This window comes from Dama dama, chromosome 4, assembly GCF_033118175.1.
Source record: "Dama dama isolate Ldn47 chromosome 4, ASM3311817v1, whole genome shotgun sequence".
Lineage (NCBI taxonomy): Eukaryota > Metazoa > Chordata > Mammalia > Artiodactyla > Cervidae > Dama > Dama dama.
Window position 1 is genome coordinate 47,776,055 of NC_083684.1, and position 144,179 is coordinate 47,920,233.

General features: G+C 40.3%; 1 protein-coding gene and 1 non-coding gene across 6 annotated transcripts; one reads left to right on the forward strand and one right to left on the reverse strand.

Annotated features, from left to right (window-relative positions):
• Nucleotides 1-9,986: 9,986 nt before the first annotated feature.
• Nucleotides 9,987-86,107, forward strand: DPY19L3 (dpy-19 like C-mannosyltransferase 3). Of its 5 annotated transcripts, none has more exons than XM_061138926.1 (20): nucleotides 9,988-10,185; nucleotides 11,970-12,111; nucleotides 15,272-15,405; nucleotides 34,466-34,556; nucleotides 41,835-41,956; nucleotides 42,540-42,685; nucleotides 44,593-44,716; nucleotides 45,256-45,390; nucleotides 58,135-58,266; nucleotides 59,642-59,743; nucleotides 61,887-61,960; nucleotides 62,128-62,286; nucleotides 65,107-65,229; nucleotides 65,596-65,707; nucleotides 66,511-66,567; nucleotides 70,697-70,779; nucleotides 77,667-77,799; nucleotides 80,398-80,556; nucleotides 82,078-82,235; nucleotides 84,582-86,107. In XM_061138926.1, the coding sequence occupies exons 2-20, from the start codon at nucleotides 12,009-12,011 to the stop codon at nucleotides 84,613-84,615; spliced, it is 2,181 nt and encodes a 726-aa protein (XP_060994909.1). In that variant the 5' UTR covers nucleotides 9,988-10,185; nucleotides 11,970-12,008; the 3' UTR covers nucleotides 84,616-86,107. The 5 variants fall into 5 exon arrangements, with proteins under 5 accessions (XP_060994913.1, XP_060994909.1, XP_060994911.1 ...); XM_061138927.1 differs by lacking the exon at nucleotides 9,988-10,185 and adding an exon at nucleotides 10,264-10,578; XM_061138928.1 differs by having other exon boundaries at nucleotides 82,078-86,107.
• Nucleotides 86,108-126,869: 40,762 nt separating this feature from the next.
• On the reverse strand, nucleotides 126,870-126,976 carry LOC133055378 (U6 spliceosomal RNA). Its single transcript, XR_009692654.1, has one exon. It is a non-coding gene; the product is annotated as a U6 spliceosomal RNA (small nuclear RNA).
• Nucleotides 126,977-144,179: the final 17,203 nt, after the last annotated feature.

The window sequence follows — 144,179 nt, forward strand, 5'->3', positions numbered from 1 at the left end:
GCAGGAGACCTGGGTTCAATCCCTGGATCGGGAAGATCCCCTGGAGAAGGAAATGCCTACCTACTCCAGTATTCTTGCCTGGAGAATTCCCTGGACAGGGGAGCCTGGCGGGCTATACAGTCTATGGGATCACAGAGTCAGAAATGACTCAGTGACTAATACTTTCTTTTTTTTTTTCCAAAGGAAAAAGGCAGAAGGGGCAAAGATAAAACCCAAAGCAGCACTTGTATTTAACCATTATTTGTTGATGTAACCTATTATTTCCCATCTTCCTCCCTGCCCCCCGCCACACACTCATGCCTAGTGAAAATTCACTAGAGAGAAGAGTTTACTGCTAGGATTTAGTCAGGATTCCAACCCCCAAAATTTAATCTATATCAGCATTTCAACCTTCTTCTCATTATCACCTCCTTAAGGAAACTTTTCTAGACTTTTTTTTCCTGATCACCCCTCCTGCATGAAATTTGAATACCTTAGATATACTGTATATCTGCATTTTATACTGGGTTGGCAAAAATACTCGTTTGGATTTTTCCGTAACATGCGAAAATTCAAATGACCTTTCTGACCAACCCAGTGCATAAAACAAATTCTTTTTTCAACTCCTAAGAACCAATTTTCTCCCTACTGGGAGTGGAGAGAATAGTGTCACCATGGAGAAGTCATGCTCATACAAATGAGCTGGTTGGTGACAATGGTAAGAAGAAACAAGCTTTGTTTCCTGGTATCTTGACTGAAAAAATTTTAAGCCATTAAGAGATGGTGATTAAAAACCTCTCAGAGTTAGCTGTGTTCTTTCCTCCATCACGTGGGGAGCACAGCAGACAAAGCCCACCCACTCCAGTCCCCACACAGCTATTGAGGTCATTTGAGTCCTAGCAGCTCACAGGCCTGATGAGATGCAATCAGTCCTCTGAACTCTTAAGCATAAGCCCTTCAAGCAAGTTTATCACCATCCACGGGTGGACTCAGGAAGGTTTGGGGGCCAGGATTGGATAAGTGTTAGTGGAAATTCAACCCAGTGCTAGATAAGCCATAATTTAAGAAATGATAGAAGAAAAAGCAACCCACTCCAGTATTCTTGCTTGGGAAATCCCATGGACAGAGGAGTCTGGCAGACCGCGGACCACACTCCAGGGGGTCATAAGAGAATCACACAGGACTTAGCAACTAAACAGCCACAGCAACCACACCACCACCTTTGTTCCCTCTGGAATCGAACTCCATCATTACCGTCCCTGTGTTGTAACTAACCCTGCTGTCCTGCTTTCTGCTGGCAGGTTGACACCCTGCTACTGCTGTCATCACTGGTATTTCTAATGCTGGTTCTCTCAAGTGGCATGTTTAAACCAGTGTGTGGTCAAAGCTCCCTGGTATAATGCCTTTGGGCAAATATTTGGCCAGATCTTTGTTCTGGGCCCCAGGTGACTAAGGCATGTATCCCTAAAGCAAGATCCCTTCCAACAACCAATCAGCAATTCCATTGTGTGAGTTGGTTAAAAAATATTTTAGGGGGACTTGGTGGTCCAGTGGCTGACACTCCATATTCCCAGTGCAGGGGGCCTGGGTCTGATCCCTAGTCAGGGAATTAACTCCCACATGCTGCAACTAAGAGTTTGCATGGGGCAAGTAAGCCACAGCACAGTCAACAAATAAATAAATATATACTTGGACATATTCTGAACCCATCAGAAACCTGGAACAAATAAAATATATACAAAAAAGAAATGATAAAATATCTGAATTTGAGGGTTTTAGAAACACATACATTTATGGCTAAAAGTCCTACTTCTTCCTATTAAAAAAAGAATACCAAAGCCAGAAGTATCTGCTTCTAGGGTCCACAGACACTGTTGTGTATACCCTGTCTTGCAGGGAATGGTACTAGCGCAGTCTAGAACAAATTGGAAAGACTAGCCAAGGCCACTGATTTGTGAATTTGGAAAGCCAACATCTAGGAATCATCACATTTGACCTAGAGCTTGAGTGATAAAGCACAAGCATTTTGTTTCCTCATTCAAAAATACACAAGTACAATAGTTAATCTAACCATAGAAACAGAAAAGACAGGTGTAGGTGGAAACTAACAGAGTGGAGGTAAGAAGAGTAGCAGGTATTAAAATAAAACAACACAATGTGTAAATAATAGAATCCTTGGATAACTGTGCACTATGCTAACCTGCCTGTAAATTTCACTGTTTAAACCATTACAAATCCAGTTAACACAAAGTTGATCAAAGGCAGAGAGAAAAAGTTATGAATGATATTACATAATGCCTACTCTTAACAAGGAACCAAATATTTTAAATGGAGGTGGAGGGTGAGAAGGAGAGGGAGTACTAAGGGAGAAGGACTCTGGTGTAACATTGATTCCTGCACAACTCTGGAATGATCTCTGAGCACTGAGAAAGCTGATCCTCCTTAGGACTCAGCATGGGGTGCTTAAGACCAAGTGTGCCAAATCAGTCTTGAAAGAATGCTGTAGATATACGTGATCTCTGAGGTCTATGACGTGGGTCATACACAAGCAGTATATAAAACACATGGAATGCGGGAAGAACATACTAGCATTTCCATATACATACGTAGTGTATGTGTGTGTGTGTATATATATACATGTACACATACATACATACATACAGAGGCTTCCCTGGTGGCTCAGTGATAAAGAATACACCTGCCAATGAAGGAGACACAGGTTTGATCCCTGGGTTGGGATGATCCTCTGGAGAAGGAAGTGGCAACCCACTCCAGTATTCTTGCCTGGGAAATCCCATGGACAGAGGAGCCTAGTGGGCTACAGTCCATGGGGTCACAAGAGTCAGACATGACTTAGTGATTAAACAATATATACCTACGCACATATATTTATCTGTGTTATATCTATACATTATATACAAACAATGTGTGTGTATACACACACAGACAGGACAAAATTTGTTATTTAAGTTGTGAGATCCAAGTTTGGAGACCACTACTCTGACTTTATTATTTTGTGTGTGTGTGGGTGTTTTATGTTTTTATTGAAGGATAATTGCTGTACAGAATTTTGTTGTTTTCTGTCAAACCTCCACATGAGTCAACCATAGGTATACATATATCCCCTCCCTTTTGAACCTCCCTCCCATCTCCCGCCCCATCCCACCCCTCTAGGCTGATACAGAGCCCCTTTGAGTTTCCTGAGCCATGCAGGAAATTCCCCTCGGCAATGGGAAATGTAAGTTTCCATGTTACTCTTTCCGTACATCTCACCCTCTCCTCCCCTCTCCCCATGTCCGTAAGTCTGTTCTCTGTGTCTGTTTCTCCACTGCTGCCCTGTAAGTAAATTCTTCATTACCATTATTATAGATTCTGTATATATGCATTAGAATATGATATTTGTCTTTCTCTGACTCACTTCACTCTGTGTAATAGGTTCTAGATTCATCCACCTCATCAGAACTGACCCAAATGCATTCCTTTTTACGGCTGAGTGATATTCCATTGTGTATATGTACTACAACTTCTTTATCCATTCATCTGTCAATGGACATCTAGGTTGCTCCCATGTTCTAGCTATTGTAAATAGTGCTGCAGTGAACAATGGGATACACGTGTCTTTTTCAAACTTGGTTTCCACAGAGTATGCCTAGGAGAGTATGTCTTTTTCAAGCTTGGTTTCCACAGAGTATGCCTAGGAGAGTATGTCTTTTTCAAATTTGGTTTCCACAGAGTATGCCTAGGAGTATGCTGAGTCATTTGGTGATTTTATTCCTAGCTTTTCAAGGAATCTCCATACTGTCTTCCATAGTGGCTGTTATCAATTTACATTCCCATCAACAGTGCAAGAGCGTTCCCTTTTCTCCACACCCTCTCCAGCATTTATTATTTGCAGACTTTTTGACGATGGCCATTCTGACCAGTGTAAGGTGATATCTCATTGTAGTTTTGACTTGCATTTCTCTAATAATGAGTGATGTTGAGCATCTTTTCATGTGTTTGTTAGCCATCTGTATGTCTTCTTTGGAGAAATGTCTGTTGAAGTCTTTTTCCCACTTTTTGATTGGGTTGTTTGTTTTTCTGGAATTCAGTTGTATGAGCTGCTTGTATATTTTGGAAATTAATCCTATGTCAGCATAGACAGCATATTAAAAAGCAGAGACATTGCTTTACCAACGAAGTTCCGTCTAGTCAAAGCTATGGTTTTCCCAGTAGTCACGTATGGATGTGAGTTGGCCTATAAAGAAAGCTGAGCACTGCAGAATCGATGCTTTTGAACTGTGGTGTTGGAGAAGACTCTTGAGAGTCCCTTGGACTGCAAGCAGATCCAGCCAGTCCATTCTAAAGGAAATCAGTCCTGAATATTCATTGGAAAGACTGATGCTGAAGCTGAAACTCCAATACTTTGGCCACCTGATGCAAAGAACTGACTCACTGGAAAAGACCCTGATGCTGGGAAAGATTGAAGGCAGGAGGAGCAGGGGATGACACAGGATGAGATGGTTGGATGGCATCACCGATGTGATGGACTTGAGTTTTGAGTAGGCTCTGGGAGTTGGTGATGGACAGGGAAGCCTGGTATGCTGCAGTCCATGGGGTCGCAAAGAGTCAGAAACAACTGAGTGACTGAACTGTTTGACTGAACCTGCCAATAGAGCTACCATATGATCCAGCAATCCCACTCCTGGGCATGTATCTGGAGGAAAACATGATTCAAAAGGATACATGCACTCCAATGTTCACTGCAGCACTATCCTCAATAGCCAAGACATGGAGGCAACCTAAATGTCCGTTGACAGATGAGTGAATAAAGATGTGGTATCTGCATGTAATGGCATATTACTCGGCTAGTAAAAAGAATGAAACAATGCCATTTTTCACAACATGGATGGACCTGGAGATTATCATATTAAGTGAATAAATCAGACAGAGACAGACAAATATCATATGATATCACTTATATACAGTTATTTTTTTTAATGTTACAAATGATCTTATTTACAAAACAGACTCACAGACTTAGAAAATGAATTTATGGTTATGAGGGGTGAAATGTGGAGGGGAGGATAGATAAGGAGTTTGGGGTTGACATGTACACACTACTATATTTAAAACAGATAATCAGCAAGTTCAGTTCAGTCACTCAATCATGTCTGACTCTTTGCAACCCTATGGACTGCAGCACTCCAGGCTTCCCTGTCCATCACCAACTCCCCGAGCTTGCTCAAACTCAGGTCCATTGAGTCAATGATGCCATCCAACCACCTCATCCTCTGTCATCCCCTTCTCCTCCTGCCTTCAATCTTTCCCAGCATCAGGGTCTTTTCCACTGAGTCAGTTCTTTGCATCAGGTGGTCAAAGGATTGGAGTTTGAGCTTCAGCCATCAGTCCTTCCAATGAATATTCAGGACTAACTTCCTTTAGGATTGACTGGTTTGATCTCCTTGCAAGGACCTATTGTAAAATGATAATAATATTACTATATAGAACTGTTGCACACTAGTTCTTTTTTAGACTCATTTAAACACGAGTTTACACATAGGCCATATACATAGAAGAATTAGTATGTAATACAGATAATTCAAATCAGTAAGAATGAGGTGAAACAAGTGATTCTCCAATTTAAAAAACTATCAGATGTCTATCACTCCTCATATTAAAAGGATGCAATAATTTTAAAACTAGTAAAAAGTATTTTAAAAATTTTACAATCTTGGGATGGTAAGTTTTCCTAAGCATGGTCAAAAAACCCAGGAGCTGTAAAAGGAATTGGATAGACTTGACAACATAATGGAAAATCAGTGCATAATAAACACACAGTATGAAGTACACAACACTTGAGAGAATATCTGCATGTTAATGACAAAGAATTAATATCCACAATCTACAAATAACCCTGGGATATAAAGATTATATCAATGATTCGTTGAAGAACATGAAAGATAAATCACAGAAAAAAGCAATACAAATAATCTCCTGATATAACTATCTCCACCTCACCAATACATCTAAAATGATGTATCATTTGTCACCTAAGATTGGCAAAGATGAAAAACAGCCATTGTTGGCAAGGACATGGAGAAATAAGCACCATAACATACACTGGTGCAAGTGTAAAGTAACAGAAGTTTTAACCTTTTTGGAATGTAGTTTACCAATGTTCTTCCTATTTTAAAATATGAGTTCTAGCAATTATAATTCTAGAAATATATCCTAAAAAAATCATAAAAGGATATTCTCTATAGCATTACTTGTAATAGGATAGAGCTAGAAACCATGTAAATGTCAAATTACAGGGAAATATTAAATAATGATAAATACATCCATATGATATAAAGGATAATATATCCATATGGAGGATGACTACTGTATTGATTAGCCATCATGGTGTAACAAAACTACCCCCAAATCGCTTCAGCTATATCAAAAATAAACATTTACTGTTCTCATCATCAGATATTTGGGGGTGGCACGGAGGACCTGGACCCAGCCGCTCCTGCTCTGAGGGGGCTCGCTCACATGGCAGGCTGGTTGTTGGCCAGAGGCCAGGTGCTGCCCATGAGGCTTTCACTTCAGGCTGTTTGAATGTCTGCTTAACACAGGGGCTGGTGGCCCTATATTGAACAGTCCCAGAGATGCTAAGCTAAAACTGGGATGTCTTTTATGACCTGGCCTCAGAAGTCCCACAGTGTCACTTCCACCACTTCCTATGCATCACACACAACAGCTGTATTCAGTGAGAGGGGAGTATATAAATACCAAGCAGCAAGGATCATTTAAGCTGAAATTTAAAGGCTGAATAGTAGTTAAGTCAGGCAAGGAGACCACTTATAAAAACTTGGAAATTTATGAACAGGAAGTAGAGATGAGGCTGGAGAGGTAAATGGAGCCTGATTCATGACAGTACTTAGAAACTTGTTAAGGAGCTTGATTTTTATAGAAAGCCAGTAAGCCACCAAAAGATTTGTATCTTAGTAAGATCAGTTTGGTTATTATATGGAGAGTGGATTGAGTGGACAAAGCCAGGGACCAGGAACCAGAGGCAAAGCACTCTGTCAGCAGGCTATTGAAATGATCCAGACAGAAAGATGGTACCTTGGGTTACAGTACTGGCTATAAAGAGGGAGAAAAGTTGGGCAAGTTCTGAGATGTTTAGGAATAAATCCAATGGGACTCAGTATTTGACTAGGTATTTGGGTTACACAACAGGGAGGAATAAAGTTTGGTTCCCAGGTTACCGGCAGTTAGGTACATGGGGGCACATGGGAGGAAAAGTAGTTTTGGGGATTAGGAAAAGTTTAATCTTTAACAAGGTGAGCTTGAAGTGCTTTGTACACGTGGAAATTTCCAACAGACACTGAACATATGGGACCTGGAGGTAAGGAGCTATGCCTTGACATAAAAACTCATGAGTCACAATATCACTGGAAACTGGAGACAAGAGCCAGAGGAAAAGGAGCTTACAAAAGACTGAAAAGGAATGCCAGAAATATGTAGAGACGGGATGCCAGAAATCAACCCTGAGTATTCATTGGAAGGACTGATGCTGAAGTTGAAGCTCTAATACTTTGGCCACCTGATATGAATATCCAACTCATTGGAAAAGTCCCTGATGGTGGAAAAGATTGAGGGCAGAAGAAGGGGGCGACAGAGGATGAGACGGTTGGACGGTATCACCGACTCTATGGACATGAGTTTGAGCGAACTCTGGGAGACCCTGAAGGACAGGGAACCCTGGCTTGCTGCAGTCCATGGGGTTGCAAAAAGTCGGACATGACCTAACAGACTGAACAAGACAAAGAAGGAATACCAGGAGAGTCTATTGCCACAGAAAACAGGAGTGGTCCAGAGTGTTCACACTACTAAGCCAAACAACTTAAAAACTGAACAAACATGAACAAACATTGTGCATGAGAAAAAAGCCAGTGGAGTAGAGCTCTCTCCCCATTGGTCCAAGGCAAGATGCTTTTATGGGAAAGATGTGAACAGTATGAATGACTTCTGGTGCAGTGCTTCTCAGTGTGACGTACATACAAGTAACTTGAGGATTATATTAAAATGCAGGTTTTTGACTCAATAGGTCTTGGGGAGAGCTGGAGATCCAGCATTTCTAAGGTCCTAGGTAATGCCAACACTGCTGGTCCACAGATCACATTTTGAATAGCAAGGTCCTGCTATGGGTCTCAAACTTTGCTGAACACAGACTCACATGGAGAACTTCCTTCAGATTCTCAGTCCCTGACCCCTACAGATTATGATTCAATAGGCGTGGAGAGAATCTCATAATTTCCAACAAGCTCCCCATGATGACGCAGGTTTCCAGACCATACTTTTTGACTTGACCTGTTTCAGCACAACTTAACTGTTGCTGACCCCAACAAAGGAAAAGCCAAAGTCCACTGTGCTTCAAAACATAATACAAACAAGAAGTGCTCACCTCTGCGGTCACAGTCCATGCCCAGAGCTCAGTGGGGGATAAGGTCTACCACTCATTACCCATCACCCCCACAGCCACAAATGCTGTATCGGAATTAAGAATTCCTTCTTAATTAACTTATTTAATACCAAGACTTACTCTGTGCAGTGGGTGACTATTTCTCTCAAAGCTTTATCTGGTTTAGTAAAACCATTTCATATTTAAAACAAGCAGCTGCTAACAAACAGTATTTCCTTTACTCAAAAGATACATGTTTCACAACAGACTCATGAAAATTTATTAATAAGAAAAAACCCTATATAAGAAAGAAGGGGGGAATCCTATTTAATGAGGAATCAACTCACATATGTATTTATTAAGCACACAAATGTATTTTACTACTGCATCTTAAGGTGAAAAAGGCGGATTATAAATACACAGTCCCTGTTCTCAGGTCCACACCATGAAGTAAAGACACCAACAATCATGTTGAAATAGGACAAATACCACCTGAAAAAACAGCTGACATTTAGGTTTATTAAAACAACCCAGCAGTTACCTCAATCCATACTCACAGAATGTGTTTGTTATTAATAGCAACAGACACACAAAGGAGGAGAAAAACATCAAACAGGGGTAACTAGGAAAGGCACCTGGCTGAAGTAATTCCTGGAATTAAGCAGATGGGCAGCCTTTTCACAGGTGGAGGACCCAGAGGACCATTCCTTAACAAAAATGAATTAACATGTGCTCTGAGAATCTGCTGACAAAAGGCTTTACTGTTCATCGCAGTGTGATTAAGAAAGATATTTACGTAGACAGAACAGTAAAAGCCCTCCAAACGGCTGGCACCCGTTTGGAGACGAGTAACACAAGAGAGTAAGAAGACAGAGGAACATACTGTTTTCTAGAAGACAAAGTTGGGAAGAAGATACTGCCCGCCGCACCCCCCAAAAGGGCATCTATGGAGATAGAAAATTATCTCTGTAGGTACTCTCACTGGCAGTCGGTAAAAGACTTCCAAACACAGATCAGCGACAGCTGGGGCCTGGGGAGTTTGCCAAGACCGGGGAAGGGGCGCGCCAGGCCCTGCCACCCAGGAAGCTGGGAGAAGTCCGAGTGGTCGGAGTGCTTCCGTTCGTCGGACCCTTACCGGCCCCTCCGGATCGACCAGCAAAGGTGACAAGAGGGCGCCGGCGAAAAGAACAGTTTCCTGCTGCCCGCCCACCTTCCCCCTGGGGGACGAAGAGGTGCCACGGTTCCGCGGTCCGACCTGAGACCACCCTTTTTGCCCAAACCCCACCCCTCGCTCTGGTCCGGGGGTGGCGGGCGTCTGCGTGGCCGAAGGTGGCCTCCGGCCCTGCGGTCTGCAGCACAAGTCCAGTCCCCTTCCCGAGGTCCCGGGTGCCCCGGAGGTAGCTGCACCCCCAGGCTGGGACGTTCTGGAGACCGGAAGTGCGCTGCTTCCTTCCGGCCGGAGCCGCACGAGACGGGGCGGGGCGTCCCCGGAGAGGGCGGTGGCCCGCGCTGACGGACGGCTCCCGGGACCTATGGGCGCGGCCGCAGTGGCCCGGCCTCCCCGGCGCGCCCCCTCCCCGGGGCGGCAGACGCCCCCCAGGCCCCCATTTCCAGGGTGCTGCACAAGGCTCCGCGGCTGCGGGGTCCAGGCCGTACCCCTGGCGCGTTGCAGGCCTGGTGAGGCCCCGCACCCGCGACCCTCGGCGCCCCCGGCCGGCCCGCAGCCTTCCTTCCTGGTCCCGAGCCGCGCGCGAGGACGGCTGAAGCTGCAGGTTTGTGGTTGCGTGTCGGGCCGTGGGCAACGCGAACCGACGCTTGGGCGCCAGGCTTCGGCGGTTCGGGACTGTCCGGCGGGCGGGTGGGTGGTGCTGCGCCTTTGCCTGGTGGTATTCGGCCGGGTCAGCAGCAAAGAGCGAAAGCCCACTGGCCGCCCCGCTCCGTCGCGCAGTCTGGGGGCGCGGCCCCGCCCCTCGTGGCGTCTTGGGGCACCCGATTTGGGACTGGTCGCCCCCTGTCCACCCGACGTGCGGGGCCGGGGGCAGCAACTCTGGAGAGAGCAAGTTTGCCGAGGGCGGGGCGCCTTCTCGGGCGACTTCTCGCTTTGGCCACGCGGGCGGAGGGAGGGCCCGGGTGGTCTCCGGCCTCGGCGGCCAAGCTACTTCTGGGTGAGTCCGGGCGAGTTACTGAACTTCTCCGGCCCCTCGGCGGCCGGCGGGGACCGCCGGTGCCGTAGGGTTGGGGTGCGGAGGTGAGCTGAACAACGTGCCTTGCAGCGCCCCGGATGCCCAGTACGCGCTGGTCCTCCTAAGCAATGGAGGAAAAAAGCAACGCTGTCATTTCCCTTTTCAAACATTAAGATAGCGTAGCTTGTAATTTGGTGGGGAAACTTTTGTACCATGGGTTCATGCAATTATCACATAGTTGACACTTAAATGTTTGTTGCCGCATGTCCTAACATGTTACAGTGTATCAGTTGTGGGATTTTTTTTACAACTCCGCTCAGAGCCTCTTTCTGAGCATGACTCTAGGATGAGGTAACTTGGGGATAAGCTCATCTCTGGAGGTACGACTTTGCCGACACTCCTTTTCTGTCTCGTTGCTCCAGATTCTCCATTTTCCGTGTTTGCCTCGAAGTCTGCTTTGCCTCTCAGGTTTTTTTGCTTGTTTCAATGAATGAATGAATGAATTGCATAATGTTGGATGATGTGTTCTTTTCAATAGAGCAACTTGTTTACTTTTAGGAATTAATAAACTGCCCCAACAATCATGTCCGGCGGCCGGTCATAGTTGATAAATAATTAGTTAAGGCTGTTCATTCGTCGGAGGAGTGACGCAAGATGTTCTGGGGGACGGTAGCCAGCTTACTCACTGCCAGCCCTCCCCCGCCTCCCACTTGCTGCTTCCAAACCAGGCTCCTGCTCCCTGCTGGCACTCCCACCGTTGCTCCCTGGCGGAGCAGCTGCCCTGATTGGCACACCCCCGCTGTCATCACCGCCCAGACATATTCCTAAAGCTTCCCAGAGTGGATTGTTTGAAGGAACACAGGTATCAAAATCCAGATACCTGAGACAAAACAGTATTTCAGTTCTTCAAAATCAGGCTATCAACAATCAACAGATTCTACTTAGTACCATTTCCATGGTATGGTACTATAGAAAATGATAGGAATCTACCTAATTATGTGACAAATTGCATAATGACTGCTGTAACTCTGGAAGGGGAAGGATCAGTAGGGGTTGGTGCATCCCAGGAAAAGAAGGCTTCCTGGAAGAAGGGCAGGGGTTTGTCTGTGATGCTCACCTATGTTCCTAACTCTTGGCAGTGCCTGCCATAGAACAGGCGCTTTATAAATGTGGTTGTGTTAAAGAAATATTTGTGTTGTGTCTTGAGAGTAGCTTTGAATGCTAGTTAAGGTTTGGATGGGAAAATGGGAGGGCATGGTAAGCATGGGAAAATGGCTCAGGTAAAGTCTCTAAAACACAGATGAGCACTAGGGTGTATTTGCTAGAGAGGGTACTCACACATGGCTGGTGCCTAACTTCTGTGTTGTTTGTAGGAGTGGTTGGAAGAACAATGCATGTGAGTCTTTGACACCATGATATCCATCAGGCAAAGAAAAGGAATACAAACCGCAGAAATTTCTGAGGATTACACGGCACAAGAAGAAAATGTGAAGTTGGAAGATAAATTGCCATCTAGTATGTGATTTAAATTAAAGCAGCATTTTGGATTGTTTTTTTTTTTTTTTTGTCTGCATATTGAAGTAATCACTCTCCGACAGGAACAAAATTTGGAGAGACCTAATAGTTGAAGAAACTTGTTCTACTACCCTGAGGCTTCTACAGATGATTTGATTGCAATCATTTTACAGTTAAGCTTAGAATTCTTTGCTTCTCAGGTGTCTGTTCAGTATGATTATGCCAACCTGATCTTTTGACTTTCAGGGTACTACTTTTCCCCACTGTTTAGATTTTAGTCTAGTTCCTATTTTTCTGGTTTGTTTATGCTGCTCACAGTAGACAGCCTTACCTTGGGTGAGTTTCTCAATTCTTTAATAAAGTATTGAAAGATGAATCAAAACATTTTTTTATTTTCAGTCAAATTCCTGAATATTTTTTCTTTGCCTTTTGGGGGGTGGGGAGGGAAGTGGTCAGAATTTGGTAAATTGTTTATACAATGTTGAAGACTTCTGCTAAGCCATGCATCAAATGGCATTAATTGCCAACCTTTTGCTTCCTGAGTTGCTTTCTTAGACTAAGCATGTCAGGATTTTTAAAAGTAGTCATGAAAAAGTCCATGTCTGTCAGCCATTTTGGATATGACTGAGTTTATGTCGACTGCAGCTAGAGCTAGTAAAGTAATTTGGGGGAGCAGTTTCATAAAGTAAACAATCTGTGTTGAGCAGTCATGCCACTCGGCTGTTAGCAAGTTGAGATAATGCAGAGTACTCTCTGAAGATCTTATACAAAATACAAGTTCACGTTTGTCCTTTTAAATTTTTGCCAAAAGTTTTACTTTCATTTTAGGTTGGAAGGATTCGTCAACAAAAGAAAACACTTGTCACACACAATAAACAATTTCAGCATTTAATAGAGGATTATTTGACTTAATTTCAATATACAATCATTAAAAGAAGATAAATGGAAACAATAGAGAAAAGTAACAGCACCTACATCACCAAATTGGGCTGACCAGCATCCAGACTTAAACAGTGCTGGGCAGTCCCTCCTTAATAGCAAATCTGGACTCTCAGTTGGGGAAGGATCCTGGGTGGTGTGTCCACCCAACAGGCAAGATTTGAGATTGCAGTTTGGAGGACTCCCACTTAAAATTCCGGGGCTTCCCTCATAGCTCAGTTGGCAGAGAATCCGCCTGCAATGCAGGAGACCCCGGTTCGATTCCTGAGTTGGGACGATCCCCTGGAGAAGGGATAGGCTATCCACTCCAGTATTCTTGGCCTTCCCTGGTGGCTCAGCTGGTAAAGAATCTACCTGCAATGCTGGAGTCCTGGGTTCGATCCCTGGGTTGGGAAGATCCCCTGGAGAAGGGAAAGGCTACCCATTCCAATGTTCTGGCCTGGAGAATTCCATGGATTATACAGTCCTTGGGGTCACAAAGAGTCGGACACAACTGAGCGACTTTCACTTTCACTTTGACTTTTCACTTTCATTTATAATCCCAGGCCACAAACTGATATCATCATCAGTTTGCACACACAAATGCAGCTCTGGTTTTTCTTTAACTTTTATAATGATGTTTGTTTCACCTTGTGAGTCACAAGACTTCTTAGACCCTGGGGGACTGGCCAGACCTCCAGGGCCCCAATTCAGGACGCACTCCCGTTCTTATCTAAAGTGCCACCTGACCTTCTGTACTTGCAGGCAGGCACAGAATCCAGGCAGTGGCCAGGAAGGTCAGAAGCAGGTCAGAGACCTGCTCTCCTGCTTCTGAAACCTGAACAAGATTTCCTCCATTTTAGTTTCCCTAACATTAAATTAAAACATAGCTTTGAGAATTGTTAATTCTACCAAAGCAGTATTTATGTCAGGAAAAAACAAGCAAAAAGGAAGGAACAGATATTCCCTGAAACCCACTCATCCTGAGATTGCCGCTTATGGCCCTTTGATTATCTCGCAATCTGCATGTTGTTTCCTCTACATATATACCTACAAGCATTCAGATGTGGTTTTGCAAAATTGAGATCCTACATGCTGTTGTGTAACTTGCTGTCTTTTTCTTATTATGATATATATGAACATACATCAGTCAGTGTATTTTTAAAATTTTGTCAGTGTGTAGTCACTGTGTAACTATAGCATAATTTCTTTAATTTCTTATTTAATATTTAGATGACTTTTAACCTTTTACCTATGCAAGCTGAACTGTGATAAATATCCTTGTGGCCAAATGTTTTGTTTAAAACTGTTTATTTAGGGTGTATGCCTAGATTTAGAATTATTGGTCAAATAGGGTACGCATGTCAGTGGCTTTTATTGCCTATTGCCATGTCGCATTGCAGAACGGTATCAATTTATTCTAACACCAGCATTGTTTTTAAAATGTCTTTCTTTTGTGTGTGTGTACATACCAAAACAGAATACTAAACATTTTTAAGCTATCAAATTATCCAGTATTGTAAAGTTATAGCTCTTTGTTTTGATTTCCATTTCTTTAATACTTTTTTTTTCTATTAATTTTATTGGCCATTTTTTCTTTTGTGCATTGCCTATTCACATCCTTAATCAATTTCCTACTGGAATATTCATTGTTCTATTACCTTGAAAGTATACGACATTGACTGAACTGAACTGAATACTATATTAAGAATACTTAACCTTTCTTATATGTACTATAAAAATATGTTTCCTCATTTATACGCCCTTTAACTTTAGAATGATGGATTTTTTTCTATGGATTTTAAAATTTTAATCAAATTTTGGGGTAGCTTTTAATGAATAAACCATACATTTTAAGTAGATCGTCTAAAAGACTGTTTATATTTTAACTATAACACATTTATTCTTCCATTTAAGAAACTTAGTAGCTAAACTAAGTCAAACATGGGTCCTAGGTTTTAAGGTGAATAAGATAGTGTGCTTGTCTTCACAAAGTTCACATTCTAGTTGGCAAAATGGACAAATGAACAGTTAGATACAGTGGTGGGAAAAGCTATAATAAAAGTATAGAAAGAAAGATCTGTGGAAACACAGAAAGGAGCCCCTAACTGTCTGCTGGGGACAGGGAAAACTCTAATGACAGGCAGCTGGAACTTAGCAGGCTTGACAGTCTGAAATAGAACTATTAACTGCTAAATCCTTTACTGATTTGGTTGTTCATCTGTTTTATTTTTTCTATAAGGTTGTACCAATAGAAGATTATGGAAGATTCTGTCATTTACAATTGGCGGAACTGTTGCCCTATGCATTGGGCTTCTTACGTCTGTCTACTTGGCCACTTTACATGAGAATGATTTGTGGTTTTCTAATATTAAGGTATGAACATAGTATGATTTACCCATCAATGTCTCCAGTAGTTAGTTAGCCATTTAAATGTATGACCAAGATAGTTTCATTTTGCCATAAAGAATTCAGGCTCTTGTGCTTGGATGCAGAGTAAAATGATTTTTGTTAATTTAAAATAACATCAGAAGTTGTATAGTCAAATGAGTTTTCCATTTTCGTTAGCTTATTCCAGTTATGTATCAGTTACTCTAAACCAGTATTTTTCAACTGTAGATTGTGAAATTGGTGTAGTAGGTCATGAGTAACACTTTTCTTAATGAAATCAGATACAAGAGAATATGGTCACATAGTAAGGTTGGTAATTATTTGTGAAACTTTTATTTTAACTATATATATGTATATACAAAACGGGTTACAGTATAATTTTTTTCTGTTGGGTATAGTAAAAAAAAAAGGGGGGGGGGTGGGGGGGGAGAAAGAAAGCCAAAGCAACTGTTCTAAACCAAAGAGTTTTAATCTGGCTCCATAGATGACCTTGATGTGGTATACCTTTCTAAAAGTACATGCAAAAGATTGCAGGAAGCTATAAATGTCATCAGATTTTTCAGGAGGGTCTGTGATTCTTTAAACACCAGTTTTCTTGTTGTCTTTCTCTCTCTCTAAACATTTCTGTACATCCTTCAATTTGGCTTTGGTTCAGAGCAAGTATATCACTTAAAAGGAAACTTACACGTTGCCAGTGTTTTTCATCCAAATATAACTTGCTTTTCATCCAAAAATGTCATGATCTTTGACCTTATTTCCCACCATGACTTCTAATGACTAGTTGGTTATGAAGGTAAAATTGACTTTCACAAGCAAAGTTTATTGTCTGTGAGAATATTCAAAAGCATCTATGCAGAATATAAAGACTGTCCAGTGTTTTCCAGAATATTTGGAGCTTCAGTTCTGTTATTGGAATGAGTCTCCAAAGGAGACTACTTTGAATGACAAGTTTTATTTTTATGAATAATGTCTCATATGTTTATTTTTTTAAACCTGTCACATTACTTTATAGGTATAGCAAGTATCTATGTATATATCTTTTTACAAATGATCATGGTACCAAAGAATAATAATTCTTATCCTTCAACGACACTTGGTAGTTTTTCTTGTCAAGAAAAATTTTACCCACCTTTCTGTTTTTAAAATGGAGTACCTGTAAATAGATTCCCTAGAGATAAGAAATTTAAAACTTATTTAACACAAGTATTTTGAATAAAGCAGGGAATTTCCCCTTTGTGGGCATAAAGCCAAAATTAAATGCTAGGAGCTGTATAGCAAGGTACCAGGTGAAAGAGATGATGTAATTTTAAAATGTAAGTTTAGTTCTTTAATTATAAGTGGCTGATTTTAATTATAAGGCTGATAAGTGGCCTTACTAATATACCCCCTCATCAAGAAGCCTGAGGAGAAGGCCAGGTCATGTAGGGCTTTGTAGGCTGGGCAGGAATTGGAGAGAAATGGACAGAGACAGAGTCAGAAGGATGTCATGATTGATCGTTTGTGTGGAGGACGATTGAGGAGGAAGAATCATCAGTGATGACCTTTCCCCTATTAGCAGAAGGATAGATGGGTGGATCTTCATTCACTGTGATCATGAGCCCCATGAGAGAGAAGGTCTGGAGGGGACAGTAACATCTGGCCAGCTACCTGGAGTTAAGCCACTCTTCAAGGCTGATGGCACAGTCCTCCCCAAAACAGCCCCTCACTTCAGACACCAGTCACAACTTTGGGGGTCCCCCAGCTACTCTCACTTCTGACCAACAGGCCATACATTCACTCAAATGACACAGAACTCAGGGAAGCTCTATACTTATCATTACAGTTTTATTATAGAACCAGGATACGCATCAGAACCAACCCAAGGGAGAGGCACATCCGGCTGGCCTGGGAGGACCCCACACTCAGAGTCTCCATTGTCCCATCTCCCAGAGTCAGGACATGACTGTCACGTTGCCGCTGCTGCTGCTAAGTCGCTTCAGCCGTGTCCGACTCTGTGCGACCCCATAGACGGCAGCCCACCAGGCTCCGCCGTCCCTGGGATTCCCCAGGCAAGATCACTGGAGTGGGTTGCCATTTCCTTCTCCAATGCATGAAAGTGAAGTCGCTCAGTCGTGTCCGACTCCTTGCGACCCCACGGACTGCAGCCTACCAGGCTCCTCTGTCCAGGGGATTTTCCAGGCACGAGGACTGGGGTGGGGCGCCACTGCCTTCTCCCGACGGTCATGTTAGCGGGCAGCAAGGTGGAGAGTATCGCCAGCCGGCAAAACTTACCTGAGCTCTGGTGTTGAGAGTTTTTACTGAGGTTTTATTATGTATGCATTATTAATTAAATAATTGACCACAAAGTCGAACTCAATCTCCAGCCCCTCTTCACTCCCCAGATGTTGGTCTGATATCTGCTGGCTCAGTGCCCCAACCCTCTGATGATATGGCTGGACTTTCTGGCTTGACCAACTCCCATCGTGAATCATCTCCTTAGCGAAAACTGTCTAGGGGTGCCCCCTGAGTCGCTTGTTAACACAAGCTATCAGATGTGGGCCAAGGAGCCCACCGTGAATAACAAAGATACTCTTGTCCCAGGGAAGTTCAAGGGTTCATTGGCTGCCCCCAGGAACAGGGACAAAGGGCAACCAAGTTCTTTATTATACAGGAGTCAGTAAGGCAAGGAATGACAAGTTCGAGTTTGGATACATTGTGAGTCACTTTCAAAACAATCCAAGTAAAGACCTAGAGTAAAGGAAGCTGGGTATGGACCTAAAGGCAAGAATTCCATCTGTGTTGGAAACAGACACTTTCCTGTTTCCAGCTTGTGGCTGTGTGGGCAAGATTGTTTGGGGAGTATGTAGAGTGAGAAAAGAAAGAGACCCTACGCTAGATTCTGGCTGTGCCTCAGATGGCATCTGGGAGAAGCCGTGAAAGAGGCCGATCCTCTCACAGGTTTCTCCCTCTCACCATCACCAACACCCCCAGCCCCTCAAGCTTAAAACTGAGCCAGAGTCTGGATGCTTTTTTTTTTTCCTCTCTCTCTATTCAACCTCTCTCTCTTTTCCCCCCTATGTCACAAGAGGAGTCCTCAGATAATGTAATCATCTCTCAAACCAGATTACAGGCTTTGGTTTATTTTTCATCTTTGAACCCTCTAAACCCAGTGATCTCTAGAACCCCGCACTGAAGGAAATGATCTAAACCTGCACTGCCCAGTACAGTAGCTGGCAGCCAGGTGTAGCGATTAGACACTGGAAATGTGGCTAGTGCAACAGAGGAACTAAATTTTAAATTTTACTTAAATTGAACTTTAATTTTCAAATATGTATACATTTTCTGTGAAGAAACCAATGACAATTCTAGCCATTACTGATCAGTGATTTACTTAGCCAAAGGAGAAGCTCATTTTCAGAGTTTATACCGAGATTTATTCCTTTTCATCACTTTCCTCTTGCAGGATTATGGAAATATTTGAGACATGTAAATCTGTTTTCCTCTTTTTTATTTGTGAGTTATAACTTATCAATTACTAGGCTACTTTTTTATGAAAATACTTTGATGTTTTGAACACTTTGAATTAGTTGTAATTATTTAGAGGGTACAGATATTGCCAATAAAATAGACTAATCACACATTCAGTTTATGCATTCAAAGTAATTTTTTTAAATGGTCATAGCAATGTTAGTATTTAGTATGTGGGAAACTCTGGAACAGAAACTGGAGAGCTGAAAAGGAGAAAATGTTGGTTTAAATGGCCCTAGAAAATGTGTATGTAGTATCCTTTCCTACCGTATTTTTTTAATTAAAAAGTCATTTTCAGAGTATAAGAGCTTTTTTCAAATAACCTTAACTGAATGTCTGCTATGTGCTTGACCCTGTTTTAGGTGCGTTTTATACATATTTTATTTAATCTGGCTGTTTCCAAAGCCCAAGCTATTTTAACTCTAACTTGTCCTTTAAATGCAACTGTTTTGGTTTTGGTTTTTTTTTTTCTGCTCTGTATTATAAACAAAACAAACTAAGAGAATTTAAAGCCCACACTCTTACTTGCTGTGCTCCCCTCTCAGTGACCCGCACATCATCAGTGCTGAGTAGACAGTGCTCTTTTGGAGCAGGGCCAGCCTCTAGGGGTGAGGCAGTGGTGTAGCCAGGGGACCACTGGCTGCTGCAAAGAGTCTGGTTGGGACTAGAGCCGAAGGGTGCAGCCTTCGGAGCTTGCCTTCAAGGTTAGGGCATGGTTAGCAATGGCAAGTGGGAAGCTGTTAATTGTGTTTTTAATAATTTGTATGTAGTAGGTACTAAAGTAAATGTGTGGTCTTGTTGGTTTTTGTTTTTTGAACATGTATTTTTTTTTAATTGCACAAACTATACTGTGATAACAACAAATACTTTTTCAGTGAAAAACATTGCTCCGTATTCATTGCCTTTAACAGAAGACAGTTTTCATTTTCCCTTCCATTCTTCTTCATCCTGTATGTGTATATGTATTTTACTTATCTATGACTTCAATATAGGTAGTTTTTATAATCATCATATGCTTTTCAATATACAATTATATATTTTCACAAACAATTACTATGTAAATAATGATAGCTATATAATTTAATCTTTTTGACATTTTTATACCCTTGGTTATTTCACTGTTTCCTTGCTCCCCAGTTTGGGGTAGATTGTTTCTGACTGTGTGGTTAGACCCCTAAAATTGCTTACTTCTCATTTTAAAGTGGCAGAATAAAGATATCAGTTCTCTTACCTTTTTTTAGAATTACTTCAGAGCAATTGAGAGAAATGAAAAATAGTCAAATTCCTTCTTTGATGAAACTAAAGAGTCCTGTAATCTGGAATTACAGTATACGAGGAAGGGCTGCCAAATCTAGTGAAACTCCTAAGAGTGTAGAAAGATGCTGAGAGAGGAATCTCAAAGCTGCAGATTTTGGAAAAATCTGCCAAAGTTTAGTCCTCCAAAGTCACTGGCATATCCTGGGTTGGGGGGTGTGGTGGCTAATGGGACTGGATGTAAGGAGCAATGGCAGAAGCTTTCTTAGAGATACTGTGATGTGAAAGAGAAACTAGACAGACAGGCTGAAAGGCATCACAGAAACATGCCATTTTTGTAAAAGTCAAGACCAGGGTAAAGAAAGAAAACTTGCATTTTCAACAGCCCCAAAGCTGCCAATCTCTGTTGACTAAAATGAGGAAAAGACTAAAACCTCACTGTGTAATCCACTCTGAAGCACCAGAAAAATTCTTGCAGGCCTAAGTTATGGCCCAGGCCTCTCCCCTGCATGAACTTCCAACATGTAGCTGATTGGGTAAGAACTTGCCATATTCAGAAATGAGTTAATACTCAAAAAGGAGCTAGAACAGTATCTGTACAATGATACTGCAAGAAAAAAGGGAAGAGAAAAACAAGAACAAATGATATATGAAGAATAGTCACCAGAAAACTTTTACAGCAGAGACAAGAAGATTCTAGCCAGTCATGTCACAAGGAAAAGCAAACATAATACAGTGTTTGCCACTGTAGAAGGTGAATTCAGAGTAGGAATATAGCAAGGAATATACATCTTTAAAGAGAAGTAGGAAGATGACAAAAGGAAATGAAACTTGAGCTGACAGATCTTAGTCAATAAATAGAATATTTAAAGATATAATAGATAGAAATCATGACTGTAGGAGGCCAGAACCTGCAGAAGGCACAGAAAGAGAAATGTTGGACAGGACTGATTAAACAAAATAAAATTAGTAAAGTTAAAATATTAAAGAGAAGTGACAGCTGAGAAAAACAGCAGCAAGACTGCATAATTTGTGTCCCAAAGGAACCAAAACCGTGAAATAGGAAAAGAAAAAAAGTTTAAATGTAATTCAAGAAAACTTTCCAAAAATAAAAGAAGACTTGAATCTACAAATTGAATAGGCACAGTGGGTCCCAGTAAGATTTGGCCTAGAAAAGTCATTAGCAAGTTGTAGTTAAGAAATTGCTGTACTTGAGTAGTGAACAACTTTTGATCATCCAGACAAAAAGATCAAGTTATGTATAATAGGCGACAAAGATCAACCTGGCTTCCAAGTTTTCCATAGTAACATCCAGTGCTCCAAGACCACGAATGATGTCTAAGAAAGTGATTTACATGTTTTAACCCAATTACTCCATCATATATAAAGCACCATACAGATTTTTTTGACTCTGAGAAACATGTATTTTTAACAACACTTGGAAAAATGGATAGAGGAAAAACTTTATCCTGTCAAGAGATAAAAGGCAAAACAGTGGTAGAAAACTTGTCAGTGAAGTTCAAATTTAGTTAACTCTAGGACTAAGAATAAATAGTTACAGAACAAAACATGTGTGAATGAATTGAAAATCGCTCAGTCGTGTCTGACTCTGTGACCCCGTGAACTATACAGTCCATGGATTTCTCCAGACTGGAAAACTGGAGTGCGTAGCTGTTTCCGTCTCCAGGGGATCTTCCCAGCCAAGGGATTGAACCCAGGTCTACCGCATTGCAGGTGGATTCTTTACCAGCTGAGCCACCAAGGAAGCCCATGAACAATGTAATAACATGTAATAATATTATTATATAATAGTAACACACCACAGTGTAGTAATAACATAATAGCACAAGTTAGAAGAGGAATTGGAAAGAGAAGGTAAAAGATGGTGGAGGTATCCTAATTTATCTTTTATAGCTAGAATTCAAAAACTCAACTAAAACTCATGTCCAGAAATAGACACACAGTATATATAAAAGAACATTCCAAGAAAAATATTATCAAATAAAGGCAGAGGAGAAATATGAATTTCATAATAAGATTGTCATTACTCCTTATAGGAAGTCAGTAGATACTGTCCATAGAGGTAAAGAAGTTATCCTCTGAGGTTATAAAGAAAGGTAACCCCTAGAACAAAAACATAAACCTTCCAAGTTAAAGACACATGTACACACATGCAACCACGCACACACACACACACACACACACACACACACACACACACACACAGAAACAAGCAGACAGATCATGTAGTGAAGGATTTGTTCTAAAAAGCAGCAAAAAGCATGACACAAAATGTATTAACATAAATATATCAAAATGTTTTTGTTTAAATAAGTGTCAATGGGTTTTAGGTTCACCTAATAAAAATTCTGGATCATAAAGCAAAATCCAAATCACATCATATTATGCATAAGATCCTCCCAGAACAAAGTTACTTGGATTAAACCAAAAGTATGGATAAAGACTTAATTAATGCAAAAGGGGGAAGGAAAATCTCAGACAGAAAATTGTATTAAGTGAAGCAAAGAAGGTCAATGTGGTATGACCTAAATCAAATCCCTTACGATTGATTATACAGTGGAAGTGACAAATAGATTCAAGGGGTTAGATCTGATAGACAAAGTGCTTGAAGAACAATGGATATTGTACAGGAGGCAGTGATCAAGATCATCCCAAAGAAAAAGAAATGCAAAAAGGCAAAATGGTTGTCTGAGGAGGGCTTACAAATAGCTGAGAAGAGAAGCTAAAGGCAAAGGAGAAGGAAAGATATGCCCATCTGAATGCAGATTTCCGAAGAATAGCAAGGTGTGATAAGAAAGCCGCCTTTAGTGATCAATGCAAAGAAATAGAGGAAAACAATAGAATGGGGAAGACTAGAGATCTCTTCAAGAAAATTGGAGATCCCAAGGAAAGATTTTATACAAAGATGGGCACAATAAAAGACAGAAATGATATGGACCTAACAGGAGCAGAAGATATTAAGAAAAGGTGGCAAGAATACACAAAAGAACCAGACAAAAAAGATCTTGATGACCCAGATAATCCCGATGATGTGGTCACTCACCTTGAGCCAGACATCCTGGAGTGTGAAGTCAAGTGGGCCTTAGGAAGCAAAACTGCGAACAAAGCTAGTGGATGTGATGGAATTCCAGCTGAGCTATTTCAAGTCCTAAAAGATGATTCTGTGAAAGTGCTGCACTCAATATGCCAGGAAATTTGGAAAATTCAGCAGTGGCCAGAGGACTGAAAAAGGTCAGTTATCATTCCAATCCCAAAGAAAGGCAATGCCAGAGAATGTTCAAACTACCACACAATTGCACTCATCTCACACACTAGCAAAGTAATGCTCAGAATTCTCCAACCAAGGCCTCAATAGTACGTGAACCAAGAACTTCCAGATGTACAAACTGGATTTAGAAAATGCAGAGGAACCAGAGATCAAATTGCCAACATCTGTTGAATCATTGAAAAAACAAGAGAGTTCCAGAAAAACACATGCTTTACTGACTACACCAAAGCCTTTGACTGAGTAGATCACAACAAACTGGAAAATTCTTCAACAGATGGGAATACCAGACCACCTTACCTGCCTCCTAAGAAATCTGTATCCAGGTCAAGAAGCAACAGTTACAACCGGACATGGAAAACAGGCTGGTTCCAAATTGGGAAAGGACTACATCAAGGCCATGTATTGTCACCCTGCTTATTTAACTATGTGCAGAGTACATCATGAGAAATGCCAGACTGGATGAAGCACAAGCTGGAATCAAGTTTGCCAGGAGAAATATCAGTAACCTCATATGCAGATGACACCACCCTTATGGCAGAAAGTGAAGAGGAACTGAAGAGCTTCTTGATGAAATTGAAAGTGAAAAGGCTGGCTTAAAACTCAACATTCAAAAAATGAAGATCAGGGCATCTGGTCCCATCATGGCAAATAGATGGGGAAACAATAGAAACAGTAAAACACTTAATTTTGGGGAGCTCCAAAATCACTGCAGATGTCGTGACTGCAGCCATGAAATTAAAAGACACTTGCTCCTTGGAAGAAAAGCTATGACCAACCTAGACAGCATATTAAAAAGCAGAGGTATTACTTTGCCGACAAAGGTCCGTCTAGTCAGTTCAGTCGCTCAGTCGTGTCCGACTCTGCGACCCCATGAATTGCAGCACACCAGGCCTCCCTGTCCATCACCAACTCCCGGAGTTCACCCAAACCCTTGTCCATTGTGTCGGTGATGCCATCCAACCATCTCATCCTCTGTCGTCCCCTTCTCCTCCTGTCCTCAATCTTTCCCAGCATCAGGGTCTTTTCAAATGAGTCAGCTCTTCGCATGAGGTGGCCAAAGTATTGGAGTTTCAGCTTCAGCATCAGTCCTTCCAATGAACACCCAGGACTGATCTCCTTTAGGATGGACTGGTTGGATCTCCTTGCAGTCCAAGGGACTCTCAAGAGTCTTCTCCAACACCACAGTTCAAAATCATCAGTTCTTTGGTGCTCAGCTTTCTTTATAGTCCAACTCTCACATCCATACATGACTACTAGAAAAACCATAGCCTTGACTAGACGGACCTTTGTTGGCAAAGTAATGTCTCTGCTTTTTAATATGCTGTCTAGGTTAGTCATAACTTTCCTTCCAAGGAGTAAGCGTCTTTTAATTTCATGGCTGCAATCACCATCCACAGTGATTTTGGAGCCCAGAAAAATAAAGTCTGCCACTGTTTCCACTGTTTCCCCATCTATTTGCCATGAAGTGATGGGACTGGATACCAGGATCTTAGTTTTCTGAATGTTGAGCTTTAAGTGGGATGTGCAGCCTGGCGTGCTGCAGTCCATGGAGTTACAAAGAGTCAGACACAACTGAGTGACTGAACTGAACTGAGGCAAAGGACAGTGTTTCAGTGATAAACACACAAACTACAAATAGGACTATCTGTGTATCAAATAATCAAAATATTTACAAAGCAAAAACCACTGGAGATGCAAGAAGAATATAGAAATACCTTAGTATTGAGTTTTAATTCTTTCCCAGTCATAGAAAAACATGTGGACAAAAATAAGTAAGGAGGGACCTCCCTGGTGGTCCAGTAGCTAGGAGTCCATGCTAGAGGGCCTGAGTTTGATCCCTGGTCAGGGAACTAGATCCCACATGCTGCCTTTAAGACTTGGCACAGCAAAATAAATATTTTAAAAAATAAGGATATAAAGATGTAATAATGAATATGATAGACCTAATCTATAATATCTAAAGATAACATAGACTCATCTCCAGTTTCCACAGAACATTCACTAAAACATTGATAAATTAAACCATAATGAAAATCTCGGTCCAAAAATACAAAAATTATATGATGATATTCTCTAATCACAGTGTGATAGCACATAGTCTTTGCTTGTTCCTGACTTTGGGCATAAAGGTCACAGTATCCCCTTTATTTAAATAAAGATAGGAGATAACTAACTAAAAAGAAAAATCAGTACCTTGAATTTTAAAAATAATCTTTGACCACAGGTAATTAAAACTGAATTTGTAGAAATCACAAATGAAATCTAGAAAATATTGAAAACTATGTTTCAGAATTAATGAAAGAGTATTCAGATGAAAGTTTGTAACTGTAAATACATTCATTATGAAATAAATGAATTATTCCACTTATGAAGTCTCACAACAGAAGGAAGGATAAAAGTATTAATAAGAGAAATTGTCACCTCAAAAATAGGAAAACAGTTCATAAATGAATGGTTATTTGAGGAGTGAAAACTAAAGAAACTGAAGAAAGATAAAGATGGGGTAGGAAGTGAAAATATCCAAAAATTACAAAGATCATGAAATATGGTCACAGAGAAATAACCATAAAGACCATGAAATAAGAAAGAGCTACATGATAATATTTTGTTTGATTTTATGCACATTAAATGGGTAACACGGATGATTTTCTAGAATATAAATTACCAAAATGGCCCCAGTAAACATAATTATTTCTGTACGTATGATAGAGAAAACTTGAAAAACACCTATCTAACCCCCGCCCCCAAAATACCAGATGCTGTGGATTTTATGAAGGAATTCTGCCAAACTTCTTAAAAAATTCCAGTGCTATTTGAGCTATTCTAGAACACTAAAGAGAAAGAAAATTTCCAAGATATTGTTATAAATCAAGAATTACACACCGAACCTGAGGATCAGAATATAGCTACAGTCAGTTCTTATTTCCACCAGTTGTGATCTATAAAGTCATTGAGAACTGTGAGTTAGAGAATACTGAGCCATTGCTTCTGGGGAAATACGTACATGTATATAGCACACTCATATCACACAGAAGTTACAGTCTTAAATCCTAAAATCTCCTCCTGGTAGATTCTATTTTCTTTTTTTCACAAAAGAAAAAATGAGGTTCAGAAGTGTTACATGAGTCGCCTGAGGCCGTCCACTAATATTTGAAAGAGCTGGGATTCAAACTTTGTCCAGTGGTCCTGGAGCTGAGGCATCTTGCGCTGTGCTGCTCTGCCCCTTACTGACAGGGGAGATAGAGTTATTGGCAGATGCTGCAACTATATACCTGTTCGCCCCAAGAGAATCTAAAAAGTGGTTACAAGCAATAAGAAAGTTCAGAATGTACCAGGGATTAAATACGCTGATGCCAAAACTAAATATGCAGAAGCCACGATAATTTTATTTTTACATTTGTCAAAAACTGAAATTAATAGGGAAGGAAGACTTCACATACGCCCTTTTAAAAAGTGTTGCCTGGCGGTCCTAGAACGCAGCTCTCCTGTGTGACTGTTTCAGCCTTTTCTTCCCTCCTCTTCTTCACCAGACCCCCTCCAGTCTTCACTGTCAGCTAGGGACATTGCTTCCTGTTTCACCATATAGGGAAGGAAGAAATTATTTTTTCTACTACCCGCCTAGGCTCTCTGGCTGGAGTCCCACAAATTGAGCTGGCAAAAGACAGATTAACAAGAGGAAAGCATACAAGTTTCTTTAATACAGGTTTTACGAGACACAAACACCTTCATAATTAAATGACCCAAAGAAATCCTCAAACCTTTGCATTTTTGTACTGGATTTGATGAAGAATCGAAGGTAATGGGAGAATGTGATAGTGTGTGAGCCCAGGGTAGTACAGTGGGGACAGTGAGCAACGCCTGTCCATTCAGATTCCTCTCAGCCCCATCCGTCTTCAGAGATAAGAGGTTCTTTTCCTCTGGGAAGCCACCTCTCCCAAGAGTCCTAATGACGGCTTCCGGGGAGAAACGAAAGGTCAGAGTCCATTCTGCACCTGCCGTCCGTCCATTTCCTTCAGCCTAAAGTGTTCAGTGTGCCAAGGAGCCGTATTTTGAGGTCACGTGTTCTGAACTCTGTCAACTGAGAAAGGAGAAGCCAACCGAAGAGACTGCCCACCTGCCTCCACTCCATACTGCCCAGACCTGTACACGTACTCGCCGACTTCCTGCCCGTGTGTGCCAGCCCTCGCCCCCGTCTCCTGCTGATCCACATCGCTTTAGCAGTTCCTTCTCTGTCTCTCTCACTTTTTCCCATCCTAGAAGGAACAGTCTACTCTACCTCCCCGCCTCTTGCACTTACTGTCCCATTTTTCTGCTCACCTTAACACCAAAATTCCCCCCAAAGTTTGGTGACTGGTCATCTGTGTTCCTCTCTTCCCCTTCTCTCTCTCAAACCCATTCCAATCAGGCTTCACCCATGATGTTGTGCTTAAAAAGGTCTGGCTAAAGTCATGGATATCCCTCAAGTTACTTAACTGTGTGCTTCCCTTGTAGTTCAGCTGGTAAATAATCTGACTGCAATGTGGGAGACCTGGATTCGATCCCAGAGTTGGGAAGATCCCCTGGAGAAGGGAAAGGCTACCCACTCCAGTATTCTGGCTTGGAGAATTCCATGGACTGTGTAGTCCATGGGGTCGCAAAGAGTCGGACGTGACTGAGCGACTTTCACTTACTTCACTAACTGTAGTGGTCATTTCTCAGTCCTCATCTTACCTGACCTATTAGCATCTTTTGCCTCCAGTACACAGTCTCCCGGGTTTTCTCCTGCCTCTCCAGCTGCTCCTTGGACTCCTTTACAGGCTACTCCTCAGCCTCCCGAGTGACCTCTTAATTGGCAGAGAACCCTAAGAATCAGCTCCTGTTATTTTTCTGTCCACCTTCAACTGCTAAGAACAGTCTGTCTGTAGCTTTAAATACCATCTCTATGGGCTTCCCAGGTGGCTCAGTGGTCAAGAATCTGCCAGTGCAGGAGACACAGGTTGGATCCCTGTGTTGGAAAGATCCCCTGGGGTAGAAAATGGTAACCCACTCCAGTATTCTTGTCTGGGAAATTCCAGGGATAGAGGAGCCTGACGGGTTGTAGCCCACGGTGTTGCCAAGAGTTGGGCATGACTGAAATGACTGAGCACGCACCATCTCTATGCTTCCAGCTCCCAAATGTCCATCCCTGCTCAGACATCCCCCTGAACTCAGACTTGTATATTCAGCCACCTACTTGATCACCTGCATTTGTCCGATAGACATTTCGGACTTAACTGACCTAAAACACCTGACCTTCCCTGGCTGCAGGTGTTTCTCCTTAAAACCAAATCTGTAAATAGCAACTTTGTCCTTCAGTGGCTCAGAATTTCTGTCCTTAGAGAATTCTAGTTCTTTCAAATGGCAAATCAAATCCTTTAGGAAATCCTATCAGTTTTCTTTCTGGCTGCTCTGTGCAGCATGCAGGATCTTAGTGTCGCTACCAGGAATTGAACCCACCCTGCCCTGCATTGGAAGCATGGAGTCTTTTTTTTAATTTATTTATTTTGATTGGAAGATAATTTCTTTACAGTATTGTGGTGGACTTTGCCGTACATCAGCTTGAATCAACCACAGGTGCACATGTGTCTCCTCGTGTTGAAACCCCACCACCAACCTCCCTCCCCACCCCATCCCTCTGGGTTGTCCCGGAGCAGTGGCGTTGAGTACCCTGCCTCATGCATCAATCTTGCACTGGTCATCTATTTTACATATGGTATACATGTTTCAATGCAATTCTCTCAAATCATCCTACCCTCGCCTTCTCCCACAGAGTCCAAAAGTCTGTTCTTTACATCTGTGTCTCTCTTGCTGCCTTGCATATAGGGTTGTTGTTACCGTCTTCCTAAATTCCATATGTACGTGTTAATATACTGTATTAATGTTTCTCTTTCTGACTTACTTCACTCTGTATAGTAGGCTCCAGTTTCATCCATCTTATTAGAACTGACTCAAATGCATTCTTTTTTATAGCTGAGTAATACTGCATCGTGTATATGTACCACACACAGCTTCCTTATCCATTCGTCTGCCTGTGGACATCTGGGTTGGGAAGCATGGTGTTTTAACCACTGGACCGCCAGGGAAGTCTCTCAGCTTTCTTTTGATAGTATCTAGAATCGGATCACCATTCACAACCTCCGCCTTTGTGTCTGCGAGGATTACTTCAACAGCTCCCTTCCTGGATTGCCTGTGGAGTCTATCCTGAGCCTAACAGCCAGTGAGATTCTTTCAGATGTTTGGCAGTGTATGTCTCTGCTCGAAACCCTTCACCCTCAAACTCAGCATGCCTGAAACCAAACTCCTACCTCACACCTCCCTACACACCCACCTTCTAGCTCAGGGCACAAGCCCAGAGTCTGTGTGCCTGCAGCCCCCAGCCCCTCCTTACACCTCAGATTCTGTTTCTGCCCCTTCAGCGTCTCTGACACGACTGCCCTCCTTTGTTCCTTCTGCTCAGACCATCCTGTCGTCTCAGTGATCTCTGCAGGGTGCCTGCGGGCTGTTCCGACTGTTGAGCTCTCCCCTCAGCCCTCCACGGGGCCCACTGCCTCACCTCTTCCAGCCTCTGGTCAGCGTCATTTCATCAGTGAGACCTTCACTGCCCACCTCCAGGATCACAGTCCCACCCCCTTCCCTTCCTATCCTTCTTCTCTGCTTTGCCTTTTATGTTTTACTGATTTAGTCTCTTCTCCTCCTGCTCTGGATTATAAATTCCATGAAGGCAGAGATTTGTGCCTCTTTTGTTCCCTGCTCAATCTCCCGGCAAAAGATTGCTTATAAACTGTTGGTGGTTAGTAGGTATTTGTTGAATGAATAAATGAATGGATGGATGGATGAATGAATGAGTGATTGGGGAGGATCAATTGGATTAAAAAGATACCAATCAGAAGCACCACACCCAGTGGGCAGACTAGGTTTTTGGGGTTTTTTTTTTAATACTTATTTTTATTTATTTATTTAACTGCACAGGGTCTCAGTTAAAGCACGCGGGATCTTCAGTCTTTGTTGTGGCATGCAGGATCTTTTTTTTCTTTTTTAGTTGCAGCATGCACACTCTTAGTCCTGTCATGTGTGATCTAGTTCCTGACACAGATCCAACCCAGGCCCCTGCAACCTGGGAGCTCAGAGTCTTAGCCACTGGACCACCTGTGACGCCTGGGAGGCTAGTTGAATAGGCAAAGAATAGTGATTCCTTTCTATTGATACCAGTCTTGCCTTGAATAGTTATTTCCCTTTTTAAAAAATGCATTGTTCTTTCTCCCTGAAACTCAAACTGCTTGGGGTCAAGGACTGAATTCTTAACACCTTTTATTTCCTCAGCAAATGAATGGTCAGTGATACGAATAGGGAATTCTCATTTGGCTAAAAGTACTAAAGTCACTCACTTTTTTAAAAGTCCTTTTACCTTATGCTAACATTTTTTCTTACTTATTTGATACCGTAGAATTTGCACATCTCCCTGTTGAATACTCCTGCAAAGCAAGGAGTCTTTAGACCTAGTAGGGTTAATTTGCACAGTGGTAACTGGTAGAACGAGGGATAATAATTGCTTCAACTGAGCCCAGTGGAAGTACTGTCACTTCAACTAGTCTAACCTACTCACAAACATTGCTTGGCAACTGTCACATGTCACTGCTTTAATCAACTCTGGGGCAAGCTTCATCCCGTTCTAACAGATGGACATGAATTTAACCAGACAATAAACCATGCATGTGCCATAAATATGTTTGCTGAGGGCATGATTCCCTGTACAGAACTTTAAGAACAGCTGTCTTATCGTGAGCTACTGTTGCTTGGTGAGATGATTTGTTAACTGAATTCTGAAAGGTTACATTTATCTTTAATGTAATCTTTAACGTTAATGTGATCTTTAATGTTAGTTTTTCAATGGCTTCTCCACTACCAGTTGCCTAGTTATTTGGGGGGCAATTTTTATAAACAAAAGTTATTTACATGAGATTTTTAAAAGCTAATGATATGGTTCCTTTGCAAATGTGGTGTCATTTGTCTGAAAGGGCTTGTTACCTTTTGTTTGTTGCCAGGGTATGGGTATCATTAATTTTGAGCTGTCATTTTTTTTCTTGATGCCTGTTTCTTTTTAATACTTCTGTTAAATTACCATATAAACTACTACTTACATGGTTTTAGCTGTACAGTTTCTTAAAAATGCAGTCTTTTGTCTTTCTCCTTTTTTCTGTCATTATCTTCAAAGACCATGTTTTCTTATTCTTTCAACAGTGTTTCTTCCCCTGTGGAACTTGTGCAAATTAAAATATGAAGTATTGTATTTGTTCATTTTAGAATCTTTAGAGGGTAACTGCTATTAGTGTACATTTTCATTGGCACTGTCCACCAGGCAAAGTAAAAATTGCTGTATAAAAACTGGAAAAGTGTTTGAATGCGTAAAGCAGATGTTCTCCTAGCATGAAGCAGATGTAAAACTTGCAAGTGTCTGTCTAATAAAGTACAGCATTTGGTTCTATACAGCTGGTGCCAAGATTTCCAATTAATCATGTCGAAATGCATTTTTACTAATCAGGATCCCCTCTGTTCTTTACCCATTCTGGGTATTTTAGAGAGAGAGAGGATGGGGCACAAAAGTGGCTTTCTACTTTTAGTACTTTGAGCAGTGTTTTTTTGTTTTGTTTTGTTTTTGTTTTCTTTTTCCTCATCTTTATGAAGTCAGTCTCCTTTTATTTCTTAAAGTGTATCAGATTCGGAGCCCCCTACATGTGAATGGCTGGTTTGGTTCTCCAGTTTGGTTTGGGCATGTGAGTTTGATGTTAGAATATTCCACTGAAGGCAGCCATACTTTGAACACTCTAAGACAGTAGGAGAGAAGGAAAGGAATGTAATATACTTAGTGGTTTGGTTTTTTTTAAATTGTATGGACAAAAGCTAATATTTGCTTAATGTCAATTCCTAGCTTCTATGGTTACTTGATCAAGGAGGAGGTTGAACATTCTAGGAACAAGTGATACAATTTAGTTATACATTGTCAAAAGCAATGGAGCAGGTTTTGCCTAAAGATTGAAGGTGAATGGATTAATGTGGCTGCTAAGATGAGACTTTGTAGGTATAAAGGAGACGGGCAGAAATCAGTAGCAAACTAAAAGCTAGAAGGGCTGTATCATTTTCTGTCCTTTTATAAAGCAAGTGTGCTCATGAAGTTACATTTCAGAACCTCGTGGGCCTGAAATGTTTGATTTCCCAAGGATAAATTTGTTTCCTATGGAAGGCAGCTCAGTATATAAGAAGGTTTGCTACCCTGTATCTCCTGGCTTTTTAAAAAAGAAGAGCTAATAATGATAAAACATAACAGTTTGTTTCAGTATCACTAAGTGAATGTTTACACACTCTTTGAAAATTGAGTATTTCTTCAGTGCTCTCTTCATGAATTGATTTACAGTACTTTTTTAAAAGGTAGGAGAAATATTTCTTTAAGTATCTTAAGGGCAAAAGGAAATACATTGCATAATTTCCAGATCTGAAGATAAATAGCATGAATGGTTCTTTTAATGAAACGTTTATTATTATTTGGAAAATAATGGGAGATGGAGAAAGCAAAGATGTGCTAAAAGAAGTTATCGACTGAAAGTAAGATTTTCTGTGCTTTTCTTTCCCAATAAAGCTGCATTTTTGGAATATGGATCTGCTGTATAGGAAAAAACATAGATGGTATTACATTTTAGACAGTGTGTTACAGAATCTGGTCCTTTTAAATACTGGTGTTAAGAATCTATAACAACATAGGTTATAAAAATTTTTGTTCGTTTATATTGTTATATATATATGTATGAAATATAAGGTCTAGGAATATTAATAGGATGATTCCAGAAAGTTCCCCATGCTTGTTACCAATTGCCTGCATATTTTGTATTACTGATTTAAATCTTAAACTTCATAAAAGCATCTTGCAACCTAATTGACTAATAGCTACTACTTTAGATTTTCAGTTCTTCTAAAATTGAATATTTATATAAAAGCAGTTTAATATTTCTTATATCCATTTTCCTACAAGAAAATCTTTCCACCAAGGCTACACTTATCAGAGTAAAATTCACATGTAAAAGATCTGCCCTATTTTACTAAGAATAACTTATATTCTTAGAATAAAAAGATTATCAGTCTTATATAATACTATTAGCTTTTAGGCAAGTGTCTAATGCAATTGTAGTTCTTTTTATTTGAGAGACTTTTTTCTACCGTCCCTATTTTGTTTCTAACAGTACATAAGAATGCTGTTTTTTTAAGGTTTTAATTTGTATGAAATAAAAAAACATTAACTCCAGAACATTAACTTAAATGGAACTAGTTTTCTCCTTTGTTAAAAATGATTTGTTAGGAAAAATTTTAAACATCCACAAAAATAGAATAGTAAAATCAACTCCTATAATATATACCCAGCTTCAATAATTATTAGCCTTCTGTTGCTTATTTGTTTATTGAAGCATATTAATAGTTGATGTACAGTATTACATAAGTTGCAGGTATACGATATAGTGATTCACAATTTTTAAAGGTTGTATTCCATTTATAATTATTACAAAATGTAGGCTATATTCCCTGTCTTATACAGTATGTCCTTGTAGTTTATATTTTTTTAACTGTTTGTTTTATTTTAGGATATAGCTGGTTAACAGTGTTGTGAGTTTCAGATGAACAGCAAAGGGACTCAGCCATACATGTACATATTATGTATCAAGCCTTCCATTGTTTTCTATTGGGGTATAGCTGAGTAACAGACAATGTTGTGATCGTTTCAGGAGAACTAGCAAAGGGACTCAGCTATACATACACATGTATGTATCAAGCCTTCCATTGTTTTTATTTGCCAAGATTTCTTAAGACTATTTTGTCCGAAGTTTTGGTTTGTTTTTTTTTTAAGTTTTAGTTCTGTGTCCTGTTTCTCCAGTGACAGTAGATGTTTAAACAAAACTAGGTCATGTAAACCCAATAAACCTCACTTTATTTCAGGAAGTGGAGCGAGAAATCTCATTCAGAACAGAATGTGGACTATATTACTCCTACTACAAGCAGATGCTGCAGGCGCCTACCCTCATGCAAGGTAATCACAACTAACAGTTTTATTTAGGGTCTGCTGCATTCTTTTCAATATTTCAGCCAAAATATACTCCTGCACTAATACATTTTAAATGTTTTATAGGGCTTGTGTAGTTTTTCTTTGTACTTGTATGTTTTTCCTTAACATAATCAATCTGTGAAGATGTTTTGCTCGGGAAGAAGTTATATATAATATTTTATGTAATTCTCCTCTCTCTGCATCTCAGCTCTACTCCATCCCAAATTATCTGTTTGCAGTTTCTTGGTTTTACTGTTGTTGTTTTCTTTTTCATGATCATTTTGGAAAAGGTCTCTGTATTTAAAAGGAGTGTTGTCTGAAAACAGGAGACACTTGGGCAATGCAAATGAGAATTACAGTTGTCTTTTTTGTCTCCAGTGCCCCCATTCATTCCTTTATTTTACAGTTACCTTTTTCCTCCATTTTCTGGGTTTATACGTGGTTTAGTGTGTACTCTTTACCTTTACTCCATTTAATGGAACCCCCACAAAAGGCTCTCTCCTACTTAATATATGCTTTATATCCTTAATATGGGTGCAATGGCAGAGAATTGCCTTTTTCTAGGCTTTTTTGGAATCAGGTATATTTTTGGCAAGTATCCGTCACAGGTAATGTTTTGTACTTCTAATTTTATCACAATAGGAGACTTGAAATTTTGGCCGCCTTTCATTTTAGTGCTATAAAAGTTCATCAGTTGACTCCCGTGTAGATAATCACATTCAAATGTAATAAGGTGAATTACCCACCAGCCTTGTACTTAATGGTTTTGGCAGCCATTGATGACGCTTGCTATGTACATTATTTCAGTAGTTACAGAAGTGACTGTCATTCCTCCTGCATTTATTAGCCAAAACTCTGTTATATAGAAAACCTTTTTCTCATCAGCTATTTGGTTACCCTGAGATAGTTTATCAAAAAAAAAGATGTCAGGGTAAGTGTTGATTTCTCATCCCATATAGTTGACCCTCATTATTCACAGATTCAATATTTGCAAATTCACGTACTCACTGAAACTTATCTGTAGCCCCAGAGTCAATAGTTTTGGTTCTTTCATGGTCATTCACAAGCATGCACACAGCAGTGAAAAATTTTAGTTGCCTGATGTGCGTGTTCCCAGCTGAAGCTGAACAAGGTGATGCACAGCTTTCATGTTCTAGCTCTCAGACTGCAGAGTCCTTTTCACAGTCTGTTTAGTGCCATGTTTTTTGCATTTTTGTGCTTTTTGTTGATGACTTTGATATTTAAAGTGATCCCCAAGCATAGCACTGAAGTGCTATATAGTCTTCTTAAATGTGAGAAGGCTGTGGTGAAGGCGTACAGAGAAAATACTTGTGTTAGATAAGCTTTGTTCAGGTGTGAATTACAATGCTGTTGAGTTAAATGTTAATGAATCAACAAATGGTGTCTTTCGACAAAAACTCAAATAAATCAAGGTCATGTGTTGATCGTTTGTTGAAAACACATGACCAGAAGCTTGGAAGAACCTAACCCTGTTTTTCCTACTTGTTCAGTATTGCTCAGTTTTCTTTGCAATTTTATAGAACATAACTACAGTGAGTATGAGAATCAACTGTCCTCAAACTTATGAGTTGCTTCTCTAGCATTCTCTAAAGCAGTGGTTCTTATTGAAGGGCAGTTGTGTCCCTGAGAGACAACTGGAATGTCCAGAGAGCTTTTGATTGTCGCAGCTTAGAGGGGAGGGAGTGAGTGTGCTCCTGGAATTTAGTGAGCAGAGGGCGGAGATTTTTCTAAACATCCTGCAATGCTCAGGACAGACCCCTGAACAAAGAATTATCGGACCAAAATACCAAATACAGGTAGTGCTGAAGTTGAGAAACTGCTCTAAAGGCAAATAATGAGTATTTTCTAAGTATCACTGTGAATGCAGTAGTTGATCTTTCAGTTCATTTAAGTCATTTGTTAAGACTATTCTTTTACAAACTTTCAAACATATAAAAATGTAGAACTCTCTAATGGGTTTGCACTCAAGTATCACTCAACTACAGTGGTTACCAATTTATGACCAATCTTGTTTCCTCGATACCCCCTACCCTCCACCTGGATTATTTTGGAGTAATTCCAAGACTTCATATTGCTCATCTGTAAATATATCAGTGTATTTCTCTAAAGAATAGCAACTCCTTTTTGTAAATATAACCAACTTGTCATTGTCACAAATAAGAAATGACTTAGTATCAAATATCCACTCAGTATTCTCATTTTCCTGATTGTCTTACAGATTTTTGATGTAGTTTTTTGAGATCCAAGTAAAGCTCATCCATTGCAATCTTTTGCAGTGTCTTTTCCTTTAAGCTATGGATTTCTTACCATCGTTTTTTTCCTTGTAAATTCCTTGTTGAAAACAAACACAGATGGCTTTGTCCTAGAGTTTTCCACTTTCTGGGTTTTGTGGGGGCCCCAGTGGTTGCATTCGGTGTTTCTCTGTTGTCTGAATTCCCTCTTGATTGGCAATTAGATCTAGAGGCTTGCTCAGATTTAGGTTCTGCTTTTTGGCAAGAATACTTTATAGATGGTGTTGTACAATTCCACATCAGGGAATGTACAATTCTTTCTTTTGGAGCTAGGCCTAGGCCATCCATTATTGAATTCTCAGCCTTTCACCTATTGGTTTGACACCACTGATGATCACTACCTAAATCTGTTCACTGTGTCATGACTATAACGTGGTGATAATCTAAGTCTGTAATTCCTGCCATCATTATCAGATGGAATTCCTCTCTTAAGAAAAACATTTTCTCTTCAACTGTTTGGCAACCCAGAATTTTAATTCCTAAAGGAAAGATGGGAGAAGTATTGATACTTTCCCTTTGTTATAGAATGAGTTACATCTCTCACATCCCTTAAAGGTTTGCTTGTTTAAATATCACCATAAATGCATGGATTTCTAATACTTGATGTGTTTCAATCTTTTGCCTTATTCTTCTTAAAACAAATTGTCCAATCTTTGGCCAGTGGGATGCTCTTCAAATCAGCTTCTGTCTTTCTGATATGACTCCTGTAGTTTTTGCAGACTCCCTCGTTTTTGACATGACAAGTTGTTTCAAACCCATTTTGTGTGTTTTCTACCCCTGGCTTAGAATCAGCTGTTTCTCCAGAGAAGCCCCAGTTCTCTTTCGTGGCTAGAGACGTGGTTAGAGACCACATTCTGGGTACCCAAGGCCCTTACTGCGTCTAGGTTGCTCTTTGTTTCCAGGCCTTTTTAGTGAGCAGAGCTAGGAAATGTGATTTTTTTTTCCCCTGAGAGAAAATATGAATATAGCTATTTTTAGCTCAAATTTAGAACAAGGTTTTACTTTCTCAACTTTACATTTGTATCTTTTTTATTTAAGTAAAAAATTTTGACTTCTTATGATATGAACATCACTTATCTATTTTTTGCTGCTGTGTGTGATACTTACAGTGTAGAAATGATAATATTGCTACCAACAGTGTGACTGCCTAAAAAACAAAGCTGTCTTTGTAATTCTGTTTTATTTTTTTATTTTTTGTTTGTTTGTTTTTTGCCTTTGGCCACACCCTGTGGCTTATGGGACCTTAGTTCCCTGGCCAGGGACTGAACCTGGACCCATGGCAGTGAGAGCATGGGTTCCCAACCACTGGACCGCCAGGGACTTTTGTCCTTAGGATGTGGCCTCCTGGAAATTTATAGTCACATTCCCCTATTCTCAAGAACACTAGAAAGAGGCGTTTTTTTTTTTTAATACCAACTCAGTAGGTATCTTTGTTTTATCTTGCTTTCGGTTTTCAGGGATTGCTTTGTAAAACATTTTAATATATATTTTTATACTTATTTTTAAAATGTTTACATGATTCCAAAGTCAAAACTATAAAACAGGGGGCATTCAGGAAAGTCCCCCTCTCATCTCCACCCTGTTTCTTTTCTTACTCTTTTTTTTTTTTTTTTTTCAAGTATCACAGTGTTTATTGATAGATACAAGTATATAAAATCAGGGCATGAACATGACTTGATAAATTAAGTAGACTTAATTTCAATACTATAATAAGAGGGACCAATTCAAATTCTCACCATTTGTTTCACACCCACAAAGACCACTTCAAGGGCATTTACGATCTCTCAAAACTGATCAGTTTTGTGCAAGTAAACCATGTTTCTTTTAAAAAGACTTGTGCACTTACTCTTAAGGTAACTATTTTTATTAGTTTTTGGTTTATTCTTCTGCAGTTAATATTTTCAGTGTAAGCAAATATTTTATATATTTTTATTTTACCTTTTACTGTAGAAAAATCCCTGCTTACTGTACACACTGTTCTCTATTTTGCTATTTTTTTTACTTGACTGAAATCTTCGTCACTCTGGACTAGAGTAGCATGATATTCCTTATTTATTTACTCACTTACATTCCTGCAGTGGCACAGCACCCCTTTGTGTGGGTAACCACACTTTATTCAGGTAGTCTTCTCTGCCTGCTCGGACTGCCATAGCAGACTAGCATAGACTGGGTGGCTTAAAAAGCAGAAGTTTATTTTCTCACCATTCCGAAAGCTGGCAGGCTGAGATCAGAGCACCAGCACAGTTGGGTTCTGGAGAGGACTCCCTGGGTTTGCTGACGGCCACCTCTGCACCCTCAGAAGAAGGAGAGGCAGAGAGCAGGCTCTCCAGTGTCTCTTCTGGTAAGGGCACCAATTCCATCATGAGGCTCCCCCACTTATAACCTTCATCTCTACCTAATTACGTCCAAAAGGCTCATCTTCAAATACCATCACATTGGGGGTCCCTAGGACTTTGACATGGACAGGAGGCACTTAAAGACTCCATACCACTCCTACATGAGTCTAGTAGGACTGCTGTGACAAAATAACACAGACTGGGTGGCTTAAACAGTACAATTTTTTTTTTTTCAGTTGTGGAGGCCCGAGGTCTACAATCAGGTACTGTCAGGGTTGGTTTCTGGTGAAGCCTCTTTGTGGCTTGCAGATGGCCCCATTCTTCCTGTGGTCTTAGATGGCCTTTCCGCCGTTTGTATTCTTAGAGAGAGGGAGAGAGTCCCCTTTTGTCGGTTCCTCTTCTTATAAGGACAGTAGTCCTGTCAGATTAAGGTCCCACCCCATGACCTCACATATTAACCTTTTTACCTCCTTATAGACCCTGTCCAAATACAGACACACTGGGAGTAGGGCTTCAGCATAGAAATCTGGGGAGACGCAGTTCAGTCCAAAACACCTCCCATTGATGGACTTTGGAGTTGGATGCATAACTTTGTACCTATGTCATTTTGTCTTTTTGCCAGTCTGTCTTTGGAAATAATTCCTAGACTTGGACTTCCTGGATCAAAGAGTAAATGCATACGTAATTTTGCTAGGTGTTGCCAAATTGTCTTACGTAAGGATTATATCATTTTGCCTTCCCAGCTACAGTGTATGAAAGCACCTTCAGTTCAGTTCAGTCGCTCAGTCATGTCTGACTCTGTGACCCCATGGACTGCAGTACACCAGGCGTCCCTGTCCATCACCAGCTCCTGGAGCTTGCTCAAACTTATGTCCATCAAGTCGGTGATGCCATCCAACCATCTCATCCTCTGTTGTCCCCTTCTCCTCCTGCCTTCAATCTTTCCCAGCATCAGGGTCTTTTCCAATGAGGCAGTCCTTTGCATAGGGTGACCAAAGTACTGGAGCTTCAGCTTCAGTCCTTCCAATGAATATTCAGGGTTGATTTCATTTAGGAATGACTGGTTTGATACCCTTGCAGTCCAAGGGACTCTCAAACATCTTCTCCAAAACCACAATTCAAAAGCATCCGTTCTTCGGCACTCAGCATTCTTTATGGGCCAACTGTCACATCCGTACTTGACTGCTGGAAAAACTATAGCTTTGAGTTGATGGACCTTTGTCGGCAAAGTAATGTCTCTGCTTTTTAATATGCTGTCTAGGTTTGTCATAGCTTTTCTTCCAAGGAGCGAGTATCTTTTAATTTCATGGCTGCAGTCACCATCTGCAGTGATTTTGGAGCCCAAGAAAATAAAGTCTGTCACTGTTTCCATGGTTTCCCCATCTGTTTGCCATGAAGTGATGGGACCGGATGCCATCATCTTCGTTCTTTGAATGTTGAGTTTTAAGCCAGCTTTTTCACTCTACTCTTTCACTTTCATCAAGAGGCTCTTTAGTTCCTCTTCGCTTTTTGCCATAAGGGTGGTGTCATCTGCATATCTGAGGTTATTGATATTTCTCCCAGCAATTTTATTCCAGCTTGTGCTTTATCTAGCCCGGCATTTCGCATGATGTACTCTGCGTGTAAGTTAAATAAGCAGGGTGACAATATACAGCCTTGACACACTCCTTTCCCTTATAGGCTCACTAATGGAATATATTGTCAAGCTTCTTGATTGTTTCCAAGCTGGTAGTTGAGAAGTGGTATCTCAGTGAAGTTTTAATTTGCATTTCTAGTAGGAGTGAGGTTGAGCATCTTTTCAAATGTGTAAGAACTGTGTGCATGTTCTTCTGTGAACTATCTATTCATACCTTCTATTGAATAGTCGACTTGGTTACAGTAGCAGGTGACCAAATTATAGCAGTGGAATTCTTTAACAACAGATTGATTTCTCACTCTTATTATCCAGCCTCTATGGGGAACATACTGTTATCACAGCAGAGGGAATATCTGCTGATATGACCTCTGTCACATCCACTCACATGCCATTGCTCAGAGCAAGTCATAGGGCCAAACCCATCCCAGGGGAGTAAGGGAGGCTTCATATATTCTCCCCGGGGAGGTCCTACGGGCCTCATGACAGGAAGGCAAGGCAGGAAAATATAAAATCCTCTTGTGCAAATTTCTGTAGAAGATTCTATCACATCACGAAAGTTATAATTTACCTATGTTTGTGTAAACATTTAAACAAGTGTCTATCTGATATATGGGGGGTAAGCGCTTTGTGGATGATGTTGTTGTTTAGTTGCTAAGTCGTGTCCAACTCTTTTGCAACCCCATTTACCGTAGCCTGCCAGGCTTCTCCATCCATGGGGTTCTCCAGGCAAGAATACTGGAATGGGTTGCTGTGCCCTCTTCCAGGGGATCTACCCAACCCAGGGATCAAACCCGCATCTCCTGCATTGCATTGCAGGTGGATTCTTTACCGCTGAGCCACCTGGGAAGCCCAAGCTCTTTGTGGATAGGATATATTATATCCCCAATACCTAACACATTCTCTGACATATACTAAAGAATCTATGAATAGTTTTGAATGAATAATTATCTTTTCCTGAATTTTCAAATATTAATCTTAGGTTTTCGTGGCTTAATATATGATAACAAAACGGAATCTATGAGGACAATTAACCTCCTTCAACGAATGAATATTTACCAAGAGGTTTTTCTCAGTATTTTGTATAGAGTTCTACCCATACAGGTATGTTGTGATCTGTGACATTGAATTTAATACCAGATGAAAGTCAAAGTGTTGAAATGTTGCACGTAGGTTTTTCTGATCTTCAGCTATCTTGATATAAAAACAACAATTTTATAAAAACAAGCTAATTTTCTCCTTACATATTGTGAATTTTGCTTTTTATTTATATTTTATAAGATATTTTTACATATAGATACTTTGAGACTTTTAAGTGTGTAGTTTGAAAGCTGGTAAATATTTTCAATTGGCAATGTATAATCACTCCTCATTTATCTTTGAATTAAAAAAAAAACCTGGAAGATTAGCAGATCACAGTGACCCTCTTCACCTGAATAAGGGAATACTAGACAAAATTAGGTGTAAAATTTGTCTGAAGCCAAAGTCTTCAGGAACTTCGCTCTTCTGCTCTTGATATTGAGAAAGAAGGCTGCTAGCACACTTTTACATGGGAAGGAGTGATGTATGCTTATTTCTTAAAATTAATACCAAACTTCTAAATACTAAATTTCCACTTGCATGTTTTTTAAGTGGCAATGAGTAGGAGTTCTGTAACAAACATTTTTTTTATCACTCCCTTTTACAGAAATATATAGAACCAGTTTATTTTTATATTTACACCTTATTTGGACTCCAAGCAATTTATGTCACAGCTCTTTACATAACCAGCTGGCTCCTGAGTGGTACGTGGCTTTCAGGACTGTTAGCAGCCTTCTGGTACGTCACAAACAGGTGAGTTGGAATCAGTATTCCTTTCTAAGTGTAAGTTTAGAAAATGAAGTTACTTCATTTCCAGGTTAAAGAAGTTTGTTCTTCCACATTTGTGTGAGAGTGTTTTCTCTTTGGGAAGCCCTGGTGGCTCAGCGGTAAAGAATCCACCTGTAATGCCAGAGACATGGGTCTGATCCCTGGGTTGGGAGGATCCCCTGGAGAAGGAAATGGCAACCCCCCTCCAGTATTCTTGCCTGCAGAATTCCATGAACAGAGAAGCCTGGCATGATACAGTCCATGGAGTTGAAAAAGAATCAGACACGACGAAACAACTACCATTTTCTCTTTGGGTTACCTCATAAAGATTTTATTTAGTAACATAGAAAGTCCTACTTCTGTATTAATATGTCTGCAACTGAGGAACAAAACATTGAATTGTAAGTCAAGAGAATCATCTATAATAGTCCCAATTCTGTTACTAACTTGCTGTATGATTAATATTTCTCTAGTCATAAATCTCATTTCTAAGGTTTAATAATATCTTTATTAGCAACCTCAATAAGATTGTGTGGAGCTCCTAATTAGCAGAGCATAAAGCACTGTACAAATGTAAGGAAGTCCTTATATTATTTAATATATATTAATTTCCAAATACCAGAGCATTATGAAATAGCATTTTTAAAAAACATAGTCAAGATATATCGAATTATTGCCTGACCTGTAAAAGCAATATCAATATTCAGTATCAGTCTTAAAATTTGAACATGAGTTCTAATACTGGTTAATCCTCAACAAATTACTTTTTATTATAACTTTATTGAGTGGTTACTATATGCTAAGCACTTTACATTAGTGCTTTATATGTATTATTTTAGCAACCTTATAGTGTAGGTACTATTATTACTACTATTTCAGAGATGAGATAATTGAAGCTTAAAAGGTTGAGTTTTATAGTATACATTATATATATAAATATATGTAAAAGGTTAAGCTATATGCATAGATATGTATATAAGACTATTTATTAGGCATATATATTTATATAGAAAGGTATACACACATGTGCACGCACATATGGAGCTAAGTTTTAATCAGAATTCAGATGCAAAGTGTGAGACCACTGTTACGCTGCTTCTTAACAGTTTAATCTAACATATAATTCCAGCTAAAAGTCAAATTTGCTTCTATTAAAAGTAAATAAAAGACATTTGTTGGATATCTAGTGTGTGTAGAAATGGTTCTTGGTACTGGGTGTACAAACTTGAAAACTACTCTTGCCCTCTTGGGGTTCACATTCTAGGGGAGTGGGTCAAACAGTTAATTTATTTTTTATTGAAGGATAAGTGCTTTACAGAATTTTGTTGTTTTCTGTCAAACCTCAACATGAATCAGCCATAGGTATACATATATCCCCTCCCTTTTGAAACCCCCTCCCATCTCCCTCCCCATCCCACCCTTCTAGGTTGATACAGAGCCCCTGTTTGAGTTCCCTGAGACATACAGCACATTCCCATTGGCTATCTATTTTACATATGGTAGTGTAAGTTTCCATGTTACTCTTTCCATATATTGCACCCTCTCCTCCCCTCTCCCCATGTCCATAGGTCTATTCTCTACGTCTGTTTCTCCATTGTTGCCCTGTAAATAAATTCTTCAGTACCATTTTTACCAATTATTAATCAGTGACAAAATTAAGACTCGAGTATAAAACACTACCAGTTCCACCCCTGTCTACCTGTGGACAGGTTATTTAAATTTTCTCAATGCCAGTTTTATGTTACAGGGATGATGATGATAAGGATGAATTATTGAGAACCAAGAACCAAAATCCAAATATACTTAATGTAATACGTCTTTCACTTCAGGAAATCTTTGAGGTAATGGTGGTAAAAATTACCCCTTGGGCCCTTTGTGTTTTCCGTGCACAGAATAGATACCACGAGGGTGGAGTTTACCATCCCCCTGAGAGAGAACTGGGCGCTGCCGTTCTTTGCAATCCAGATAGCAGCAATTACATACTTCCTGAGACCAAACTTACAGCCTCTTTCTCAAGTAAGTTTTTACAATCCTTTGTGTCTATTTTTAGTTTTCCAGTTTTATCTTAGAAGCTTCAGAAAATGTGATGTTCATAGTGTCCCAGTGTCTGTTGATAGTTCTTATTCCACAACCAGTTTTTTAACTTGAGTTACATTTTTTTTTCCAAGTCTTTCCCTACTTTACAAAGAAAATGTTTTCATTTATGATGTGAAAAATGTTCTTTGTATCATCTGCCCTTAAATAGTTGCAGCAAACCCACACCAAATTTCTGCAGAGCTGTCAGAATTTTTAAGCGATTGCTCTTGAGATGTGATTTGGTGCATTATCGCCTCCATAATAATATGGAGTACACATACTGTATGTGAATATTTATATGCAAAGTGTCACTTTAAGATATTTAGAGCATAAGTAACAAATGCAAGAGTTTTCAGAGCAACACTTTATAGTTTTTTTCTGTTTTGTTTGTAGAGATATTGGCTGCTCTTGAGAACACTTGTCTGAGAGGCTTTTTATTAGTAGAGACGTGTAAATTATATAAAATTTTCTTTTTACAGAGGCTGACACTTCTTGCCATTTTCATATCAACTTTTCTCTTTAGTCTAACATGGCAATTTAATCAATTTATGATGCTGATGCAGGCATTAGTGCTGTTCATACTGGACTCCCTAGACATGTTGCCAGCAGTGAAGGTAAGCTTTGCTTTCTTTTCTCAGTTCAGATGGTCATTGTTTAATGTTCTATATCATAGAGTGAGCTCAGAATATGCACATGCTTAATGATAAAGTTGAAGCTGCTTCTTAACTGTAATGTAAATGTCCTGTGGTCAGTTGAAGTTCAGTAATTTATACAGCCTAGTTTGATGATTTTAACTTTTATCCTGCTTATTTTACATTAAAAGACATATTTATTTGGAGCACAAGTGTCTGAGTCAATTGTCCTTTATAGAGTTTACTTAAATGTTAAAATGTAGGATAGCTGTTTTAAAATGTGTTACTGTGTATCGCCCCATTCTTTTTTTCCCCCAAGGAAATCAGTGGATGTATAACAACTTTTCTGTGGTACTTTATAAAATGTTCATAGTAACATTTACCAGTCTGGGATGTGAATCACTATTGACTGGCCAGAGGCCACCTATGAACTAAGGAAATTATGAAGGAAACCGTGTCTGTCTCCCAGTGTGTGCTGCCGTCATTTAACCGCATGGTTTTTGTCACATGCAGAAATGTTTTAATGTGTATATTTTTAAGTTGCTCATAGTTACTATTCTAAAGTAACAGTAACTTAAGTTCCCAAGTACAATGAAATATTATCTCCAGACCTAGGGCAGCAATATAATCTAATAGAGAAGAGTTGAGCTCACATATTCCCTGTCAGAAGAGATGTAGCAATCGTTGAAAACTGACTGAATCTGAATTAGGAAACGTTAAAGTCAGTCAGCACAGGAAACAGGTGGGAACCCGTGTAAGATGTTGTCCCACCCACTGGGAGTTTGCCATCTAACTTGGGAAATAAAGATGTCTATACAATTAGATGTCTAATATATACATCTATATAGCCACATCTATCTGTGATGTCAATTTGTAGTAATAATAAGCACTAGAAGTCTAGAGGAGGAAAGTTATTTTTAGGCTAGAAAGGTTTCACAGAAATGAGATGCTCAAGCTGGACCAAAAATGAAGAAAGAGTAGAATTTGGATGGAGTGTGAGAAAGCAAAATATGAAGGTAAAATACAGTAAAGAAAGCAGGTGGATAAATGGGAAAAGAATCAAAAAAGAATGGATACTCATGGGTATAAGTGAATCACTTTGCTGTACACCTATAATCAGCACATCATTGTTAATCAAGTAAACTCCAACATAAAATAAAAATTTTAAAATTTAGAAAAAATTAAAAAAGAAAGCAGATGGATAAGCAGAAGCTAAAATGTATATGTGTGTATATGTATATGCATGATACTGGATAATAATAATAGAACCTACATGCCTGTAAAAGCTATATGTACAAATGAAGCTGAGTCCATTCATGTTGGATTATATTTGCTTTCCTATTTTGTTAACTCTTTATACTTTGCTCATGGAGACTTGCAAGTTAAGGGGAAGGAGTGCCTAGATGCCTCTGCATTTCTCCTTGTCATACACTCCTAGGCCAGTTGGTTTCTTCATATCACTCTCCGCCCCCTCCAACAAGTACTCCAAAAGAACACTGTACATTTTAACATAAATAAATTGATTTATTAATTAATCAATGGAAGAAGAAATTAAGTAAATAATGAGCAATTTTGAAAATATAACTATGAAGTTTTTCTGTAGTATATAATTTTCTCTAGTGTATTTTTACAGTAAGCATCAAAAGCCCAAGAAAATGTGTTTGTCTTTTCACCAGACTTTCACTTCTTGAAATTTATCATAAGGAAATAATCAAAGGTGTTCATTTTAGTTGTATTGTAATAAGAAAAGTCTGGAAATGACCTAAGTCAATAGCAATAGAGTATTGTTAAATAAACATGTCTTAACTATGTAACAGAGTGTTATATATAACCATTAGTTTTCCTTCTCCCTTTTTTTCAAAAGTAAAACATGTATATAGAAAGGAAAGTTTCCACAAATAATATACATTAAAGTATTAGCAGTCATCTGATCCGTGGGTAGGGAACATCCCCTGAGGAAGGAAATGACAATCCACTCTAGCATTCTTACCTGGGAAATCCCATGGACAGAGGAGCCTCATGGGCTATAGTCCATGGGGTCGCAAAGAGTCAGATATAACTTAGCAACTAAACAACAACAAAATGTGCTTAGTACTCTTATTTTCCTTTTGTTCTATAGATCTCTTGAATTTTCCATAATGAACATCTATTTCTTTTTTTTTTTAACTAGAAAACAATAAAAGGTACTATTTTGGCGCACACACACAAAACTAAAGAATAATACAACTGATCTATTTTATATTCAGTTCTAAACTTCACTGAACTTTTCATATTTGAAACTCTGTTGGTGTTAGAAGTAGCATCAGAATTTAAGGAGGAACAGTATCATAATGAAAGGATCCTGGCTTATAATACTAAGTTGCTACTATCAGTTCTGAAAATAACTAGCTCTTTAAGCTTTGTCAGCTGATACAAGTTCTTGGAGCCTTAGTTTCTTCATAAACTGGAATCATGATCTCTAATCATGTCACATGGGAAAGAGTCAGAATAATTGATACAGAAAAAGATAATACAAATTCAGAGCCTGATGTGGTGATAAAAAACTATCTTTTTCAGTACATGTCATCTTCTTTTCATGGATGATGGAAAGTCTCTTACCATCAAAGGTAAAGTTTTCAGTGAGAAATGTGTACAGAACTTTAAAATATAAAATAGAACAGTAAATGTTATTATTAAGCATGTAATTCTGTTCCATTACTAAGGCTATAGAGATTACCCATTGTGAAAACAAGACACATTAGTGATTAATACCTGGGAGGCAATTTTAAAGGACTCAATAAGTTTCCAGACAAAATGAAGTAAACGCACTTCTCCTTATTCCTCCCACTAAGTACAATTAAAAGCAGCCCTAGACGTTATATAAAAAACAAACATAAGATTTTGAGAAGTGGAGAAAAGAAAGTAGACAATGCCTAGAGACCTCAAGACCAAAGGGAAAACATGACACTGAGTTCCCTCAATTTTCTCTTTGCTGTATTTATTCTCAGACTAAGTATTAGAGAAGTTAACAACCAGGAAATACAAATGGATTCAGAGGGGGAAAAAAGCCTCAAGAAAAGGTGAAGCATGAATGCCACATGGAGAACCTTCAACTTCTAACTGTTGGTAATAAGACATCCCTTACCCTCTTTGCCAGGATGGTATCAGCAGATGCCTTATAGGGAGCCTAAACTTTCATCTTCACCTTGCAGTAATGAGACACCCCCTTAAAAGTCAGCAGAGGTCAAATGGGCACCCTGGACAGCCAGATTCATCTGGAAATAATGAGGCAGCATCCTTCTTTCCTCAGTGGCATGAGGCTAGGATGGTATCAGAGGAGGTCTGCTGACAATGAAGGTTTACGGAAGGTTCCAAGATACATAATGTCATACAGTACAATTGAAGATCATTTATTAAACTAAGAACCAGGAAAATCTCTTGAATGAACAGGTATCAACAGGTGGCAACACCAAGACACACAAAAGTTGAATTATCTGACAAGGAATTTAAAGCAGCCATCGTAAAATTGTCATTGAGCAATTACAAATGCACTTGAAACAAATGAAAAAATAGAAACTCTCAACTGAGATTTAAAAGATAAAAAGAACAAGCAAATGAAAATTTTACAACTGAAAAATTCCAATAATGAAAGTAAAAATCTCAGAAGATCAATTCAACAGTGGACTAGAATGGTCAGAGGAAAGAATCAGTGAACTTGAAGATAGGACAATTTAGAAATTAACTAATTTGAACATTCAAATAGACTGGAAGAAGTGAACAGAACCTCAGAGACCTGTGGGACCATAGCAAGAACTTGAATTCATGTAATCAGAAACCCAATAGGAGAGAAGGAGTGTCAAACTGGAAAAAAGTATGTGAAAAAATACATTTTTGAAAGAATGATCAAAAACTTTACATATTTGGGAAAACCTACATAATCAAGAAGTTGAGCTAATGTCGAATAGTGTAAACCAAATAAATCAATGCCAAGATACATCATAATCCAACTTCTGGAGACTAAAGATTTTTCTGTGAAATCAGTCAGAGAAAAATGATACTGATAGGGGTAAACCAATTTGAATGACAGTGGATTTCTCATCAGAAACCATGGTGCTGAAAGAAAACAGTGGTCAACCCAGAGTCTTATACCAGCCAAAATATCTTTCAGGAAAGACAGAGGAAGCAAAACATTCTCAGATGAAGGAAAACTAACAGAATTTCTTGCCAACAGATCTACTGTTTTTAAAAAATGGTAAACGAAGTTCTTGAAACAGAAGGAAATGATAAAAGGAGAAATGTTGGGACATCAAGAACAAATAAAAGGCAATTAAAAATAAAAATATTAATTCAGTTCACTTCAGTCACTCAGTCATGTCTGACTCTGCAACCCCATGGACTGCAGCACACCAGGCTTCCCTGTCCATCACCAACTCCTGGAACTTGCTCAGACTCATGTCCATTAAGTTGGTGATGCCATCCAACCATCTAATCCTCTGACATCCCCTTCTCCTTCTGCCTTCAGTCTTTCCCAGCATCAGGGTCTTTTCTAAGGAGTCAGTTCTTCTCATCAGGTGGCCAAAGTATTGGAGCTTCAACTTCATCATCAGTCCTTCCAATGAATGTTCAGGACTGCTCTCCTTTAGGATGGACTGGTTGGATCTCCTTGCTGTCCAAGGGACTCTCAAGAGTCTTCTCCAACACCACAGTTCAAAAGCATCAATTCTTCAGTGCTCAGCTTTCTTTATGACCACTGGAAAAACCATAGCCTTGACTACGTCAACCTTTGTCAGCAAAGTAATATCTCTGCTTTTTAATATGCTGTCTAGGTTGGTCATAGCTTTTCTTCCAAGGAGCAAGTGTCTTTTAATTTCATGATGGCAGTCACCACCTGCAATGATTTTGGAGCCCAAGAAAATAAAGTCTGTCACTGTTTCCATGGTTTCCCCATCTATTTGCCATGAAGTGATGAGAACTGATGCCATGATCTTAGCTTTTTGAAAATTGAGGTTTAAACCAGCTTTTTCACTCTCCTCTTTCACCTTCATCAAGAGGCTCTTTAGTTCCTCTTTGCTTTCTGCCATAAGAGTGGTGTCATTTGCATATCTGAAGTTATTGATATTTGTCCCAGCAATCTTGATTCCAACTTGTGCTTCATCCAGCCCGAAATTTCGCATGATGTACTCTGCATACAAGTTAAATAAGGAGGGTGGCAAGATACAGCCTTGTGGTACTCCTTTCCCAATTTGCAACCAGATGAAGCAAGTTTATTTTGTGAAAGTCGCTTAGGCATGTCCAGCTCTTTGCAACCCCATGGACTGTAGCCTACCAGGCTCCTCTGTCCATGGAATTCTCCAAGCCAGAATACTGGAGTGGGTAGCTCCCTTAATTTTGAGTTTTACTTAATTCAAAAATATGAATTAAGTATAATAAACTTGTCTGATCTTGAGTGTTCTAAATTATGTTTGATAGCTGAAGCAAAAGTTACTAATATTGCCTATGGTTCTCTATGTAGTGGACATATTTAAGACAGTTGTAAATGAGAAAAGTAAAGGGACTTAAATTGAGGTAAAATTTCTACAGTTGATTCAAACTGGTAAAATGTCTACACCAGTAGACTGTAATAAGTTAGAATGCATAATGTAATAATCCAGAACAGCCACTAAAAATCTGTACAAAGAGATACATTCAGAAATACTATAAATAAGTAAAAATAGAATTCAAAGAATGTTCAAGTAACCCACAGGAAGGCAGAAAAGAGAAAACAAATAGAAAACAGAGTGAACAAATAGCAAATGATAAAATGACAGATTTTAAGATCTAGCATAGCAACAATTATTTAGGGCTTCCCTGGTGGCTCAGATGGTAAACAGTCTGCCTGCAATGCAGGAAACCTAGGTTCAGTCCCTGGCTTGAGAAGATCCCCTGGAGAAGGGAATGGCACACCACTCCAGTATTCTTGCCTGGAGAATTCCATGGAGAAAAGAGCCTGGTGAGCTACAGTCCATGGGGTCACAAAGAGTCGGAGATGACTGAGCTACTAACACACACATAGCTACTAACACACACATAGCAATGAAATAGAAAAATTTGAAGACAGAGATGGGTTAAAGCAGATTAAAAACACACAACCAAAATGTTTTCTATAAAAAATTCACTTCACACCAAATAGTATAGGAAGATTGAAACTAAAAGAGTTGGAAAAGATAACACCATTGCAAATATTAACCAAAAAAAAAGTAGGAGTGGCTATATTAATATCAGATAAAGTAGGCATGAGAACAAAGGAAATTGCCAGAATACTGTATATTGAAAAAAGTATTCATCTACCAAGAAGACATGAGAACTCTAAATGCATATGTACTAAATAACAGTGCCACAATATATATGAAACAAAAACTGACAGAACTAAAAGGAGAAATAGACAAACCTACAAATAGGGTTGAGAACATCAGCAACTCTCTCTCAATAATTGACAACCAGACAGAAATCATTAAGGATATAGCACTGAACAACACCATCAACCAACAGGATCTAACATTTATAGAACACTCCACCCAACAACAGCAGAATACCCAATGGATTGAATCTGTCAGGCGAGTGTATGCTCCTCAGTTCTTTGTCTCATCACAACAAAAATTTGGAGCGACGGACATTGAAGCCCCCTTGGCGGGTCACAGCTCTTGGGTCTTAGACAGACCAGTGTTATAGCTCTTAAATAAATCAGTGTTACAGCTCTATTTTATTTAGATGATAGCAGGAAAATCCATCTTCGAGGTGTGAGGGCACGTCGATCCAAAGACGGGAAGAGAAGAGCGCTCCATCGTGCAGGAGAGAGAGCGAGAGAGAAGAGGGCTTTGGCTCCTCTTTTTATATGTTTCTCTGTCCCTGGGCCTGTCTTACGTAAATTGGGCCAGCCAGGAGCGTTGTTTGTTTTACCTGAGGTTCTCACTCCGGTCCTCGGACCTTCCTTTGTTCTATTTTCACGGGCTTTTCCCTTCCAGGTCTTTTAGCCACCACTATTTTGGACTCCTTTTCCCTATTCTAACTACCTAACAAATCAATGGATTCAAACTAGAAATCATACAAAAAAGTAGGAAACTTTACAAACTTGGAAACTACATAGTGCACTTCTAAATAATCTATGGGTCAAAAAGGCAGCCTTGAGAAAACAATGAATTCAGTGACAACAAAAATGCAACACATCAAACCTTTTGGGGTGCAACTAAAGCAGCGCTAACAGAGAAATGTGTAGCACTACATACTCACATTATCAAAGAGGAAACATCTCAATTATAACCAAGCTGCCACCTTGTTGTTGTTCAGTCACTAAGTTGTGTCTGACTCTTTGCAACACTGTGGACTGCAGCATGTCAGGCTTCTGTGTCCTTCACTATCTCCCAGAGTTTGCTCAAACTCATGCCCATTGAGTTGGTGATGCCTTCCAACCATCTCCTCCTGTCTTCATCCCCTTTTCCTATGTAGGGAATATGCTATGCACAGGCTTGTACTATAATTAACAGGGCTTCTTTGAAAAAGAATGACTTTCTCATCACCCCCAGACGAAGGGCTGGGAGCAGTAAAAAGTATGTCGTGGAAAGACATCTTGAAAACAAGATGTTGAAGTACTGATGTGACTGATGGAAAACCATTAGTGACTGTTCCCGTAACCAGAGCCTTGAGGGAGTTGCTGAGAAAGGTTGTCACTAACGGAAGAGCTAAACAAAAGTCATGAAAGGCCTGAAGGCTTGACATTGAGGACTGTGCATTGTATATCTTTATCCCCGATCTGAGATTGTAAAGAACAGATATCTCTAGAGCATAAACAAGGAAGTAGAAGTTAACAATAAAAGACATGCAAGGATTAGGATCTGGGCTTTTGCCTGTAAATGGCATCAGACCCCTGAGTCTTCTTTTTCTTTATTTCTGAGTCTTCTTTTTCTTTATTCTTCTGTGGCACTCTTCCCTCAGGTCAGTTCATTGTTGGTCTGGTCCCAACGTTTGATGCCTGAACAGGGATCTGAACCCTGGCCCCCAATCTTTCCCAAAATCAGAGTCTTTTCCAGTGAGTTGACTCTTCACATCAGGTGGCCAAAGGATTGGAGCTTCAGCTTTAGTCCTTCCAAATAATACTCAGGCTTGATTTCCTTTAGGATTGACTGCTTTGATCTTTTGCTGTCCAAGGGACTCTCCAGAGTCTTCTCCAGCACTACAATTCAAACGCATTAATTCCTTGGCCCTCAGCTTTCTTTATGGTCCAACTCTCACAATCCATACATGGCTACTGGAAAAACCATAGTTTTGACTATACAGACCTTTGTTGGCAAAATGATGTCTCTGTCTTTAATCTGCTGTCTTGTTGTTGTTCAGCCACTCAGTCATGTACGACTCTTTCCAACCCCATGGACTGCAGTATGCCAGGCTTCCCTATCCTTCACCATCTCCCAGAGCTTGTGTCAGTGATGCCATCCAACCATCTCGTCCTCTGTCATCCCCTTCTCTTACTGCCTTCAATCTTTTCCAGCATCAAGGTCTTTTCCAATAAGTCAGCTCTTTGCCTCAGGTGGCCAAAGGATTAGAGCTTCAGCTTCAGCATCAGTCCTTCCAATGAATATCCAGAGTTGATTTCTTTAGGATTGACTGACTTGATCTCCTTGCAGTACTAGAGGCTCTCAAAAGTCTTCTCTAACACTACAGTTCAAAAGCATCAATTCTTTGGTGCTCAACCTTCTTTATGGTCCAACTTTATGATCCAGTAGTCCATACATGACTACTGGAAAAACCATAGCTTTGACTAGATGGACCTTTGTCAGCAAATTAATGTCTCTGCTTTTTAATATGCTGTCTAGTTTTGTCATCACTTTTCTCCCAAGGAGCAAGTGTCTTTTAATTTCATGGCTGCAGTCACCATCTGCAGTGATTTTGGAGCCCAAGAAAATAAAGTCTATCTCTGTTTCCATTGTTTCCCCATCTATATGCCATGAAGTGATGGGACCAGATACCGTGATCTTAGTTTTTTGAAAGCTGAGTTTTAAGCCAGCCTTTTCACTCTCCTCTTTCACCTTCATCAAGAGGCTCATTAGTTCCTCTTCGCTTTCTGCCATAAGGGTGGTGTCATGTGCATATCTGAGGTTATTGATATTTCTCCCAGCAATCTTGATTCCAGTTTGTGCTTCATCCAGCCCGGCATTTCACATGATGTACTCTGCATAATTTAAATAAACAGGGCAACAATATACAGCCTTGATGCACTCCTTTCCCAAGTTTGAACCAGTCTCTTATTCCATGTTCAGTTCTAACTGTTGCTTCTTGACCTGCATACATATTTGTCAGGAGGCAGGTAAGGTGGTCAGGTATTTCCACTTTTAAAAAATTTTACACACTTCGTTGCAATCCACACAAAGACTTTAGTGTAGTCAATGAACCAGAAGTAGATGTTTTTTGGAATTCCCTTGCTTTTTCTATGACCTGGTATATGCTGGCAATTTGATCTTTGTTTCCTCTGCCTTTTCTAAATCCAGTTGTACATCTGGAAGTTCTCAGTTCACGTACTGCTGAAACCGAGCTTGGAGGATTTTGAGCTTGACTTTGCTCACCTGTGAAATGAGTGCAATTTTGCAGTAATTTGACATTCTTTGGCATTGCCTTTCTTTGGGATTGGAATGATAACTGACCTTTTCCAGTCCTCTGGCTACTGCTGAGTTTTCCAAATTTGCTGGCATATTGAGTACAACACTTTAACAGCATCATCTTTTAGGATTTGAAATAGCTCAACTGGAATTCCATCACCTCCACTAGCTTTGTTTGTAGTGGTGGTTCCTCAGACCCACTTGACTTCACACTCCAGGATGTCTGGCTCTAAGAGAGTGATCATACCATCATGGTTATCCAGGTCATTAAAATCTTTTTTGTATAGTTCTGTATATTCTTGCCACCTCTTCTTAATATTTTCTGCTTCTGTTAGGTCCATACCATTTCTGTCCTTTATTGTGCCCATCTTTGCATGAAATGTTCTCTTGGGATCTCTGATTTTCGTGAAAAGATCTCTAGTCTTTCCCATTCTATTGTTTTCCTCTATATCTTTGCATTGTTCACTTAGGAAGGCTTTCTTATCTCTACTTGCTCTTCTCTGGAACTTTGCATTTAGATGGATATGTCTTTTCTCCTTCGCCTTTCACTTCTCTTCTTTTCTCAGCTATATGTAAGGCTCCCTTAAACAACCATTTTGCCTTTTTTGCATTTCTTTTTCTTAGGAATGGTTTTGATCACCGCCTCCTGTACAATGTTATGAACCTCCGTCCATAGTTCTTTAGGCATTCTTTCAGATCTAATCCCTTGAATCTATTATCTATTTGTCACTTCCACTGTATAATTGTAAGGGATTTGATTTAGGCCATACCTGAATGGTCTAGTGGTTTTCCCTACTTTCTTCAATTTAAGTCTGAATTTTGCAATAAGGAGTTCATGATCTGAGCCACAGTCAGCTCCCGGTCTTGTTTTTGCTGACTGTATAGAGCTTGTCCATTTTCAATTGCAAAGAATATAATCAATCTGATTTCGGTATTGACTATCTGGTGATGTTTATGTGTAGAGTCATCTCTTGTATTGTTGGAAGAGGGTGTTTGGTATGACCAGTGCATTCTCTTGGCAAAACTGTTAGCCTTTGCCGTGCTTCATTTTGTACTCTAAGGCCAAACTTGCTTGTTACTCTTGTTACTCCAGGTATCTCTTGACTTCCTGCTTTTGCATTCCAGTCCCCTGTGATGAAAAGAACATCTGTTTTGGGTATTAGATCCAGAATGTCTTGTTGGTCTTCATAGAACCGTTCAACTTCAGCTTCTTTAGCATTACTAGTTGGGGCATAGACTTGGATTACTGTGATATTGAATGGCTTGCCTTTGACTGTAGATCACAACAAACTGTGGAAATTTTTAAAGAGATAGGAATATCAGACCACCTTACCTTTCTCCTGAGAAACCTGTATGCAGGTGAAGAAGCAGCAGTTAAAACTGGACATGGAACAATGGACTGGTTCAGATTGGAAAAAGAATACGTCAAGCCTATATATTGTCACCCTGTTTATTTAACTTATATGTAGAGGACATCGTGTGAAATGCTGGGCTGGATGAATCCCAAGCTGGAATCAAGCTTTCCGGGAGAAATATCAGCAACTTCAGATATGCAGGTGATACCCTGTAATGGTAGAAAGTGTAGAGGAAATAAAGAGCATCCTGATGAGGATCATGAATTTCGGTAAACTCTGGGAGTTGGTGATGGACAGGGAGGCCTGGCATTCTGTGGTCCATGGGGTCTCAAAGAGTTGGACACGACTGAGCAACTGAACTGAACTGAACTGAACTGATGAGGATCAAAGAGGAAAATGAAAACACTGTCTTGAAATTCAGCATTCAAAACAACTAAGATCATGGCATCAGGGCCCATCACTTCATGGCAAATAGAAGCGGGGTGGGGGGAGGGGGGGAGTGGAAGCAGTGACAGATTTTATTTTCTTGGGTTCCAAAACCACTGTGGACAGTGACTGCCGCCATGAAATTGAGAGACACGTTTTCCTTGTAAGAAAAGCTGTGACAAACCTAGACAGCGTATTAAAAAGCAGAAACATCCTTTTGCCAACAAAGGTCTGTATAGTCAAAGCTATGCTTTTTCCAGTAGTCACATGGATGTGAGAGTTGGACTGTAAAGAAGGCTGAGTGCTGAAGAATTGATGCTTTCAAATTGTAATGCTAGAGAAGACTCTTGAGAGTCCCTTGGACTGCAAGGAGATCAAACCAGTCAATCCTAAAGGAAATCAACCCTAAATATTCATTGGAAGGACTGAAAGTGAAGCTCCAATACTTTGACAATCTAACGCAAAGAGCCGACTCACCAAAATAGACCCTGGTGCTGGGAAAGACTGAAGGCAAAAAGAGAAAAGGCTGGCAGAGGACGACACATTAGATAGCATCACTGACTTAACAGATATGAATTTTAGGAAACTCCATGAGATACTGGAGGACAGAGGGGTCGTGTGCTGCAGCCCCGGGGGTCACAGAGTCAGACTCAACTTAGCGACTAAACAACAGCAACAAAATCACGAGTATGTAAAAGAAGAAAAACTGGCCTTCATCAAAATTAAAAACTTTTGTACTTCAAAGTATATCACCAAGAAAGTAAAAAGACAGCTTACAAAATGGGCGACAAAATTTGCAAATCACGTGTTTGAAAAGGGATTTCCAGGATATATAAAGAATTCTTATAGTACTTTCAACAGTTAAATATAGGCAAAAGATTAGGTAGATATTTCTCCAGAGAAGATATTTAAAGGTTCAATAACACATGATAAGATGTTCAACACCATTAGGGAAGATTGAGAAATAAAAGATTGAGAAATAATGTATACATTAAATTATTCATTGTTAGAATATGATAAAATATAAACCATAACTATAAAGGAATTTAGAAGAAAATTGAAAGCTATTAACAGCATTTGCCTGTTTCTAGAATTTATTTGTACCATTGTTTGCTTCCTCTACTTCAATATATCTCCTTTCTTAATGTTATAAAGTTTAAAATGTTCTATAACTAAAAGGTATAATGTTTTATTTTCCTTTCTTAGATTGTATTACTTGAAGCTAGGTGTGTTTTCTGCATTATTTATAACTTGAGATGTATTCGGCTAGGGACCAACCCATCGCATGTGGGAGTCCCCTGATAAAATCTGCTTCATCACCTAACCTCTGGTTGCTGCAGGTGACGTGGCTGTATGGTATACAGCTCACAGGCTTACTCCTGGTCTGCATTCTTCAGTTTTTTAATTCCATGATTCTTGGATCATTGCTTATCAGTTTCAACCTTTCAGTATTAATTGCAAGAAAACTTCAGGTAGGACTTTTTGTTTTGTCCTTAAACTTTTTAAAAAATGTGTGGTTTATTGGACCATGTTTTCATATAGGATACAAAGGAAAATTTATGACCAAACTCCCACTAAATCACAGTAGGGGCATTATTATTATTATTATTATTATTTTAATTTCATGGTATAGCATTTGTTTTCAAGCTTTCTGATATGTCATCATCCCTTTGTTTTGACATTATTATTTCCTAAAAAATTGGAGTCTTACTTAAATTTAGGATTAGCCAGAGATACTTATTTGAATGCTATTGGTTTAAAGTTGAAATAAAAGAGAAAAAAATGTTAACTTTTCAAGTGTGACCCCAAGAATGAGAAGAACCTATTGCTTGTGGGAACGTTTGTCACAGTCTTTAAAGTTGGTGGACACCTTGTTATTTGAAGTAGTAATACCACTCTCCCCCATTCTTACATATTATATTATTATTATTATTGATTTTTAAGTCAGTTAAAATTAACAGTTTTGAGAATTTGAGGTTCAAAATAAATAAATACCTTGGGACACTTACTAGAATAACATATTTGACATTCACCTGATCTTTGACTTTATTATACAATTAAAATTTCTTAAATTTACATAAAATTTGAGTTAGTTGTCTTTTCCTTAATAATGTTGCAAAGCCTGTTCTCTGTCTCATAAGCATATGAGAAACATTTCTCATAATCACCTTTAAATCAAGAAGCTGTTTTGTTTTCCATTTGGGGAAGAATAAATCCTTTTTCTTACTAGTCTTTTGAGTGAGAATTGCTATGGACAAGTCCTCACAAAGATTTTAATGAATAGGCTTTTAGCTGACTGTTAGAAACTGTACATCTCATTTATCCTTTTAACTTTAATTAGAAATGAATTATAACTCATCTTTGAATTGTTTAGAAATTATTATATTTGATAATCTGTAAAGTTATTTGAGTGTTATAATAAAGTTATTATATATCAAAGAGTACAATTTATTTTTTATGCTGGTGTTTTTATTTAATGGGTTATAGTCTGTGACATACAATTCAGTGGATAAATCATCAAAAGATTTCTTCAGTCAGTATGAGCTGAGTACCTTCTAAGGAGCTCACTCCATACTCTGGTTGAAGAGATCTTTTTTTTTTTTCAAAGAGGTTTTTAAAATAGAAAGGACTCGGATACATTCCTCATCATATGGTGCTTATTATTAAGTGATTCACTTACTATTAGAAAATAACAAATTTTAAGCAATGTTACCGCATGAAAATTAGGTTATATTTTCTCTGTATGTTGCATGACTCAATGTTTTAAATCTTTTAAGTAATCTCATTTTAAATGTTTGTGAAGTTAAATGAATATTAAAAAATTAAAACTTAACTCTTAATTTCTAGAAAAATATGAAAACTGGAAACTTCCTTAATAGACTTGGGAAACTGTTGTTACATTTATTTTTCGTGTTATGTTTGACACTTTTTCTCAACAACATTATTAAGGTATGTTAATAAAATGATATATTTAACATTACTGAAGAGTTACTAGTTTTACTTTAAACAGACTCAGTTTTACCTGTGTTTCAGTAACAGGATTGTTTTCTTTATTTTAGTCCTTGATTTCTATTCACTCTTTAACATGTTCTACTTTGAACCCACCTTTGAGTTTCTTAAACTTTTTTAAAAACTCAGCTTTAAAAGCATTTAACAAGCATTTCTCTAAATTTAAAAAATCTACTTTTTAGGGATAGTTTTCTGTACTATGGTACTAAAAAAAAAAATGACATGATTTTTTTTTTTTTTAATGACATGATTTTTATTGGGTTAAGTTCGTAAATAAACTAGCTTTATTTTCAGAGCCACTTTGATTGATGGAGCTGATTTCACCCCTCTGGGAAGGCTGGACCCAGGACAGACCCTTCCTCTAGGAAAATGACAGTCCCTCCCCCTGTCTGTTGACTGTCAAAGAAAGAAAAAAGACCCTTCACTCAGCCAGCTACATTAAACACCTTTACTCCAGGTCCTTGTCACTATGTCCTTAAACTCCATATCAGTCAGTACTCACCAAAAACATATTTGAGCAGAACAATCAGCATTTCTGAAAGTTTGGCTGTAAGTTATGCAGTCTGTTCATTTCACCACCCGAGATGTTCAGTTATCTGTGTCTGGATGAAACCAGGAGAGAGCCGCATATCTGGACCACTGTTTTTTGACTCCCCAAAAAAATAACGTCTATTGAATTGCACTTGACATTCTGCCAGCCACCTAATGAGAAGAATTAGGAAGAGATACTCTTTGAGACTGCTCACTGTTTTTAATATACCCATGGGCAAAATTTCTCTTGAGTCTCAATTTTAAGACCATAAGGATCTCTTCTAAGCAACTGGTTTGTTTTAATCTTATGACCCTGTGAGGAGCATAAATGCTTTTATTTCCTCCTTTGCATTTTCTGCTAGAATGCTTGAGTCCAGATTTGTGGCTCATATCTAGTGAATATGTTTTGTGTACCAACCTCAGTTCTGGATTAATCATATCTTTTTTTCTATCTTCATTTTTCTTCAGATATAATTTCTTTACCCATTTATGTTGTATGAATTTTTGTAAGCCATAAATTACAAATAAAATAATGTGAGTTAAAATTATACTCATTAATGATAAACACTGGCATTTGTCTCTTCACCCATTGAGGGTTACTGCTGTGTCTTGAATTATCTTTGAGTGAATGAGTCTTACATCAGCAAAGTAGGATTTGTGGACTATGTTCCTGTTTGAGGTTTCAGATCATGATATTATCGGTTTTCTGATTTAAAAAATTGTACTCACTGGGGCTTCAGCCATCTCGCTTTCCCTGAAACCAAAGAACCTCATCTTTTATCTATTTTGCATATTGAACTTAAGCCTAGCTTTTGTTTGCAAAAGTGATTCTGCTAAAAAAAAAAAAAAAACAGGAAGAAAGAGAGTTTGAAAAGCTCAGCTTTTGAATAAAATAATGCCATTTGCAGCAACGTGGATGGATCTAGAGATTATCATACTAAGTGAAGTAAATCGGACCCAGACAGACACGTATTACATATCACTTACATATGGGATCTAAAATATGATACAAATGAATTTATCTACAAAACAGAAACAGACTCACAGACATAGAAAACAAGCTTATGGTTACCAAAGGGGAAAGGAGTTCAGGGAAGGATAAATTAGGAGCTTAGGATTAGCAGATACACACTGCTGCTGCTGCTAAGTCGCTTCAGTCGTGTCCGACTCTGAGATACACACTACTACATATAAAACAGATAAACAACAAGGTCCTACTGTATAGTGCAGGGAACTATATTCAATATCCTGTAGCAAATCATAATAGAAAAAAATGTATGTATGTATAACAGAGTCACTTCACTGTATACCGGAAACTGACACAACATTGTAAATCAACTACTTCACTAAAACACTTTTTTTAAAAAAAAGAAAATCCAGCTTTCGAATTTCTTGATTCTAAGAATTGTTTTGAACATTTTCTAATTTTACACATACACACATACACGCCTATGAAATGGGACACTGAATAAGTGTGTTCAATGGGAAATTATCAGAAAACAATGTATAAGGAACTAATTAGCAACTTTCGTTTTCTTTCCCTCCCTGACAGAAAATTCTTAACCTCAAGTCAGACGAACACATATTTAAATTTCTGAAGGCAAAATTTGGATTTGGAGCAACAAGGTATGATTAAATTTAAAGTCTGTGTTTGTTTTTTATATTAAATCAGCAGAGTCTTTAAAATGTAAGTTATCAGTTATTATTTTCATTTCAGGCTTGTTTTGAGGAAAAATGTGAGGTTTACTTATCTTGTATTGAATTAAATACTTTGCTTTCCTTTTATTTCCTAGAGATTTTGATGCAAACCTATACCTGTGTGAAGAAGCATTTGGCCTTCTACCTTTTAATACATTTGAAAGACTTTCAGATACTCTGCTTTTTTATGCTTATATATTTGTTCTGTCCATCACAGTGACTGCAGCATTAGCTGTGGCCTTCCGTAATCTCAGGTATGGCATATTTCAGAAATCTAATTTTGTGCTTTAATGAGCTTGTTCTGTGTTGCAGAAAAATTGCTAAATTGAAAAATCAAAGCATAAGATACAGAACAGAGTACAGTCATCTTAAAGGGAGAACATGCCCAGGTTAGCATGGACTCGACTCTCAGTTGTTAAGGGTGGAACAGTGAAGAGACAGTAAATGGCAGTGGATGTCTTGCACCCAGCTCTGGGTTGAAGTCGTGGCCCACACACTTGGGAATGATGTGATCTTTGAGCCAGTTACATAACCTTTCCATATTTCCATTCCCCTTTCTATAGAAGGAGAGCACTAAGAGTATTTACCCATCAAGGCTCTGTGAGAGAGAAGTTAAAGTTACATAAAGTACTTAGTGTCTTGTGTGTATTTTGTTGGCTTTAGCTATCATTAGCAGGTATTATTATTGGTTTACAAACCACTGTTTTGTTGCATCTTGTTTAAGGGCTTATGAAGTTGGAACGGACCGTAATTATTAACGTCTACTAAAAGTCTTAAAGTATTAATTGACAGTTTTTTAAAACTTAGCAATCTGCTAACCTACTTAAAAGAAAAAGTCAGGGAGTATGAAGACCTTTTAAAAACTTATGGAATACCCACCTATCAAGCTGATGGAGGTTTTTGCATTTACTATCCCTGTTAAATTGAAAGAAAATTAAGTGTAAGAAGTTGAAGCTGCTGTCATTTGTGAAAATGTAATGAAGCCCAGAAGGAAGCCCTTTTTCTGTGTAGTTACCTTGCCAATTAAGGTGCTGGTGAGCTGATTCACAGCCGCCAAGAGCTGGCTGGGAGAAAGTCATTACAGTGAGCCCAGCTCAGCTGAGGTGTTTTATGATTATTAAGAATGAAGCAACATTGAACCATGAAGATATTTCATTGACTATAAACTATTTTAGTATCTTTCAGAAGTGTTCTTTTTATACCGAGCCCAAGATAAAAATTTAGCCCTGTGAAAATAGATGGAAATTATTCTAGACAGTGTAATTTAATATTATTCCAGACACATCAAGTGTCGACAGGACTCTAGACTGCATGCAAAGCAGGAAGTTCAGTGGGCCTGCAGTGTGGTGTGAAAATGTCTGCCATGCTCAATGTGAATCTGTGAGCCGTCCCTGGAAGCTGATTTGGTATATGTTTATAGATAAAGATTTTAGAGCATCTTCATCTACCAGGTAGGGATATTAGGACTTGATTAGAGGAAAGCACTACATTAATTAAAGTCTCTTAAGAATTACAGTGTCTTAATGTGAATTAATGTCCAAGTAATTTGAAGGATATATTATCACCACCAAGTATTTAAAGTTTTCCTGCCTTCTGGTACTAGGAAGGATGGTACTATTACGTTTATGCAGCACATCTACCTTAGTGTGCACTATATAACTGAAAGGGGCACCCCGTTCTATGTTCACAGAATTAATTGAGCTTTCTGGCTCAGTTGCAGGGACTGGGAGAGGTGTTGCCGAATTCTCCCAAGTATCAAGGGAGGATGAAAGTGTATGCTCTTGTCTGGAGTAATCTTTTAGTGTCAATGGAAGTGTCAATGGAAGCCAGAGTTTGGGTTGTGATACATAATGTTTAGGTAAAGAATATCACCAGTGGTGAAAATTATCACAGAGTATCATTTTCATTTTCTTATGTATCTAGGGTTGTGAAAAGAGAATTCCAGGAAATAACAGGTCGGTAGTTATACAGAAGCATTGTACGTATCCAAGCCTACTGGATTTGTATGAAGGATAAGTGGAGCCTTTATGGAAGTATTATCTTTATCCTAAACTGGCAGCCATTACTTGTCGTTTCCCTTTCCCCTTGACAACAAATTGTGCAAATCTGAACGCACTCATCCATCTCAGCATCACTCGAGTAGGAATAACCAGACAGTACATACTTTCCAACGTGATGCAGTATGGAATACGTTGTACCCTCATGAAATGTACTTGCCAAAATATATGAACTTGACTCTGATAATTAACCTCTAGATCTAGTTAAAAGTTTATCAAAAATGTGAGAATAGAGAAATATATTAAATGGCACCACAAGGAGACAATCAACCAAATCCAGAAGGTGGAAATAGCTATAGGACAAATGATATATTTTCTTCAACAGGTAAATTGCCCTTAAAAAGTCAGGAGGAGGGAGTCATTCTGTTGATTGGAAGATAATTTAAAAGAGACATTGCTGAAATGCAATATGAAAGCTTTGGATCGTGACTCAAAGAAACTGCCTGAAAAAAAGCTTTTGTAACAAACTAGAACATGAACTGGGTGTTAGGTGATGTTAAAGGATTATTGTTAATTTTATGGGTGCAGTCATTTTAATGTAGCCATATTTGATTTTAAAAATGTTAGACATATGTAATGAGATATTGTGATAGGTTAAGAATGTGATCATTGGTTCATAAAACTACTGAATTCCAAGATATATTTTTACTTCCTATTTGTAAAAACTAGAAAAATATGAGTGAGTACAACATATCTGAAGATCTCTTCTAGTTTCAGTGATTCCAAAGTTTCTTTGCTGTCTCTTATAATCGAAGGGATTGAAGGACTTTAAGGTTTTGCTTAAATTAAAGTGAAATTTATTCAATTTTAGATACTCTAATATTAGTACATTTATATTATGACACTTTTAGCCTCATAAACAAATTCAAAATTGATAAGAGCTGATTCACTTTATTTTAGGGAAATAAAACATTTCTAAATATATGAAGGCATAGCTTTCTTATATCTTCTTCTTTAACAAAGATTTAGCTGAATTAAAATTAAGTACTAATTTTGTATATGTGCTGTTTTATCCAGTGATTCTACCAGTCAGCAATCCATGTGTAAAATGGGAAAGTACACAATTGGCCTGAAACCAGAAACTGCCTACAATTTAATACATACGATTCTGTTTGGATTCTTGGCATTGAGTACAATGAGGTATTTTTGTCTTATCTATTTATTTTTTTATGACCACTCTTTACCTGACATAGTTTAGCAATGTAATTTGGAAACTGATAATCATCTTCTTTAATAATTATGGTTCCCATAAAAATGTCCTTATTTATTGTCTTCTCCCAGTACAAAATACCATTTGAAACCAGTTCTAATTACCAAATATTCCTCTATTTTTACTTATATGATGGTTCTCAAAAGGCAATGGAATTAATAACTAACCCCTTGGCAGACGGTTTCTGCATAGTTTTAGTAAGTTCTATGATCACAAATAATATAGCTGCCTTTACAGCTGTCTCAGGTTTCTATACAGTTAGCACTGTTGACCTTTGCCTGCCTGTATTCTTCCAGAATGAAGTACCTCTGGACATCCCATATGTGTGTATTTGCGTCATTTGGCTTATGCAGCCCTGAAATATGGGAGTTACTTCTGAAGTTGATCCATCTTTATAACCCAAAGAGGGTCAGTGCTATCTCTTTTTCCATTTCATTTTTACGACTTTCAGTATGTCTTTCATTATCAATTCTGTTGTTTTACCAAGAGTTGTCTAGGTATCAGTTTGATAAAATGGATACTAAAATTTAAAACTAAAATAATTGATATATTATGATTTTTTATTTATTTATTTTAATTGGAGGATAATCACTTTACCATATTGTGATGGCCACTGCTATACATCAGCATGAATTGGCCACAGGTAGACATGTGTCCCCTCCCTCCCTCCTGAAGCCCCCGCCACCACCTCCTTCTCCATCCCATCTCTCCAGGTTGTCACAGAGGACCAGCTTTGGGTTCCCTGCATTATAAGGAATCATTTTAAAATAATTTTTTGCTTAATTTTAGTTTTATTTTCTAAATCATTTTTTTTCATAGTTAGATATGTTCATTATACAGAATTTGGAAATACTGAAAAGCACAAAAAGGAATATTAAAAATTACCAGTAATCCCATTATCTAGAGTTATCACTATTATTATTGTTAATTACTATAATATATAATCTGTACATAATTACTAATAAGAGTATGGTAATGATTGATAGCCCGTAAGTGCAGTTCTGGGTTGTTCTGCCCTATAAATTCACTAGGTGGCAATATGGTGGAAGCTACAAATACCTTACAAATGATTGACTCAGTTTTTTTCGCCTATCGGAGATTCATGCCCTGTTAGATTATATATATATATATATTTTTTTTTTTTAATAATATATTTACAAAGCAAAAGTATTCCAAATACTTGTAATCTAAATAATGTCTTTCTTATATAGATATGTATAATGCGATATTCAATACCGATATTAATACTGCTGTATCTGTGCTATAAGGTAAGACTGTCCTCATTCTTGTCTTTATTTAGCAGAATAATTGCTTTGACTCAGTGTACTTTGGTGTCATTGGCAAGTAGAGTGGTTTGCAGAGCTTACACATATCTGCTTAGTTTCTTATGGCAATTGACATTGATAAGAAAAGTGATGTACTTCCCAAAAAGGGGTTTGACAGATAAAAACATTATAGCAAGAAACACTACAGTTTAATTATTCTAATTACTTTTGGTTATGACTTACTATTCAGCTGATGCAAACTCTGAAAATAAAGATGTTTTCAGACCTATTTTGAGATAAGTTAGTTTTCCCCATTACCTACTTTTGATAGAGTAAGATCTTAAAATGCATCTTACTTTAACCTACACACTTTATTAGATTCTTAAAATCATCTGCGTAAGAGGACTGAGCACATATAAATACAGTCTAAGATTAGCTTTGTGATCTGTCCTTCAGTTTCGGCAGGAAGTAAAGAAATTCTTCATATTCTCAGTTGACTGATTTCTGAAACAGCATTAACTGTGTTTCAGTTCTGAGACTCCTCCATAAAAGACCACGAGTCTGTGTTTTCACATCTTTGAAATTTAGAGGCTTGAATTGTTACCTGGGTGGGGAACTTGGATGGTTTTATCCAATTGAGCTCTTACCCTGTCTTTTTAAAAGAAAAAAAACTTAGATATTTTTTAAGTTTAGATTTTTTTTTTTTCTTCAGACTTTAAGTTAGAACAGTAGATCTCAAAGTCTCCTGTGTATAGCTTCTGATTTCGGAGGATAGCTAAAGGAGGTGGCGGGAGGCGGGGGGACTCTCCCACAGAAAAGATCAGCTTTGGCAGCTCAGCTTCTGGGTTTATTTGCTTGTATTTTCATGTTAGATTTTATTTGAAGCAAAGGTTTTAGGCTAAGAAAAAAGTGTCTGATAATCACTGTATTGGACAGTTCTGTTGTAAATATTTCAAAAAATTATGTTATATCATGTTCCTGTCTACCAAAACATTTGCTATTATAGGCAGACCACTGTGCCAATTCCCAGATACTGGCAAACATAGAAATAGATCATTTCTGCCACCTTGCCTCTGGGAATTTTATTGCTCTACTGTAAGTAAATGAAACTTCTTAAAAACATCTGGAAAGCAACAACTAAGGATTAAGTAGAGTATAAGTGTGATGACGAAGGAGGTAACTTTATCTTTACACATTGATTCTCAGGCATAGAGCACAGAAAAGATTCAGCTCACCTTCATTCTTGACTCACCACTAAAGACACACACCACAGCAGTCTTTTCTCCCACTGCTCTGTGTGGGGCTGAGTTCCTTGATGTCTCAGATATTTATTTGAAAATTTGTTGATTTTTTTTTAAAGCTACTTGAGGACTAAAGTCTTTTGTTCTGGACAAAATTGAGGAAGGACATAATAGAAGAAATAAACAGGCAGCATCAGCATCACCTGGGAACTTGTTAGAATTGCGGATGTTTGGGTCCCGCTCCAGACCTCCCGCGTCAGGAGCTCTGGGAGGGGGGCCCAGGGAGCCGGGTGCAACCAGCCCTCCAGGGGACATTGTCGCACCCTCACACTTGAGAACCCCCTCGGTAGGACAGGGCTTCTCCGCGGCAGCACTGGGGGCACTTTGTCCAGATAAGATAATTCTGTGACTTAAGGGCTGTCCTGTGCGTTCTAGGACACTTGGCAGCATCCCCACCTTCTACCCACTACATGCTAATAGCACCAGCCTCCAGGTGTGACTGTCAGAAATGAAAACACTTGTGGACACTGCAAAACGTCCCTTTACAGTATGGCAGAATCCCCCAACACCACCCCTCTTGAGAACCATTGCCAGAGAAGAACCAATGATGGCACTGAAAAGACCATCCTTTCCTTAGGAAGTCTTTGTAGATATATTCTGAGTAAGACAGTTCGTGGGCTTCCCAGGTGGCGCAGTGGTAAAGAATCCGCCTGCTAATGCAGGAGACGCAAGAGGCGTGGGTACAATCCCTGGGTCAGGAAGACCCCCTGGAGAAGGAAATGGCAACCCACTCCAGTATTCTTGCCCAGGGGTTGCAAAGAGTCGGACATGACTGAGTGTGTTTGTGTGTGTATGTGTGAGCATGCACACACACACACACACACACACACACGACAGATAGTAGTAATTCTGAAGAATCCTTCCAAAGACAGGTGGCCAGGCCTCGCTCAGTATTGGACTTCAGGAGAAATCCTGATGCATCCAGCTTTCACTGTATAAAATAGTTTAATTTACATATTTCAGCTTCTCAGAACTTGTAAAATACAAAATCACAAAGACAATAAAGATTTTAAGTATATTAGCAGTTACCCTGAAACTGAATGTTTTCCAACTATTGAACAGATTTATCTGTAAGAAATAGGAACTAATATTTCAAAGTCTGATTTAAGTTTATTTACATAGCACTTGTAATGAGGATTTCAAATTTTCTTGTTAATAGTACCTATTTTGCTCTATGTCTGCTTAGGATAATCCTCTTTTAAAGGGAAAAGTATGTGCTAGTCTTCACTCAAAAATCAAGAGTTTAATAAAATCATTGCCCTCATGTTAATTCACTTACTTGGATATCTGAAGTCTCATATAAACTACTGCTGATCATTTAGCCAACAGCATTTAGTTAATTTGGCATTTTTTCACACATTGTTTAAGAAGTTTACCATAAGACTGTGTTATTAGATTGTAACATTTTCGGAATTAACAACAGCAACTTTCAAACTAGAAAAATATCTGATAATTGTTGAATTCAGAGGTTTCAAAATGTTTTATACCAAAATAATTAAAATATCATTTAAAAGTTGGTATTCTATTATCAAAATTAATAGGGTCAATGGGTAATTGAAGTCTTACAAATGTTATCATTTAATCAGTAATTTTTATTACATCTCTTCTGAAACATAGGATTAGTAGTGCAGACACCTGATTTTCCATCACCAACAATTTTCCTGATTTACCCACCCAGGAGACCAGATATGAATGAACAGTAAAAATGGCCACAGATGAGATGATAAGAAGATAAGAAAGTGATGGGGATTAAAAAAACAGCCACAGACCAGTCAGGTGCTACTTTGGTTCTAGTTAATGGTTCTTAAATAGAAAATTTCCATTTACAACATGAACGAAGTATAGATACATTATTATTGGACTTCTGTTTCAATATAGGTCATGAGTTCTGTAGTTCACCCTAGCATGTATTTAGATGATTAAGTCTTTTTAGGTAACTGCCATTTCATAAAACAATGAACATTTAATTAATCGTTGAATTAAACATAACTTATAATACGAAAGCAGTGGATTCAGTGTGTATTTTTGCATTATATTTTCATAGCTTAAGTAACTCATGTTGAGTAGGAGGCACCAGAGGCATAAAGATAATACTCAGATGTACCAGGTTTTCCTGGACCACCCTTCTTTCAAATATTCTTCTCTCCCTTTGTCCCTGTAATTATATTAATATTCATCAAACCATTTGTCCAGATTTCTAGTACAAACAATATACTCACCATAGCACACAATGAAAAGTTTCTAGTTGTGACTCTGCCAGTCTGATCTGAGCAAGTCAGGTTATCTATCTCTCTGAGCCGAGGCGTCTAAACTAGAAAAATGAAGGACAGATATTCATGGTTATAATGCCTTCTGCGTCATCTTTCTCCCTGAGGAATTGTGAGGATAAAATGAGATTCTGTATTCCTAAGGGTACATTCTGCATTTAAAGATAAATACATGAAGTTAGTTAGTCACATTTTTCTCATATCTTGTGAACTTTCTCATGGTTGCCACTCCTATCATATCCAAATTAATGTTTTACTAGATATTAACACACATACAACAGCATTTTTGTTAGTGTAAAATAAAAGCTCAGTTTTTAAAGTTGGCAACACCAGTACTTCTAATTAGCTGCAGCTCAAAATGATTTGGGGAACTTTTCTCAGACTTTATCTCACTTTACACTTAGAAGGGTTGACCTCAGAGGTGAAGGAGTTCTACTATTCCAGTTACTGAGTTTACGTAGTTCACAAGTTATGTGCAGTTTCTCCTTTTTCACTTTAATTTTAGTGATAGTTGTGGGTCTGGGGGTGGATTTTGTTTTTGTTTAGTTTTGTTTTTAATTTCAGTTCTGGCCAGGAATGATGGATGAACTCTCCGAGTTGAGAGAATTCTATGATCCAGATACAGTGGAGCTGATGAACTGGATTAAGTAAGAGGATTTTTTTTTTTTAACCTTTAAAAATTAAAGTGCCTTTTTTAAGAGTCACTGTAGGCCTCATTTGGTTTTTGGTTTTTTGGGGTTTTTTCTTTCTGAATCTAATTCTGAAGACACATTCATTCTCAAAATTTTCTTTAAAATTCTATACTTGAAAATAATTTCTTTCCATTCAAGAAATGTCCTCTCTAACCACAGTCCTGTGAAAAAGGGGAAGTACCGGTATAGAGAGGGAAACAGAATCGGAGGATGTGTTTCAGATCAGCGGCAGCAGTGGAAATAAAGTTTTATGTTCTCTGCCGGTTTTATCTTTAGCATTTCCTTCACTTTAATAGCATTTCAAATTTTCTGTTAATACTGACACATAAAGTATTCTTTCCTTGTTAATCATCTAAAAATTATACAGTAAACTACAGTTAATTAGAGTCATGTTAGCTCAGTGCAGACTTCATTTTAACTGATCATATTGCCCAAGATTAGGCCTAGAGAAAATTTAAAATACAAAAGCTAGAGCTTTTCCTTCCGCGAACATCATAATGCTTTCGTGTTATATTGGTTTTTATTTTTGCCTGCACGGTTGCTTCACCTCAGCATTCCGCAGCAGAATGAGATTCATGTTTTTCAAAGTTTCGTTAATGAAACCCACCTCCCACCAGCAAAAATTAACTCTTTTACTCCAAGCAGCATTCCTGTGCCCTGTAATGCTGTATTTCCCTATTTTATAGCCAAAAAGCAGCAGTGTCATTATTTACACATAAATAGATGTTGCAAATCTTATGTGGCATATTCTGAAAGCATTGGCTGTATTGTCTCCATCACTTAGAATTTTAGTAGCCATATTGGCACTTGCTCGTGACTGATGTTTACTAACCAGTACAGTTTAGCACTGCTTGTGTATTAAGCGATGGTAAATGTTTGATAGCTTGGGCCTCTTGAGTACAATATATGGGTTTTATAGAGATTTGTATCTAAAATATATATGTGGCTTTGGTCCCAATGTTGGACTGGATTTGACTAGATGCAATGAGTATAATTTTTCATATATTTCCAGTGCTGAGAGTATGAAGCAGTGCTTTATCTTTATTTACTTATTTAACTTTAAATCATGGCAGACAATTATAGAGTAAATAATTCCTTCAGTATTTATTGTATAAGAGAAAAAAGGCTTATTCCTATAAAGAAAAGCTAATTACTTTTGCATTAGCTACAGTCAACTGGAAATTTATGACACGCGCATCTGAAGGTGAGGCTGATGTTTTCTGTTTTTCAAATTGCACCATAGGTAGGAGTGGTGTAGGGTGCCCACTCTGATAGAGTCCCAAAGGTGGCATACCTTCTGGATCTACTTGGATTGGCATTATAAACATCCCAGCTCCACTTCCCAATCTTTCAGGAATTAATTGTAGTGTCAGTAAGATTTTATTCTAGTGGAGTTACCTTTGACTGTGTCAGACAGCCAAGTTATGTGCATTTAATGTACTTTATTGTACATTTTATTTTCATACTTTCGCTCACAAAGGTTATTTAAAATAACATTTGTGGTTCTGAAAAATTATGGATGAGAGTTTATTCCATGTGTAAAGAAGATAATCTTTTAGTCTGCTTTTGGGAAAGTGGGCTTTGTTCTTACATTCTCCTTCTATTAACAGTTCTTCTCCCTGTATGTAGACTTATTCTTTTCACTTTTTAAAAATCTCAGCAACTGAAGGATTTGTATTGTTCCCCCAAAAATGGTTCCATTGTGATCTAATCTTGCCTGTTTTCCCTTCAAAGTCTTCAAATCTAAATTATTGTTTTTGCAAAAATAGCTGCTAGGCATGTTTGTGAAATAAGCTTAAGTGATGATGAATGTATGTCAAAATAGGGTCTGTTTAGACACAAAATGCATTTGTTTAAATCAACATTTAAATCAGCTCTGGTCGAGGCTTCATTTCCAAACACAAGCAGATGCACTTCACTATTCGTCTAACCTGTCCTGACTTCTTCTGTTTTTAAACATAAACTATGCCCTTCTCCTTTGACTCTGCTACCTTGACTAATCACACAGTGTTGGTGACATTAGTAGGTCTGAGCTGAGCTGGAGGAGAGGTTGTGGGCTAAGGATTCATGGAGTGTATCTGAAAGCCTGTTGGGAATTGTCTGAAGGCAGCAGCTGGGCCTCTGGTCCCACCCAGCACTGCTGCCGAGAGACGCCTCCTCTCCGTCCTGTCTGCTGCTCCTCTGAGGTAGCCAGAGTGATATGCTCACATCTGTCCTTTGTCAGGGCGGGCATGACAGCATCTTTTGGGGTCAGGGCACAGCTTCCCTTGCCAGATGGCTGCCCGGCCCCTAGAATGAGTCAGAACAAGAAACAGTGACCTGAAGAAACTCAGGAAGACAAATGCCTCTCTATTTCAGCATGGGGCAACTCTTGTGCAAAGTGTTCAGAAGAAGCTACCACCATCTCCCAGTCTGCCTCATGTACTTGATGCTAGGGCTTGATGCCTGAAGATTAAATTCTTCTTTAATCAGTGAGGACCCTTTGTTGCAGTCAGGCCCCCAGCGTCTTCCCTGTGAGAACTAGGACGTCATCCCCCCATGCCTTCCACAGCCCCAGCTGTGTGTTCACGGGCCTGGATGCCTGCCTTTCATGTTATAGTGAGGTGCAGCATGCCCTATTTTCCAGTAAATTTAAGTGTACGTGTTCACATTAACCCCTTTTTGCTAATGATGTTTTTCCTGAATATGAAGATTAAAAACCTGCCTTTTTTGTTTTACTTTCTGGTTTCTCCTTCAGCAGAACCCTGTGGAACTTTCATAGGTTTTATGTGTGACTAGGAAGCACATTTACTTCAAGGCCAAATGTCACAGCAATTGTTAGTTCATACCTTGTTCCTCTGCATCCTTAGAGTGTTTCATTTTTAGCCCCTGAAACATTTCTTGGACATTGTGCAATTCAGATAGACTGACTCTTTTGAAGTGTGACATTTTACCTACTTGGCTATAGGAGATTTTCACTAGAAATAGTTTCTTTCCAGTGATGAAGCCTGCATGTGCAATATTTTCTCAATGGGCCTGAAAAAATGGACCAGACTTCCTTCACATTTAATCAAAGCAGAAAAAATTACAGTATATTTTAAATATGATGTAGGTTAAGTTCAGACCTTAAATGCCAGTGAGCCTCTTTTATATTTAATGAATCATTTTGTGGCATTTGCATAATTCTATAAATTTTTGAAGTGTAGATAAAGCAAATGTTCACACGTTATATTATAATGCTCAGTTTACTCATTAGTTCAACAGTAATTAACTTGTTGAAGCTTAGAGCTTCAAAAATAAATGAGATTATTTGTTCAAAAATGCCATCAGGTCTTCCTGGAATGACATTTAAATTATATAATGTAAATCCATTTGACCTGTGAGTCCTTGTCATTATTTAGTGACATTTCTTACAGAATAAATTGTTTGCAGGTTGGGCAGCCTGCTATGGAGCTTGGCAGAGAGCTATAAAAACAAATTATTCTTTCATTTTATACATCATTTGTTCAAACATTGGTAAAAATTGCTTTGTTTTTCTATAATAGAGAAGTGTCATTCAGTGGTTAAAAGCACATTAGCTATTTTGGACACAGACTGCAGACTGTGTCAGCAGAAGTGTCCGTGAAGGAAGCATACCCATCGTTCCATCTGTCATGCTGCATATTTTAAGTCAAGACAAAGAACCCCAGCTCCCTTTGCCCACCGAGCTTACCACAGGAAACATAAAATACTGCGAACTTAGGTTTTTTAAGTTTAGAAAAACGTGTGATTTTTTTTTCCATTTTGTTTCACTTTGCTTGTTTTACTTTTGCATTTGCTTTATGGGTAAAATTAAATATTTAAGGGAGCAGTTAAATGTCCCAGATTTACCACAGGGCTAGCACATAAAACCAAGTCAAACAATCCCGTGAATAAACAGCATCTTTAGTATGCTTGGAAGTCAATCGTTTTCAAAGAAATTATTATATCTAAATCTATTTCATAGGCATTAGGGTACTTGTATTTTGCTGAAAATGAAACCAAGAACCTTTAGTGAAAGACTCTTAAGAATCCAGAGGATTGTAGCACCTGCAGTTGAGACGGATTACATTTCTTTTAAACTCTCTGACTCTTTTACTAATGAGGCCAAACATTAAAATCTTGTCACAATCAAATGAGCTTCATTCCAGTTTTCCTCACCTCTAAGCGGTCATGTGGCATGACCTGCTCTCCTGGTGAGGCTGCTATCGCCGTGGGGACCGTAGCCAGTGGGGCGGCAGGGACAGCAGGTGCTCTCAGAGGGGAGAGGCGTGTTTGCCACGATCCTGCCGCGATCCATTTCCAGCACAGCTGCAGGCCCACAAAAGACAGTCCGTCAATATGTGGCGGACTAGTCATGGGTTGTTCTGAAGTGTTTGCCTGTGGTGGGAGCTGAGTCTGTCAACCAGTAAGCTTCTTGAAGACAGGGTATCCTACCAGCCCAGCACATAGTAGGTTCTCAGTAATAACTTTTGGCTGAAGCAAGTAGAACCTTGTAACTCCCCAGCGAGCAGTTTAAGATTTTTGACGTTTTAAACCTTTGTGAACTGTATAATACTCATCAAAGTATTATGACGGTAGCCCAGGAAGGGGAAAGAAGCCTTGTTCGTTAGCCATGAATAGATAACAGGCCAGTCAGCTATCTTGGCCAACATTACAAACAGCTCTGTGCATCCCTCTGATGTTGAATCCTGTTGCATATTCAAAATGATGATACTCAGACAGCCTAAAGATCTGAGTGGATACTGTCGGCTCAGCTGCTGTTTCAGTAAGACTATACAGACCAGGCTGGTTCTATCTGTTAGTTCTCACCTCGACCTCGTGCTTTGCCAAACACGGAGACCAGACGCATCTTCCCCCTGCATTCTAAATCTCTTTGGTTCAGAGGACCCAAAGACGGCGTTTTTGTGGCATTGGTTGTATAATTTCTTGCAATAGGATGGTTTGTGCCAGTTAAGAGTATATAGAAGGAAAGAAGACAGATTTGGAAAAATGATGACATGTTCTTTCATCTTATTTGTTCATATCTATTCTCTTTAGCAATTATGATACACTATAAATGAGAGCAGCACAGTATATATAGCACAGACTGAGCATTTAGTAAATATTCATTGAATTAAGCTGAATTTTTAGATATCTTTCACTAAGGAACTCTATGCACCTTTACCCTTTTTCATTTAAACCCTCCTGTTTCCCTGATCATGTGGGACACATGTCAAGAATTTCTTATAAATTGCTGGTTCAGGGGGACAGAGCAGACATGTATTTATGCCTGTGTTCCTGGATCTGGTTGTCAGAATGATGATATCCTGTGAAGCACAGCCAGGTTCATGTAAAAGTTTTTCTCTTGTAATCCATTCTGGCGTCCAACGGGAATAAGGGAGGGTACAGACTGTGTCATTCCCTGGGTGCTCACTGTAATTCTATCACTTTAAGAAAGGTTATTGGAATACAAGTGAACGAGAGTGTCATTGTTAGAAAATACTGCATTTTTGTAAAGTATATTATTTGTCAGTGTTTCAGCTTGAGCTGTAGAATGCCTTGCTTGTAGACATCCTAAGGCCTTTGTTGGGTGGCATTCATGCTGTAGTCTTAGCATAAAAATATAATAAGTAGAACATCCTCATGGAATGTATGAATATGATGAGGCTTCTCTTAGAATGAACATTAGAGCAAGTTTCATGCCCTGATGTCCAAAAACATTGAGAATGGCATGCTCTGGCTTTTTCTGCAACGTATGTTGAGTTTTAATGATTTCAGTTAGACTCCGTCTCAAAAAGACTATGTCCATTTTACCTCACCCTAGCAGCCATCAACTCCTTGTTTTTAACACAAGAAGGGTGAGTGTATCTTGCACTACTCAAGTGGACCTTTACTGGAAATTCTGCATTAAGGAAAGTCCATAAAATAGCTGTTATGTTCTTCACAATAAAATGACACCACACTGATTTGAAGGTATCTCCCAGGTTTTAAAAAATGGAAGGGAATTGAATCAACGACTAAGATTATTTTTTTCCAGGGGGAAAAGGAAAACATGCTTTCACAGTATCACAGTCATCAGGAAGTCTTCCCTTGGCCCTCCGTCAGTTGTCCCGACACCCTATGGGGAGGCGGAGAATCACAGCTTGGTGATAACTGGAAAGTGAGACCGTAATTGAGTATCAGAATGTCCTGTACTCCTTAAGATGCATGCAGTCTTTCATAATCAGGACTAAAGGGGAGGAATACATAAAATACTTCTGCCTGCATCAAAAATGTTGTATAGCTTCATACCGAGTAATAAGAAATCTGCTAGTTCAGAATCTTTTTCCTGTGTTCTTTTGTTTTAACCAATTATTTTTTTCTGAAAAGTAATTTATAGTAGTATCTATGATCCTTTTTCCTTGTTTTAACCAAAAACCCTTGGAATCGACTCGTGGCCAGCTGCAGTTTCTAGCGTTATAATTTGTTTTACTCTAGGCAGCCCATTTAATTAAGTTTAATATAAAAGGCATTGGCAGTCTTCTAAGGCCTCTTGTTAGAAGCTGTCCCTTTGGAACAGGAGCAGGAGAGGGTTGTGGGCTTGAGCCTAGAAGACTCAGGAGGTTTAGCCACATCCTAAGACAATTCATTATAAGAGTAAACCCATCAAAACAGTAAGTCAGAAACTTCCCAGTCATTAACAAAATCAGATAGGAAAAATTCCATAGAACAGCTTGAGCGCAGATCAGAATCGCAGCAGTCTCTTATTTTCCCCAACTCATACATAGCCTTTCTTAACACAGCCGGGTCATCCTGAGTGTGTGGGCACTGTCTTCGTGGAGGTCATAGCAGTGAGGTTAATTCCGACTCTTAACATCTTTTAGCACTAACACTCCAGGGAAGGCTGTGTTTGCTGGAAGCATGCAGCTGCTGGCGGGCGTCAAGCTGTGCACGGGCCGGACCCTAACCAACCACCCGCACTACGAAGACAACAGCCTCAGAGAGCGGACCAAAGCGGTGAGGGCCCCACCCGGCTCCTCGCGGGGCAGCCGAGGGCTGGCTTGTGTTTGGTGAAGCCGGGGCCCCGGCTGCTTGTCTTGTGGGTCCTGAGGGGAAGGCACAACTGAAGTGCCTGGCAGGACTCACGTCTCTGGAGCCTAGACCTTGACCCCATCCATTCAAGGCGTGCCATTTAGGCCATATGTTCCTCTCGGGTTAGAAGAGTACCCGAGGAGAAGGGCACCTTGAGATGTGCAGGACAGAGTGTTTGAGGACGGAGCCTGGAACTGGAGCGAGGAGGGAAAGCAGGAGAGCCGTGCTGGTCATAGTGTTCATGGGCCATTTCGTGGGTGTGTGTAGGGGGGCAACACATAGTTAGGAAGTGTTCATGGGCCATTTCGTGTGTGTGTGTGTGTGTGTGTGTGTGTGAGTGTGTGAAAGCGGGAGAGCCATGCTGGTCATGGTGTTCATGGGCCATTTCGTGTGTGTGTGTGTGTGTGTGTGTGTGTGTGTGTGTGTGAAGGGGGGCAACACATAGTTACAAAGTTCAGAACATGCAAAAGAGAAGATACTGAAAAGTCTCCATCCCAACCCTGTTCCAACTAGCGGTTCCTCTCCCAGGAGGCAAATAACATTACCAGAAATTTTATGTATGTACAGATGTGTGTGTATCTATATACACACGTAAATTCATATTCTTTTCCCTCCTTTTTTTTTTTTTTAAACAAAAGAACTAACCTACTACATCTTCCTTTTTTGGGCACATAATATATTTTGGAGATTGTTCCATATTGGTTTATCAACAACTTCCTTGTCATTTTTAAAGCTGCCTAATATTTCATTATATGGAAATAGCAAATTTTATTTAACCATTTAGGTGGTTTGCCTGTCTTCTGCAATTCCATGAACAGTGTTTCAAATAACATACTTGTATAGGGCTCACTCTGCACAGGTACAGAGTGTACATCAGATTCTTAGAAGTGAGGTTGCTGGGTCACAGGGTATGGGCATTTGTATTGAGATAGAATTACTGAGTCTGTATAAATTACACCAACTTTACATTCCAGTCAGTGCTACAGAAGGGTACCTATCTTAGTCCTTACCAGCAGGCGTTCCAGACTTTTTAGTGTTTCTTGTCAGTCACTTCTTAATCTTGGTGGCTGAAAGTCTGTTGAAAAGTCTGTTTGGGGGGATGAGATTTATTAATAACTAGCCTAAAAGCAAATGATTTTTACTAACTCCTCCATTTTAAAAAGAACTGTCTGATTCCAGCTAAAATGGGAATTTTCCAACGGGCCCAAATGTTCCAGATAGCCCCAAGTTAGCTCGAGGAAGATGGGGAGGTACCTGGCTCACCAAACTCCGAAGTTCAACCAGGAGGTGGCCTCCGCGTTGACTCGAGAGACGGGAGTGCTGTATTTCATCCTCTCCAAGATCCAGTCCCTGCCTCGGCGCCGTTTTATGCCCTAAAAATTGATGTCCTGAAGGTCCCAGTGCCCCTCCTCAGTCATGACCTTCAAATCCCTGAAATGCCTTACTCTGAGGCTGTGCGGTGTAGGTAGGATTAACCTCACGGTGTTAGCAGTACAGACAGACACCCTCGACCATTTCAGTGTCCGTCCAGACACGCTGACCGAAGTTGTCAGAACCCAGTCTCTTAAGTCAGAGACAAATGAGAAATCAGTGGACAGCACAGGAAGCAGCACCTCTCTTCATTGCCACCCCCTCCCATGCACACCCCATCCAGCCTACCCCCGCCCCACCCTGCCAAGTCCTAGGAGACAGGACTTCAGGTGTGTGAAGCTGGCAGTGACTGGGAAGACACCTCCTATTGAAGTGCCCCTGAGCACTGCACGTTGCTCTCCCTCCAGGAGAGTTGCTCTGCCTCCCGGAGAGAGAGAGGGAGAGAGTATAGGGTTTGCCGATCAGGCTAAGTGCAGCAGAGCAGCAGTAGAAGATGGGTGCTGCCCCTGCCCAGGTCCAGGGACCCCGTGAGGGTCCTGCTCTCCAACTGCCATCATCAGAAGCTGGGGCTCCTTACACGTGTCTGTGCCCCCAAAGTCCCCTCCACTCCTCTTAGTCTGAAAGCCCCCTTTTCAAAGGGAGATGTCATGTCTTATTTACTACATCGAATTATTTACCTTGGAGAAGGGAATGGCAACCCACTCCAGTATTCTTGCCTGGAGAATTCCATGGACAGAGGAGCCTGGCGGGCTATAGTCCATGGGGTCGCAAAGAGGCAGACAGGACTGAGCAACTTTCACTTCACCTCATTCTTTACCTTGGTGAAGCATTCTTAGAATCAGCATCTACTAATGAATATATTCATAACTCAAGGTAATACATTCTCAATCCAGACCTCTTTGGTGTCTAAATCCAGATATATTCACCATGACTCACTCTCCCCCTTGCCAACAATATTCTTTCTTTGAAATGTCCCACACACCCCAGGATAGTAGGTGAATGAGATGACCCGCACGGGAAGAGGTGAGGGAGCTGGGTGGCTGTGATTAGACTCGCCCCTGGGGGAAGTTACTTCGGTAGATAGTTCTTGACTAACTTCCCCAGCAGTTAAGTGGTACTTTGCCCTATTCCATTTTTTATCTCCTTTTGAAGGTTTATCAGATATATGCAAAGAGGGCCCCAGAGGAAGTGCATGCCCTGCTGAGGTCCTTTGGCACTGACTACGTGATCCTGGAAGACAGCATCTGCTACGAGCGCAGGCACCGCCGGGGCTGCCGGCTGCGGGACCTGCTGGACGTCGCCAACGGACACGTAAGCATGCCAGCCAGCGCACACGGGGCATCTCCTGGGGAGGAGAGGGTCCAGGGCGAGTCCTGAGGAACGTAGCAGCCGTTAGACTGAGTGTCTGCAGAATTACATGATAGATCAAGTGTCTGTCTGCTGTGTCCTGCAGAATTCCTACCTTGGCATGTTAGATACTTGCCACGGGAGCTGGGCAGCAGGCGATATGGGAGCGGGGCTCTAGTCCCCAGCCTCACACCAAATAGAGCAACTTTGTCTTCAGCTGGTCTGTGTCATGCTCTGCGTAGAATTTTTTTTTTTTTTTTACGATTCTGCTTCAGAAGTGAAAAAAGAAAACCTCAACCTTTTAAAACTGCTGCTCTAAACCATCATTTTGGCTCGTTCAGAATGACTGCGGTGCCCCATCCCCACACGGCTGCCTCCCCTGCACCCTCCCCCCAGCCCGTGATAGAATCTCACTTCTTTCCCTGCTCTCCCGTTGGGTGTCCCTTTTCGTCCTCTGACACACTTCCACGGAGATGGCTTTCTACAGCGAAGCTTACACTCCAGAGCAGGAAAACAAGCTACTTATCTTTTCTCCCTTCTGAGGGGAAGTATTTTTGGAGCTATGCCAGATCTCAGAGCAAACAGAAGATTTTCGCCCTTCAGAAGTGGTGTTTGTTGTAATTATTGGTGCTGTATTAAAAGCTGATAGATATTTCTAAACTGGGTGGGCGGGGGGAATGATAAATCTAGCCTAAATCTGAAAAGAAAAAACTTAACTACAGAATTTGAGATTGTGAACACTTAACAATCTACTTTCTTAGCAAATTTCAAGTGTAGAGTATGGTTTTAACACTAGTCACCATGCTGTACATTTAGGTCACCAGAACTTACTCATCTTATAAAGGCAAGCTTATATCCTGTGACCAACACAGATGTACTGATCCACTTGATTGTGGTCATAATTTCACCATGTTTATGTATAACAAATCATCAATTATATGCGTGAAATATATATAATTTTATTTGTCAGTTATGCTTCAATAAAGCTGAGGGAAGGAAAAAGAATATTTGATTTTTGCCCAAGGAAAATAACTGTCTGTAACTATCTTGAATTCAGAGAAGGTACAGACCAAATACCTGCATTTAAATTTTGCTTCGTGGGTAACTTATAACTTTTTCTAACTAGGCCATCTAATGAGTTGAAAAGCTTTCTCTGGTCATAGAAATTCTCTTGTATTTGATTTTTGTGAGCGGAACAGTGTAGTGTGTTCGTCAGGACTAGGAGATCCAAGTTCTAGTTCTAGCTTTACCATTAAAGGCGAACACTGTTTGACACAGAACTCTGCTCTTCAGTCCTGGGTCACACTTCCAAAGGGGAGAAGGGTGAACCAGATGATCTCCAAGCAGCAGGTCACATTGACGTCATTCAATTTAAGTTCACTAGCATATCATTCTTAAAGAAACTCAGTCCCTATTCCTACTTATGTTTGTCTTGTAAATATGATTTTTTTTTCCAAATTGTATTTGGTTTTGTTTTGGCTGTAGATGATGGACGGCCCAGGAGAGAACGATCCTGATTTGAAACTTGCAGGCCACCCTCGCTTCTGTGAAGAGGTTAAAAAAAACCTGCCCACCTACACAGCATACTTCACTAGAGTGTTCCAGAACAAAACATTCCACGTTTACAAGCTATCCACAAACAAGTAACAGAGCTTTCTGTTCACTCTCTATTTTTGATACGTGAAACTCCATCATAATGAAACTCAGATGATGTTTCATATGTAATTAGGTAGCCCGAACCTTAAAGCTGTGATATGATTAAGTCTACAAATGTTTACACAAGCATTACCATCTTTGAAAGTATCTTATACAAGCTTCAGTCTTTGTCCTGTTTCATGAATGTTCTTTAGCCTAAATGCTTCCACTTTCTAAAAGTGATCTAGAAGTTTGTTGTTGGGGAGAACAGTAAGTGTTCTGTAGGTAGCTTGAACAGTTGCATGCGTGTGTGCATGCTAAGTCACTTCAGTTGTGTCTGACTCTCTGAGACCACATGGACTGTAGCCCGCCAGGCTCCTCTGTCCATGGGACTCTCCAGGCAAGAATACTGAAGTGGGTTGCCATGCCCTCCTCCAGGGGATCTTCCCAACCCAGTGATTAAACCCACATCTCATGTCTCCTGCATCGGCAGGTGGGTTCCTTACCACTAGCGCCACATAGGGAGCCCAGAACAGTTGCATATCCTGTTGTAAATCCAGAGCCTGTCCAGGATTTGAAATACTTCTAATTTTTAGTTGACTTACAACAGCTATAGTTGAATCAAATTGAGGAAATGCATAATTAAGTTCTTTAATATTATTTCACCAGTGAAGACCAACTGGTGACTTTTTAAACAGCTCTTTATTGTCCTGTTTCACCTAAAAATTTTATAATGTTTTCCACTTGTCATGCTTTTACTATTTAAAGAAAGATCATGTTAGGTCTTCGTATATATCTAAATTTTTTGTTGTGCTCTGTCTGAAATGTAATGGGTAGCACTTCAGCAGTATGTGTCTGTGTGTGTATGTGTGTACATGAGCATGTGCATGCATGTTTTAATGCTGGACACAGAAAAGGGTTACAAATTCCATATTGTAAGTCCTTAAAGCAGCAGCAATGTTATGTAGCTGAGTCAAATTTGTTACTGTTTAGTGTCATTATTTTAAAACCTGTTGATACTATTTAACCTATCCTGTAAGTAAGAAAATTTTTCTTTATTTCTTACTCATTCAAATTTACTGGGTTTGCAAGATTTTGTAAACTCTTTGTTTTTAGCCTTTGTATTTTTTACAGCCTAGAACCTTGCAAAGTCTTACTATTTTTTAAATGTTGTATCTTAACTAACTTACAACTATGATATTTTTGGCAGAAAGCATTTTCATACTAGGTTTGATTTGTGGTCTCCAATCTTACTGCTAGGGCCCTTGACAGGTTGTTCTTTTTCTTACTCAAAGGTAACCAAGTGCCTCTAAGTCATGCTTACTTGTAAACAACAATGAAGAGGATTATGTGTACCTTGTACCTGCTCAAAAGTCTTTTGATAATTTCTTTTATAATTAATTTCTAATGATAGGGACATGTAAAAGTTGCTGATAAAAGCATATTGTGTTTTCAACTAAATCAAGATGGCTAATGAAATTAACTTTCATCTCTCATGCCAGTTGGAAATGATTTAAATGTTTCTCCTCACAGTTGTATTAAAGTAAATCACTGTCGGCATGAAGATGGATATATCATATGTCCAAGTGATTTTATATTCAGCTACTACTTATTAAGCAATATTCAGAAAGAAATTTTACACTGTCATGTTGGATTCAAGGACACTTGGCTTTTATCACAACTTATTTAAATAAAAAATTGACAGTAGCTGGGTTGTTAAATTATGCAACTGAAACTCCTGAATTATATCTTGTATCCCTTAATAGGGTTGGAGACCACTGCAGTTTAGGATAATACAATAATAAAACGTTTTAATCAGTACTAAAACTTTAATTCTATAATGATGCATGCCGTTGTAGCTGACAGCATGGGTCAGTCCATTCTTCAGTGAGTGCCTTACTCTAATGGAAACCAAGCACATGTAAGGTACAGTATGTTAGACTATCTAGTTACGTTTTTAAAACCCCCTATTACCTTCTCAGAAATATTTTGATTTATTTTAAATGTTTCTATATGTATTATTATAATCTACGCATTTGGGTATTTAGAGTTTCAATATACTAGAAACGTGTACTTAAATTTTTATGCTTATCATCACTGCATTGATGGCACACAGTAATCTTTTTTCATGGTCTAGGTGCCATCTGTTGCCAAAACACTTAGTGTTCAGTCTTTAGTGAAAAATATAAAGTGCCAAAAAATCTTGCAAGACAGAATCCATACATATACTCTTTCCAAAACACTGTGACCATGTATAGTTGACATTTTTATTTCCTGATGACCAAATCTCTCAATGAATAATGTTAAATATTTTTAGTGCACCTCAGTTTTCTCTTTTATGACCTTCTCCTTAGAGTACACAGGAGGAAAGAGAAGAAAAGCGGCTGACTCCTGGCTCTCTGCCGAGCCGAAGCAAGTGACCTGTAGCCCAAGGTCCCTTCCACACGGATCTCAGTGGCTCTGCTAATATTTGATAATGACCTCAAATTATGGCTGTGTTTTATGCATAGAAATACCACTTGATTTTGCTTCAGAGTTAGCATTCAAAAGAAACTCTAAGTACAGTAAGTGCTCTTAATTATCCTTTACGTACACAACTCACCAGATCCCTTGATAGTTTCCATCGTCATGTAAGCTGACTGCCACTCAGCACCAGTGGGGACCGCTTCCCGCTGCCCTGTTCTCACAGGCCTCAGCGCCCTCCTTGGAGTTCTCTGCTTGTCCGTGCATGCTCTACTTCCTGTTGCAAAGACACGATTCAACATAAACCCAGGACATTTCGATCTAAAACAAAAGGATTATTTCTGTGAAAATTAGCTAGAATGCTTTGGTCATATTTGATAAACACTGCCACTAGTAAAAACTGCTTTTAAATTAATTGTGTTTGGGAAAATTATAAAATATTGGGAGAACTTAAAATTCAAGAAAATTTATGAGCTTAGATTGCTTCACAGGTTTATTTTAGTCCTCATTTCACCTTTAAAAAAAATCTAGACTGATCAGAAGATATTAAAATGTACCCAAAGGATGTTATTGGTATGATTTATTCAAGAATAAAACCACAGTCATTGGACCCTTATGCAAAGGAAAGGTTTCAGCTTTACATCAAAAGATGAGCTAATGGATGGACAAAGTATACATGTGAAGTTAGGATTCCCCGCTTTGACCCACTTAACTTCATTAAATGACTAGCTGCTGATGCTGATCACAGTGACTGATCTACTAGAGTTGAAAGGTTCCAGTCACTTTATTACAGACTTAGAAGTAGGAATTCATTTCAGATATATTAGCCAGGACCATAATTAGGTGTTATCTAGGTCATTTGTTGTCCACTTAAAGGTGATTTTCTTGACCTCACTGAGATCAACTAGATAAATGTATTTATGTGAGTGTGTGTGTCTTTGTATGTGTTGGGTTGGTGCTGGTGATGGCAAGGGCATATGTAGATACTGCAAACCAATGTTTCATCTGGCCTGCATCTTTAAAAGTAACTAAAAATGTTTATTCTGATTCCACATGGACCTTGTAACAATTTTAGCTCATCTTTGGCCAAAACTTACCTAAAGTAACACAAATATTCCATTTTTAAATTTTCATTTAAACCTTGGAATTAATAGGAAGACAAAATGTTCTCAGATTATATAACTTGGCCAGTATGCTCCCAAATGCTTTATATACAACAACCTTTTGGCATAAAAGAGAGTGCTTGTTTGTTCATGGGAAGAAGCTTTGAAAAAGAGAGTGACTTACTGTCTTGTGGCAATTCATTTTCTGTACTTAATATCCCATGGGTAAAATCTTACAAAGAGCTTTTATAATTTGTTGTACTGAACTGTATGAAGATTATGTACTGAATAAAGCTCTTTTAAGGTACACAAAATGAGTGTCTCTCAGTTCTTTGAAGGTCAAAAATCTAGGAACTGGCTTACTGAAGTGTATTAAATATGTGCTAAATAGAGTATCATCACTAAAGATGGATGTGGCAAGGTCTTAATTGTGCTTGCTAATGTTGAAGGGGGTTCATTTTTTCACAAAATTTGGTTTGCTAGCTGCTTATTTGCTTCACTTGAACCTCAAGGTTATAGTTACAGTTTCTAAAGAGAAGGCTGCTATCAGCAGGATTTATCTTCTGATAAATTTATCTTCTGATAAAAAGATAAATGCTATTGTTTTGACCTTTGGAATTGTTTCTACTTCTTGATCAAATTCTCAGTCTTTAGTAACTCAGGAAAATGGGCAATGGTTCACATTTTTGCTAAGTGTATAGATAACAAGTGTGCTTGACTATTGTTCAAAGCAGATATTGAAATCCCAAGCAAAAATGGTCAGGGAGACAGGTATACTTCCTAACAGAAGAAAATGGCAGTGGGATCTCAGATATTTTGTGCTGACTGTTTATACATATACAGTTTCCGTGTACTTACAGTTAAGTACAGGTTGCTTTAACGGTCTAGCAAAATAAGAATTGTGAGCAGTACAGATAAGTGAGAGATTCAGGTGTGAATGAACATGTAGTGGTTTGACAGTGACAGCAGGCACAGAGCAGATAAAATGCTAGTTCTCTGCCCCTCCTTTCAGAAGAGGTATCTGAAACTCATCCCAAACCTTTTCAGGTAATTTTTTAACTATTTTATTATTTTTATTTGGGCACACCACGAAGCATGTGGGATGTTAGTTCCCTGATCAGGGATCAATCCCATGCCACCTGCCATAGAATCACAGAGTTTTAACCATTGGACTGCCAAGGAGGTACCCCTTTTCAGTTAATTTAATACTTAGATGTTTGCTTTATAGCATTGCTCTTTGAAGCACAGATAACAGAGCTATAGTGTAATGTGAAATCAGCTTAGTAGGTTGCAGCCAACATTTAATAGTTGAGAGAGAGAAAGAGGACAGAGGGAGGACGGGGAGAGAGAGGAAAGGGGAAGGGAGAGAGCAGACAGCCAGTATGGTAACTATAAGTATTGTTGTGTGAAATGTTTGTTTCAGTTATACCTGTCAATATCTGTGCACTGGCATGCAGTGTCAAACGTGTTTCTTACTGTGAATTCATAGTCAGTTGGAAAGCCATGCCCTTAGAGCAAGGATGACTGTGGGAGGATGGCAGCTTGAACTTGACTCTGTCCTTGTCCCCCAACTCTACTAGAGTAGACCCTTTTGAACAATGATGATGACATTAAAGAATTATACATTTTAAGTATGATATGGACGTTGTTATTTTGTTAGATCCTTATCTTTTAGAATATATACTGAAATATTTACAGGAGAGATTATATATACAGGGTTTATATCCAAATTGCTCCACAATAAGAGATGCCACCACAAGGAGAACCCCGAGCACTGCAATGAAGAGTGGCCCCCACTTGCCACAGTTAGAGAAAGCCCACACAAAAGCAACAAAGACCCAGCACAGCCAAAAATAAAAACTAAATTAAAAAAAATTAACTTCTTATCAAAGTGATGTTATTAAAAAACTAACAAATTTAACCAGGAAACTAGGAAGATAAAAAATTTAAAAGGTAAGAACTGAAATCAATTATATAGGAAAACAATAGAATAAACAAATTGCCCACCCCCAAAATGCTGGAGATTTTTTTTAAAAACTAGTGAAAACACCTGGTAAACCTGATTAAGAAAAAGAGCAAAAGAAGACAATCACAGCATCAGAAGTGACAAAAAAAATACATGAAATAATGTATATAATTTTGTAGCAAGAAATAAATTGAAACCCTACCAGAATTGGGTGATTTCCTAACAAAACAGAAATTGTCAAAATAAACCCCAAGAAGAAGATGAAAACTTGAATAGATAAGAACCATAGAAGAATCTGGAGAGAGGTCCAAAGGTTGTAATGGACTCCTGGGCAAGGATACACAGCTGAATTCCAACTTTTAAAGACAGGATGACTCCAAAAGTAAGGAAATCTCCCACATTTCTTCTAGGAAACTTTTTCAGTTAGTTCACTAGAATTCAACACAAATAGTGTATTTGTTTTCTAATGCTACATAACAAATTACCACAAACTCTGCAGCTTAAAACAATATACATTTGTTATCCCAAAGTTTCCATGGGGCAGGAGTCCAAGCATAGCTGAGTTGGGTCTCACAAGACTTCAGTCAAGGTGTCAGCCAGGCGGCTTGCTCATCTGGAGTGCATGGTTATCTAAAATTGGTGGCAGATTTCAGTTACTTGTGATTGTAGGACTGAGCCCATTAGCTCTTGGAGCCCATGCCTCTCCATAAGCGTTTCATAACATGGCTTTTTGCCTCTTCAAGACCAGCAGGAATGCATCTCTCTTCAGGAAAGATTCTTTTAAGGCCTTTTACTTGAGTAAGTCAGACTCCACAACCCACCCACTCCCACCCCCTCAGGATAATCTCCATTTTTTTATTAACTCAAAATCAACTGACTTGGGGCCTGAATTACATCAACAAATTTCCTTCACTGTTACCATAGACTGTGATGTAATCAGAGGAGTGACATGCATCATAATTACAGGGCCCAGCGGTACTTGGGGGAGGGATTATAGACAGCGTGATCACCATGGGGTAGGAATCTTAGGGGCCATCTTAGAATTCTGCCTACCACAGACAGGTTAAAAAGAAAACTAGAGTTTGGCCAATACTGAGTATCTGGCAGCAACAGACCAGAGTACCATCTCTGTATTTTTATTCATTCATTCATTCATTCATTCATTTATTTATTTATCTATTTTGGCTGCACTGGGTCTTCGTTGCTGCGCACAGGCTTTTCTCTCTAGCTGCAGTGGATGGTCACTGCAGCGCATGGGATGCTCATTGCAGTGGCTTCTCTTGTTGTGGAGCACAGGTTCTAGGTGCTTGGGCTTCAGTAGTTGTCTCACACAGGCTTAGTTGTCCTGGGGCATGTGGGATTTTCCCAGACCTGAGACCAAACCCCTGTCCCCTGCATTGGCAGGTGAATTCCTAACCACTGGACCACCACGAAAGCCCGACATTGGAGTTTAAAGCATATGCATCACGTCGCATCAGTCGTGTCAGTCGCATCAGTCGTGTCTGACTCTGCAACCCCATGGACTGTAGCCCACCATGCTCCTGTCTATGGGATTCTCCAGGCAAGAATACTGGAGTGGGTTGCCATGCTCTTCTCCAGGGGGTCTTCCCAACACCCACAGCTCATTATGTCTCCTGCATTAGCAAGTAGAGTCTTTACCACTAGCACCACCTGGGAAACCCATTGAAACTTTCAAAAATAACTATGCTTATTATATTCAAGAAGTTAAATGACAAGATGGAAAATTTAGGTGAACTGAAAACTGTAAAAAAGAACAAAATGGAAATACTAGAATTGAAAAATAATAAAGAATTCAGTGAAGGGTTAACTAAAAAATTAGATACAGCTGAAGAGAGATTTAATCAACTAGATGATAGGTTAGAAGAAAATATTCAGACTAAAACATAAAGGAGAAAAAAAGTGAAAAAGGAAAGAGCATGAGATATATATGTTAAAACATTTCACTTTTCCTGTAAGTATAACTAAAGCCCCAAAGAGAGAAGGAAGAGAATGGGGCTATATGACTTTGCACAAGCTACATATACTCTTAGCTTCAGCTTCCTTTTTTGTATATAGAGGTTTAATAATATACCTATAGGGTCATTGGATGGATTAAATGAGATAACATTTTAAGCAATAGGCCTAATACTTTGTACAAGGTGAGTACAGTAGGTGGAAGCTACAGGATATTATCATCATTGTCATCAAAATTAGAATGTCAAGAAGAATATGAAGAACAAACTTACGTGACTCAGACAGAAGAACCCTTGATAATTTTGTGAACTATTCTTGCTGTATTGCTGTTAAAAAAAAAAAAAAAAAACTTTAAAAAACAAAACAAAAACCTTTATGGACATACAGCTTGTAAGGAAACTAACTTCTTACTATTTTCTGAGTTACGTATTTACATCACAAAGAGAGGTATGTTTGTGTCTGTTGCTAGCTGAGTGTGTGTGTGTGTGTGTGTATATGTATATATATGTGTCTATATGTATATATGAGAGAAAAAAGAGCCATAGACAAAGACTGAGAAGCTAATTATTTGCATGTTTTGGGAGGCAACATCATCATTATTGAAGATAAATGTCAAAGCCCTGCCAAAATACACATATTCATAAAGAAAGTAAAAGTGTTTGATTGTGTATGAATCTACTTAAGAGAGGGAAAGGAGTAAAAGAACATGACTTCAGGAATTACCATAGTAATTAGAACAGCAGAGTGATAATTAAAGCTCATAAATGTAATGTAACTATTAGCATTTTCTTTTTCAAGAAATGGTGGATTTCTCCCTCCCCCAGGAAATGACACCTGTGAACAATTATCTCTTTTATCATTGCTATTAAGATTATTTACATAACTTGTGCTCATTCAGAATTCACTCTTAATGCTTTTTTTTTTAAACAATGCCTGATCTTACCCTCTATTCTCTCTCTGGCCAGGAAAGTATTTGGGGATTATTGATAATTAATGGTGTGACACAAACGGACAAAACCATTATTGGAGGGCCTACTGTACAGCTATTTTGCTCTGGCTTTGTGGGCAGTACTTTTTGCTTGTTTAATAGGAAATCTGATTATCTGTAAGAGCCTGCTGGGTTATGAACATTATGAACACAACCTTCCCTGTACCATCATTCAGCTCAGTGATTCCTTCCATGAGAACTTACTGAGGATCTACTCTATGACAGGGTGAAGCCTAAGGATAGGGAAGGTGCTATGATATAAACATGAATAGAAATGGTTATAATGCTATGCTTTAGACAGAGCTGAAGTTGTACATATATACAATGGAATATTACTCACCATAAAAAGGAACAAATTTGAGTCAGTTAAACTGAGGTAGATGAACCTAGAGCATGTTATATACATAGTGAAATAAGTCAGAAAGAGAAAAACAAATATATATTAACACATACATATGGAATCTAGAAAAATGGTACTGATGAACCTATTTGCAGGGCAGGAATAGAGACACAGATGTAGAGAATGGACTTGTGGACATGGTGGGGAAGGAGAGGGTGGGACAAATTGAGGAAGTAATATTGAAATATATATAAAACCATGTGTAAACTAGATAGCTAGTGGGAAGTTGCTGTATAGACACAGGGAACTCAGTCTGGTGCTCTGTGATGACCTAGAGAAGTGAAACAGGTGAGGGGGAGGGAGGCTCAGTAGGGAAGGGACATATGTATGCTTCTGGCTGATACATGCTGTACAGAAGAAACCAACACAACATTTTTTTTTTTCATTTATTTTTATTAGTTGGAGGCTAATTACTTTACAATATTGTAGTGGTTTTTGCCATACATTGACATGAATCAGCCATGGATTTACATGTGTTCCCCATCCCGATCCCCCCTCCCACCTCCCTCTCCATCCCATCCCTCTGGGTCGTCCCAGTGCACCAGCCCTGAGCACTTGTCTCATGCATCCAACCTGGACTGGTGATCTGTTTCATACTTGATAATATACTTGTTTCAGTGCTGTTCTCTCAGATCATCCCACCCTCGCCTTCTCCCACAGAGTCTAAAAGTCTGTTCTGTACATCTGTGTCTCTTTTTCTGTTTTACATATAGGGTTATCGTTACCATCTTTTTAAATTCCATATATATGCGTTAGTATACTGTATTGGTCTTTATCTTTCTGGCTTACTTCACTCTGTATAATGGGCTCCAGTTTCATCCATCTCATTAGAACTGATTCAAATGAATTCTTTTTAATGGCTGAGTAATATTCCATAGTGCATATGTACCACAGCTTCCTTATCCATTCGTCTGCTGATGGGCATCTAGGTTGCTTCCATGTCCTGGCAATTATAAACAGTGCTGTGATGAACATTGGGGTGCACGTGTCTCTTTCAGATCTGGTTTCCTCGGTGTGTATGCCCAGCAGTGGGATTGCTGGGTCATATGGCAGTTCTATTTCCAGTTTTTTAAGGAATCTCCACACTGTTCTCCATAGTGGCTGTACTAGTTTGCATTCCCACCAACAGTGTAAGAGGGTTCCCTTTTCTCCACACCCTCTCCAGCATTTATTGCTTGTAGACTTTTGGATAGCAGCTATCCTGACTGGCGTGTAATGGTACCTCGTTGTGGTTTTGATTTGCATTTCTCTGATAATGAGTGATGTTGAGCATCTTTTCATGCCAACACAACGTTTTAAAGCAATTATCCTCTCATCAAAAAAAAAAACAAAACACCTCTAAGGGAAAAGAAAGGATGTGCCAGTTAGGAAGTTTCATATTGACAGTTACAGAAACCTAACTCAAACTGGCTCAAACCAAAAGGAATTTATTAGCACATTAGGCCTTTAGATAAGACTTAGTCTAATGTCCCAGTGACTAAATGCACTCAATATTTATTGAGACCCATAGGCACTGGGAACATATTAGTGTGCAAGACAGACAAGGTCCATGGTTTCACTGAACTTATATTTTAGTGGAGGATACACACAATTGATAAGAAAAAATATAAGAAAATGTTTAGAGAGGAAATAAGGGGTTGTGATAGTGTAATCACAACACTATAGTGCTCAGTCGCTCAGTTGTGTCCAACTCTTTGTGACCCCACGAACTGTAGCCGCCCAGGCTCCTCTGTCCGTGGGATTTTTCAGGCAAGAATACTGGAGTGGGTTGCCATTTCCTCCTGCAGGGGATCTTCCAGACCCAGGGATCGAACCCTCGTCTCCCGCACTGGCAGGCAGATACTTTACCACTGCGCCACCTAGGAAGCCCAGTTAGGGGCTTACTTGGTTTTAAGTGCTCAGAAAGGCTCGTCTGAGGAGATGGCATTTAGGCTAGGATGTGACTGACAGGAAAGAGGCAAGGAGGTGGGAGGAGCCTGGGTCGACTAAGGGTCAGAAATGAGAACATAGGGAAGGAAGTGAATGGTGGAAGCATGCAGCCATCAGACCATGGATGCCATAGGAAAGAGGATGAATTTAACTCCAATGTGATAGGAAAATAATGGAGGATTTTGAGCAGAGTAGTGACATTAATTTCTATTTCAAAAAAGGTATCCATGGATGCTATATTCACTTTCTGTTGCTGCTGTATCAAATTACCAAGAACTTCCTATGCTTAAAACATTACCTCTCAGTTTTGTAGTTGGAAGTCTTCATAGCTCAGCTGTTTGCTCTGCTCAAACTCTCCTGAGAAATCGAGGCTCCCTTCTGAGGGTTCTGGAGATAAGTCCATTTCCAGCCTCATTCTGGTTGTTGGCAGAGTTCAGTTCCAAGCACACGTGGAACTAAGGTGCTCATTTCTCTGCTGGCTCTCAGCTGGGGACCACCCTTAGCTCCTAGTGATCTCTCTGTGATCCTTTCTCCTAGTCTCCTACATCTCGGGACCAGCAACAAGGTTAGGAGCCCCACTCTGTTGCATCACTTCTCACATCTATCTCCTGTCTACTGCATCTTTCTGATTTCAGCTGGGAAAAGTTTTCCACTTTTTAAAATTGTATTTATGTTTGACTGTGCGCTGGGTCTTCACTGCTGCACACGGGCTTTTCTCTAGTTGTGGCGAAAAGGGACTGCTCTCTAGTTGGGGTGCACAGGCTTATTCTTGAGGCGGCTTCTCTTGTTGCAGAGCACAGGCTCTAGAGCATGGGCTCAGTAGTTGTGGCGCATGAGCTTAGTTGCCCCACAGCACATGGAATCTTCCCGGACCCTTGTCCCTTGCATTGGCAGGCTAATTGTTAACCACTGGACCACCAGGGAAGTCCAAGTTTTCTTTTAAGGGCTTGTGGCCTTAGATTGGACCCACCAGAAATTATAGGATAATCTCCCCATCTCAGGGTTTATAATCTTCAAGGTTTATAACCTGCAAGGACCATCTTGCCAAGTAACATGACATATTCACAGGTTCTGGAGGTTAGGAAGTAGAAATTGGGGGAGGAGGGCATTACTCAGCCTACCACAGATGCTGTGTGGAAATCAGACTTGAGCAGGCACAGGGTAAGATTGGAAGGGTATTTCAGTACTCCAAGGAAGAGGGTATGGCTTGGGGAACAGAATGGTAGTGATGGAGAAGGAAAAGAAGTAGGGTTAAATAGGAGTTGCTGGTGGATTATACATTGAGAATAAGGGTAAAATCAAAGGAAACACCTAGATTTTTTTTTTTTGACTTGGAAAACTGGGTATGTGATGGTAGTACCTTTTGATATGGAGAAGACTGGCATTGTAGTCATTATTGGTGTTCAGTGAACTGGTTCTCCCCTCTCCCTGCCCACCTTTTGGTTGGATGCAGCCTTATTACCAATTCTGGCCAATGTGATGTGTCACTCTTGGGTCAGAGCATTTACCCTCCAGTGCAAAATTGTCAAGAGCTCTCTCCCAGTTGGTGGCCACTGCTCCATCAGCCTAGGTCCTGAAAAAGGGTGGTGTGGAACAGACCTTCCTGCCAAGTTACATTCAACATGTAAGAAATAAACCTTGGTTGTTTTAAGTCACCTTGATTTAGGGTTGTTTGTTACTGCACCTCAGTCTCACCTATCCTGACCTGACATTACTGGGGAAGGAACAGCCCTTTTGCAGAAGCAAGAATAAAGAGTTATGAATTGACCAGTTAAGTTCAGGATGCTTAATCAGTGGTGTGTCAGAAAGTGTGCCTCTCTGTCTACTTCCCTGTTCTGCTTCAGTTTTGTGTTTCTGTCGCTAAGTTATATCTGACTCTTTGCGACCCCATGGACTGCAGCACGCCAGGCTTCCCTGTCCTTCACTATCTCCCACAGTTTGCTCAAATTCATGCCCATTGAGTCAGTGATGCCATCCAACCATCTCGTCCTCTACTGCCCTCTTCTCCTTTTACCTTCAGTCTTTCCCAATATCATGGTCTTTTCCAATGAATTGGCTTTTTGCATCAGGTGGCCAAAGGACTGGAACTTCAGCTTCAGCATTAGTCCTTCCAATGAATATTTAGGGTTGATTTCCTTTAGGATTGACTGGTTTGATCTTGCTATTCAAGGGGCTCTCGAGAATCTTCTCCAGCACCACAAAGCGTCAATTCTTTGGCACCTAGTCTTCTTTATGGTCCAGCTCTCACATCTGTATATGACTACTGCAAAAACTGTAGCTTTGACTACATGGCCCTTTGTTGGTAAAGTGATGTCTCTGCTTTTTAATATGCTGTTTAGGTTTGACATAGCTTTCCTTCCCAGGAGCCAGTGTCTTTTAATTTCATGGCTGCAGTCACTGTCCATAGTGAAACCCAAGAAAATAAAATCTGTCACTGCTTCCACTTTCCCTCTTCTATTTGCCATGAAGTGATGGGACTGGATGCCATGATCTTAGTTTTTTCAATGTTAAGTTTTAAGCCAGCTATTTCAGTCTCCTCTTTCACCTTCATCAAGAGGTTCTTCAGTTCCTCTTCACCTTCTGCTATTAAGTAGTATCATCTGCATATCTGAGGTTGTTGATATTTCTCTTGCAATCTTGATTTCAGCTTGTGATTCATCTAGCCTGGCTTTTGCATAATATACTCTGCATAGAAGTTAAATAAGCAGGGTGACAGTATTGAGCCTTGTCATACTCCTTTCCCAATCTGGAACCAATCCATTGTTCCATGTAAGATGTTGCTTACATCTTATTGCTTCTTGACCCATATACAGGTTTCTCAGGAGACAAGTAAGGTGGTCTGGTACTCACACCTCTTTAAGAATTTTCCACAGTTTGTTGTGACTCACACAGTCAAAGGCTTTCATGTAGTCAACAAAGCAGATGTTTTTCTGGAATTCCCTTGCTTTCTCTATGATCCAACAAATGTTGGCAATTTGATCTCTGGTTCCTCTGCCTTTTCTAAACCCAACTTGTATATCTAGAATTTCTCAGCTCACATACTGCTGAAGTCTAGCTTGAAGGATTTTGAGCATAACCTTACTAGCATGTGAAATGAGTGCAATTTAATACTAATGTATCACCTCCATTCTCAGAGAACTCTTCCTGTTTCTAGACTTGCTGTCAGCTGCTCTCAAGATCTATATGCTGGCATGATCCAGGTTCAGATAGCTCAGAGGTCTAAGAATGGAGTTTTTATGACCTGATCTTGTCCATGCGTCTGTCTTAGAGCCAATTGCTGAGACCATGGGGATGGGTTATATGGACAACTTAGGCCAATCAGTGTCTCCCTCTGGAGTTGAATGTGAGACTAATCGCATGTAGTTCACATGACTAGGAAAACCAGAGCATTCTTGAGAGGGAAGCTGCTGGGAATGCATTTTCAGTACAAGAGGAAAACACATTTTCAAGTTCCTATTGTAGGTCTGGCACAGGGCTTGATACTTTGCTTGTACCTTTGTGTGTGTGTGTGTGTGTGTGGTTGCACTGTGTGTGGCTTGTGGGATTTTAGTTCCCTGAGCAGAGACTGAACCCAAGCCCTCAGCAATGAGAGTGCAGAGTCCTAACCACTGGACCACCAGGGAATTCCCAGCGTGTACCATTTTATCAGTAATCCCATCCTTCATGGAACCCATTATGAGCACTATTAAGCTCAGCTAAAATTGTTGCAGATATCATGTATGTAACTTTATCTACCCACAGATTTAATTTGACATTTTCCCCATAGATACTATGAAAACAATAATTAACATTTGTTTCTAGTGCCACAACTGTGATAATTAACCATGTAAAGAGAAGTCTGAAAAACCTATGGGTCTGCCCATCTATAGCAAGTGTGTTACCTGCACTGCCCACATCTGCTTCCCAGAGAGTTTGCCCCCCTCAGCCTCTGTTTAACACAAAAAAGATCACATTCCTGAATCCTCCCCACTGCTGAGTTACACTAAATGGGTTATCTTACCATAAGTGTAATTGGAAATATGACTTCAGGACCCCAGTCAGTCTCCACTGGCATTTTGAGTTGTAAAACCACAAGACTGGAGCAGCTATGTGCACACCAAACCAGACAAAGCCAGCCTGCAGAGAAAGAGTGAAGCAGACAGGAAAAGCAGCCATAAGAAGTCACGTGGCTGCCTGGCGAGACGGGGAGAATTACCAGGTTGTGGATGATCAGTGCCTAATCATAGTCCCCCTGGGGCTGGCCTCACCCATTGTTCTTGGGTTCCAGGAAGTGCCTGTCAGGTTACTTTCCAATAAATTACTTCTTTGATTTGAGCTACTATGGGCTTGTTTCTCATAACCAAATGATCCCTGATGAAGACGATAGTACAGGCAAAGGATTCTCAGGAGTCTGGCTTTCTTAAGACATCTCTTTTTGCTGTTCTTAATTTCATAAGACTATTTCTACACAGTAGACATGGCACTTGTCATCCTATTGTTGTTTAATCACTAAGTCGTCTCTTACTCTTCATGGACTGCAGCATGCCAGGCTTCCCTATCCTTCACTGTCTCCTGGAGTTTGCTCAAACTCATGTCCATTGAGTCGGTGATGCCATCCAACCATCTCATCCTCTGTCGCCTGCCTTCTCCTCCCGCCCTCAGTCTTTCCCAGCACCAGGGTCTAGTTAATTATGGAAGTTTCTACCCTTCTCACTGTGCTGTGAACTTCCTGAGAGGGACTATTTATTTTCCATCTTCAAAGTCTGAATGGACACTGAGAGTGAGTGTGTTGTAAGGGTTTACTGCATCGGATTCTGCAGTTAAGATCAAAATGGCCAAATAATACTCACTGAGCTATAGTCAGTCAATTCCTCTTAGGGAGAGAAAAGGAATGAGAGCATGGCTCCTGCAAGGTAACTTCCCCTCCTACTACCTAGTGAAGAAACTGATTCACCTACATTCCAAGAAGAATGGATGAATATGAGAATTCCACTCAAAAATATCCAAGCATTCAACAGTAAGAAAAAAAAAATGGTGACTACACACACACAGACACACACACACACACATATATGTACACTTTAAAAGGATATCTATTATGTCATTATTGATTGAATGCAATGCTCTAATATTTATTGTTAGGCCAAATTTAATTTTGTTATTTAGATATGCAATATATATATGATTACTTATTTCTTTGTTTCTGCTTGTCAGTTGTTGAGAAAGGTGGTAGAACCCATAACCCACTATGGTTATGGACTCGCCTTTTTCTCGGTTTACTCCTGTTAATTTGCTTTACATGTCTTGCAGCTATGCTACTGGATGCATTAAAAGATTTAGAATTGCAGACTTCCCTGGTGGTCCAGTGGTTAGGAATCCACCTGTCAATTCGGGGAACATGGGTTTGATCCCTGGTCTGGGAAGATTCTACGTGCTATGGGGAGAACTAAGCCCACATGCCACAACTACTGAGTCCGTGTGCAGCAAGTACTGAAGCCCACACACCTATAACCTGTGCTCCCCAGCAAGAGAAGCCACCGTAATGAGAAGCCCGCACACCACAACTAGAGAGTAGCCCCTGCTCACCACTAGAGACAGCACACACACAGCAACAAACAGCCAGCACAATCGAAAATAAATAAATAAATTTAAAAAGATTTAGAATTGCTATGCCTTCCTGGTAGATGAATCTCTTTAATATTATGAAATTCCCCACTTAATTTTTAAATGATGCTTATTGGCTTAGCTTTCTTTGTCTGATGTTAGTATAGTTACCCTATTTCTCTTTGCATGGTATATATATATATATATTTCCACCCTTTTTCTTGGAAGCTTTCTGTATTCCTATATTTATTATGTCCCTTATAAACTTACAGTAGGGTTTTTTCCTCCATTCTGAAAATGTTGCCCTTTCAATAGGAAAGGTTAGTCTGTTTAGATTTTAGTGTAATCATGGATAAATACATTGGGATAAATACATTATGTGGATACAGTGATACTAAACAAGTGATTTTGTGTCCTTCTCAGGGCACCACGTCTGAAGACACATGATACCATTTTTCTTTTCTCAATGATATTAGTTTTGGTCACTTACTTAAGGTGCTGTCCAATTAGTCACTATATAGTTATTATTAATAATTATGAAAATATAAATAGTAAGTGATGTGTGGGAAGATATTTTGAGAACAAAAACAGTGTCCTTCATCAATTCCAGCTCCTCCACTAGATTTACAAACCATCCCTGATCTTATTATTTCAGTGTTCACATTCTTCTATCTTTGAACAGTGGAAGTCCTTCAAGCTGACTCTTCTGCCTTTTTCACATGCCCTGTTATTTATCTTAACCTTTCCTCTCTTTCTGGTACAATAAGACATTCCATACTTACTTTGTGTGATTCCTTCCTGAGCCCTACAACCAAACATTTCTCTAAGGAGCTCTGGTCCTTTTAATAGGAAATGGTATTTAGAAACCAGACTCTGAATGCTAGGTGTGCTCATTGCTATTGACCATTGTGGCTTCTAGGCTTTTCATGGACTATGTGATGAAATACACAGAAACACATGCACACATATGCATACACATATATGCAAGCACGAGAAAATTTATATACATATGTGTATGCATAAATATATACGTACACGTATGCATAAACATACAAGTGACTTTGTGCTGATACAGCCAATTCCAATACAACTCCACAATGTTCTTCCTTGCTTTCCCTATATTTAAACAAAAAATCAGTATTTATATCTTACTTTTGCAGTGAGAACCCTGGTTCCCAATGTTAGCAATCCAAAATCCCATAAAATAGTTTCAGAATTGCTATGGCTATACGTCACTATGAAAATAAAACCTACTTGGAAAAGTTCAGTATTTGTTATTTTTTAGACTGAGGGTGGGTATATAGTCAAAGTATTGTGTTCAAATATTGCTCAAATTAATCCCTTCCCCCTTTATTGTGGTTGTTATTCTTATGAAACACAGTTGGATTCACCAGTTTATGTTTGCATTTAGTTTTAATTTTCCCCTCTCCCCATCCATGTTGTTCTGTTTTTTGTTTATTGGTATTTAAAACATTAATATGATTACAAAAGTCAAAAAAATAAAAAAGAAGTGTCACTTTCTCCATTATCCTTCCCACCTGACTTCATTCTTGTGCACAATCCATTTTACTAGTTTCTAGTGTTTATTTTTTCTTTGTGTCTTTTTGCAAAACTAAGCAGGTGTGTGTATGTTTTCTTATTTTCCATTTTTCCTTACACAAAATGAATATATTCTTTTGCACTTTGCTATTTTTTCTTAATGATATATCCTTGAAATCATCTCACATATTTTCATAGAGATTTTACTCATTTTTAGTAGCTGTTAAGCCCGTTAGCATTTATTGATATGATTGATGTGTATGGTCTTAATGCCTTCATATTGTTTTAATTATTGTATATGTTATATTGACCATGTTTTTTTTTATGTGATATGTCAACTTCTTTTTAAAATTATTGTTTATATTTAGGAAAGCTTGTATCTTGTTTCACTGGTTACTTTTATATTTATACTCTTTATGTTCTTCATTAGGCATAAGTGAGAAAAACTCATTTAGCTTTTACTATCTGGCATCTCGGGTGTCTGTTGATTCTCAACTGTTATCTGTTCAACAATCAATTATCCCATCTACCTTGGCTTTTCTCCCTTCTCCTCCAAATTTCAGTCATAACTCACACTTTGTCAGACTATATTCTGTTTACTGTTATTTCTCACCCTATCTCCACCTGTTATAAGATTCTTATATTTTACCTGAAGTGATACAGGATAATTTGAAGGTATTCTGTAATGAAGGCACCTACTGTAAACCTTAAAGTGACCTCCCTCACCCTCTCTCTTTACCACACTTTATTTGTAGCTATTTAGACAATACTTTAGGAATTAATGTTTTATTAAAATTGAATTTATCAAAAACCTTTCCAAAGAGTTCCACTTCCACACTGGTAGCACAAGGAATTCTATGGACCTGCTCATCAGTGAAATAAGTATAAATTGGGAAAATAATTTTTTAAACCCAACCATTTAAAGTCTCTGGACATTATCTTATCAAAAAAAATTTATTCAAGAAAATCTATTAACACTTAATAAACACAGTGCGAGTCTGTGGTATTTGAACCACAGCCAGTCCCTCTCTCCCCTCCCCTTCCCTATTCAGCGTGACAGGAACTCCAGTCCAGGCCAGTGTAGCTGAGGACACAGGGCTCCCTCCCCAACCTCCAAGCTGATGGCTGCAGTGTCCTTCCAGGAGGCGCAGCATTTCTTACCCTTCCACCCCAGCTACGTGTTGCAGGGACTAGATTCCAGGCAGGTGTGGCCCAGGGTGGGGGGCTCCATTCTTCCACCCAGGTCCCCGCAGATGGAGGCTGTCCTCAAGGATGGCACAGTGAAAACCCCAGGCCCGCTTCATAGGACTGAGGGTCACTGCCAGGAAGAGCAGGTTGGGAAGACTGAAAGCTACTGCCCTCACCCCGCGTCCTCCTCCAAAAACAAGGGTGTCACTCAGAAGGGGGCCACTCCCCCTGCCACCAAGTCCACATGACCCAGACAGAAATCACACTACTTAAATGTGTTGAAAATGTTTATCTACTTTTACAGCAACTTTCGGAGAAGGCAATGGCACCCCACTCCAGTACTCTTGCCTGGAAAATCCCGTGGACAGAGGAGCCTGGTGGGCTGCAGTCCATGGGGTCGCTAGGAGTCGGACACGACTGAGCGGCTTCACTTTCACTTTTCACTTTCACGCATTGGAGAAGGAAATGGCAACCCCCTCCAGTGTTCTTGCCTGGAGAATCCCAGGGACGGGGGAGCCTGGTGGGCTGCCGTCTATGGGGTCGCACAGAGTCAGACACGACTGAAGCGACTTAGCAGCAGCAGCAGCAGCAGCATAGGAACTTTATTCATAACTGCCAATACTTGGGAGCAACCAAAATGTTCTTCGCACCAGGCCTCCCTGTCCCTCAGTGCTGCAGTCCATGGGGTCAGATCTGGACACGACTGGGCGACTGAATGACGATGACAGTAACAAGATGTCCTTTGGTTGGTGAATGGATAAACTGCAGTACATCCAGGCAACAGGATGTGATTCAGCACAAAAAGAAATGAGCTATTAAGTCAGGAGAAGCCGGCGACATAGAGGAGTCGGCATACTAGTAAGCGAAAGAAGCCAGTACAAAGCGGTTACATGCTGTATGATTCCAACGATATGGCATTCTGGAACGGGCAAAACTATGGAGACCATAAAACATCAGTGGTTTCCAGGGGTTGGTGGGAGGAAATGTTGAATAGGCAGACCACAGAGGATTTTTAGGGACATGCATCTTCCCTAAATATATGTTGGATGTTTGTCATTATACCTTTGCCAAAATCCATAGAATGGACACCACCAAGGGTGAACCCTAAACTATGGATTTCGGGTGACTAGGATGTCGAGGTAGATTCATCAATTGTAACAAATGCATTCCTTTTGTGGAAGATGATGGTGGGGGAAGCTGTCTAGGAGTCAGCAGGGAGCAGGCAGTATATAGGAAACTGCTATACTTTCTGCTCAATTTCTCTATGAACCTAAAACTGCCCTAAAAAATAAAGTCTATTTTTAAGTTAATTACATGAAAATCAGTCATTAACAGACTGAGCTCAAAACTATCAAAGGAAAAACAAAGGCAGAGTATTTGAGCCTGCTGTGTAAACGGAAAGACTATAAAACACAAAGAGTGACTACTACCCCATGATCAGTTAGGGTTTTCCAGATGGACAATATTTGAAAAGATTCGGCATATCAGCAGCTGAGAGTTCAACATAAATCATTAGCCCATTAATATTTTATGATAAGATACACACTCAGTGAGTGACATTTTAAGAATTCTAACCCAAACAACTAGTAAGCCATCTGTAAAATCTAAGCTGCTTTCTATCCAGCTACTGAAATCTAATGTTACATTAAGATATTTGAAATTAATTTCCCCTTCACATATATAATCCACTCCATTACACTTAAATCATAATGCATATTATTTGCTAATATTTTCTAATATCCTTCCAAGAGATTTGGATGAAGGCAGCACAAGGGCGAAGGGTTCTGCCATAGCATCATCACTTGACAGCAGCGTGACCTTGGACAAGAAACACATAAACACAGGAAACTGTGTCTCAGTTTCCTTAACTGTAAATAGATTAAATCAATAGTCTCATCCCATAAGGTTTGAAAGGATTAAATTAGTTAATAATTTAAAGCTCTCTGGCAGTGTCAGGCATGGCGTAAGCACCTAATAAATATTTACTGCTGTTATTAACACAATTTTGACACTTCTTAAAGGGGAGTTTGGCTTGTGTAATTCTTCTTCTTACCCAATGGAATAAAATGTTTACCCCTGGTGTGACGAGATCATCTATTAATAGACACTTTCGGCTCTTTTTTTTTTTTAACTCAATGAAAATTTTGAAATACTGTGTGCCATCAGCAAAAAGCAATTCTCACTTCCCAGAGCACTGGCCAAGGCTGGAACATTTCAAGCATGGTCCCATCCGAGAGCATTTCTAGGTGTCATCCCCTTGGCTTGGGATTCTGTTTCCACAGGACTCCCTCCCTCCCTCCATTCAACTCTGTTCAGATATTACCCTTTATGAGAGGCATGCCCTGCTCACTCTAATTCTGCTTCCTACCATCTATTGGTGCCTACAAGTATACTTTTTTAAAAAATTATTTGTTTATTATTTGTAGCATCACTGCGTCTTCACTGCTGTGCATAGGCTTTCTCTAGTGGGGTGAGTGTGGGCTACTCTAAGCCCAGTGCGTGGGCTTCTTGTTGTGGAACACAGTATCTAGAGCACCTGTTCAGTTGTTGCGGCACATGGGTTTAGTTGCCCCACGGCATAAGGGATCCTTTCGAACCAGGGATTGAATCCGTGTCCCCTACATTGTCAGGTGGATTCTTAACCACTGGACCCCCCAGGGAAGTCCCACAGTTGTGCTTGTTCTATTTTCTATTTCCTCCACAGGAATGTAACTTTCAAGAAGGCAAAGACTTTATCTTGTTCACTGCACTATCCTCTATTTCCAGAAGCCCCTGCAACTAAGCTGCCCTGGCCCCCTGCATAAAAGAGCCCCCTTCATCCCATCCCTTCCTCTTTCTTTTCCTTTCGAGTTTGCATCACCTTTTTGTTTACTTATTAATTTTCCACATCGCCGACAAGAACAGTGTCTAGAACAATGGACACCAACTGAAATGAAAGTCGTTTAGTCGTGTACGACTCTGCCAATCCATAGACTATATAGAATTCTCCAAGCCAGAATTCTGGAGTGGGTAGCCTTTCCCTTCTCCAGGGGATCTTCCCAACCCAGGGATCAAACCCAGGTCTCCCACATTGCAGGCAGATTCTTTACTGTCTAGGGTGCTAGGGAAGCCCTAGCACCAATTAATGAAAGTGAAAGTGTTATGGACTCAGTTGTGTCTGACTCTTTGCGACCCCATGGACTGTAGCCCACCAGGCTCCTCTGTCCATGGAATTCTCCAGGCAAGAATACTGGAGTGGGTTGCCATTCCCTTCTCCAGGGGATCTTCCTGACCCAGAGATCAAACCCAGGTCTCCTGCATTGCAGGCAGATTTTTTTACTGTCTGAGCCATCAGGGAACCCCAATTAGACACCCAGTAAATATTTGTTAATGCATAAAGAGTGTTTGGCACATAACAAACCTTCAGCAAATGTGCTGAATGAGTCAGGTCCCTGAAGATGTCACAGAAAGACCATCCTACATTCTAAGTAGATAAAACCAAGTATTAGCGATCTATTGCTGTGTAATTAATTACCTTAAAAAACTTAATGGCTTAAAACATGAAAAGCATTTGCTGTCCATCATTTCTGTTGTTCAGGAATTCAGGTGTGGATCAGCTGGATGCCTCTGGCTCCAGGTCTCATTTGGTTTCAGCCAAGTTGTCAGTAAGGTCTGTGTCTCCCCTGAAGACTCAAGTGGGGCAGGATCCTCTTCTAAGATCATTCCCATGCTTGTTGGTGGTGTTCAGCGCCTTGCAGGCTATTGGTTAGAAGCCCCCTCCCCAGTTCCTCCCCTTTTGAGACTTTCCATAGGGCAACTCAGCTGGCTTTCCTCAAATGCACTTGCATGCAACAGAGTTCAAGACAGAAGCCACTGCCTTTCAGGGTATCTCATAACTGAAGTGGCTTCCCATGACTATGCCATGTTGGGTCTGGTGGGAGCAAGTCACTGGGTCCAGCCCACACTCTAGGGAGGGGTCACACCAGGAGGCATCAGTGGGGGCCGTCTTCAAGGCTACCAACCACACCCCACTTCCAATTTTACACAGAAAATAGAAGCCATGGCATGAGAACTTTCTCCTCTATTCATTCATCTGCATCATCCTACTACCCTTACGACCTGTAGCAACAGAGACGCGCCCTCTCACCTGTGGTTTGGTTCCCATCTTGACCCTTCTTCTTGGGGTGCTTTCAGAATGGATTATCCCTCCTTGGTTACACAGCCAACCTCTCAGTTCAACCGGGTCTTTCTCACCAGCTTTTCAGTGTACTCCTGGCTTTTCTCACAGAAACAGACCAACAAAAGCACAAACCAAACCAACTAAACCCTCACATCCTCTCTTTCCAACACATAAATTTCTCTCCTTGGTTGAACAGTCCTAATGCCCTTGTCCTTTCTCCAAAAAAGCTGCCTGTAGTCACCTTCAACCCATTCCAGTGTAGATTTAGCAGGATTACTTGACTAGTAAAGCTCTTGTCACCAATGACTTCATGAGATTTGGGGACAATTTTCAGTCCTTGTGTTCTCTTAAGTTTAAACATTGGTGGTTTGTAATAGCCAAGACATGGAAGCAACCTAAATGTCCTTTGACAGATGACTAGATAAAGAAGATGTGGTACAGTCCTCAGCCATAGAGAATAATGAAATAATGCCATTTTCAGCAACATGGATGACCTAGAGATTATCACACTAAGTAAAGTAAGTCAGATAAATACAAATGTCATATAATAGCAGTTATATGTAGAATTTTTTTAATTATGCAAATGAATTTATATACAAACAGAAATAGACTCACAAACATAGAAAATAAACCTATGGTTACCAAAGGGGAAAGGTGGTGGGGGAAGGACAAATCAGGAGTTTGGGATTAACATATATACACTACTGTGTATAGATAACCAATAAGGACTTACTGTATACACAGGGAACTGTATTCAATATCTGGTAATAATCTAAAAGGGAAAAATCTGAAAAAAGAATATATATATTTTCATACTTATCCAAATTGATACATACACATATGTATGTGTATATATATATATATATATAAAACAATCACTTTTCTGTACACTTGAAACTAACACAGTATTGTACATCAAGTATACTTTAATAAAAAATAAAAATATACCACTCCATCTTTTCCGAAATAACCCTCTTCCGTTATTTTCTAAGACAGTGCTCTCCTGATTCATTCTATTTCTGCCCTCCCCTTCCCCAGCTCTTCTGCAGGTGCATCTTCTACTACTTACCCCTTCAGATGTTGAGGTACTTCAGGAGTTAGTCCTAGGACTTCCCTTCTTCCTTGTATTTTCTCTCCTCTGATCTTACCATGTCCTGTCTTCCAAGACCACCTAAATGTACATGACTCACAAACTGATTTTTCCAGCCTAGACAAGTACATATGGGCCCATTCAACTTCTCTTCCATGCTGTCTCAAAGGCAGTTCAAGTTCAACATGTCCAAACAAACTCATTATTTCTTCTTCCAAGCCTGTTCCTTTTCCAGTGTTCACTAGTGCATTCATTTCTGGAGCTGTTACAACAAATTACCACAAACTTGGTGACTTCAAACAACAAATTTATGCCCTAACAGTTCTGGAGACCAGAAGTCTGAAATCAAGCCTCCCTCAAAAGGCGAGATCTAGGGTAATCCTCCCTTGGCTCCTCCAGCTTCTGGTGGCTCCCAGTGTTCTTGGCTTGTGGCTGCATCATTTTAGTCTCTTCTTCCATCTTCACATGATCTTCACTTCTTCTCCTTGTATGTCTCAAATCTCCCTCTGCCTTTCTCTTAGAAGGTCCTGGAAAAATCCAAGATGATTTCATCTCAAGATCCTAACTCATAAATACCTCTGCAAAGACCTTTTATCCAAATATGGTCACAACCACAGGTTCTAATATGTAGACATCTGAGGAGAGCACCATTCAACCCACTGCATCTACTTCAGTGCATGGTACCTTCATCCATCCTGATGTTTAAGCCAGAAACCAGACTATCCCTGTGCTATCTTTTCCCTTGTCTCCAGTATCAGACACATCCAGAAGTCATTTTGTTTCTTCTACATCTCTAGTACCTGTCAATTCCTCGTTTTTATATAACTTAATCCAAGCTAGCATCATCTCTCACCTAGAGTCCTGGGCAGCTTTCTGTCTGTCTGTACCTACTCCTGTGCCCAGAGATCTGTTCTCCATATTGCAGAGGAGTTGTTTCAAAATGAAAATCTGATTATGCTGCCCAATCCATTCGTCCCTTTTCACTGTTCTTATGAAATGAACTAATAGAAATAATAAGTCCATATTAAAAATGAGAATGAATTAAAAGGATAAACTTTATGAAGTCTTGAAAAAGGTGATATATAGCAGGCAAAGAAATGTTTTGTAAAACAATTAAGAGGCGTCACTACAAAAATGGATGATTTTTCATGCACCCCTATGCTCATGGGAGTACTAGTCACAATAGCCAAGACATGGAGACAACCTAAATGTCCATCGACTGATGAACAGATATAGAAGATGTGATACATATACACAATGGAATACTATTCAGCCATAAAAAGAATGAAATAATGCCATTTGTAGCAACATGGATGCGACTAAAGATAATCACACTAAGTGAAGTAAGCCAGAAAGAGAAACACAAATACTATATGATATCACTTATATGTAGAATCTAAAATATGGCACAAATGAACTTATCTATGATACAGAGACAGTATATTAAAAAGCAGAGACATCATTTTATTGACAAGGTCCGTATAGTCAAAGCCATGGTTTTTCCAGTAGTCATGTATGGATGTGAGGGTTGAACCATAAAGAGGGCTGAGCACCAAAGAATTGATGCTTTCAAATTGAGGTGTTGGAGAAGACTCTTGAGAGTCCCTTGACTGCAAGGAGATCCAACCAGTCAAACCTAAAGGAAATCAACCCTGAATATTCATTGGAAGGACTGATGCTGAAGCTGAAGCTCCAATACTTTGGCCACCTGTTGGGGAATTAAATGAATAGCCTTGTTTAGACTTCAGAGACAAAGCAGAGCAGGCCTCTGACCTTGCTTCTAAGCTGCCTGGACACTGCCCTGACTGCGAGTGACTGTAAGTGACTGCCTGCTCTGAGTGCAAGACTTGCAGCACCATAGGTAAGATGGGGGAGGAATCTTGAGATTGTTGAGCCCCTTGAGGGGGCCTGGCCAACCAAGCCCCAGGCTTAGCAACATTCCAAGTTTTACAAGACAAAACACACAGCATTAACAGGAAACCATTTGGTCACAGATTGATTTGTATCACAGTGATCACAATGATCACAAATACAATTTGGTCACAGATTGATGATGGTATCAGTTGGCATCCTTCCTGGGATTATAACCGGGAACCGTGAACTGCAATCTTGAAGTCTCACCCACGGAGTGGACAAGGCACCTGGGACATTTTCCCAATTGTGACTCCAGATGTGCTGTGACACGGACGTCCCAGCACTGTTTAAGTCTGGATGTTGGTCAAAACCCGATTTGGTGATGTATTCTCTGCTCTTTCTATTTCTCTTTTCTTTTAATGTTAGCATATTGAAAGTAAGCTAGGTAATTCTCTAATAAATATCTATATTATTTATTTGTCTATCATGTGTGGCTTATTTTGTTAAAAAATTCTTTGAACCTGAGATGAAAGTGAAAACTTTCGGCAAAACACCACCTGATGTGAAGAGCCCGATTCACTGGGAGAGACCCTGATGCTGGGAAAGATCGAAGGCAGGAAGAGAAGGGGATGACAGAAGATGAGATGGTTGGATGGCATCACCGACTCAATGGACATGAGTTTGAGCAAACTATAGGAGATAGTGTAGGACAGGGAAGCCTGGTATGCTGCAGTCCATGGGGTTGCAGAGAGTCAGACGCAACTTAGTGACTGAACAACAACAACAATGAACCCGAGACAGACTCACGGAGAGCAAACTTGTGGTTATACCAAGGAGAAGCAGACTAGGGAAAGGATGAATTGGGAGTTCAGGGTTAGTGGACGCAAAATGTTACATATAGGACGGATAAACAATAAGGTCCTACTGTTTAGTACAGGGAACTATATTCAATATTCATAATGAAAAAGAATATTAAAAAGTATGTATATGTGTGTATATCTGAGTCACTTTGCTGTACAGAAGAAATTAACACGTCAATCAACTATACTTCAAAAATATTTTAATGCAAATCTTTCCAAAAAAAAAAAATGACTTTTAACACCCAACAATTTAATACACCCTAATACCCCATGGGTTACTAGGCCCCTTTTCTGGTCTATAAGAAAACAAAGTCATCAGACATTGATATGCTAAAAAGCATCTGCCTCCCTTCAACACTCATCACATAGTAAATACTGAGATGCGGGATCCCCTCAGAGTATTTCTAGCAGCAGCATTTTAAATCTGTCTGCCTTCCCCATGCTCATCTTTCCTTATAACTCTCCTGCTGTAATACCTGAATGTGAGCTGTCCAAACGGTTTCAAAACGAAGTGCCTCTAAGTTACCAACTTTCATATTCCTGTCACTACAAAGCAGTCTGCTCCAATTTATGTTCTAATAATAGCTTAGTGGAGACCTTAGAGGTCCAATGGAAGTGAATTTCTAGCATGAAAAATATGACGTTCACCGATCAATCATAAACTGCCTTCTAGGCAGCCACGATGTATCAGCGCTGTGCTGGTTCCTCTCTGGCCTTAACAAGGGTTTTGGCCCCCAAACAGGGAGATGGAGTGTAAGGGGGTTTCACACAAGTGAAATGTTCCCTTCACATTTCTGTGTCTTCAGGATAGGCTTAATTCTGCTGCTAGCAGCCCTAAAATCTCAGCGGCTTAAAGTGATGAAATGTTATTTCCCACTCTTCCTACATATCCAGCAGGTTGACTGGAAATTTCCATCATGCTTTCCTCCCTCCTAGACTGATGGATGAAGCGGCCCTTGTGTGGCATGTGCCTGGTTGCCGTGGCAGAGGAAGAGATGGCTTTGAGGGGGTCTTGCACCAGTAATTAAAAGCTCTGGCCTGGATTTCCCTGGTGGTCCAGTGGTTAAGCATCCGCCTGCCAATGCAAGGGACACAGGTTTGATCCCTGGTCCCGGAAGATCCCAGATGTCACGGGATACCTAAGCCTATGTACCACAGCTACTTGAGCCTGCATGCCCTGGAGCCAGTGCTCTGTAACAAGAGAAGGCACCACAGTGAGAAGCCCGCACAGTGCAACTAGAGAGAAGCCCCTGCTCACCACAACTAGCTTCCCTGATTGCTCAGACGGTAAAGCGTCTGCCCGCAATGCGGGAGACCTGGGTTCGATTCCCAGGTCGGGAAGATCCCCTGGAGAAGGAAGTGGCAACCCACTCCAGTACTCTTGCCTGGAAAATTCCATGGATGGAGGAGCCTGGTAGGCTACAGTCCATGGGATCGCAAAGAGTCGGACACGACTGAGCAACTTCACTAGCACTGACCACAACTAGAGAAAGCCTGCACACAGCAACAAAGACCCAGCACAATAAAAAACAAATAAATAAATGCTTTAAAAAAAAAAAACCCCAAAACTCTGACCTGGAAATGATACATCTCTTTTGCTCACAACTCATTCTACCACCAGGGGGCCCCAAAGTGCACCCTGCAGTATACCCGGAAATGGGGAGAAGTGGAAATATTGGCCAACTAAAGATTATCACAGTCTGTGCTTCTTGTCACTAAATATTTATACCACCCTTCTTCCCTACAAGCAATATATACTTACACACCTCCCTGCAAGGATGATATCCAAAAGTTCCACCCAGTCATGGCATCAAGCTTAAAGTCCAGAATCTATGGGTGTTGGACAGGAATTTCTAATTTGAGTGCAAGGAGGTACTCTCTCCACCCAGAGACTTAAGAGGCAGATGCCAAGTTCATCACTCCAACTCCAAGTGTGTTGCCCCACTCACAACATACAAAGATAGAATACTCATGGGCTGGGCTAACCACAATCAACACACCCTTCAGCAAGGACAACAGTAAAAGGCAGTCAGACATTCTATTTCTCTTTGTCTATTGTATTTATTGCAATTAACATTTCCATAGCATCATTTCTCTGCCAGGAAGCCCTCTAGGTGATATACATATAGCAATTTATTTAATCCTCACTTCAGCACCATGAGAAAGGTACTATCACAAACCCCATTTTCAGATGAGAAAATTCAACCAATGCATTTGTTCAAGATCCCCCAGCTGGATTTCCCTAGTGGGCCAGTGGTTACGACTCTGTGCTTCCAATGCAGGGGGTACAGGTTCAAGGTTTGATCCCTGGTTGGGGAACTAAGATGCCACATGCATGTGTGCATGCTAAGTTGATTCAGTCATGTCTGACTCTCTGCGACCCCACGGACTGTAGCCTGCCAGGCTTTTATGTCCATCGGATTCTCCAGGCAAGGATACCGCAGTGGTTTGCCACGCCCTCCTCCAGAGGATCTTTCTGACCCAGGGATTGAACCCTTGTTTCCTGTGTCTCAGGCAGATTCTTTACAGCTGAGCCACCAAGGAAGCCCAAGATGTCACATGCCACATGGCAAAAAAATCATCCCTCAGCTAGTACCTGCTAGAGTTGACCAGCAGCCTAGTTTCAGAGTCTGCTCCTAACCACTACGCTATGCTGTCTTTGCATGATATCTTCCTCTTTAAGATTCATTTAGAAGTAAAATTCTAAATTAAGCTTGCAGCCTAAAAGTGGGGAAATGCTTATTAAGGGAAGTATATTTTCGTCTTGGAGGAAACAGATTTGTTACTGGAATCACCCGTGCCTACTCTGCCCTTCACTGCCCATCACTTCATGGCAAATAGATGGGAGAAAAGCGGAAACAGTGGCAGATTTTATTTTCTTGGGCTCCAAAATCACTGCAGATGGTGACTGCAGCCATGAAACTAAAAGACGCATGCTCCTTGGAAGAAAAGCTATGACAAACCTATACAGCATATTAAAAAGCAGAGACATCACTTTGCTGACAAAGGTCCATCTAATAAAAGCTATGGTTTTTCCAGTAGTCATGTACCGATGTGAGTTGGATCATAAAGAAGGCTGAGCGTGGAAGAATTGATGCTTTTGAACTGTGCTGTTAGAGAAGACTCTCGAGAGTTTTGGACTTCAAGAAGACCAAACCAGTCCATCCTAAAGGAAATCAACCCTGAACATCCACTGGAAGGACTGATGCTGAAGCTGAAGCTCCAATACTTTGGCCACCTGATGAGAAGAGCCGACTCATTGGAAAAGACCCTGATGCTGGGGAAGGTTGAGGGTAAAAGGAGAAGAGGGTGGCAGAAGATGAGATGATTAGATAGCATCACTGACTCAACGGACATGAATTTCAGCAAACTCTGGAAGATAGTGAAGGACAGGGAAGCTTGGTGTGTTGCAGTCCATGAAGTCACAAAAAGTTGGACACGATTTAGCAACTGAACAATAACATAAAAAAGTTAAAGTATATTTATAAGCTTTATTTATTTATGTTTTTAAATTAATTAATTAATTTTGGCTGTGCTGGGTCTTTTCTAGTTGTGGGGCCTGGGCTTCATTGTGGGCTTAGATGTGGGATCTTGGTTCCCTGATCAGGGATGGAACCTGCATCTCCTGCATTGGAAGGCAGATTCCTAACCACTGGACCACCAGGGAAGTCCCTATTTATGAGCTTTAAAAATAAAATATTATTGGACTTCCCTGGCAGTCCAATGGTTAAGACTTTGAGCTTCCAATGAAGGGAGTGGGTGTTCCACCCTGGTCAGGGAACTAAGATCCCACAGGTGAAGTGAGTCACGCTGAGTCATGTCCGACCCTTTGCAACTCCATGGACTGCAACCCTGCCAGGCTCCTCTGTCCATGGAATTATCCCAGCAAGAATACTGGAGTGGGTTACCATTTCCTTCTCCAGGGGATCTTCCTGACCCAGGGATCGAACCCACATCTCTTGCATCTCCTGCATTGGCAGGAGGATTCTTTACCACTAGTGCCACCTGGGAAGCCCAAAGGGCCACTTGGCAAATAAATTAATAAAATATCATTTCTTGATTCCCTGCTATGATATGAAGGTGTCCTCCCCACTGCAAAGTTAATATTTTAAAATCCTAATCCCCAAAGGTGATAGTATTGGTAGATGAGACCTTGGGGAGGTGATAAGGTCATGAGGGTGAAGCCCTTACCATTGGGATTAAAGCTCTCATAAAAGAGATCCCATAGATCTAAAAAGAAATGATGCAAATGAATTTACTTACAAAACAGAAAAGACTCACAGACTTATAAAATGAACTTATGGTTGCCAGGAGGAGGGAAGGGATAGTTAGGGAGTTTGGGGTGGTCATGTACACACTGCTGTATTGGATAACCAACAAGGACCATGTATAGCACGTGGAAATCTGTTCAATATTATGTGGCAGCCTGGATGGTAGGGGAATCTGGGGGAGAATGGATACATGTATATGTATGGCTGAGTCCCTTTGCTATTCACCTGAAAACATCATTAATCAGCTATATTCCAATACAAAATAAAAAGTTCAAAAGGAAAAAAAGAAGGAGATATAATACTTATACTAAATAAAATGTTATGTATGGGGGAAAAAAAAAAAGAGAGAGAGAGACCCCACAGTTCCTCCCCCCAGGCAAGAACACAGCAAGAAAAACCTTCACCTGATCATGCTGGCACTCTGATCTCGGATTTTCAGTCTCCAGAACTGTGAGAGATAAATACCTGTTGTTTATAAGCTGCCCAGTCGGTAGAATTATGTTAGAGCAGCCCAAATGGACTAAGACATTCTCCTTGTAGAAAAAAAATGAAGAAGCCAAGATCCTTTCCAATTTTCTCTGCTTCCATTGCTTCTACTGGCACTAGCTGAGATTTCTGTGATCTCTTACATTTCTTTAACAAGCAACATAATGTAAAAATAATAACATTTTAATAAGTAAATTCTGGTTTATGGCCACAACTGTCAGTCACTTTAACCTAATAGTTTTATTTAGATTCAAGGCTCATCACAGACTTCAATCTTCATATTCATATGTCCTTTATTTTGATTCTTCTTTTAATGTCTTCCCTTAAAGCATATAGCTTAAGAAGCATTTGTGAGTTCTCAGCTCAAAGGCTTTCCCACCATGCTCTGCAAATGACTGTTCCATTTTCCTTTGGCATCTTGAATTTTGGAGGAAAGTCTGAAGCCAACCTTAAATTTCCCATGATAAGCTGGCCTTATTCTGCCCTGATGCTTATAAGATTTGTATTGGTTCTGATGGTTTTATACTGTTTGTCTTATTATAATTAGAGAATCCTTTTAGTAGACAAATTACAGTCATCCTTCTATTTTATTTACAAATTTGGTTGTGTTACACTTGCTCTGTTCTCGTTGGGAAAACCCACTGTGTACTATGTCATTACTGCCAGCTTCCATATCCATCATCTCATCACGTTTCTCCGCTGCCTTTGCCCCATGCACCTGACGGGTTTTCCCTCGGACCTCATCTCCAAGGCAGCAGGACACATTTGGCTTTGAGGTGCTTCTCATTCTACAAAGTTTTCCCCTCCACTCAGCTTCCAAGAGCCACTTCCCTTCTCTTTCTGCTGGTTGATGCTCTTGTCTTTGACCTTTGGTTTAACCTCTTGCTTCATAGGCATGCCCTATGATGAAGATTAAAGATAATTTCGTTGAGACTTTGGAGATGTTTTATATAAATGTTTCTTCAGGGAATTCCCTGTCAATCCAGGGGTTAGGACTTAGCGCTTTCAATTCTGGCCTAAATTCAATCCCTGGCCAGGAAACTAAGATTCTGCAAGCTGCACAGCGTGGCCAGAAAAGAAGTATGTTTCTTCAGTTCAATTCCTGGGTTGGGAAGATCCCCTGGAGAAGGGAATGGCTATGCACTCCAGTATTCTGGCCTGGAGAATTCCATGGACTGTATAGTCCATGGGGTTGCAAACAGCTGGACAGGATTGAGCGACTTTCACTTTCACTCCTTCAGTTGTGTGAGCTAATTCTTGCTCAAATGTGTATCTGTACTCTCCACCCCCATTTTTGTAACATCTAGGCCTGAGTCCCTCATTGGTTCCTTTCTGGTCCTCATTGAGTGGGGTAGCTCTTGGAGCCTTCCTGAGAACTGCATGATGCCATCACTATTTTTTTTCCTGATAATCTGAGCATTGTTTTAATTCTTCCCTTAGAAAGAGAACTGAAGAACTAGCTATTGACCATTTATAATGAAACCTATTCATTCTTTCAGCTGCTGGAGAATGGGTGAGAAGGCTGAGGAATGAGCTGGAGTAACTGCCTTGACTTGGGAATGTTGCCTACAGATCTTTTCCATTTTTCTCTTCTGATAGTTCAGGCATTTCTCTCTTTGGGGTAAGCAAGGCAAAATGGTAGGAGTCCCCAGATCAAGGTAAAACCTTAGAGCTCTGGCTCTCCTCAGTTGGGTCTGACTCTTTGCAACCCCATGGACTGTAGCCCGATAGGCTCCTCTGTCCATGAGATTTTTCAGGCAAAAATACTGGAGTGGGTTTCCATTTCCTACTCCGGGAGACCAAATCGAGTCTCCTGCATCTCCTGCATTGCACGCAGATTCTTTACCTGCTGAGCCATCTGGACTGTTTATCTATTGTGGCCTTATACACCACTCCAGTACTTAACAGCAAAGACCAATAATTTATTTTTATCTCTTTACAAGTCTGTGGGTTGACTGGGCACAGCTGGGTGAACTCTCATGTCTCGTGCTATTGCATCTATTTATTTTTGCCTCTGCTGGGTCTTTGTGGGTGCCCACAGGCTTCCTCTAGTTGTGGTGAGCAGGGGCTACTCTTCGTTGCAGTGTCCGAGCTCTAGGCACACGAACTGCAGCATGTGGGATCCTCCTGGACCAGGAATCGAACCTGTGTCCCTCGCACTGGCAGGCCGACTCCCAACCACTGGACCACCAGGGAAGTCCATCATGCTGTTGCACTCAGATGAGGCCTAGGGCTGGAGTCATCTCAGGTCCTCTTCACTCACATGTCTGGCACCTAGGCCAGGATGGATAGAAGAGCTCAGGGCTGGTGGGGCAACTCTCTCCCCAAGTGGCCTTTCCATCTGGCTAATTTGGACATTCTCACATTATGGTGGTCTCAGTGGAGTTGGACTGAGTGTGTTGCTGGGTGCTCAGTCACTCAATCGTATCTGACCCTTTGTGACCCCATGAACTGTAGCCCACCAGGCTTCTCTCTCCATGGAATTCTCCAGGCAAGAATACTGGAGTGGATTGTCACTTCCTTCTCCAGGGGATCTTTCCTACCCAGGGATAGAACCCATGTCTCTTGCGTCTCCTGCATTGGCAGAAGTCTTTACTACTGTACCACCTGGAAATACGTGGGTCATAGTAAACCTGTGCTGCTCAAACTTTAAAGCACACAGAAACCACTTGGTAGTTTTTGATTAATGCAGAGTCTTGCATATCCATCACTACCATTAGTGTCATACAGAATAGTTTCACTGCTCTAAAAACCTCCCCTATAATTCACCTATTGAAAGCCCTGGTAATCACTGATCTATTTACTATTTTTAGTTTTGCCTTCTCCAGAACGTCATGTAATCACAGTCATACAGTATGTAGCCTTACAGACTGGTTTCTTTCATTTAGCAATATGTATTTAAGATTCACTTTATTTCTGTGTAGCTTGATATTACATACATTTTATTTTGATAAGAAGAAACTATTTCTTTTTGGGCTGCTTCTTTTTCAAAATATTTAATTATTTATTTGGCTGCGTCGGGTCTTAGTTGTGTCACGTGGGATCTTTCCTTGTGGTGCTTGGGCTCTAAAACACACAGGCTCAGTAAGCTGTGATGGGCAGGCTTAATTGTTCTGCAGCATATGGGATCTCAGCCCCCGACCAGGGATTGAACCTGTTCTCCTGAATCGCAAGGCAGATTGTTAACCACTGGATCACCAGGGAAGGTCCCTGCTTCCAGTTCTTAGTGATCATGATTACAACTGCTATAAATATTAGTGTGCAAGTGTTTGTATGGATGTAATCTTTTTAATCAGTTGTGTAAATACCTAGGTACACAATTGCTGGATTATATGGTAAGACTAAGTTTAGCCTCAAAATAAGCCACCAGTCTTCCAAAGTACTTGTTCCATTTTGCCTTCTCACCAGCAATGAATAAGAGTGCTTCTTGCTCTGCATCCTTGCCAACAATTGGCATTTAGTTTTTTGGATTTCAGCCGTTCTAGTGCTTAGATGTTAGTGGTGTTTTATTGTTTTCATTTCTATTTCCTTAATGCAAAAGATGTTTAGTATCTTTTCATATGTTTATTTGTAACTGAACTGAACTGATAGCTTCTTTGATAAAGTTTCTGTTCAGATATCTTGCCCATTTTTAAACTGGGGTTTGCTTTCTTATCCTTGAATTTTTAGCATTCTTTGTATATCTTAGACACGACTCCTCTATCATATATATGTTAATTACCATGGTTTGTCTTTTCATTCTCTTAACGGTGAGTGTCTTGCACAAAGAAGAAGGCTTTCATTTGAATAAAGTCCAGCTTATCAATTTTTTTCATGCATGGGTTGTGCTTCTAGTGTTGTACCGAAAAACTCATCACCAACTCTAAGTCAAGAAGCTTTTTTGTGTTTTCTTGTAGAAGTTTTATTTTTAATTTTTTGAAATTACTGTTTCCATAGTAGCTACACCAATTTAAATTCCCACCAACAGTGCACAAGTGTTCGCTTTTCTTTTTAACAAGTGTTCTCCAACACTTGTGTTTTGTCTTTTTCATTACTGCCTTTCTGAATATGTGAGGTAGTATCACATCGCAGTTTTGCTTTTCATTTCCCTAATGATTAGTGGTTTAGTCACTAAGTCGTGTCTGACTCTTGTGACCCCATGAACTGTACAGCCTGCCAGGCCTCTGTCCATGGGATTCTCCAGGCAAGAATACTGGAGTGGGTTGCCCTTTCCTTATCCAGAGGGTCTCCCTGGCCTAGGAATCGAACGTGGGTATCCTGCATTGCAGGCAGATTCTTTGCCAACTGAGCTATGAGGGAAGCCCCCGAATGATTAGTGATGTCGAGCATCTTTTAATGAACCTGTTGGCCACCTGGTCTCGAGACTTCTTCTTCAGCACATATGCTGTTTAGAAATATGTTGTTTCATATCCAAATATTTGGGAATTTTCCAGCTATCTTTATTGCTTTCTGTTATTTTCCAGCTTTCTGTTACAGATTTCTAGCTTCATTACATTTTGTTCTGAGAACATACTTTGTATGCTTTATACTCTTTTAAATTTGTTAAGTTGTGTTTTATGGCCCAGAATCTTGGTCTGTCTTGGTGATCTGCTGTAACTAGATGGAATACTCCATAAGTGTCAATTAGATGAAGCTGATTGATAACACTCAGGTCATTTATATCCTTACTGATTTTCTGCCTACTTGATCTATCAATTATAGACAGAAGAGGTTAAAATCTCCAAATAGGGGATTTATCTATTTCTTCTAAGCTCCTTAGATGTTGGGGCTGAAAGCAGAAGTCCCGAGACTTTGCTTTTATCATTCATGTCATTGATAAAAATGTGCTCATGCACGTTGTCTACGGAGGCAAGAAGCAAGAGATTAAAGCACCCCATCTAAGATGCTTCTGTCCCCTGGGATTCCTTAGGCTGTCTTCCTGCACACAAATGAAGATGAATCTGTAGGCAACACACAGATAGACCCTTAGGGCTCTAGACCATTTACATACCAAAAGCACATTGACTCAAAAGCCCTAGGGTATCAAATGAGTGTCACATCCAATTCGTTGAAGCAGACATACATGTAAATAATTGTTGCCAAATGTCATTGAACAATTTAGAGTCATAACTTTTTTATCCTAAAGTCACAACAACTCAAGTTTAACTCTGTTCAATCAAAACTGTCAATTAAAAATTAAAAAAAAAAATATATAGGGACTTTCCTGGTGATCCTATGGTGAAGAATCTGCCTGCCAATGCAGGGGACACAGGTTCAACCTCTGATCCCGGAAGATGCCACGTGCCGTGGGACAACTACGCCCATGTGCCACAACTACTGAGCTCACACATCTCAAGTACTGAAGCCAGTGCCCCCAGAGTCTGTGCTCCGCAGCAAGAGAGGCCACCCCAATAAGAAGCCCAGTAAGAAGGCTACAGGGTTCTTATTGCAGCCTCTGCTTGCCACAACTAGAGAAAGCCCGCATGCAGCAACAAAGACCCAGCGCAGCCACAAATAATAAAATAAATTTTAAAGTAAATAAACAAAGCCGACCTTATTTAAAATATCTGCCTAAACCAAGAGACTGTAGCTTCTTCCTATAGTCAGTGATTGGAAAGGGTTCCTGGACCCAATTTTAACTCGTGTGTGTGGAGGCTGCCCCACACCCACAATAGGTGATTCTCAGATGCCAGGAGGGTGTCCTACTATTCAATTCTGACCCTCTCTACCTAGAGATAGAATCAGACTCCACAGGCAGAGGACTCAGTCCTACAAGACCGCCCTCCACCTCAGACACCAGGAGCAAACGTAGGTTGTTACCTCTGTTTCCGACCAACTGACCATAAGCTAGACATTTCCACAATTCCTCCTTGGGTTCGATAAATCTGTTGGAACAGCTCACAGAACTCAGGGAAGCCCATTTACTCAGTCGGTTACCACTTTATTATAAAAGGCTGTTAAAGGATATGAATCAACAGCCGGGTGAAGAGATACACAAAGTGAGGTTCCAAACAAAGAAGCTCTGTCTTTATGAAGCCCTGGGCACACAAGGGGGCACTTAGAAGCATTATGTTTGCCTGATGTGAAAAGGGGCCAAAAAACTGTCCTTCTGGATCTTTACTGGGCTTCCCTGAGGGCTCAGCAGGTAAAGAATCCACCTGCAATGCAGGAGATGCGGGTTCAATCCCTGGGTCAGGAAGATCCCCTCTTGCCTGGAAAATCCCATGGACAGAGGAGCCTGGTGGGCTACAGCCTAAAGGATCGCAGAGTCGGACTCGACTGAGCAACAAAACATGCACAGTACCCATGCTGAGTCTGCATGGTAGCTCCATTACACAGTCATGATTAACTAAATCATGAGCTAATGACGATTTATTCAACCCCTAGTCCCTTTCTCCTCCCCCACCCTCTAATCACCTGCCTGGTTCTCCAGGCAACCAGCCCCCTTTCTTAGATGCTTCGAAAAGTTGCCTCATTCCCATAGTAAAAGACACCTTTATCATTCTCAACATTTATGAAACATCAAGGGTTTGGGGAGCTGTGAGCCAGGAACTGTGAATGCAGACCAAATATATATGAGAAAGGTATCTTGGCCATCTGAATGACCCTATATATATATTTCCTATGAATCACAATATCTCTGTGATTGATAGATTTAATTCTTTAGAAAGATCATAAAGCTTTATGAGTCTGCAGCAAGATTATTTCTTTCAATAAAGCTTTGTGTCCCAATGAGGAGAAGGTAGACAAGGAGTCAGGCAAGGAGTAAGCCTACATTCCACATAGACCAAGGCCCTATATGGCTAACCAGTCCTGCACCATTGTCATTTCAGCGATGAGAGAGGCGGTACGGCTGGCAGCACCCCACCTCTGACCCCATACGGCCCTGGGGCGTATGCACTGTCCCTGAAGGCATTGCAGGGGGCAGAACAGGGGAGCCAGACAGGCTTGGCCAGAGCCACTGCTCAGCCACTTGCTGGCTCTGTGAGCACAGCATCCTCACCGAGAATGGGGAAGGCGATGGTCCCTCATCTCATCAGGCCATCAGGAGAATTAAGTGAAGTGCAGAATCTGGGCCTCACAAAGGCTTCTCAGCAATTCTTAATTCCTCCTCTGCCCACCTCTTCTCCCCTCTTGTCTTGAAAATATTACTTAAAAGATAACCCCAAATGCATAAAAGAGATGTACATTAATCTTGCACTTACGTGTACCTTCTTACCGGTCACATTAGCAGATATTGAAACCTTATGTGACAGAGGTGGTGCTACAGGCTAGAACATTCAATAATACTATCAAGATAATCTGTGATGTGAGAGTTGGACTATAAAGAAAGCTGAGGGCCAAAGAATTGATGCTTTTGAACTGTGGTGTTGGAGAAGACCCTTGAGAGTCCCTTGGACTGCAAGGAGATCCAACCAGTCCATCCTAAAGGAAACACTCCTGAATATTCATTGGAAGGACTGATGCTGAAGCTGAAACTCCAGTACTCTGGCCACCTGATATGAAGAACTGACTCACTGGAAAAGATCCTGATGCTGGGAAAGATTGAAGGTGGGAGAAGAGGGGGATGACAGAGGATGAGATGGTTGGGGGGCATCATCGACTTGATGGACATGAGTTTGAGTAAACTCTGGGAGTCAGTGATGGACAGGGAAGCCTGGCGTGCTGCAGTCCATGGGGTCGCAGAGTCGGACACGACTGAGCGACTGAACTGAACTGAATCTGTATAGATAAGATGAAATTGAAGCCCTATTTTTTAATTTATGAGTGAAATTCTTGATGGGTTATAAAGATTTAAATATGAAGGGCAAGACTTCAAAAATGCCTAGGAGAGACTTCACTAGTGTCGGGTGTTTAAGACGCTGCACTTCCAATGCAGGGGGCACAGGATGATCCCTGGCATGGGAACTAAGATCCCACATCGGCAAGACCAAACAGTAGATTTTTAAATATGCCTCGTAGCTAGCAGAGGATAACATATGACCTTGAGTAGAGAAGAATTCCTTAAATAAGATATAGAAAGCACCAACTGTAAAGGAATATCAATATTAACACATTGTACACTTATAAACATTTCTATTACTGTAGTTACTTGAAAATATTTTATATTATATTTTAAATAATATGCTATATATTACATAGATTTGTACAATAGATTTGTATATATTATATAAATTATATATTAATATGAATGCATACATTAAAATTAAGAACTTTTGTTCATCCAAAAATATTATGCAGGTCATATAAGATGTTAACAGAAAGGAAAGTAGGTAAAGGGTATATAAGAATTTTCTGTATTATGTTGCAACTATTCTATCAGTCTCAAATTATCTCAAAATTAAAAGTTTAAAACCAAGTATAGAGAAAGTGAAGAGATAAGCCACAGAATATTTGCAACACATATAAGCAGCCAAAGGATTAATGTCATGGCTTCCCTGGTGGTCCAGAGATTAAGAATCTGCCCAGCAATGCAAGGGACACCAGTTCGATCCCTGGTCCGGGAAGATCCCACATGCCACAGGGCAGCTGAGCTGGTGTGCCACAACTAATGAGTCTGTGCTCTGGATCCCATAAGCCACAACTACTGACACCACATCCCACAACTCCTGAAGCCTGTGTGCCCTAGAGCCTGTGCTTTGCAACAAGAGGGGTCACTGCAATTAGAAGCATGCAAGTGGAGAGTGGCCCCCAGTCACCCATACTAGAGAAAGCCTGTGCGCAGCAACCAAGACCCAGTGTAGCCAAAAATAAAATAAATGTTTTTTTAAAAAGGATTAATGTCTTGACTATGCGAAGAACCATTAACAGTTAGTAAGAAAAAAATACAAATAACCCAATAGACAAAAAAGTACATACACAGACACACAAAATACTAAACACAAAAATAAAGCAAAACCAGATGAACCATCATTTCACACAAGAATGACCTATAAACATAATCATGACTCAACCTCATTAGATATCCAGGAAATGCAACTGAAGACTGCAGTGAATATGATATCTGTGACCTGCCTTAAACTGCTTCAGTAAATAAACACAGCTGGGTGGTGGGGAAATGAGGCCAGTTATACTATTCTCTCTACTTAAAAACACTCGAAAATGTCCATATTAAAAAGTTTTCCAAAACTGCACAAATAGAGACTATATTAGTTTGCTCAGGCAGCCATAACAAGGTATCACAAACTAGGGGGCTTAAACAGCACAAATTTAATTTCTTATAGTTCTGAGAGCTGGAAGTCTGAGATCCAGGGTTGGTTTCTGCTGATGCCCGTCTCCTTGATTTGCAGCTGGCTGTCTTCTTCTGCATCTTCACACCCTCTTTTCCCTGCTCATATTGGTGTCATAATTTGCTCTTCAGTAAGGACACCAGGCATATTGGAATAGGGCCCACCACAGTGACCTCATTTCAACTTAACTACCTCTTTAAAGATCTTGTCTCCAAATGCAGTCACATTCTAAGATTCTGAAGCTTAGGACTTCAACATGTGAATTTGGGGGAACACAATTCAGCCCATAATTTCCCACCCAACTGACTAGCAGGAAAGGAAGCCTGACCCATGTCGACGAGCTCACAAACCAGCAAGAACTTGCCCCTCTGCTGATCAGAGTGTGAACTGCCAAAACCACTCTGGAAAAGAACATAGCAATTTTGTGACGTTGGACACACACATATCCTTTGATCCAGTAATTCCCCAACTAAAGGAAATCCTTCACATGTACTGCAAGAGACATTTGGAAAATGATTCACTAGAACTATGATTCATAAAAAAGAATATATGTGTGTGTGTGAATCACTTTGCTGCCCAGCAGAAATCAACATAACATTGCAAACCAATTATATTCAATTAAAAAAAGAAATGTGATTTATAATGCTAAAAGACACAAAAAGGTCACAGTCTCAAAGACAAGAGATGGAATATATGAATAATGACACAAGAAAATATAAATGAAGAGGTAATAACTGGAGAGAAGTCCTCAGTTATAATGTATATGATATTCGTTATACATTTTTCTATGATAGCAAAAATCATAATCTAATAATATGGGGTTTGTTAAATAAACAAAGATAGAGACAATAAAATGTCATGTAACCACTAAGAAGCTTGTTCTCAAGACTGCTTTAGGATACTGAAAAATATATCATCTAATGGGAAAAAGGGTTTCCCTAGTGAAGCCAGTGGTAAAGAATTCGCCTGACAATACAGGAGAAGTGGGTTTGATCCCTGGGTCAGGAAGATCTGCTGGAGTAGGAAATGGGAACCCACTCAAATGTTCTTGCCTAGAAAATTCCATGGAGAGAGGAACCTGGCGGGCTACAGTCCCTGGGGTCGCCAAGAATTGGACATGACTGCACAACTAAACACACACACACAATGGGAAAAAAACTCAGAACAACACAAAGAGACTAGATAAGATAATGTATCCAGCTTCCTTTAATTGCAAATGCCTAAAAATGGCATGCATGCATACTCACACACACACACACATATTTTTTAATCTATGACATAGTCCTCAAAAAAAAGAAAAAATGTCTTCAATACACAGTAATTATGAAGAATTCCTGAAATTCAGAAGGCAGATGGGCCTGAATTGGAGGAACTCACCAGGCCAAAACACGCACAAGAGTGAACTTCTGTGGACTGTGACAGTAGCTGGAATGCTGGGATAGGAGGGGGCTACACGCTCCAGTAAGTGTTCAAACAGATGCTGGTCACCCTGCAGCAGTGACCCCTAGGCGGGCCCACCCAATCTGCCTCCCCCAACCAGGTCATGCCAAACAGTGGGCAAGAGCAAAGAGTAAGAGTTCCTGGGAATCCACAAAGCAAGAAAAATCAAAGTCGCTCAATCATGTCCAACTCTTTGTGATCTCATGGACTCTACAGTCCATGGAATTCTCCAGGCCAGAATACTGGAGTGGGTAGCCTTTCCCTTCTCCAGGGGATCTTCCCAACCCAGGGATTGAACCCAGGTCTCCCACATTGCAGGCAGATTCTTTACCAGCTGAGCCACAAGGGAAGTCCAAGAATACTGGAGTGGGTATAAAGGGCTGTATGAAAAAGAATCTTGGAAAGGGATGGGCCAAGCAACAGAATGGATAGTGCTGAGGAGCCAGGGAGAGAATCCAGTGTGGATCTGGACACACACGAGACCAGGATGGAAAGCCTGAAGGCCAAGAGCCAGAGAGAGATCTAGGAATTTTAACAGCAATTCAGCTGAAGATCCAGGAGGAAAATGGAGGAAGAATAACTGAAGCTGAAGACATCTGAGTCCCCAGATCAAAGTGCCTTCTGAACATCAGTGGAAAGGCGACCTACCTCAGATGTAGGTAGTGTATAAAATTCAGAACAGCACAGAGAGAGGGAGAGAGAAAGGCAGAGGGTCAGAAAAAGAGAGAGAGAGAGGCAGGGAGAGAGAGAGGCAGAGAGAGAAAACTCTTAGAAGCTTCCAAAGAAATATTTCCTACAACAGAGAAGAATCAGTAAACTTCTCAAAGTGTGTTAGTGACTCAGTCGTGTCCAACTGTTTGTAACACCATGGACTGTAGCCTGCCAGACTCTTCTGTCCATGGAATTCTCCAGGCAATAACACTAAAGTGGGTAGCCATTCCCTTCTCCAGGGGATCTTCCTGACCCAGGGAGCAAACCCAGGTCTCCTGCATTGCAGTTGGATCCTTTACCGTCTGAGCCACCAGGAAAGTCCAAACTTCTCAAGAACAACCCTAATTATAAGACAAGAAAGCAACATCTTCAAGGTTTTAAGGGAAATAATTCTGCACCTAGAATACCATTCCCAGTCTGATTATCTTTCCAAATTAAGAATCAGATGACAAAAACAGACATTGAGGAGTCAGGAATCGTACCAGATTAGTAAAGAAAGATACTAATGCAAGCATAGTTATATCTCAGTTGTCAGATTGATGTTACCTATCACCTTAACAAGAGAGGAAAGAGGAAGTGTCTTACAACATGGATATTAATGAATGCCAAATCTTGATCGAATTAAATAATTCTGTTGGATCACTGATCCCAAGGAAACTCAGAAAATCATTTACTTGGGAACCCCCACCCCACCAAGTGAGAGGTTATTTGCACCATCTGCAAGGGCAACATGTACAAGATGTAAAGTAATTTGCTGGAAAAGACAGTTGTGTTTTTCACATCCTTGAAAACCTAAAGTATTATGGAGACATGAGTACCTGGCATAAAACCTTCTTAAAACTAAACCAAAAGTGTGCATGTCCCTGGGCCTAGTCAGGAGAGTTCTGGTGCACTGGGAATTATTCATGGCAAGCATTATCTGCCATGCCCTCTGTCTCTAGGTCAAGTACATCCTTTAAATCCATAACTGAGCTTAGAGCAGAGTCCAGCCCTGTCCTACCTGAACCTCCTCCAACACTGCATATAGAAATATACAAGCAAAAAAAAAAAAAAAAAGAAATATACAAGCAACCTGGAAAAACCTTCCACAAGGCTTCTTAAAATTAATTAATTTATTTATTTTTGTCTGTGTTGAGTCTTCCTTGCTCCTCGGGCTTCCTCTAGTTGTAGTGAGTGGGGGCTACGCTTCGTTTCAGTGTGTGGGCTGCTCACTGTTGTGGCTTCTCTTGTTGCAGAGCTCAGGCTCTAGGCGTGCAGGCTCAGTAGTTGGGATGCAAAGGCCTAGTTGCCCCTTGGCATATAGGATCTTCTTGGACCAAGGATTGAACCAATGTCCCCTGCATCAGCAGGTGGATTTTTAACCACCAGACCACCAGGGAAGTCTAAGGCTATTCTTTTTTTTTTTTTTTTTTTCACCTGCTCCACCTCCAAAAATATGGAACGCTTCACGAATTTGCGTGTCATCCTTGCGCAGGGGCCATGCTAATCTTCTCTGTATCGTTCCAATTTTAGTATATGTGCTGCCGAAGCGAGCACTAAGGCTATTCTTAATACTTAGCAACACAGGATCATTTACTTCTCATCAAATCACAGTTTTAAAACATATTACAAAAGATTTTAAATGACAATAAGACCTGAGAATTTGCTAAACACAGAATTACTGGATCTTACATATCATAAACATCTTCCTAAAACCACAAAATAGTACAGAAAAAGGTAGTGTGATGGGTAATTTCATGTGTCAATTTTGAATTTCCAGTCTACAAAATGATTAATAGTTTCATAATCACCAAACAAGCAAAACAACATTTTTTGATGAAATGAATGACCTGGATGAAAACTGACCTGGTAAAATTTAAAAATCAAGTTCTTTTTCTTTCAGCCAACTTTTCACCATGGTGCAATAAATGGAAAAGATTTCAACTGTACGAGTTTTTCATAAAAGTCTCTTATGTTCTAAGTCTTTATATAAGATGGGCATAAATTGGCTCTACAGAAGTTTTAGCTGAATAATTAACTTAGAATTCAGGTTATTTGTAATAAGATTGAAAAAGATAAGTTAAAGCAGGCTTGTGACCATTTTACCCCAAAATACAATTTCTTCATTATAAGGATCCAAACAGAAAAGAAGTTAAGGAACTTCCTTAATAAAAGCACTGAACTGCCACAAGTCTAATAGACTATTAGAGCCTAGATGAAGATGGAAAATTGCCTAATAAAAATTGCAATTTGCATAGATTTGCCCCATAATTACATAACTTATTAAGTTCCATTTTCTAGATACCATAATGGGGTTCACCTTTCATTTAATGCGATTTGTGATCACTGACTACTGCAGGCAGCAAACGTTGGTAAAATCAAATCCATAATTACATTTTTGGTTCATACATGAAAGACTGAAATATTCATTAGCTGATACATATACTATTTGTTAGAATTAAGTAGAATGAAAAATTTTGAAGAGGGTTTTACTCAATCCTCTAACTATCTATTTCAGGGTTTTTGGTCCATTGACTGTACAAGGTAAGGTTATAAAGGTTATAAAACAAGGAGACGAAACATTTTGGGTCTAAATTAATTCAGTCTGGTTCGATACAGTAAGTGTTTATTAAAATTCTCCCACTGGCCAGGCGCTGCCTGAATCGTAGGTGCCAATAGCCTGTCTCATGTAGCAACTCCCTCAGTTCTGTGGTAGATGAGACAAGACTGCAAATCGGCCCGACTCCCTGGGGCCACGCCCTTTACTCCCTGTGACTTTGTGGCTCCCCCATCAGGGGGGTGTGGTCCAGTTTCCCCACCACTTGGATCTAAGCTTTGTTAAGTTTGGCTGATAGAACACGGTAGACATGAAGCTGGGCAAGAAGAAAGCCTGCAGCTTCCTGCTCTGGTTCTTGGAATGTTCCAGCTTGCTCTGTGCGTCTTCCCTAGACTCCCAAGTGATGGGCCAAGTGGAGTGAGAAGTCCAGCTGACAGACAGCATCAAGGCCCCAGACACGTGAGGAGACCATCTCGGACCCTCCAGCTGCCACATAACTATAGTTATTTAAGAAATGCCAGGGGAGACCAACAGAAGGATACCTCTGCTGAGCCCAGCCTACTCATGGACTCTAGAGAAATAATGTTATCGTTGTTTTTAAACTTTAATTTTGAGAGTGGTTTGTTAAGCATCCTTAGATAACTGACACTGTCTCCAAATCTCCAGTTTTCCAGGAACGTCCCTATGATACTAGAGACCACCACAGTGAGTGTGACTATCATGAACAATCCCCAAAAACATAAATGTGCCTTTTTCTCATTTTTTTCCACTAGTAAGTATTGCTGCTGTGTTGATTCACATAGTATTCCTGGTCTCTTTGCAAGTCACAATAACATCTATGATCATGCCTATAAAAAGTTTCTAGGAAAAAATAGCAAGTGTATGGTGATACATGCAGAACAAATTTCAATGTGCTGGTTACAGTGATGAAGCCTTGCAGGCTGGTCTTAAGAGTACTTCTGCATCTATATACAGTAGTCTCTTAGTATGCACAGGGGATTGCTTCCCGGACCTCAGCAAATACCAAACACCGTGGATGCTCAAGTTCCTTCTATAAAAAGGTGTAGTGCAGTGGGCCCCTCCTTATGCCCAGGTGTCACATCAAGGATTCAACCAACCATGAATCAGATCAACTGAATTTGTGGATGTGGAACCCATGGTTACCGAGGGCAGACTGTGCTTCCAATCGGTCATGATTACGCAGCAGACTCTCAAATACACAAGTTGATTGATAGTTTGGTCAATTTATAATGAACTAAAATTCACTGATATTTGATCAAATGTTGCTCTTTCACAGAGCTTGACTTAGAACTGTGGGAAGGGACAGTTGTATGGGAGGGAGTATGTGTGCTCTGGGCTGGTCCTCCAACCAGCTAAGGACATACCTGGTTGTTCCCCACGGTTTGATTCCCTTTCTTCTCATCAGAACTTAGGATCTGAGTACCAAAACTCTCAGACTAGGTTAAGGAGAGATTTCTTTTCAGTGTAATAAAAGCTATCCAAAACTGGAAAATAGATTAATGAGATTTGCTGCTTGAATGTCCAGTGCATTGCTGGGTTTGCACCTGTGACTGCTTTTCTATTGACAGAGCTATTTTACAACTCTGTATGAGCAGAACTGAATTTAAAGGTTTTTTTCAGTTAGATATGCAAATAATCTCTGAGCAGTGAAACAAACAAACAAAAAACCCAGACGCTATGGTTATAGTCCTGTAGGAGATGAATCAGTTTTCTATCTAGGCCAGCAATCCTACGGATAGGGACAGGGTAAAGGGACAAAAAGTGCAAGTCGCTCAGTCGTGTCCGACTCTTTGCGATCCCATGGACTATACAGTCCATGGAATTTTCCAGGCCAGAATACTGGAGTGGGTAGCCTTTCCCTTCTCCAGGGGGATCTTCCCAACCTAGAGATTGAACCCAGGTCTCCCATGTTGCAGGCAGATTCTTTACCAGCTGAGCCATCAGTGAAGCCCAAAGGGACAAAGTAGGTGATTAAATAATTAATCCCACTAGGAGATTGTAAGTTTAAAAAAAAAAAATATATATATATATATATAGGAGGCCCCTGTAAGTTAATGATTACTCAAGAGAGCAGGTTTCCTTAACCATAAAACCAAGCAAGCTTGCTTAGCAACAAAACTAGGCAACAGAAGCACAAGACATGCCCCCAAACAATAAAACAATGGTGGCATGAGACCCACATCCTGCCCAGGGAGCTCAGTAAGTTATCGATCCCTAGGACATGCACTCTGCACACATAAAAATGGATATTTGTCCACCTACCTTGTACATATAAGGATAAGAAAACTCCCCTGCTCAACCTGGAGGAGGAGGTGATGGCAGAAGCATGAAATCTTCTTAAGAAAGAAACCTACTTAAGAAAGGCAGAGAAGTTCTTCTCCCCCTCCTCACTTCTACTTTGATTATAAAACTGCAGCCCAGTAAGTTCTCAGGGCAAGATATCTGTCACCCATCCACTTATAAACCTCACAAGTGTCCTATTCTAATAAATCACTTCTTATCTATCACTTGGCCTCTCACTGAATTCTTTTATGTGCTGAGGCATGAAGAACTGTTGTACTGGAGCTCTTCAGAGCCCCTGAAATGACACCCAATGGTTTCACTACCCTAACTTTCCTTTATTAAAGTTCTCTAAAATACCCAATTCCTCCAATGTGTTTTGAACCAGTTTCAACATTTCCCTGGTTCCCACATAAACTGATTTAAAAGGAAATCTTGGAAACTTGTTCTCGTTATTGTTGAGTCACGTTATTTAATCTTTTGTAAATTACACTTTACATAAGACCCGGAAAAAAAGAAAAGAAGGTATCAGAGAATCCAAAGGCTTGAAGCAGCCACTGGCTTTGGGTCACTCTGGGCCACAGGGTCTTGGTGTCTGTCTCTGTCTCTTTTTCTCCATTGGCCCCACACTGAGGCACTCTCCTCTTGGCAGAATTGTTACCAACTTGGGTCCTTGGACTCTTTACTAGAAATTGGTAAAAGGCCCAAGGAAGAATTCAGGCAAGACTTCACGGGACTCAGGCTGCAGCAACAAGGGAGTGAAGGCAAGTAACAGCTGCCCTTGCTCTCTCTCGAGGAGGGCAGGCAGGTTCCTTAAATGGGATGAGCCTAGGGGAAGGATCAGCGGGTCAGCCCAGAGGGGTGGCTTAAGTAGTCTGCTCACCCCTTGGGTGGCGCTGTGTGCAGGGAACATGCACAGTACCCAGCTTTTGCTCCTGACACCTCTCAGAGGTGGCAGTCGGTTTTTGGCCTTTTTGTATCTTGCTCATAAGATAACTCATAACTTGCATGCAGTTATTTTTAGTGCCTTATAGTTTCTTTGTATTCTGTTGCAGAAGGAGATGTTTTTCCAGGTGCAAGCACTGCAACAGAGGGCTTCAGGTCCCAGCCTATCTCACAAGGGTGTGGAAAGAGAGCCATGCTGAGCAAGAAAACACAAAGAAAGGATAAGGGACTAAAAATAACTCTGTGCATGCGCAGTTAGGCCAAATTATGAACAAGAAGATACAAAAAACCCAAAAGCCCACACAGCACCATCCCAGGGGTGAAGTGACCACCTAAGTCACCCCTCTGGACTGACCCCTGGGCCCACCACTACCCTCACCCCATATAAGGAACCAGCTTGCCCCACCTCAAGAAGCGAGCAAGAGAACCAGTTATTATTTCTGCTTCCCTCCTTGTTGTCGCAGGGGCCCCAGTAAAGACTTGCTTGAATCTCTTGTCTGGCCTCTTATCAATTTCTACTGCAGAAAGAGGCCAAGGACCAGATCCTGGTTGCTAACGCCAGAGAAAATGGCTCTCAGGTTTGTATATTCTAGATTTAGAGGAATGGCCCAGATGGACCAGAGTCCAAGAATCTTAAATTCATTTCCAGGAGAGAGACTGACTAGTATGACTCCAGCATCTGTCCCTTACCTCCTGGAAGATAAGGACCAGGCTGCGACATTTCTGCTTTTGCAGCTTCCCTTGTAGCTCAGTTGGTAAAGAATCTGCCTACAATGCAGGAGACATGGGTTCTATTCCTGGGTTGGGAAGATGCCCTGGAGAAGGAAAAGGCAACCCACTCCAGTATTCTTGTCTGAAGAATCCCATGGACTGTAGCCTGCCAGGCTTCTCTGTCCATGGGGTCGCAAGAGTCAGACATGACTTAACGACTAAACCACCACTACATACTACTTAAGGGAGTTCCCTGGTAGCTCAGCATTAAAGAATCAGCCTGCAATGCATGAATCGCAGAAGATGCAGGTTTGACCCCCAGGTCGGGAAGATCCCCTGCAGCAGGGCATGGCAACTCACTTCAGTATTCTTGCCTGGCGAATCCCATGGAAAGAGGAGCCTAGCAGGCTACAGTCCATAGGATCACAAAGGGTGATCAGACATGACTGAATCGACTTAGCATGCACACATGCAGATACTACTTCAGGGTCCAGCGGTGGCTGCCCTGAGGGTCTCCACTACCTCCCAATGCCTGAGAGAGCCGGGCTTGTGGAGAAAATGGGGGGTGGGGTAGGGGACATGATGTAACACATCCATCTCCCCCGCCCACCTCGGTGCTTACATGCCCTTTACCATTTACCAATGTTGTCTCTTTTTTTCTTGATTAGCATTGCTAAAACCAAAGTCATTTTTAACTTTTTCCAGAGAACCATTCCTCATGTTAAAAATTCTATTTTCGCTCCTCTCTCTAATTTGTTGTTCTCCAGTTCTGTCTCCAGCAGTTCCATTTTTATTTTCCTTGGCTTTGTTTTATTGGTTTTCCAGCTTTTTATTGAAGCCTGAGTTCATTTATTTTCATCCTCTCTTGCCTAATAATGAAAACACTTCTTCTCTTGCTCCGAGCATAGTTTGCCTGCATCTCTCATAAGCTTAGGTACCCTATGCTCTCCACGTCCTGTCTTCTAAAGAGCCCATAATTGCGACTTGGAAGTAGTTAACCCTTACTGAGAAGACTTACTGCTTGACTTCCAGGCCTTGAATTTTTAAAATAAACTTCTTGTAATAAATTTTTAGTTTTATGACGTTATTTTCAGAGAATGTACCCTTACGACTCCCGCCGTGTGGAACTGAAGAGTTCTGCAGGTTCTGAGTGAAGAAGGTGATCATGCACAGGGAACTAAGTCCCACGAATCTGTAAGTCAGCTTTATACAGAGGCTTTAGGTCTTCTGCTTTTCCTATTTGACCCGTCAAAGGTTGAGAACTGTGTGTTCAAGCATCCCACTCTGATTTTCCTTACGACCCTTTATCCTTTCATTTTTTTTGCTTTGTCTATTTCAGCTTCAGTAATTTACTGCATTTGTGTGGGTAATACGAACACCTTCATTGTGAATTATACCTCTGGACCATTAATGTTGTTGTTGTTTAGTCACTAAGTCGTGGCCAGCTCTTTGTGACCCCACGGCCTGCAGTGCACCAAGCTTCCCTGTCCTTCACTGTATCCCAGAGTTTGCTCAAACTCATATTCATTGAGTCAGTGATGCTATCCAACCATATCATTCTCCTGGTGGCGCAGACAATAAAGAATCTGCCCACAATGCAGGAGACCCAGGTTTAATCCAAGATTCCCTGGAGAAGGGAATGGCTACCAACTCCAGTATTCTTGCCTGGAGAATTCCATGGGCAAAGGAGCCCGGTGGGCTATAGTCCATGGGGTCACAAAGAGTCAGACATGATTGAGCGATTGATCCAAATCCATATCACATATTAATGACGTAATTTCAGTTTTTTTCTTGCAGCTACCTAACTTCATTCATTCATTAAAACATTTGGTTATCTGCCACATGGGGGGTTCTATCCCTGGTGCCGAGATAAAGGGATGAATGGCTCCAATGAGGACCCTGCCCTCAGGGAGCTTCTGGTGGAGGAGAGAACATGTGAGCAAATTCATGAAGGATGCTAGACTCATATTCACACACACACTCACATACACCTGCACACTCCCACATTCACACACTGTGGTACACACCCACACATTCTCACACACCTCTTTGCACACACTCATTTTGAATCTGTGACTGTATTCCTGTAGGATAGGTTTGTATGAAGGTAATTTGGGAGTTGAAAGTCATGGACATTTTATTTTATTATTATTATTTTGGGCTGTGCCAGCTCTTAGTTGTGACACAGAGGATCTTTACTTGTGGCACGTGATATCTAGTTCCCTGACCAGGGATTGAATCCCGGTCCCCTGCATCGAGAGCGCAGAGTCTTAACCACTGGACCACCAAGGAAGTCCCCATGGGCATTTTAAATGGACCAAAACTGCCATACTTACCTATTCCAAAGAGGGTAAACTCCACAATTCCATCAACGGTGCAGGAATGCTTCTCCCCAACACCCTTACAAACAGCGAATTTTCTTCTAAATTTTTACATTTAGGTTGGCCCAACAGTGGCATTTTTGTTAGTTTATTTATACCTCTTTGATTCATAAACTTGACTGATTTTTACCATACATTTGTCTTATCTACTTTTAGAAGCCTTTACCATGCTATGAATATTAACACTTTGCCATATGTCACAAGTATACTTTTAATTTTGTTATATATTGTTTAACTATTTATTATGTAGTTATGTATATAAGTTTTAAATTTAAGGGATTCTCTCTTTTTTTCTTCTACTGCTTCTAGTTTTCCTTCCATCTCTCAGATTATGAAAATAGACTCCTATGTTTTCTTCTGCAGTTCTAGAAATTCTTTTATTTTTAACCCATCAAGATTTTCTGTGAATAACATGAAAGTAGAGAAATGACTTCTCCCCAAATGGAAAACCAGTTGTCCAGGCAATATTTACTAACTTGATTTAGTAATCAATGGATCAATCCATAGTGAAATACTATTATCAGAAAAAGGAGCAGAGGAGAGAAATGCCAGACAGATGAAAAAACAAGCATCTATTCCAGTGCAAAAAAAAATGTTCTTTCTAAATCTAAGAGCCTGTATTCAAAGAGGAAATAGTAACTACATGATAAAGAGCCCTATCCAGCCAACAGGGAGCTTGCTTTATTTGGGGATGGATCTTGTTTCACAGAAGAAATCAGACTTCTGGTCAGAGTCCAAGATGCAAGAAGGTGGCCACCCAGCCATGAGCTGAGCCCCTAAACCTTAGGAAAAAAAAATACACCGGGAGTGAAGACGGCTAATACAGCTTGCATGGCATGATGAACACTGCCGTGGGGACCAATTTAAAAGAAAGCCAAGTCCTTTGTTTTGATAAAACTCAAATGCTTACCTTGAAGAAGGAGGTTGTCATGGCAACTCTTTCAGAAACAATGTCTTCTCTGTGGGCCAGTTGTCTAAACTTTGGAGAACAGCCATCCTGCTCTGTGATGACTAAAAAAAGCCCATGGGGGAGGGGAACCTGGCAGCCCCCAGGGTGTACCACAGGGAGACCCTCACTGCTTTTCAAAACACTTCAGAAATGGTAAAACAAGAACTTAGAGTTATACGACACTTGTAAAAAGAGAAGTTGCTTAGATCAACTATTTTACTACACAGATATGAACTAGTAATAAATAAAAATGACAAAATGAACAGTGTTATAATGTTAATAATATTAAAACTGGTTTGCTTTTTTAAAATATAGGGATATTCAGTACCAAATTAAAACACACTGGCCTAAGCTTTCTCCATTTCCATTTTCTACAGCTTCTAAACTGTTGTCTTCCTATGTCTTAAATTTATTTCTGGGTAACAAGCACTCAGAGCCTGACAGAACCAGGCTGAATCTGAGCCTCAGTACTTCTCAGACACTTGGCTGCATTGGCTGTGGTCTCTGCTGGTGTTCAGAAGGCATAGGGAAAGCTGTTTAATAAACCTGTGACTGAGCACCACCCTGGAGGCCTTCTCACAATAGGCTCCGGCCCAGGTCCTCCGCCTGTCTTTTTCATAGAAAAACTTTAGTCTAAGAATAAATTTCATCAGAGAAGTGACAAAAAGGCAGAAGGAAAGGAAAACAGTCAAGCAAGACAAAATAATGGCTCAGTGATAAAGAAGCCGCCCACAATGCAGGAGACGCAGCAGGAGCCACAGGTTCGATTCCCGGGTCGGGAAGATCCCCTGGGGAAAGAAATGGCAACCCACTCTAGTATTCTTGCCTGGAAAATCCCATGGACAGTCCATGGGATCGCAGAAGAGTCAGACACGACTTGGCGACTTAACAACAGCAAGCCATTAAACGAAGTCGAGAACTTTAGTTCTTCCTCAAGGACCCTAGATAACATTCTGAGCCATATCCTTTGAGCTATTTTGCAGATCCTGAAACTCCCACCAGGTGGAAGAAGTTAACTGTACCTGCCCACAAGCACATAGACCCCAGATCAGCTGGGAAGTTGATGATGCTGACTCCCAATTACCTCACTACCAACCAATCAGGAAAATGTCCATGAGCTGACCACACCCTGCTCCTTGAACACCCTTAGTCTCCTCAGTCCCTCCTCCAGAGTGTGACACAGAGTTTTGACAAAGCAATAAAACTATTACTTTTTACTTCACCCGAACCTTTGTTTTCATGTTTCTATTTGGCATCAGTGAAGAGAGGCTGAATTTTGGCAACAAACAGACTCTTCAAAGGTGTGGGCTGGGGTATGGGGACCAGCAACCCTGGAAAGTTGTTACTCCTGGGCCTGAACGGGTCAGAGGAGGAATCCTGCAAGACCAGGTCAGTGAGAGGGTGTCCTCCACAAGAGGTGTGGTCTTAGGCAAAAGAAAGTTGCCAGGTTCAGAAGTGGATTCTGGGGTTTAAATTCTGCCTGGACAAGCTACTCCTGGAGAAGGAAATGGCAACCCACTCCAGTATTCTTGCCTGGAAAATCCCATGGATGGAGGAACCTGGTAGTCCATGGGGTTGCAGAGTCGGACACGACTAAGCAAGTATCTGTATCTGGACAAGCTACATGCCTTGGTTACCTCATATGTACATTGAGGATAATAATACTACACACTTCACAGGGCTAAGGTTTAAATTTGATACTGATTAAAACACTTGGAACAGTGCTTGGCACTGTTCAAATCATAAGTATTCAAATATGATGGCCAGAGTATTAACATCTAAGGAAATTAACCTTGCAAATTACTTTTTCAATAGAAAAAGATCTTCTGGGTTCTTAGGGGAAATAATTTTGACCCAGGAGCTCCTAACCCAGGCCAACCATCAATCTGTGCTGTGCTTAGGCACTCACTTGGGTCCAACTCTTTGCGACCCAATGGACTGCAGCCCACCAGGCTCTTATGTCCATGGGGATTCTCCAGGCAAGAACACTGGAGTGTGTTGCCATGGCCTCCTCCATGGGATCTTCCCAACCCAGGAATCGAACTCAGGTCTCCAGCAATGCAGGTGGATTCTTTAACCAACTGAGCCACCAGGGAAGCCCAAGAATGCTGTAGTGGGTAGCCTATCCCTTCTCCAGGGGATCTTCCTGACCCAGGATTCGAACTGGGGTCTCCTGCATTGCAGGAGGATTCTTTACCAGCTGAGCAATCAGGGAAGCCCAACTATCAATCAAGTGGTTTCAAATATGCAAAGATTTAGAAAATTGACCTGCTAAGAACTCACTCTGATCAAGTTAGGTATGGATGCACTTAATCACAAATGAAAGCTTCCAGTGAATAGTATTTGCAAGATCTAAACCAACTTTTAAAAAAAAAACAAAACAGATAATATAAATGGTGTATTAGATTCTACTTTTTGAGTTAGCCTCTAGGCAGATCAGAGAGAACAAAGAGTTACAGGAACAAAAGGCAATGTTTTTAACCTTGAACACAGGAAAAAGTGAAAGGAACCTCTAACAAAAATTAGGAAATTAGTAGGAGAGAGGAAGGGAAGTTAGAGCAGATCAGTACGTTCTCCTCCATGGTGACAAGCTTAGAGGTTCTACTGAAAAGTAGTGAAACAAGACACGGAAGTTTGAGTTATTTAATGCTGCAACAGGAACCACCAGCCTCATCAACAACAAAATATAAATAAGAAGGAGGAGGAGGTAAGACAAGGTAAGAGCATTAAGTCCTCATCTTTCACAGTGAACAGCCAGTGTATAATATCCAGGGAAGAGAGATCCACGTATGTTAATTACAGTTGTGGACATAAACACTAAAGAAACTAAATAGAAAATGGACGAGTAACTCGGAGGGGAAGCTGATGACACAGGGGACTCTTTTCATTGTAAGCAATTCTCTATGTTTTCAACCATGTGTAAATTGATAAAACAATTCTAATTTTTCACTGACAATCATTTCGTGACATCAAAACACATTTTTGATGATGTTCAACTGGTGGTTTTACCATTTTAAGAAACACTTGATCAACACAAGGGGAATGGGGTGAAGTGTTACAGATTAAGAATGAACAGGCATCTCAGTCAACTGCAACACATGGACCTTCTCTGAAAACCTATTAGAAGAGACAAGCTAAAAAGCAGTTGAATCATTTGAGCCTTTGATGATTAGATATGGATATTAAGGAATAGTAGGAGGGATGGATGGCATAATTTGTGGATTTTGTAATACCTTTCTTTTTTTAGAAGTACATGTTGAAAAATATTCACAGATGAAATTATATGATGCCTGGTATTGCTTCAAAATCATCCAGTGGGAAGCGGGTACTTTCCCAATGAAAGCAAATTGGCTATAAGTTGATAGCTATTGAAATGTGGGGGTCATACGATTTTCCCAGTTTGCATGTATGTTTGAAACTGTCCCTATTCAAGCCAGGCACAGAGTAAGGATGTATACACGAAGTGGCAACAGAACATATCTTGATATCTTATATTTTTTATCAAAAATGTAATGTTCAGTTTTAAAACAAAGCCCTAATTGGGGCTGATTCTCCTCCTCCTAAGGGATTTGAACACAAATTTCTGAAGTGTGGACACCACTGGCCATCTCTGGCTTTTGGAGGGTGTGGAGCAGAGAGATCAGTGCTGTGCTAAAGGGAACAACGCTTTATGCTTTCCAAAGCTCCAAGAACCCATCTGCAACAGCCCTGAGTCTCCCCACCCCCTACCAACTCCAGCCCCCGATTCACTTGTTGGGCTGGCTTGCTGTGCCAGGCCAGGATGCCACTTTCAGAAGGGAGAGGGAGGGTAGAGGATTTGGAGAGTGAGCCAGGAGGAGAAAGTGAGGGCCAGAGTTGAGAGCAAGAACCAGACTGTCAGCTGGAACAGAGCACACACTAGGCACTTAATAAATGTTTGACTGGATGGATGGGAACCAAAGCACAGATACTAAAGAAAGGCAGTAAGTTTTTCCCAGAGGCAAGAGAAGAGGTCTGCTAATTAAAAGCCAAAATAAAAATGTACATTATTTCCAATAAAAATCCAAGAGTTCCCTGGCAGGAGTAAGTGCCAATATTCCAGATATTCTGGCACTCCTTTGAGGGTCATTCTCATTAAGGGAGTTTCTGGGGTTCTTGTCTAACCTCTTTCCTAACTCCCAATTGTTTATCTTTTTAAATTTCCATATTATTTTTCTACTGCATTTATTGTTGATTTGCAAGTGTGGCCACAGCGACCTATTCAATATCATAAATATGCAAAGGCAGCCACAGTCATATCAAAGGAATTTATGAAACAAAATAAAGAGTCAAAAATGTGACTTCTTAGACGTAAGTGAAAAAGGTATCCCAGACTTGGCAAGATTGCATGTAAATTGCTTCAGTTGAATTTAGACACTCAATTAGGCACTTAATTATCCTGAAGCTTTATTGATGCCCTATTAGAGGTGGCCCCACCCCTTCGAATCAAATAGAAGGCACAGGTCAGCTCCCTGGAGCAGCCTGAAGGCAGATCTGATGTGTTGAGACAGGTAACATTCAATCAAAGTTCGCAGACCCCCTCCCCTGCTGTTGTCCTAGTCACACCTCTCACTGAACAAGTATCTTCCCCCTGAGAGCATCTCAAATCTGAATTTTAAATGTGGCTTTTCTTCCAGGACTCCCAAACAGTCTCTCTGCCTGGCCTGGCTGTAAGGCTGTCAACATTCAGCCGCCGCTGACCCTCCTCAGACCTTTGAGGGGTGCTCCCCTAAGCTGCTCTGAGGGGCATTCTGACTGATGGAGCCATTAGTGGTCCACACCCCAACTCCCTCAGTAATAACTTAGGTCCATAGGCAACAGGCCCCATGTGTCTGCCCAGTATCACATTATATGATAATTATACTCAGATTAGTTTCTCATACCCTTTGGACAGAAACGTGCTAATTTGCATTCTTAGACATTAAAATCTTATAAAGTTCTCAAGTGACTTTAAGTCCAGTGTCTTAATTGGGGTGCCCTAATGGAGAGAAAAAAGATATGGCTATTGGCTTCCTATCAAGGGCTGATTCCTCCAGTGACTTTTATAAGAAGCTTCTTGGGCGTGGGGAATGTCATATCTCACATCCAATTCAGCACCTTATTTTAAAGTGCCCGAAACCTATTTACTGACCACCTTCACACCTGCTCAACAGCCCTTACCTTCATAGTCCCAAACAGGACAAAGGCAGCTACAAGAATTGGAGATCAACCAGTTCATCATTTACTCTTTCAAACCCATGACCAGCAGAAACAGAACTGTCCAACGTACCTCCAAATAGCCTACACCAGTGGTTGAAACACCAGTCACGGCTCTTTTTGTCCAGAGTGTCTATTAACAGCTCAGGTTCTTGGGGGTGCCATACCAGCACCTCTGATTACCAGCTCCTCAATCTCTCTGGATGCCACTTTCTCATCTGCATAGTAGGACTGCAATAGGAATAAAAGAAATAATGCCTTAAATCACACACACAGTATTTGGCTCACAGAGCTTTCAATAAATGTTACTTATTTCCTATGAATATAGAAAAAGAAAAAATACATATTAAATCATTCTGAAGTGATAAAATATATATTATGTAATAATAGCATATATATTATGATAGTATATATATATAAATAATATATATTTCTTATTCTTTTCTTTTAACTGCTTTAGAATGATTCAACAGGTAGGGAGGATACTTCAATTAAGTTCTCTGCCTAGTGGGCATTTTTGTTGATTCTGGCTGTTTTTCCTTCACTTAATGGAGTCTGTTGTGTATCTGTGCCTATTTGCCTCTCTGTCTCTCCCTTTCTCTCTAGAAACTCCCATAAACTGAGGTTACTCCCCCACTGAGAAGATCAACTCATTTGTTGAGTCTCTATCACCCCCACCCTTTTACGGAAAAACAATGAGCGCAAGGACAGAATGCTGGCTAGAAGGTTGCACAGAATCAGTGATAGATCTGGTTGACTACATACTCTTGACAATACAGGAAGCTCTACAAAGCACTGATCCCAAGGTTAAGGAATCTATACATCCCAAGTTTCTATGATCAGAATAAAGAGTTAGGAAGGACACAGCATTCTGTCCTTGTGCTCATTGTTCTTCCAGCAAAAAGCCATTCTTAGAGAAGTCTCTTATAACACAAAAAACTTTCTCAATAGATTTTTTAAAATGCTCTAGGAAAACAGAGAAGTTCAGAAATGGTGGATGTGAGGGAGCAAAACAGGGAGGAAGTGGAGGATGCCGTCATGTAATTTCCAACAGAGATGACTAAGACAGAGGCTGAGGAACTGATTTGAGATGGTAGAATCTTTAGGACTTAGTGACTTATTGATGAGGAAAAAGGGTGAGAATGGAACCCATGATAAGACCCACCTCCATCATGTCCTGAATGGTACCCTCAGAGGGCATGGAAAACTCCAAGCCCTTTCCCAGACCTTGCTCTACACATCTCTTCCATCTCACTGTCCCTGAGTTATATCCTTCTATAAAAAAAAAAACAGTAATCTAGAAAGTAAAACGTTTCTCTGCACTCTGTGAGCCGTTCTAGCAAGTTAATCAAACCTAAGGAAGAGGTTATTGGAACGTTGCACCTACAGTCAGTCAGTCAGAAGCGCTAGTTGGCATCTGAAAGAGGAGGGTGCCTTCTTGTAGGACTGAGTCCTTAACCCATGGGATCAGTTGCTATTTCCAGAGACAGTGTCAGAATTGAGTCGAATTGTGGGACACCTGTCTTTTTTTTTTTCAGTCTATTTTTATTTTTGGCTGCGCTGGGCCTTTGTAGTTGTGTGCGGGCTTTCTCTACTTGCATTAAGCAGTGGCTACTCTTCTTTGTGGTGCCCAGGATTCTCTTTGTGGTGGCTTCACTTGCAGCAGAGCATGGGTTCTAGGGCACATGGGCTCTGTAATTGTGATGCACAGGTTTAGTTGTCCCTCAGTATGTGGGCTCTTCCAGGACCAGGGATCAAACTCATGTCCCCTGCATTGGCAGCTGGATTCTTATCCACTATACCACCAGAGTAGTCCTGTAGAACATGCATTTTATGTTGGGGAATTGCATTTTTCACACTTGATGGTGTGAAAAAGCACATGGGAATTGGTGTCAGAATTGGAGTAGAAAAGGAGTTTGGTTTCAGACTTCAAGGATTTGAGACACCTGCAGAAGATCCATGTAGAGAGAAATTTTATAGGCAACTGGATCTTCCCCTGGGAGTTCAGAAGCAAGATGGGACTAGAGACATGGTTTTGGGAGCCATCAACATCACAGGTGGTACCTGAAACCTTGGGGAGAAAAGAGGATGTCCAAGGATATTCAGGGAGAGAAGATGGCTATAGACAGAGCCAAGGGTGGGGGTCTCAGCCTGGGCATCCAGCAGATGGAAAAGAGCCTGCCAGCAACTGAGAAGACATACAGAGAGCAGTGAAGGAGGAGGCCTGCGGGCTGCCGAACAGTGAGTGGAGAGAGTGGTCAGCAGGGTCTCAGACCTCAGGAGTTGGGTAAGGTGAGAAAAATCCTATCGCATTTGGCAATCAAGAGTTGTTGGCTCTGTCTGAAGCATTTGTCAGATCAAACCTAGAAAGTATCCTTAATTTCTCCTTATCCTTCACACTCCACATTGACTCTACCAGTAATATTATTCCCAAAATGTAACTCAAATTCATCTACTTCTATTACCACCATAATGACCTTGATCCTGGACAGCTATCATTTCCAGCCTGGACTTAGCACGCTATAAGAACCTCTATCACTAATATTAAATGGGAAATTGGCTTGAATTCTGTGAGAAGATTTCCAACCACATTGCTTGTTTTCATAACAGTGAAACTAAGGAGAAAATTACAACCACTTCCATAAATGCTAAAAAGATACATTCTTGATAAACATTGAAATAAGGACATTTCAGGACTTCCATGGTGGTCCAATGGCTAAGACTCCAAGCATGGAGCCCGGGCCCCAGTGTATGGGGGCCTGATTTGATCCCTGGTCAGGAAACTAGATCCCACGTGCCAACTAAAGAGCCTGCATGTTGCAAACATTTATCAAAGATCCTGATTGCTGCAACTAAGACCTGGTGCAGCCAAATACATAAAATATTTTTTGAAGAAATAAGGAAACTTCCATCTATTTCCAATGTAATAAAAAAAAGCCAGCATCAGTACAGTGGGCATATACTAAGGACAGTCCCACTAGACTCAAAAAGAAAACAAAAATACCCCTTCACTCTTATTACATACCATTGTCTTGGCAGCAGTAGCCAAGCAATTATTTGACAAAAATTAGATCATAAGTGGCGTTTAGTTGTTATGTCTCTTTTTTTTTTTTTTAATGTGGAATCCACGACTTTATTGCAGGAAGACTATTTCTAGAGTGAATGCTACACAAACCCCCACAACAGGTGGCAGGGGGATACCCACATGCGAGGGGGCAAAGGGGCAGGGGCGGGGTCACAGCAAGCATGGCCTGGCACGGTCCCCAGAACCCCTCTGTCCCCCAGGGTCGGGGCAGGGCCTGGAGCAGGAGAGGCCTGGAGGCAGGCAGGGCCCCAGGGAGATTGTGCTATCAGGATGTGTCCCTGAGAAAGGGCCGCAGGCCCCCGCCCAGCCCCACTTTCTCTGGCACCTTCAAGTGGGAGGGGTCAACACCAGTTGCTGTGGGCCCTGGACCCACCACAGGCCAGGGGGGCTCAGCTATACCTAGATAGGATGTTACCTGTTCTTCCATGGGCCTGTCCACATGCCGGGCAGTGACACACATGTGCATATGCACACACACACAGTGTACCCAGTAAATATTTGTGGAATGAATAGCCACACAGACGCAAGGGCAAAAAACACACTGCTACCAAGATGGACACAAACAGTCCTTCTCACCCACATACAGTCCACGTGGTCACATGACAACAGCTACAGGG

Excerpts from the sequence above, each read along its gene's own strand:
- DPY19L3 (XM_061138926.1), top strand. The coding sequence starts at position 12,009 with ATGATATCCATCAGGCAAAGAAAAGGAATACAAACCGCAGAAATTTCT. Across the intron at positions 41,957-42,539 it reads ATAGAGTTCTACCCATACAG|AAATATATAGAACCAGTTTA; the intron begins GTATGTTGTGAT and ends TCCCTTTTACAG. Across the intron at positions 65,230-65,595 it reads TTGGCATTGAGTACAATGAG|AATGAAGTACCTCTGGACAT; the intron begins GTATTTTTGTCT and ends GTATTCTTCCAG.